The 126,430-nt window shown below is 42.7% G+C and overlaps 2 protein-coding genes across 2 annotated transcripts; one reads left to right on the plus strand and one right to left on the minus strand.

Moving 5' to 3' along the window:
- Window positions 1–46,423: 46,423 nt before the first annotated feature.
- Window positions 46,424–52,245, minus strand: LOC147625330 (uncharacterized). The gene is made up of 3 exons (XM_086818651.1): window positions 52,071–52,245; window positions 51,377–51,559; window positions 46,424–51,274 (listed from the first exon to the last, which is right to left on the minus strand). The coding sequence occupies exons 2-3, from the start codon at window positions 51,531–51,533 to the stop codon at window positions 46,722–46,724; spliced, it is 4,710 nt and encodes a 1,569-aa protein (XP_086674777.1). The 5' UTR covers window positions 51,534–51,559; window positions 52,071–52,245; the 3' UTR covers window positions 46,424–46,721.
- Window positions 52,246–70,764: 18,519 nt separating this feature from the next.
- On the plus strand, window positions 70,765–119,564 carry LOC147625331 (ruvB-like protein 1). Its single transcript, XM_086818652.1, has 12 exons — window positions 70,765–71,044; window positions 71,115–71,303; window positions 100,039–100,170; window positions 100,697–100,846; window positions 100,945–101,100; window positions 101,186–101,320; window positions 117,444–117,509; window positions 117,680–117,786; window positions 118,405–118,504; window positions 118,594–118,685; window positions 119,062–119,131; window positions 119,239–119,564. The coding sequence occupies exons 1-12, from the start codon at window positions 70,964–70,966 to the stop codon at window positions 119,329–119,331; spliced, it is 1,371 nt and encodes a 456-aa protein (XP_086674778.1). The 5' UTR covers window positions 70,765–70,963; the 3' UTR covers window positions 119,332–119,564.
- The last annotated feature ends 6,866 nt before the right edge of the window (window positions 119,565–126,430 follow it).

Consider the following 126,430-nt stretch of genomic DNA (forward strand, 5'->3'; position numbering starts at 1 on the left):
TACATGACCGGCCGACCCTAACCCTTATCCTACTGATATCCAAGGTGCGCCTCTCATCGGCGATCACCCAATCCCTTCATCCTTAACATATGGTGCCGACAAGCCCGGCCCATGACTCAGAATATTTAAATTAATGACGTAAAATATAGTACGTCGCCATGTCCACCCATGGGTTAACACCTTAGTAGAGCGTCTGTATATCCTTGAGCGGCTAAACGAAGAAAGACAATTGGCTGTGTACAATGCCCTTGTGGAGAAGGATAGAAGGAAAAATGGTTTGATCGTACCACCTGAAAGACAAGGACATCAAGGTTGGGGATAAAGTCCTGATGTATGGAGTGCGTAATGAAAAGAAGAAGCTCAAATATGCTAGTAAGGGACCGTATAGAGTATGTGAAATTACCCCGCAAGGTACCATCTGAGTAGAGACTCTCGACGGAATTGAAACTATTGGATTCCTCAACGGGAGTAAATTCAAAAGATACTATGACCCCCTGAGCCAAGAGGAGTTACATGCAATCCATCAGAAGAAGGCAGCTAAAGAACAAGCTGAGCTTAAGAAGATACAAGCAAGAATTGAAGCCAAAGAACATTAACAGCGTGCTAACGAGAAGCCAACTTGGGGATTACGCAAGCATTTTTCAAGGAGGCAGAGGAGGATTCATTGGAATCTGACCCGCCTCTAAGATACCCAATTGAGTTACAGAGTCCTTACGGGGAGGTGATGTATAATGCATTATTGGATACAAGAGCTCAACACAATTTGCTATCATATGGCGTGTGGTGTCAACTTGGAAAACCACCTTTATCCAAGAGTGCTATCCAAGTTAAAGGAATCAACAAGAAGAAAACCCCTGTCTTAGGAATTCTGCACACTTCGGTTGCCTATGACAAGGGGACCGTAATTCAACGCTTTTTGGTTATGCCTGCTGCTGCTGGTACCATGGAGGGGACTGTAAACTTAGGTCTTAGCCACCAAGTGTAATATTGATTGGGCAACCAGGCGTGTTACAACGCAAGAACCCGCTCTCGGTCTGACCACTAAAAATCCCGCACCTAAGTCATCAACTCTGGACAAAATGCTAGATAACGAAAAATCACAGTCAAGTGGCAAAACCATCTTTGATTGTTTGCCACCCCTCTAACGCTTCAACGCCAAGAGTGGAAAGAGGCAGTGTGGTCTCCAAGGCTCCGCTTACTATGCTAAAGAGTACATACAAATGGGTCCCAAAAGCTTCGTTAACAGCTACTTCCCCTGCTCAATCTCGTTCAGACAAGAAGCCTCATAGAAGGAAAGCAGCTACCCGCCCGAGAAAAGGCAACGTAACATCACGATGGATTTCGAAAAAATTATTAGTAGCCCAAGGGTACTTACGAAGGGAATGGCCAGATTTGGGTCCCTAAACATAAGCTGAATCCCTCTACATCACCTGTAAAACCTTGCAAACCAAATGTTGCCACCCCAATGACAATTCAAGACCGTGGTAAGGGAAAGGTAACAGAGTGCTCCGCACCACTTCTTCCAGAGTTAGTTTGGATTCCCAAACGATATCGATCAATACCACTTAGCTCAGGAAAGGGGGAGCCACATGAAGCTTCTAGCTCCTTATGCCAGGCACATGTTGATATAGAAGTTTCTTCATGCTCTACACCTACTCTTGTCAACACCCAACAAGAGACCGATGAGTCTTTGTCTCCCCTTGTAAAAGTATCATCGGAAACCATTTCCTCCATTCGTTCATGGGAGCGTACACTACCATCTCTGCAATTTGATGTGGCCACAAGGGTCATAAAAGTATCTGCCCACATCACCACTTATGACCCGCTGGACAAATTGGTTCCATGAGGCTGCAACATCATTGCAAAAAATATGATCTACCCAAGGAAAGGGGGAGCATGTACTCACGCTTGACATTCTATTGCTTCCTCCCTAACCTTCTCCCTTGACCATGTAATTGCCAAATTCAAGGGGATGTATATATATAGCTTCATACACAAAAAGAAAAGAAAAGAAAAATAAAAAATAGTAAAAAGAGCAAGAGCACATTAAGAGGAGAAATATCCGTATACAATTAGGAACTAGATCGACCTGTCATAAACCTACTGATGCTATATCTGTGTTTATAGATATGGCAAATGCAAGAGCATCACACACTTCATCCACTCCCACCTTTGGTGAGAGGTATCATCTGTCTCTTTCTCAGATATTTCATATGTGCTATCCTGTAATTAAAATCGAATTGGATTATATAGATGTACTAGCCAGAGAGGAAAATGTTGAGGAATTAGAATGGCTAATTTGCCTATTGACCAGTGACTGACCCTTACGCCGTAGTAGAGGACATATCCTCGATAGCCCAAGACTTTCCTTTTCCACAAGATGACTATCCTTGCATGGTTACATTCTTGATGAGTTTATGTGGATGGGAAAACGAAAAAGATATATCTGACGAGATGATGAATGGACGGATGAAACTCATGGCACTACCGAGGCTGACTTTATTTATTTGGATGATGTGGATAGAGGCTTAGCCTTAGGGCTAGAGCCAGGACTCTACAACATCCTCTTACCATATCCTCAGTAGTAGTGTGGTGACTGGTAGGTAGGTTAGTGTTTTCAAGTTGTTTCTAGTTTGGAGTCCTTAAATGAGTCTTTAATTTTTCACACTGATGTGCCTCTCGAGGTATAGTGCTTGTTAGTTGATTGTACAGGTTGAAAAGTTTGAGGTGGGTTCGCTTTCAAGTCTTGAGACTGCCCCGCAACGTTCATACATAAATATCTCATCAAATTGTGGGCATTTCTCATCGAATCAAGGAGATCTCCAAAATACAGGTGTAATTCTTCCATGCCCACTCTCTTTCGTTTTTACTGTTCAATTAATTGCATGAATTATAATGCATGAACACATAGAACTTGTCAAAGCACTACTTAGTTTTTGAAGTTGCCTGACGTGCTAGTGTAAATCATTTATGAGTTTAACCTTATTGGATATATTCTTGAGAATGTATGAAGTCTTTAGTTAACCTGGGAATATGGTTGTCTTAAGTCTAGGGTTATAACCATCTTAATGTTTGAACAACCTGGCTGTGTGTGTGTTGACCTCTAGGACATAGCTTTTATCCCTTTGTCGAAAGGATCTAAGAACACATTATAGTTCAGGAGCAAAAATCAAAAGAAATAAATTTTAAAAAAAAGCCTACAATAAATGGCAATGCAAGTCTATTATGTGCTCTAATGTTGGCCTATCGCCTTATTGACACTTGGTAGGCGAGGAGTATTTTACTCCAGACCGATGCCCTAGGTTGGTAGGGGGTAGCCTTGCCTAAGGTGAACTAATAGATTCCTGGAGAATGCCTTGTGTTAAACATGGTACCAGGATCGATGTTAGTTTTGCCTTAGGGAGGTCGCCATTGTGTGTAAATTTGTCACGTGCATAAAGAAATAAAGGCAAATGGCTCTTGTAACTCTGATGTTTCTTGTGTCTCTAGGCTCGTGGTATTAACTTGTTCTTAGAGCAGACACATTGTGGTCATCTGTTTATTTATTAAGCTTCAAGGTAATTTTCCTTGACTTAGGCCAGTTATAGACCTTGACTAATCTTCGACACCTTGCTAACTCTTGATTTACTTTCAATAATTTTAGACTCCTATAAATTTGCTATGCTAGCTCATTCATGTGACCCCTTAAACTAAGTTCTCATGGCAACATCCATTGTGGTCTAACATGCTTGAATTTATTACACTTTATATCTTTTGAATTCTAGCATACTTTCACTCTACTGCCCTGTATTGCAGACAGTCTACCACAACAAACCCTATCAAGCTTACCATACCATAGCTTCCGAGGACGGAATCTACATCAAGAAAGGGGGCATGTTAACCTATGATGGACATTGAGACGTACTATGTTTTACGTCATGTAATTAATTTAAGTATTCCGTGTCATGGGCCGGGCTTGTCGACACCACATGTAAAGGATAAAGGGATTGGGTGATCGCCGATGAGAGGCGCACCTTGAATATCAGCAGGATAAGGGTTAGGATTGGCCGGCCATGTGTGGCTCGTATACGGTGTTCGCGGCAAGTCCCCAGCTCCGACTCGTGCGGTAAAAGTGCACACCTTATGTGTCAGCACCTACTTACATGGTTCAAAAAGGGTACACGCCAAGTACCCTTCATCAGTGAGGCTAAGGTCACTGAAATAGTGGCAAACTCGTTAGGGTAATTTAAAGAAGAAATTGTCAATGCAGTATGACTGCAAGATAAAGGTGTAGCACCATAAAATGTGACCAACCACACAAAACCCACCAAATTTGGTGTGGGAAGTGTCATGGCTATGGCCACTTAGCAATAGAATGTCCAACAACATCTAGGATTGTTTTGAAACAACCACAAACTTTTTTATGCTTATTGTTTGAGAAATAATCATATAGAGGATCAATGCTTTATTACGTGTAACCACCAACAACAACAAGCTCAAGGGTTATAAACTAAATATATCTTTATGGATAGATCAAATGCAACTTATGAGATAGGCACACCATCATTACCATTTATACAATAAGGCTTACCTACACATGGCCGACCTCCTATGCCAAGGATGTCTTGTCCTAGTAGAAATAGCAAAAATATGTACCTTTCGAGAGAAACTTTGGGAACTCCGAAAATAATGGAATAAGTGGTAATCACTTCAAGCCACAAGGCTCGATTATATGTTATCATTGTTAGCAAGAGGGACCTATTAGCTACTTATTTACCTAATGAGATGAAGCATCAAGAGTACACTCCATTATGCATAAATTGCAATGAAGAGGGTCACTATGAACAAGATTTTCCTCAAAAGAGTAAGTCTTCAAATGATGCTAAAAATAAGCAAGTGGTAGCTAAAGGGCCTAGTTCCTCATCCAATCTTATGGAGATAGTAAACAAGAATCCCCAACAAACCATTAAATCAAAATTAATGCCTCCCAAAGTCACCTTTGTGAGAGTCGATGATTAGTGTAGTGACTCGTTCATAATTGAACTAAGAAGGGGTAGAAATGGATGCACCTTAGTTAGCTGAGAAACTAACATTAGAGCCTAAGTATGGACAATTGCTGTCTTTGGTTAGAAAGTGCAATGGAGAATAATGAGAGTGAGAAGAAAATGTGAAAATTGTTTATGGGGAGCTAGTTAGAGAATATAAGAGGGAAGAGAATGAAGTGTTAGTAAGTACAAGAGGTGTTAGGAGTCCATTCGACAGTTGTGGAGAGAATTGGTAATCGCTAAAAGTCCAAACCTTGGAGAGGGATGAGTATATACTGTAAAAATGTGAAAATTGTTTATGGGGAGCTAGTTAGAGAATATAAGAGGGAAGAGAATGAAGTGTTAGTAAGTACAAGAGGTGTTAGGAGTCCATTCGACAGTTGTGGAGAGAATTGGTAATCGCTAAAAGTCCAAACCTTGGAGAGGGATGAGTATATACTGTAGAAAGATTATATTAGAAACCCTATAATAGGGTACATAGGTGAGCAAAATCAAAGACTTAATGTCATAGAGAAAATAGGGGATGCCACTGATGAAATGGGAAATGGAAAGATTGTGAACTTTAATGTAAATGAGTTGAAGAAGATGTGTGATGAGCTAGAAACGAGAGAAGTTAGCACCCGAGGATGCTAGAAACGAGAGAAGTTAGCACTCGAGGATGCATTTAGAGAAGCTAGGGTTGTAATCTTGTGTCTAGAAATAGATAAAGCATAGGCTTTATAAGAGGTATGTTAAAACAAAGAATTAAAAGAGATATCAGATGCTTATCATAGGGAGAAAATAGCATTATTAGATGCTGCATTGGAAGAGAATAATATAATTATAGAAGAATGAGAGTTACTTATACGCCAACTTAGGAATAAGGAACATGCACTTACTCGACAATTTGAGAGAGAAAAACAAGAGGCTATATGGGCATTTAAGGGAGTAATAGTCCCTAAACAAGGGTTACATTCAAACATTAAGGGAAGAAGTAGAGTTCTGTAAACAAGACAAAAGACATGTAGGGATCTAGCTTACCAAATCGGGAAAGAGAGGAAGGAAGGACTATGTTAGCCAAGTATGATGGTTGAGTTAGTGGAGACACAAAATGAGGAAGTTAATGAGTGTCGTGCTATTGTCTCATTTGCACCAGCAACTATGGTAGTGCTAGATGATGATGGGATAATTAAATCAAATCTAAATGATGATGATGGGATAATTAAATCAAATCTAAATGGTTTTCTAGAAGAAGTACCGATGTGTATCTCTCATGAGATTCCTAAAGTATTTGCTAAGAAACCTCGATCTAATTATGTCTAGTAGCCTATAGTGAACGGGTTTCACCCACTGTGATAGTTCCTAAACAGAATAAAAAGATTTGTATCTATGTAGACTATCGATAACTAGATAATAAAACAAAGTAAGATCACTTTTCCTTGCTATTTATTACTGATAAGGTTTTGGATAAAGTAGTTGGCTACAAACTTTATTCCTTATTGGATGGTTTAAGTGGATATAGTCAAGTATTAATCCATCTTGAGGACCAACCTAAGACTATATTTACCACTAAATATAGTCAAGTATTAATCCATCTTGAGGACCAACCTAAGACTATATTTACCACTAAATAAAGAACATTTTCTTATAGAGCCATGGTTTTTGGATTGTGTAATTCTCCTGCTACATTCCAACGGGTGATGATAGCAGCCTATCCCAAGAGTTTTAAGGAAATGGATGGAGGTCGTTAGATGATTTTTGCATTTATGGTATTCATGAGGATATGTTGGAAATTACGTGAATTTTTAGGCCATGTGAGCTATTATTGACGTTTTATTGCAAACTTTGCAGTCATTACTTTACCTTTGATTGTGTTGTTATATACAGAAGATTAATCCGTTTATGTGGTCGATGGGTACATGTCAAGAGGCTTTTGAGTGTCTTAAGCAAAAGCTGGTAGAAGCTCCAGTCTTGGTACCTCTAAATGGGATTAAGAATTTCATATTTATGCAAATGCTTCCATGATAACCGTAGAGGTGATGTTCTGATGAGGTGGACCACCCCATATATTATGCGAGTAGAAATCTAACCAATGTAAAATGTAACTACAAAAGAAAGAAAAAGGAGTGCCTCTCAATGGTATTCTGAGTAGAGAAGTTCCATCATTGTCTTTTCATGTTTTATGTAGACCACAAGGCTTTGAAGTATCTCTTGAACAAAGTTGGCTCGTTCAAGAGGCTCTAAAGTATCTCTTGAACAAGCTAGAGTTGTTTAGACGAGTTATTATATGGATGCTCTTATTTCAAGAGTTTGATTTTCAATTGGTGGACTAAGCTAGGAAAATTTCATGTCTTGGTGAATCATTTATCCAAACTATTGATGACAGATGATCAAGAGGTTGGGGTAAAGAATGATCTTCTTGATGCTCAATTATTTTTTATAGAAAAACAAGTTCCATGGTATGCTAACATTACTAATTTCTTGAGCACAACTTAATACACACCTATGGTAGATAGAAGGGAAAACAAAAAGATTTTATTGCAATTAAGGTCTTATAGTTTGTTGGGTTGATACCTTTATAAATATTTCCTCAAGAAGGAATTTATCATCATTGTGTATGAGAAAATGAGGTTCCTATTATACTAAAAGCTTTACATGACGAACCATGTGGGGGACATTTTGCAAGTGAGATAACATCACAGAAGATAATCCTTGTAGGGTATTGGTGGTGGCCGACCTTGTATAAGGATAGTTACAGTATTGTTGGAAATGTGATAAATGTCAGCAAGTTGGTCAACCAATGAAACAATTCACTACTCCATTGATGCCAATCTTAGCCATGAGTCCTTTTGAGAAGTGGGGTATTGATTTTGTGGGTCTTATTGATCCTCCTTCTTGATTTCGATCAAACTGGTATATATTAGTCTATCCAGATTATGTGACCAAATGGGTAGAGGCAAAAACCTCTAAAGACAGATTGAGTATATGTGACTAAATTTCTCTATGAGAACATAATTATGCATTTTTGATGAGGTTCTCATTTATTGAATGTGATGATCATCACTAAATTTATGGAGATGATTTATAAGATTAAACATAGGAAATCTACATTGTATTATCTAAGAGCAAATGGTCAAATGGAAGTTACTAATAGAATCTTATGTGAGATTTTAATTCAAATGGTAGCAAAGAATAGACACGATTGGAACGAGCGATTATATAAAGCATTATGTCCTTATCGCATAGCTTATAAAGTTACTATGCAAAATGCTTTGTTTAATTTAGTGTATGGAATAGATGCGATATTCCCTATTAAATAGGAAATTCCCACACTAAGGGTAGCTTTAGCAATGCGATTATGTGAGTGATTAGGAGACTCTACATCATTGAATGCCCATCTGCTTGACATTAGCGAGGCTCAATGAGGAAATATTGTTATCTCTTTTAAGTTCATAACCATAGACATTCTTGGATAGCATTGAAGTATAGAGTGGATCAGTATTAGTTTTTGAGTTGGATTAGTTTTGTTGTTTATCTTTTGGCATATGCTAGTGTAGATATGTGGCTCAGTTATGATTATCAATAGAGAGAGAGAGAGAGAGAGAGAGAGAGAGAGAGAGAGAGAGAGAATGATTGAAGTGATATTTATTTTTGTATTGTCATGCTCAATTTTTATGAGTTTGATTATTGACAGACGTTTTGTATGGTAGATTTTATGAAGATGATAAGGAGAGGTGATGCATAGTAGATGGTTCGAGATGAAGATGCTTGCGAGGATGCTTTGCAAATAAGTGTGGGGTGAATGATAACTCTTAATTTTGGGGCCATTTTTAGTAATTTTTTGAGCAAAATTGGCTATTTTAGCCATTGTTTAGTCATTTTTAAGGATAAAATAAGCAAAATTAGTGATTTTTGGCAAGAAAATTAGATATTATTAGGAAATATTTTGTTATTATTTTGGCACCTTTTCCCTATTTTGTTATTATTTTGGCACCTTTTCCCTATTTTTAGGGTATATTTTTTATTTTTGGACCATTTTATGTATTTTTTATCAACCTAAAATTTATGGGGACTTAGTGGGAGTGCAAGAAATTAATGAGCTGACAGGAAGGAAGTAAATGTGTTGCTAAGCCTTGTTGGGATCTAGAACTCATGGGGACTTAGTGAGAGTGCATAAATATATCATTTATAAGGTATTTTAGCATTTAGGTCCAAATTTAGGTTGGCCAAGCACAAGAGATGTGAATAGGTGTCGAGTCCTTCATTTTCATGGGGGATGGGTAGTTTTCATCAAGAAAGTAGGTGTGGAGAAGAAGGATCATTAGGAGGATTCTTTTGTTGATATTAGGTGCATGTGGGGATGATTCTTGATCTTCTACCTTTCATCTATCATAATTAGCCTTCATCTTTACATTCTCTATCATATATTCTCTCATATTAGGGTAATTAATGGATGATTAGTGATGATATGAGTGAGAGATGATTTGATGGTTTTCTAGAGTAAAGAAGAATGAAATTTGTACCCCAGAAGGCTTAGTAACACATCTACTATCAACCGCACAACCACAATTAAAGAATCATTAAGGTACTCCTTTGTAATTAAGCAAGAATGAGCATAATTAGTGAATATTAAGATATATTATGGAAGATTAATGAAATGATGAATAATAGAGATGCTTTATGTTATAATTGATTGAACTCACACTCTCTATTCTAACTTAAACATGATTAAGGGTTAATTTAATCAAGTTTACTAATTCTAGCTAATTTCTAGTTAACAAGGAAAGTGCATGTTGTAAGGATGATTTTTGAAAATTTATTTAAACAAAGTAACAATATGATTAGAAAATTATATTATGAATTTTTGATAATTTTTAGAATGAATTTGCTAATTCAAGATGAATTATCAAAATATCCTATTTTAGAGTGATAATTTCAAGAAACATACCAAATCAATGAGATTAGTATTAAGTGGATCAAAAATGAGTTTTAGGATTGTTCTTCCATTTATTTATTTTTTGAATTATTGATGAAGATTTACTCTAATATTTCGATGTTTTTGTGATATTTTGTATAAACTAAAAATAAGAAAAATAAATAGAAATAATTATAAAATGGGGGTTTTAAATATGTAAAATTGAGGGAATATGATTTTATCATTGAACTGTAGAATGATAATGTGGAAGTGCAAAAATTATTTAACATAAAATTAGAAAATTAAAAACTCAATAAAGAAACAAAATTTGAGAATGGTTTAAAAACAAACTAGTGTTTATTTCTTATGAGAAATTTCCATGGAAAACATCTTAATGAAATATTAAGTTTAAACTATACTTAATGAAATATTAAGTTTAAACTATACTTAATGAAATATTAAGTTTAAACTATACTTTATTTGTAAAATGTTCTTAATCAAGCAATTAGTGGTGGAGGGTCATTAACTAAAGATATAAAAAGAATATAGGGACACTTTGAAGAGAGAAAATGTTTATTTTAATGTATTCTTTCAACCTTGAATTTTCTTATTTAAATAGAGTTGATTCAATGATAGTTGCTTTGTTAAGTGATCAAAACTAAGAAGTGTTAAAGAGTATTACTGGTGATTCAATAAATTATTATTCAAAATCAAACTACATGACAAACATAAAGAAAAACACATTGGATCCTTCCACAGCAATAATTGAGTGTAGAAAGACCATGTATGATAGTTGGTTGCGGTAAGCTTTATGGAGTCACTGACTTGGGGAGGATTGTAGGATGGTATATGGGTAGGGGTGGGAGAAATGCCTAGATGAGAGAAACTCAAAGAAGAAAGATTGGAAAGAGGAACCACCTAGGGAGTGGGAGCAGGGGATCCAGGCAATGAAGGAGTTGGAGTATCAAACGGGAGAAGGAGCAGCACTAGAGAAATCTCCTGAAGCTATGTGCTCTAACAAGAAACCTTCTCTGAAGAAAGAGGGCTATAAAAAAACCAGCAAATAGGCTCCTCTCAAGCTATGCACAGCAAGAGGAGAGAAAGAAGAAAGGGAGGGAAGGTGGGAAAAGACAAATAGATAAAGCACATCTCTTAGGAACCCTGTCCTCAGCACCTAGAAGAGAACCTCAGCCTCCAACAGCAAAAACGCAACAGTTTAACAGTACAAATGTAGAAAATACAGCACACTGGTGAAGCCTCTGCTCCAATTAAAAAAACGCAGCAGTTTCTTACCTGTAGATCAGCATTTTGGCTCTGATACCATGAAAGAAAGAGCATCACAGGTTCTAGTGTAGAAGGCTGAAAACATTTGATTATTGCTGAAAATGAGAACGAGGGAAGCCCGTGCTTACAAGCATAAGAGTCTGTTGCTACAACCAATGACCTCCAGCACACATATGTAAGAATGAGATGAGAACCCTGATATATCCCTCCAGAGAGCTAGTCGGCCAGCTGTAGCAGCAGGCAGGCAGCTATCTAGTAGCATAAAATGCTATAAAAAATGGTTTAAAATGGCTAAATAATATTTGCTAAATATGCCAATACAGGGTCTCATAAAATGACCAGTACAAGCATGAAAAAAGGCGATGTAGACCCTTTGGAGATGATATATTCCAACAAACTGCATAGTCAAAGTTTGGGAAACTTGCTCTAACTCAAAGTTTCAAGCATCCGTTCTTGATGAGGAGAGGTGAACCATGATTAGTAGAAGCCATGTATATGCCACTTTGAGCACGTATTTGTAATTGGCAAATCAGGATTTTTTAATCACTTGTAAATAAATTTGCCATACGACGTTAGAAGTGAGTATTCTAACTTGGGAGGTGTGGAGAACAAGCTTTTGTTATGGGAAATAGAAGAAGAGGTGGCAGGTTTAGAGGAGGCCAAAGAGGCAGAGGTTTTGGAAGGTATAACCAATAGCAAACTAGCTGGTCAAATAAAAAAATAGTGGTCAAGGTGTACAAGTATAGGATCAACAAAGTGGCCAATACTAGGGCCAACAAAGCTCAAGAGGCAGGGGATACCTCTCTGGAAGCAAGGTATCATAAGGCAAGTCACATGCATGTACACACCTCAGCAGAATGGGATGGCTGAAAGAAGAAATAGGTACATAGATGAGCTTGGTAGAGCCATGATGAATGAGAAGAGTATGCCATTGTTTTATTAGGCAAGTCACATGCATGTACACACCTCAGTAGAATGGGATGGCTGAAAGAAGAAATAGGTACATAGATGAGATTGGTAGAGCCATGATGAATGAGAAGAGTATGCCATTGTTTTATTAGGCTGCTGAAGCATGTGCTACAACAGTATACATCATGAACAGGACGCCTACAAGGGCATTAGGAAATTTTTGAGCTCATTTTGGGGCCCTGTAAGGAAGTTTGACTGGAATATTCCCTCCAAAAAGGGGCACTGGATAAAATTTTTACAAACGAACTCCAAATTTGCCGGACCTCACATATTTAGATTCTACTCTTCAAAAGCCATCCATTGATATATAACACGATAGGGTTCGGAGAAGGGACAAGATAGATACCTAGAAGATTCCTTTTTGCCTAGGAAAGATTCACGTAACCAAAAAGGAATCTTCTAGGTATCTATCTTGTCCCTTCTCCGAACCCTATCGTGTTATATATCAATGGATGGCTTTTGACGAGTAGAATCTAAATATGTGAGGTCCGAGTTACGTGAATCTTTCCTAGGCAAAAAGGAATCTTCTAGGTATCTATCTTGTCCCTTCTCCGAACCCTATCGTGTTATATATCAATGGATGGCTTTTGAAGAGTAGAATCTAAATATGTGAGGTCTGACAAATTTGGAGTTCCCAAAATGAGCTCAAAAATTTCCTAATGCAGTGCATAACATGATCCCAAAGTAGGAATATAGTGGGAATAAGCCAGACATTACAAATTTGAATTTTTTTGTCTGTATTTGTTATACACATATCCCAGATGATGTGAGGACAAAGCTAGATACTAGATAGATTTACACTAGCAGAGATGTAGTCTTTGATGAGTTGAACAGCTAGTACAAGCCAATTGGATGTGAATCTCAGATGATGCTGGCCATGCCAGTGACATGGTAGAAGTTGGGGCCTTAGAATGAGTTAAGGGCTAGTGGACCTTATGATGCAAGTACAAACAGTAACACTAGCTATGAGTCAGAACATGTGATAGAAGTGTTAAGTGAAGTGCCTCCATGGTCTGGAAGACTTATGTCAAGCTCAGGACCAAGTATAACAGGTGGCACATATGTAAAATCAAGTGTACATATGGTTGCAGGTCAATCATTGCATACTTCATAGAAGGCAAAGCTGCTAATTTCATCTGCTTTCCAAAATCATACTTGGACAATTTTGGACAAATTGACTTTAGTAGGTTGTAGTATATATGTCGAAAAATCACCAAGTCAAGCCCCAAGAAAAACTAAGATGTCTGGACCCATCTACATACCAGGTCTAGGTGGTAGCAGAGAGCCATGCAGGGTGCAGTTTACAACAACCCTACTTTTGATGATTTTGATGTAACAGATGACTTCAACATGAGTTTTGATGATTGGCTGGGTACACCCATCATGTATACTGAGCCAAGAAGTTTGGATGGTGTTAGACATGTGGGTCCCACAGGTACAACTCAAACCAATAAAAACAACAACCTAATCTGAGAAGGTCAAGTAGGGTCAGATACCAAATCCACAGTCTTACATATGATGGTTTCATAGCAGAGCATCATGCTTACATGGCTAAAGTGTAACCTGTGACATCGAAGTACTCCTCCATAGCTTCAATCCACTTTTCTACTACGGCCTCACCTAAGTGTTCCCCTTCACCCTTGAAGGGAGCCATTGACTGTGCCTTGAACTTGTATTACACTCGTTAGGCATGGCACAATCGTTTTGGAAACAATTGGATAAGTATTTTGCACCCAGAATCACATTAGTCGACATGAGAAGTTCTCACGTGAAAGTGCAGGAAAATCGTTCACGACGTGAACCGTTTTCTATAACTTCACACCATGAACCACTCCCGGCATCAACGTCGCGGATTAACGCTACAATTCATTGGATTACCTTGCCAAAAATAGGTAGCCTTATCCTGACACCTCTGACACCACGAGGTCTGACAAAATTAAGAATCATGAACGTGCAGAAAATCATGCACAATGTGAACTATTTCAGAACACTTCACGGCGTGAACCATTTTAGAACCCTTCACGGCGTGAACTATTTTTTAGTTCACAACGTGAACCAATTAGTTTTCATGACGTGAAACCTTATCTCTTCACGGCGTGAACCTTTTCTATAATTTTACACCTCAATCAAATCAAACTTATGAACTTGGTATAGTAAAATTAAGGCTAAGGAAGTCTTGAACTTGAAACCCATAACAAGGTAACATGGAATTCTGATTCCAAAAGCAAAAATTTTAACCACATGAAAGTGTAGAAAATCGTTCACAACATGAATTGTTCCTCTGACACTTCACGCCGTGAATTGTTCTCTACAATCTCACGGCCTCAGAAATAAGTCGACAGAATCTGATCAAAATTTAATTGGGATAGCAAAATAGCTTATCAAATCATACATACATGCACTTAAGGTCTGGAAAACTCATCAAAGACGATATTACACCCAACGATAGTGCATCAAATCACCTTGGATCTTCCTATCAAAAAAGTGTGGGTTTAGGCCACTCAGTAAAAGCACTCAATTGAATGTCTTAAGGAATCTGACCACCATTGAAACTAGTAGTGAAGAATCCATGGAAGAAGGACTGCGTTACTTTGGGTTTGGGGAAGAGGAGAAACCACCCTCCCCAACCAGATCCAGCGGTATCATTGATATCGCCCGGGGATTTTTTGGTCTCCAAACCAGCCATGACGGCATGGGTCCATCAACTAGCGCTGCACTTGGTCCAAGGCAAGAAGTGCCTATCTAACCCCGTCAAATTTAAGGCTGTCAAACACTGTGTGAGATCCCTGTTCCCCACCGATCAACGGATTCGGGGTACTAGCAGCGGAAGTAGCACATCATGCGTGGGTAGGGGTCTCACACTCGGGGCCTCGCCCACGGATATCCGGACAAGAGACTAATCCGTCGGTTTGTCCAAAACCGAAACTGAAAAAACTTCCTTTACTCGGAAAGCATGGGCGATTCCACCAGGATAACTCTTTACTCTAACGTAGTCAAGATCATTACGGATCAACTGATCTGACTGCACCTTTAACGGTACTTGGTCAATTCAAGGTAGAAACTTGCACTTGGATCATTGGGATCAACGCTTTTTTCCCCACCAAGAGGCACAGCCGTTGATTCCTATCCATAGAACAATTTCTATCCGAGATTTACTTTATCTATCGTAAAAACAAAGTTGAGTCTCGATTTATGGATCCATCAGTCCAGCCTAACCCCATCTGATCCCATGGGTTAGCCAACCGCCCAACCACTGTAGTGATGGGATCCAATTTGGAATTTGGTTAGGTTTTGTCCCGGGTACCAAGGAAAAGAGTTCCAAGGCCCCCTAGCCGGAATTTCATGCAAACATAAAACTAGCCACACCACTTACACACCCAATATGAAAATTGCCTTTTTCTTAGCATGAGCTAACTTTAAAACAATCCTTTAATGAAACCATAGTACCACTGATCACAATCTCCCAATTTATCCAGTTGATTCATAATTTTCCATCATTCCTTCATCAGAGTATCTATGGCATCATTGGCAACTAGAACGCTCACCACCTGTCCACACAGAGGCCGTTTCCATAGTTCCTAGCCCATAATACTCGGCAATATAATCACTTATCAAGATGGACTCTCGTTGAAGATCAGCAAGATCAACCAACAGATCCATATAAAAGAGCCATGGACTCATCCGTTGAGGACCAGCAAGGTCAATCAACCAGATCCATGCCCGGTTTCACAAAACAACTCTTACTCCTTGTTCCAATATCTTCCTCGACGCACGCGTGGGTATCCTAGGCGACCCAGAGCCCGAGCACCGTATGGTCAGCACCCTCTAGGATCCTTCGCAGGTGACCTAGCGCTTCACTCATAGGCCGCTTCCTTGGTCCCTCATCCACCGTACCGGAAGCTCACCATTTTAATCGAACCGAGGCTGGTCAAGACCTCGGTCGACCTTGCTACGCGAGACGTCCTCCATTGACTCTCCGTCAGCAGTTGCAACTTTATCAGTTAGGTCTCCACGACCTTAATCACAAGACGGTCAAAATGCTTCTCCAGCATTCTTGACATAAAACAGCCATTTACAAACAGCATTTACAAACAGTTTACAAATACAGTTTCTATATTAACTCTCATTTTTCCACATTATCCCTCATTAATCCACATTACTTATTCCACATTCCATGTATATGTGTACTCGTCCAATCACCTCCTTTTCCATCTCTTCACTTCAGATTCCTTCACATCACATATCATATATTCACATCCATATCCACAGCCATACATCCACATCCACATCCACATTCACATCCATACATCCACATCTACATGCTTATCTCCATTTTCACATCCTCATTTATACATCCACATCCCATATCCACATTCATACATACACATCCATATATCCACATCTACATCCACATACATACATACATCCACATCCACATTCCACATTCACATCTATACATCCACATCTACATTCACATTCACATACATCCACATCCACATTCCCATACATCCACATCTATACATCCACATTCCACATTCACATCTACATTCACATTCACATACATGCATCCACATCTACATGCTTACCTCCATTTTCACATCCTCATTTATACATCCACATCCCATATCCACATTCATACATACACATCCATACATCCACATCTACATCCACATACATACATACATCCACATCCACATTCCACATTCACATCTATACATCCACATCTACATTCACATTCACATACATCCACATCCACATTCCCATACATCCACATCTATACATCCACATTCCACATTCACATCTACATCCACATCTACATCCACATTTACATCTATGCATATACATCTTCATGCATATATCCATTTTCATGTTCATACATCCACACTCCCATCTCCATATCCACATATCCACATACATACATCCATTTTCACATTCCCATTTATATAACCCCATATACTTTCACATCTAATCTTTTACATCACATCCATTCTCGCCCTATCACAACCCATATACATCTTATCCTATCACATACACTTCTTACCTCATCCCCCCATACACATCTTAATTCATCTTATCACATCCTAACTTATTTCATAAGCATCTTATCACCTCTTATCACACCTCTTATCACATCCTATCACTTTCCATACGCATCTTATCAATTCTTATCACATCTCATACACCTCTTATCACATCTTATCACATTTCATATCTTTTTTTTTTTAATAAAGAGAATTCTTTTATTTGATATAAGATTTCTCTACACATTTATTTATACATAAATTCCATTTAAGGAGACTAACACTTTCGAAATTAAAATCAATCTTTTATGCATCTTCTTATGCATGATTTCAATTTGGTAGGGAATTATACTTTTAGAATAAAAGAATTTCTCTTATGCATCTAAGTTAAGCATAAAATCCATTTATGAGGAAAATCATACTTTTAGTATAAAAAGAATATCTTTTATGCATACCTATATGCATGAAATCCAATATGATAAAAGTAACACTTTTGATATAAAAATTTTTCCTTTATGCATACTTCTATGCATGAAAATTAAAAATGATAAAAGTAACACTTTTGATATAAAAATTTTCCTTTATGCATACTTCTATGCATGAAAATTAAAAATGATAAAAGTAACACTTTTGATATAAAAATTTGTCCATTATGCATACTTCTATGCATGAAAATAAAAATGGTAAAAATAACACTTTTGATATAAAAATTTATCCTTTATGCATAATATTAAAATTCAATTTCTCCATGATTATAATGAAATTCTTTCAATTAATCTAGGATGATGATTCCTAGAATATGGTAGGAAGTCCTCTTTTTATGCTTTGAATGAAAAAAAAAAATTTTATGCATAATTTTTATAAAAATTTTGCCATAGCTCCGCTACTATGACTGATAAATCTCAATTTTTCTAAGGGATAAAGCTTATCATTAAGGAAATAATTAAAATGATTCTCTAATTGGATCCTTAATCCATAATGGATTGAATCATCAATATACATAAACTAAAAGCATAAGAAAAAGCCATTAATTTGGCCTCAAGCATAGCTTTATCTTGGGTTAAGGAAAAGCTTTATGAAAAGCTTGATTAGGATTGAGAATGGGTCATGAGTATGACCATTTCTTGAGTGAGAGAGAGAATTTACATAAGAATCATTAGAATTTAAACATAAATGAAAATTAACTTCAATAGCATTTATTAAATTATGTAACTCTTCACTACTATTCAAACTTCAATAGCATTTAAAAAAAACCATACCAATTAAACTTCTCAAGCTTGAGAGGGGTTGAGAAGAGAGAAACATTGAGAAATTATAGAAAGATGAATATTCACTAATTACCTTACAACTTGCTTGATTCTTTGTTCACGGTAGAGGCCCCCAACCAATCAATTGGTTAAGTATGTTGATGGAGCCACTAATGGGGATTGAAGAAAGAGGGAAGCTCCAAAAACTAGTGAATTATTAAATGAATTCACAGTTCTTGGCTTAGGTGGAGTAGAGTAACGATGCATAAACACTATCTATTTTTCAACAAGGGTGAGGCTTCTATTTATAGGAAAAATTGAGCTCCTAACCAAACAAACTGATTCTAGAATTTTCTAAATCAATTTGGTCAATATTTGACCATTTTTAGGTCAGTTAAGCTAACTTTTTGGAACTAGACTTGAATGAGGAGAGAGGAGAGATGAAATATCTCAATTTTTATGAGTTTAAAACTCATTCAAGCATGTGAAATATGCACCTCCTTTAAAGAACTCCCCTTCCTTACATATGTCATATTTTTAATATTGCTCATAGTTTTTTACTAATAAACCTTGTACATTTTCAACTCTTCATCTTATGTGAAATATGCACCTCCTTTAAAGAACTCCCCTTCCTTACATATGTCATACTTTTAATATTGCTCATAATTTTTTATTAATAAACCTTGTACATTTTCAACTCTTCATCTTATGTGAAATATGCACCTCCTTTAAAGAACTTCTCTTTCTTACATATGTCATACTTTTAATATTGCTCATAATTTTTTACTAATAAACCTTGTACATTTTCAACTCTTCATCTTATGTGAAATATGCACCTCCTTTAAAGAACTCCTCTTCCTTACATATGTCATACTTTTAATATTGCTCATAGTTTTTTTACTAATAAACCTTGTACATTTTCAACTCTTCACCTCATGTGAGCATTTACTCATTTTTGGGTATTTTCTTTTTACAAGTTGGATTTATCTCCTCCCTACACATGGATTGATGCTATTGGTCCATAGGAACCTTAATTGGACCATAGTCTAAAGATTTCTGAAAATCTAGACCCTTAGGCTAAGGTTCTTTATAGCTATTTTCAATTAATTCCAATTGCACATTGGAAAATTCTTTTTGAATTTCTGTTTCAGGGGAACTCATCTGAATTAGAAGAGATATTTTTCTATCCAAAAATATTCAAATTCTGAATATTCTCTCTCTAGAATATTTTTCTCTCTCTAGGCTAAAACAGATAGAAACAAGGTCTTTATATTTCTGAAGAGGGATTGATTACAGGGAAAGATACTAGACATCAAAAAGGGGGTGGGGGAGGAATCTTACATTCTACCCCACTTAAAAAAATGCGAGATGTCCTCATCTCGCAAACTGGGATAATTTCGCAAGATGCACGAATATGAGACTTAGAGAAAAATTTTAATCAAGATTAACCACCAAGATAAGTCTTAAAGAGAGCAAGATTCAAAATACGAACAAGATTTAAACTTTATTCATTCTCGGAACTTATACAGTAAAGATAGAGGAACTCTTTACACTTCCATAAGCCCGTCCATCATATGGTCACAAAAGCAGTCCTCACAAGCTGCACAAGTATAAGGTAACTCATCTATGGGAATGATTCTGTGGGTTATTGCTGTGCCTATCTCAGTGGTATGAGGTGTTCTAAGAAAAGGACCTCTGAGAGGCAAGCCAAAAACGGGGTAAAGGCATATCTTCTCATGAGGAAGAAAACACGCCAGTAAGAAGACCCGCTCAGAAAACCCAGGATGCCTTGATCTCATGACGCAGTAGTATCGGGGACCCAAACCCAAAGCTTCAATAACCATGGCCAAGCGGACATTGTTACGAAAGTGCTGCTGACCCCAGGGTGTTACCCTAGTTATGTCTTGATAGGTCCGCCATTTTGTCTGCGCTACAGAAGTTCCCAAGTGAGGGAAAAGTGAGCGCTCATACTGCTCTATAAAATCTTTCTTCACAGACTCCCTTGCGTCTTGAAGGTGAGAAATCATCATGGATAAAACTAATTCTTGTTGCCAAGCCATGAAGGAGATTAAGAAAGAAAGGAGATCGATGGAAGTAAGATTACTATGAACGACAAGTATAAGTTACGACTTATATAAAGGAAGGAGCTAGCGTAACTTAGAAGCCAACGGTAACTTGCCACTGAAGTTTTACCGTCTTTCCATGATTTGGGTTTGGCACATTTTTCTATAGAAGGCATTCAAACTTTGAGATGAGGAGATAAAAGAAGCTCGTAAGCTAAATCACCTACTTTCTTTGGTCCACAATATCTGGGAGATAACTTCTTCCCAAGAGATAAAGAACTTCTTTTGGGCCGTACTCAAATGAAGACCAAAACCTTGATATCCAAAACATCGATTCTCCTTCTGAACTCATTGTTCTGAATCTTAAAACAGGTGGGACTCTTGAGAAGTATTCAGGAAAAAGGTTCTTCCTTTTTTAAACAGAATCTTTCTTTTATTTTAGAGAGAGAATAATTATAAGATCAGAAAGGGAGATTCTTACTCCTGTATACCTCTAAGGCTGGGGGAGAATCTTACATTCTACCCCACTTGAAAAGTGCGAGATGTCCTCATCTCGCAAGGTAGAGGACAACTCTTTTTCTTAAGATCCAAATTTATTCTGGGGTTCCTTATATTCTGGTCAACCCAACAGAATACGGGGATAATTATCCCTTATATAGAACTCATCATTAAATAACAATTCATTCAGATCATATCATTCATATCTTTAACACGATAATGGCCCATTAGTCTGAAAATTTTCCTTCTGAACATTCCTCCACCCACCACAGGAATTTTAGTTAAGCAAGTTCTCAATTTGTCATCCCTTAACTTAATCTACCGTCTCAAGTGTTAACAGTAGCAATCTGACAGCACAATCCACTAATCTCATAGTGATTTGCTGAAATCATTATCATCATTCCAGTCATGAATATCATCACTGGGACTCGTCCCATTCATCCTCATTGTGGTTTCGCTCAGCTTATTACATTTCAACTAAATTTCAAAAATCGTCATTTTTCAATCAGAATCCAATTCAATTCATCAATTCTCAAACAGAATTAAAAATCATATCAACCACATTCGAAATCATCATCTGGATAGCATTAACGCTTATAATTTCAAGTCTTAGATTTACTCGTATATACTATCGGTAAAGAGCTGCAGTTATACCCTCGGTATATACGAATAGTCATGATACTCGAAACTATAAGGTAAATACCATCATGTCTAGGTCTCAAGCAAGTCAGGGTTCCATACAATTGCGGTACTTCCAATTGAAGACCCAATTACTAATTTACGAATTTCAATTTGAATTAACAATTTGTATGAATTATATCAAACAATTACAACCTTTTTGTGCATCTTGATAAACTTTTGACATAATTTGCTCCTCAGTTGATCTTATTGGAGATCTATGACTTAAGTCTGATAAATAGATTTTTCTTTATCCGATCGTCCGTAAAAAAAACATTTGTATATTTATATACAAGTTGCAATAATTACTTAGAGTGGTTCGGCTCCAAAATTCAAAATCTCTTCAAGAGACGTATAAGACGACGGTACTGGGCCATAGTCATGCCCTGTTACATAAGTTCTCTAACTACGAAGGAAATTATTATTTTCTCCTTAGGGATAAATCGACTAAGGAGTCTATAAATTTGACATGAAAGTCTGAAATTTTGAGGTGTCGAATGATATAGAATGACACCACGCACCATTTTCAGCTTTAACAGGATCATAGTCAATGAGAGATTCTGCCACAGCATTGTATGGCGGTTGCAATGAGCGTGGACATATTGCCCTGCAACCCACTTATGTTGTATTCTCTCCACTGGGGTAGGAAAATATAAATCCTTAAAATGGCGTGCAAGTCTTACTCGGCTTGTTTGAGTTGAAGCGGAAGAGATGAGATGCTCGAAGGCAAATGCAATCATATCTTGAGACTGGGTGAGGTCGGGAATACCAGATAAATGTGGAACTTCCATCTATAAAAACAATTTCTTTGATTAAAATTTCTTCATTAAAGAAGCTTACGGGATGAAAATACATTATGAAAATGCTATTTCTGAATTCTTATTACCAATTTCAGATAAGAATTTAATTATCTTTATTAGCTTTCAAAACCTGCTCTGATACCAACTGTCAGATCCCTGTTCCCCACCGATCAACGGATTCGGGGTACTAGCAGCGGAAGTAGCACATCATGCGTGGGTAGGGGTCTCACACTCGGGGCCTCGCCCACGGATATCCGGACAAGAGACTAATCCGTCGGTTTGTCCAAAACCGAAACTGGAAAAACTTCCTTTACTCGGAAAGCATGGGCAATTCCACCAGGATAACTCTTTACTCTAACGTAGTCAAGATCATTACGGATCAACTGATCTGACTGCACCTTTAATGGTACTTGGTCAATTCAAGGTAGAAACTTGCACTTGGATCATTGGGATCAACGCTTTTTTCCCCACCAAGAGGCACAACCGTTGATTCCTATCCATAGAACAATTTCTATCCGGGATTTACTTTATCTATCGTAAAAACAAAGTTGAGTCTCGATTTATGGATCCATCAGTCCAGCCTAACCCCATCCGATCCCATGGGTTAGCCAACCGCCCAACCACTGTAGTAATGGGATCCAATTTGGAATTTGGTTAGGTTTTGTCCCGGGTACCAAGGAAAAGAGTTCCAAGGCCCCCTAGCCGGAATTTCATGCAAACATAAAACTAGCCACACCACTTACACACCCAATATGAAAATTGCCTTTTTCTTAGCATGAGCTAACTTTAAAACAATCCTTTAATGAAACCATAGTACCACTGATCACAATCTCCCAATTTATCCAGTTGATTCATAATTTCCCATCATTCCTTCATCAGAGTATCTATGGCATCATTGGCAACTAGAACGCTCACCACCTGTCCACACAGAGGCCGTTTCCATAGTTCCTAGCCCATAATACTCGGCAATATAATCACTTATCAAGATGGACTCTCGTTGAAGATCAGCAAGATCAACCAACAGATCCATATAAAAGAGCCATGGACTCATCCGTTGAGGACCAGCAAGGTCAGTCAACCAGATCCATGCCCGGTTTCACAAAACAACTCTTACTCCTTGTTCCAATATCTTCCTCGACGCACGCGTGGGTATCCTAGGCGACCCAGAGCCCGAGCACCGTATGGTCAGCACCCTCTAGGATCCTTCGCAGGTGACCTAGCGCTTCACTCATAGGCCGCTTCCTTGGTCCCTCATCCACCGTACCGGAAGCTCACCATTTTAATCGAACCGAGGCTGGTCAAGACCTCGGTCGACCTTGCTACGCGAGACGTCCTCCATTGACTCTCCGTCAGCAGTTGCAACTTTATCAGTTAGGTCTCCACGACCTTAATCACAAGACGGTCAAAATGCTTCTCCAGCATTCTTGACATAAAACAGCCATTTACAAACAGCATTTACAAACAGTTTACAAATACAGTTTCTATATTAACTCTCATTTTTCCACATTATCCCTCATTAATCCACATTACTTATTCCACATTCCATGTATATGTGTACTCATCCAATCACCTCCTTTTCCATCTCTTCACTTCAGATTCCTTCACATCACATATCATATATTCACATCCATATCCACATCCATACATCCACATCCACATCCACATTCACATCCATACATCCACATCTACATGCTTATCTCCATTTTCACATCCTCATTTATACATCCACATCCCATATCCACATTCATACATACACATCCATATATCCACATCTACATCCACATACATACATACATCCACATCCACATTCCACATTCACATCTATACATCCACATCTACATTCACATTCACATACATCCACATCCACATTCCCATACATCCACATCTATACATCCACATTCCACATTCACATCTACATTCACATTCACATACATGCATCCACATCTACATGCTTACCTCCATTTTCACATCCTCATTTATACATCCACATCCCATATCCACATTCATACATACACATCCATACATCCACATCTACATCCACATACATACATACATCCACATCCACATTCCACATTCACATCTATACATCCACATCTACATTCACATTCACATACATCCACATCCACATTCCCATACATCCACATCTATACATCCACATTCCACATTCACATCTACATCCACATCTACATCCACATTTACATCTATGCATATACATCTTCATGCATATATCCATTTTCATGTTCATACATCCACACTCCCATCTCCATATCCACACATCCACATACATACATCCATTTTCACATTCCCATTTATATAACCCCATATACTTTCACATCTAATCTTTTACATCACATCCATTCTCGCCCTATCACAACCCATATACATCTTATCCTATCACATACACTTCTTACCTCATCCCCCCATACACATCTTAATTCATCTTATCACATCCTAACTTATTTCATAAGCATCTTATCACCTTTTATCACACCTCTTATCACATCCTATCACTTTCCATACGCATCTTATCAATTCTTATCACATCTCATACACCTCTTATCACATCTTATCACATTTCATATCTTCTTTTTTTTTTTAATAAAGAGAATTCTTTTATTTGATATAAGATTTCTCTACACATTTATTTATACATAAATTCCATTTAAGGAGACTAACACTTTCGAAATTAAAATCAATCTTTTATGCATCTTCTTATGCATGATTTCAATTTGGTAGGGAATTATACTTTTAGAATAAAAGAATTTCTCTTATGCATCTAAGTTAAGCATAAAATCCATTTATGAGGAAAATCATACTTTTAGTATAAAAAGAATATCTTTTATGCATACCTATATGCATGAAATCCAATATGATAAAAGTAACACTTTTGATATAAAAATTTTTCCTTTATGCATACTTCTATGCATGAAAATTAAAAATGATAAAAGTAACACTTTTGATATAAAAATTTTCCTTTATGCATACTTCTATGCATGAAAATTAAAAATGATAAAAGTAACACTTTTGATATAAAAATTTGTCCATTATGCATACTTCTATGCATGAAAATAAAAATGGTAAAAATAACACTTTTGATATAAAAATTTATCCTTTATGCATAATATTAAAATTCAATTTCTCCATGATTATAATAAAATTCTTTCAATTAATCTAGGATGATGATTCCTAGAATATGGTAGGAAGTCCTCTTTTTATGCTTTGAATGAAATTTTTTTTTTATGCATAATTTTTATAAAAAATTTGCCATAGCTCCGCTACTATGACTGATAAATCTCAATTTTTCTAAGGGATAAAGCTTATCATTAAGGAAATAATTAAAATGATTCTCTAATTGGATCCTTAATCCATAATGGATTGAATCATCAATATACATAAACTAAAAGCATAAGAAAAAGCCATTAATTTGGCCTCAAGCATAGCTTTATCTTGGGTTAAGGAAAAGCTTTATGAAAAGCTTGATTAGGATTGAGAATGGGTCATGAGTATGACCATTTCTTGAGTGAGAGAGAGAATTTACATAAGAATCATTAGAATTTAAACATAAATGAAAATTAACTTCAATAGCATTTATTAAATTATGTAACTCTTCACTACTATTCAAACTTCAATAGCATTTAAAAAAAACCATACCAATTAAACTTCTCAAGCTTGAGAGGGGTTGAGAAGAGAGAAACATTGAGAAATTATAGAAAGATGAATATTCACTAATTACCTTACAACTTGCTTGATTCTTTGTTCACGGTAGAGGCCCCCAACCAATCAATTGGTTAAGTATGTTGATGGAGCCACTAATGGGGATTGAAGAAAGAGGGAAGCTCCAAAAACTAGTGAATTATTAAATGAATTCACAGTTCTTGGCTTAGGTGGAGTAGAGTAACGATGCATAAACACTATCTATTTTTCAACAAGGGTGAGGCTTCTATTTATAGGAAAAATTGAGCTCCTAACCAAACAAACTGATTCTAGAATTTTCTAAATCAGTTTGGTCAATATTTGACCATTTTTAGGTCAGTTAAGCTAACTTTTTGGAACTAGACTTGAATGAGGAGAGAGGAGAGATGAAATATCTCAATTTTTATGAGTTTAAAACTCATTCAAGCATGTGAAATATGCACCTCCTTTAAAGAACTCCCCTTCCTTACATATGTCATATTTTTAATATTGCTCATAGTTTTTTACTAATAAACCTTGTACATTTTCAACTCTTCATCTTATGTGAAATATGCACCTCCTTTAAAGAACTCCCCTTCCTTACATATGTCATACTTTTAATATTGCTCATAATTTTTTATTAATAAACCTTGTACATTTTCAACTCTTCATCTTATGTGAAATATGCACCTCCTTTAAAGAACTCCTCTTCCTTACATATGTCATACTTTTAATATTGCTCATAATTTTTTACTAATAAACCTTGTACATTTTCAACTCTTCATCTTATGTGAAATATGCACCTCCTTTAAAGAACTCCTCTTTCTTACATATGTCATACTTTTAATATTGCTCATAGTTTTTTTACTAATAAACCTTGTACATTTTCAACTCTTCACCTCATGTGAGCATTTACTCATTTTTGGGTATTTTCTTTTTACAAGTTGGATTTATCTCCTCCCTACACATGGATTGATGCTATTGGTCCATAGGAACCTTAATTGGACCATAGTCTAAAGATTTCTGAAAATCTAGACCCTTAGGCTAAGGTTCTTTATAGCTATTTTCAATTAATTCCAATTGCACATTGGAAAATTCTTTTTGAATTTCTGTTTCAGGGGAACTCATCTGAATTAGAAGAGATATTTTTCTATCCAAAAATATTCAAATTCTGAATATTCTCTCTCTAGAATATTTTTCTCTCTCTAGGCTAAAACAGATAGAAACAAGGTCTTTAGATTTCTGAAGAGGGATTGATTACAGGGAAAGATACTAGACATCAAAAAGGGGGTGGGGGAGGAATCTTACACACTGGCACCCCACAAATGAGAAGAGACATGGAAAGTGCGGCCAGGACGGGTCAAGTATTCTTTCCAACCTCAAAGGAAGTAGAGTTAGATCTAAGAAGGATAGAGGTGGAACAGCTACGAGAGTTGAGCTTAAGGAAACAAGAGCTCGATACTCAAAGGGCAAGAGCCAAACAAAAGAAGATGTGAAGTGTAAACTTACTCCAACCATGGGATAAAGAGCCGGGAACAGTCATGGGAAGAAGTGGGGGAGAAATTCCGAACTTAGAACCCATAAATGAAGAGCCCAGAGCAGAGGAAGGGTTTGTAACCCTAGAAGAAGAGATAACCTAGCAAGAGTGGCGGGCAAAGTGGAGGACAGATGATCAATAATCCTACGTTCCTACAAGACATGGAACTCTTAATTATGCAAAGGCGTACTGAGGCAACTAATGATGAGCCATTCCAAAGTGCAGTGGTAGGACCATCCCATGGACTGGAGATGCCTAGAGGAGTCAACACAGGAAGAGGACGAGGTCTAGGTAGGGGGGGAGCAATTCCTCAAAGACCAAGGGTGGATCCAAACCTCGACCTTAATGTAGCCACAAGGACGGATCTGTTGAATATGGTTGTAGAAATGGGCCGAGGAATGGTCAGGAAACTAGGCACTGCTCTAGAATCCCGACCCTCCCAGATGAAGCCACACATCATTTCCAAGCTCGTCCAAAAATTCTCTGGGGATGGGGATCCTATTCAACATGTAGAGATTTTTGAATCCACATGCAAAACCTGCGGGCCAGTCAGTGATGTGACAATGATTCATGCTTTCTCACTGACCCTAGAAGGGAAAGCATATCAATGGTTCCAAACCCTCAACATGTAGAGATTTTTGAATCCACATGCAAAACCTGCGGGCCAGTCAGTGATGTGACAATGATTCATGCTTTCTCACTGACCCTAGAAGGGAAAGCGTATCAATGGTTCTAAACCCTCAAACCCGAGGATAAGGTTAACTTCACGCGACTTAAGAATGTGTTTGTGCCCAGCTTTGCCAGAAGTGGCAACAGATGGTGTCCTGTGGCACAGCTGCACAATATCAAACAAAAGGAAATGGAGTCGATGAGAGACTATGTGTCTCGACTAAAGCACTTAAATTCAAGGTGTAAACTACAAGAAAGGCTAACTAACGAGCAGTATCAGTTATTGCCCTGCTTCCGGAGAGGAGTTAGAGACCACAAGATGCATGATTATCTGGTACTAGCCTAATCGGACACTCTAGATGGATGTTGCAAACTGGCAACATGCATGTTAGAGACCACAAGATGCATGATTATCTGGTACTAGCCTAATCAGCCACTCTAGATGCATGTTGCAAACTGGCAATTGAATATGAAGATAATATGCTGGAATTGCCACAACCAGAAGATGTCAGAATATCTTTGGCAACAACAACCTCGTGTGTTTCGAGTCACCAAGAGATTGGAACTTGGAGCAAGTAAGTCGAAACATGACTGTGGATGAGCTCAGTAACGCAATATTGGAGAAATTGAAGGTAAAGGAGAGAAGAGAAACATTTGGGCATGGGCATATCCATCTTTATCCCTGTAGGGAATTGGTGTGGTGCTCTATGTGCAGATTGAATCACACTACCACTGAATGTCCACAGTTAAGAGCAAGGCCACTACTCTATTGTGCACACTGTGTCAAACTAGGGAATCACGACACTTCCATGTGCAGATATCCAAATTTCCAAACAGTTGCACAGCTGTTGGCACCGAGAGCTCCATTGGCCTTACCACCAGCACCACCTATGCAAATCACTACAATTGTAGGAGGACAACCCAACTCTTCCTATTTACCTAGGGGGATGTTTTGGGTACAAGACACTTCACCTCTACCACCACAACCACTACAGGCTTAAATCAACCAAGTATTGATTGAAGAGCCATCAGAAGATATTGATATGGTACGTGAAGTAGAACTTAGTACAGAGTACTATGAGGAAGCTGTGGAGATCACGTCTAAATTCTATGTCCTACAGATTAACACGCCAGTGCCTGTGTTTTAAACCACAGTACAGTGGAAACCACGGTACAGTGGAAAGGTAAGGACATGAACTCAAACATGAGGGGAGGACCGCTACAATGTTTTGGTTGTGGTGGGTTGCATCGAATTACTAAGTGTCCAAGCAAGAATGTGGTTCATACGCACCAACCCTAACAATTGACTGCTCTGCCCAATGATATGCCAGTACTTACTTGTACTAAATGTGGCATTGATCATTTGATCAAGGATTGTCCATACCGCGCAAGTGGTTTGACTTCCACTTCTAATCAGGCCACCATTCAGACCATTAGTGTGCAGCCTGGAAATATCACACCACTCAATGTCCTGACACGAGCCCAAGCCCAATTGGGGGACAAGGGGAAGAACCGAGTAGATGCAACCATTTCCAGAACTGGCTAGAGAAGAAGAGTGAAAAAATTGGGTAAGAGTGACACCAGGGTCACAATCCAAGATGGATCCAAAGAAGATATGATTGACACCGGCGAATCCACCCAATCGAGAGAAGAAGGGGATCAAACAATCAACTAAAAAGAGCGTGACCTAGAGGAGCAAAGGAAAAGACCATCAACCGCTAAAGGAGTCGGTGAGTACCCAAATGCCAAAGAGGAGATAAGGAAGCTCAAAGATGCCAGGGCCTTAGTAGAAGAATGTTAACGGATTCATGAAGCCAAGCTAAGGGCTAACCGAGTCTGGGATATAATGTATCCAAGAAACGAGCCAACAAGGGAAAGAGAATTGGATGTACCTACTCTAATTCCAGAAGAAACGGAAGAGGGATCTCAAGCAAACACAATGTCCAGGATGTTTGAGGAAAATGCGCAGGGTGAGTCCATCCATTCCTTCCCTAGGTATGGATACAAGACACACACATGGAGAGAACCCTCAATTGCCAGAGCACCCAGAGACATAGGAAGCCTCACAGTTGTACTATCCATGTCAAATGCCATTAGGGCAATTGCTACGTAGTTCACCAACACTATGGACAGACATAAAGGAATGGGTAGAAGGCGGACTAAGGCCAGCCGACACTACAGAGGATGTTCTGCAACCTCTGGCAGAAAAAACCCTAAAACACACAAGGGAAACCAGAGTCGTCAAGATACCAGCTAATCAATTAGGCTGTTATTAACGAAAGTGATGACACAAATGCTACAATCTAGATTCATCATAACGGGAACCATGCACTCGCTATCTTGGATGGTGGGGTGGGGGTTAGCATCACGCAAAACGTTGTTGGGAAAAATGGGAAAAACCCGATCTAAAAAGAGTAGATCTAATCGTTAAAATGGTAGACGGAACATCTTCAAGACCCATTAAAATTTTGGAGAATGTGAAACTCAAACTCTTTATGTTTTGCTACCATCATACATTTGTGGTAATGGACTTCCTGCGCCAACCAAACTCATATGACATAATATTGGGGAGACCCTGCATGAGGGAATTCATATTGGTGCATGATTGGGCATTAGATCATGTGATGTGCATAGGGATTCACAAATTTTAAAGATAGATTTGAGAACGTGGAGAGCACACCCCATAGAAGGACAACTTTTCAGTAATGATTTGGTTGAGTGAATCACATCCGTACAAATATGCCAACCCACGGTGGAAAATTCCAACGAGGAAGAGGAAATGGAAATGTATGCGTCACTTCCTCCTTCGGATTTTAGTGAAAACTGGATGCATGTGCTAGCTACCATAGATGTGATGCAACGTAGAGGGACCCAATATGTGGAATCTGGAATTGTTCCCACTACCTCTATATGTATATGGTCAATTGGCAAACCATTAATAAAGAATTAGAAGAGGAAGCCTCTAGCATAGAAGGGGCTGGATCACAAGGCTGTACCAGTGCTCAACGCCTCAGAAGAAGATGGCAAAAATGGAAACGATATATTGCCCGACAAAATGCCCTATTACAAAGAAAACCCACAGATGCCCAGTGGCTGAGATACCTTGAAGCCACCAAGGTACACGATGAGTTTTCTAAGGATTGGGGTGAGGAATTGAATAAGATATCACTGGGAAACATAAGGAGAAAGTCATCCTTCAAGAGCCAGAAACACGTAAGCTTATGAAAGCTGGGCATCAAAAACGAAACAAAGCTCTGGCAGAAGCCGAGTGAGAGGCCAAAAAAGTCATGGCTAAAACAAAAGGTGAGAATGAGGATAAACCAGACTTGCTTTTAGTACGAGACCACTTCAAAACCTACATTGTTGTGACGAACGGAAGGTGGTTCAACTGATGGCAAAAAGGGTTGGGTTAAGAAAGATGGGCTGTCCATATCATACTATGGCCTGGCTAAAGATGGGCTGTCCATATCATACTATGGCCTGGCTAAAGTCAAGGAAGTTGATATTGCGGATCCAAGGAAGGAAGCCAAACCTGTTTATATTGCTAAGGACTTGACTTCGGGGCTGAAGAAAATGAGCTCGTTACTCTCCTTAAGGAATTTAAGGATTGTTTTGCCTAGAATTACAAGGAGATGAAGGGTGTACCACCTGAGGTGGTGCAGCATACGATCCCAATCATGGAAGGATCAAGGCCAGCTAGGCAAAAACCATACCAGATGAATCCTAAGTATGCGGCAATTGTAAAGGAGGAAATAGATAAACTCATTTGCTATGGATTTCATCTATGAGATAAAACATACGGATTGGTTGTCACCAATCGTAATAGTGCCAAAAAAGAATGGGAAACTTAGGGTAGGTGTCAATCTTAAAAAGGTCAACGCATCTACTAGGAAAAACCATTATCCATTACCCTATACGGAACATGTTTCGGAGAGAGTGGTTGGTGAAGAAGCTTACAACTTCTTGGATGGATTTTCAGGCTACAATCAAGTGTCTATAGCACCAGAGGACCAGCATAAGACAACTTTCAATATAATGTGGGGGACATTTGCATACAAAGTCATGCCTTTCGATCTCACCAATGCCCTAGCAACATTCCAATGACTGATGTGCACAGCCTTCAAAGATTGCTTGCAGAAGTGGTTGGAGATATTCATTGATGATCTGTGTGCACACTCTCGATGGGCAGACCATATTCCTTGCTTAAGGAAGGTGTTTGAGCAATGTCGATTATATTGTATATTGTTGAAATTAGGGCATTGTGATGAGCTATGGTGGATCAAACACTAGAATCAATATCATTAACAAAGTGATTAGCAAATAATTAAGATGTAATTAGTGGATAATTAACAAATAGATTAATGTAGGCATGGATACTCAAAAACCAGTAAATTCTCATTAGGGCAATGCCTCAATTTATAGAGTTTACATCAAGCATCAAATCCCACTGATTTCTCCACTGATTCACTCCACCTCTTTCCCATGATTCTCTCCACCTCTTCACTTTTCCCAGAATATCTCCACACTTCCTAAATCTTCTCATGCTACCCTTTATTCTCTCCCAGTAGATTCTTCTCACCTTTTCACAGGTTCTTTCACATTTACTCATCCTCTTTTACAGCCTCTAACCAAGTTCTTGTTCACACACACACCCTATTCACTTGTATTTTCAACACCTCCCCTCAAGTGAATACTCCTAGTACACCTAGACCCTATACCAAGTTTGCCTCCCCTTACTTGATAGTCCGCGAACCAATGTCTACACCTCCCCTTAAGTTAACTTAGCACACCTGGACCCTGTACCAAGTTTTTCTCTTACTTGATAGCCCGCGACCAGTGCCTTAGGTCCCTAAACTTCATAGTCCTTGACACTCTCTCTCTCAATGTGTCCAAGGCTACTATAAGTGCTCGCGACCTTGACTAATGTGCTCACACATACATCTACCACGTGGCCTACATCATCGGTGGCTCAGAGGTGGTTTTACTTTGTTGGGGTAGGTTACATTGGGCTCTCTCTCTCTCTCTCTCTCTCTCTCTCTCTCTCTCTCTCTCTCTCTCTCTCTCTCTCTCTCAGATTTTCACATGGCTCCTCACTCTTTGGAGCCTCACATCTTCTCTTGTCTTCAGTCTTCTTGTCGTGGCAGCTTCTCTCCACGCGTCCGTCTCTTCTTTCAGTCTTCTTGGGGCAGCTTCTCTTCTCATGTCCATAACTTCCTTTAGATCTTCTTGGTGTGGATCTTCCTCTTGGAAAGAAATATTCTTCTTCTTTCATGGCTGGGGCCATGAGCTTGTCCATCAGGTCTTTTTGCTCCATGTGAGCAACATGTTCAAATGATTTGCTGACAGTTCCTTTGGGTTTTTGATGTTTATCTCATTATGCAATGCAAACCCAAATTTATGAGGGAGGTCTTAACTCTTGCCTTATTCTGGACAAGGGCAGTGTCTGTTCCCATTTTTACACTGATGCAATGTGCCCAATACATAATGTGTATAGCATTCATTCTTATGCACATTCCCAAGTGCAACTCTGGCTGTGAATAATCTTGATTTTGAGTGAGATTTACAGGCATTAACCAAGGGTTAAATGCAAAATGATGATTATCACAATTTTATCAGCACAATTTTACCAAAAATTACATTAAATCAAGGGTAACCAATTTTACCAAAAATTACATTAAATCAAGGGTAACCAGTTTGTACGGAATGGTTGGAGTATCAAACCAACTCCGAATTGCAATCTGAAGTTATAGGAATGTGTATCAGATACCTAATGGTTGATTTGAACCCTCAATTGCACCAAAATATAGTGATTAGCACTGATTAATCACTGATTAGCAAATTAATCAACTATTTTGTGTGTAGAAAACAGAGTATGTGGGGAGTCCAGATTTGGTGCCTTAGACTTCAAATGAGCTCAAATGCTTTTAAAGCCATCAATAGCAATGAGTCTAGTAGAGGATTAAGCCAAGAAACACAAGATTTGACCAAATATTGAAAGCTTAATCTCTGTTTTACCAAAGTCACCTGCAGATTTGATGAAGAGCTTGGATCTCATTGTAGACTTGATGAAATTGAATTCTATCTTCACCAGCTTGTAGAGCATGCTTGAAAACACCTTGGGCTAAGAGAAATTAGAGAACTTTGATTTGGTGAAGACAAGATCCGAGATCTTTTGCTAAAAAATGGTGCTTGCTAAAACAGCGATATCTCCCAGCTCCGTTGACGGTTTGTGCTTCTTTCTTGATGAGCTTGAAGAGCACTGAGATAGCTATCATGTGCTAGAAGGGTTTGGTCTAATTTTATGTGTGCAAGGAGAGGGAGCTCCTCCATTGGCTGGGGGTACAGAGGTGAGTTGAAAAAAGAGGAAAAATTATAATTTTCTACTAATCCTAATTAGCAAAATAATTAGCAAGATAATGAGCTCACAAAATGATGGATTCTAGGCATGGCTCTGATACCATGTTGAAATTAGGACATTGTGATGAGCGATGGTGGATCAAACACTAGAATCAACATCATTAACAAAGTGATTAGCAAATAATTAAGACATAATTAGTGGGTAATTAACAAATAGATTAATGTAGGCATGGATAGTCAAAAACCAGCAAATTAACAAATAGATTAATGTAGGCATGGATACTCAAAAACCAGCAAATTCTCATTAGGGCAATGCCTCAATTTATAGAGTTTACATCAAGCATCAAATCCTACTGATTTCTCCATGGTTCACTCCACCTCTTTTCCATGATTCTCTCCACCTCTCCACCTCTTCACTTTTCCCAAAATATCTCCCATAATATCTCCACACTTCCTAAATCTTCTCATGCTACCCTTCTTTTTCTCCCAGTAGATTCTTCTCACCTTTTCACAGGTTCTTTCACATTTACTCATCCTCTTTTACAGCCTCTAACCAAGGGCTTGTTCCCGCACACACCCTATTCACTTGTATTTTCAACATATATCCGTAAACCCTTTAAAGTGCCAATTTTGGGTAAAACATGGTGTGATATTAGGACACATTGTCTCAAAGAACGGTATATCCAACGGATGACAGCAAGGTTAAATTGATCTTGGAGCTACCACCACCCACTAATTACAAAGGTGTGCAAAGATTTATGGGCCACATTGGGTATTACCGCCGCTTCATAATCTTCTATGCTAAAATTGCCAGATGCTTGATGGAGAGATAAGGGGTCATGGGCTAAGGTGATGTCCAAAGGAAATCACCAATTTGTTCCTCCATCCAGCCAGCAAGTATCTCTTCTACACTGGAAATGCTTCCTCCCTAGTCTTGAGGTGCACTACCTGCCTCTTCTTGTGCGAGTGCATCTAGGAGGGGTTATAGGCACCTCTAATGACTCCTCTTGAGAGACCTTCTTTCTAGGTTATCTAGAAAACTCTTGTTCTCCTAGACCTATGACCTCTATCACTTCCTGTTAAGACACTAGTGCAGAGGAGGAGGCCAAAGTGAGCAAGGATTCTGTCTAATCCCGTACTACTGCTTCTTCTAAGAGCTCTTCTTCTTGGGACACCTCTTGAATGGGGTTTGGGTCCAACTCCACTATGTCCACCATATTGCAGTGGAACTCTTCATAGGAATGTAACCAATTCCATAGAGGATCTTTTGCCTCTCCTTCTGAGCCGAATGGATCCCAAGCCTCCTCCAATGGTAATCCTTGTCATTCCTCTTGCTCTTCCTCATCATTGGTTCCTCCCTCCCAAATGGGAATCGTGTCATGTAGGGCAGTTTCACTTGCACTCTCTTTGGGGCCTCTTTCTAAGGAAAAGGTCACCGTCCCCTCTAGGTTAGGGATATGTAAGTTGTCCAAGCCCCAATCATGGATCACCCAAGCTACCCTCAACCAAGGCCTTACAATTAGCAAGTTGTAGGCCCCTCTAGGTGGTTGGAGATCTAACACCACAAAATTCGTTTCAAATACTAATCCCTCAAAAGTGATCAGAACTTTCCTGAGACTAGTCTCAAGGGCATCACTTCCCTCTGGTCTGCCACTCTGATGATGAAGGGAGCTAGCTCGGTAACTCAGAGACCCAAGGCTTTCCTAGTAGCTTTTGGCATGATGTTAACACCAGAACCACCATCCACAATGGCCCCTATAATTTGAGTTTCTCTCACGGAGACTATCACCCTTGGGCTTCAGTGATCCACCACTCGTCGTGGGGGCAGTGAGGGTGCATGGGCCGTCGCCCACTACTACTAGATGTGGCTTCACCTATAGTTGCCTTCGAATCCACCCAATGCTGGACCAAGCCTATCAATTGCTCTCCTATTTCGTAGCTCAAACCACATAATTGAGGAAGGGTGATTTTAACCTTTGCCCCTGCCCCCAACACTACCTCCCAACGTAAATTACTAACCTTGGGTTGAGTAGACCTCTCACCCACCTTTGAAGGTATGGTGGTTGGGGGAATGACCAAGGTAGGGGCCGCTTCCTTCTCCATGGGTGGTGTATGAGTGAATTCCTCCAAGCCTGCTTCTTCCACAATGGATGGGTGGACTACACCATCAGGGGGAGGAGTTGGTGTCTTTGGGGCTCCATGGGACCGAGTGACTACTACTGCCACTATTGGAGTGTCAACCTTGGGAGATGGCACCACTACTTCCACCATGTTAACCACTGGGGTTTTAGGACAATCCCAGGTGTAGTGGTCTCAGCTCTCCAGACAATGTAGGCATGGGGGTGAGCCCTCTAGTACAGTGCATTGAGCTTGCATGTGGCCGCTCCCCCACAACGGTAGCATAGTGGGGAGACGGCGATTAGGGAACCTTTGGTTAGGCCGAGCACGATACTTTTGTTAGCGGTCGGAGGAGGTACTTGAGGAGCTGCCGCATAAATCACCGAGGTGGGTTTTGATAAGCTTGGGGTGTTTGTGGGGGGACTGGCACAGGTGAGAGGTACAGCTGATAGGTTGGGAGAGTGCTTGCTTGATATGGGATTTGTATAGGCAGGGGTTGTATGTTATGGTTTCTCCGGGATGGGATGATGTGGCCTGGGGTGGCTGAGGGGTTGGCACATAAGTAGCCATGGGGGAGGGAAGGGTATGTGAGCAAGCTAAGTAGGAGGGGCCAATGTTGCCGGGGTTAATATAAGCTTGGGATTGGGGGGTAGCTATTCCTGCCAATTGATGGTTCAAGAAGGGTGTTGGGTTTGGTTGGTGGTTAGGGACCTGGGCAGAAGTTGAAGGACTACTGTTTGGGGTCACCATGTAGTCTTCAGTGAAGGGATTGAGCGGGGTGGCACCTTGCTTAAGTTGTTGTTGCATAAGTCAAAGTCCCTTGAGGTAGTAACACTCCTTGTCCTCATGGCCCGCCTTTGGGAAAAATGAGCAATATTTCTTGGTGGGACAATCACTTGGAAGATGGCCTGGGAACTACATACTCTCGGGCACCATGGACTCGTCTTGGGATCTTTGCCCTTGAGCTGCTCGATCTCCTTCCTCAGCACTGCCATGGCCGTGTCCTCTTACTGTGACCTTTTGAAATCTTCAAGCTCCTTCTTGAGCTTGGCGAGCTCGTCCATGGAAGCGGATGTAGAAGCTACTGTCGGGGCTAGAGAAACCGTTGAAGGAGCCAAAGACATGCCAGGGATAAGTGGGGACTAGGAGGTACTGTGCTCTGCCATGAGGCAAGCATTCTCCAATTGTGTAGCTTTGTCTTGGAATCTTGGAGGGTGCCTTGGGGTGGAAAGGTCTCTCTCATCTTCATCGACGTTTGAGTAGGGAGTGCGTGAAGCACCCACTGTTGCAACATGTAGCTTCTAGGATCTTGGGGTAGCTGAGAGCGACTAAAACTTTAGCTCTCATGCAAGTTGGGCCACTGACTCCCCCACCTTCATGGAGAGTTGGTTGACCTATTGAGTAATGAGGTCAAAATAGTTCCCAGGCCAAAAGGTAGCCAAGAACTATAGCCTGAGGGTGGCCCAATTTGGGAAGTGGTTGTGGTTGTACCACCGGTCTGCACTTTCTTCCAATGTTGTTGGGAACAAGACCAAGCATGCATGATCTCAGTTGAGCCCTCTTGAGTCACACATAGTGAGGAACCGCCGCACATGGTCTTCCGCATCTTCAGTGATGGTACCTTTGAAGGTTGGTAGTTTAACTTGCACACGACTTAGGATAGTAGCCAATGGCTCCGGCCCTGGTGGAGCTGCCATAGGGTTAAAAAAGGAAGATGCTGAGAGAATAGTAAGGGAACGAGAAAGAACCCTATAACGACTAGTTCAACGAGGAGAACGAAGGGGTGAACTACCTCCATAAGCTCTAGTATTTGGGGGTATACATAGCACTCCTCTCACCAACGATCACAAATCACCAAAAAAGAAAAAGAAAAATTTTTGACACTATCCTTGACCTCTAGGAGAGTCCTACCATGATCGCCAATTTTTTTCTTAACTATGGATGGCTCCACCGGTCCTCTCTAGGGAACTCATGGAATACCTACACAAACACTATGGTTGGGGGAAAGGGAGCTTGGATCCTCTCAAGTAAGTATACTCGCCAAAGGATGGGTCAACCTCACTGGTTAGACATGCAAGACCTATGCTCCAGACCATCTATCATGCTCTCTGACAACCTCCTAGCACCACAGTATCCCCACAAGCCACTCACTCACCTCACACACACAAAGAGATAGACAAAACATCACAAGAGCATAACACTGTATACCAAAATGTGGAAAAGAATGATACAAGAGAGACTGTGATACACTGCGGAGAGAGTGCTCCCCTAATTTCCTCCTTGGGTGTCCTCCTCCTCGAAGTCCCAACCCCTCATCATGTTGTGTAGAGGGAAGATCTTTTGGGGAAAAGGGAGATGGTACTCAAAGAGGATCCCACCCTACCTTGGGAAAGGGAGAGGGGTGTTGCCTCCATGAGTACCCTCAAAGTTGGCCATGCATGTCGTAAGTGCCACTGGTAGTTGGAGGACCCAATGGGTTGGAGATGTTGGAGGGCACTAGTAGTGATGGCGGTCAGAGAGGTCAAATGGCACCAGGGCAGTGACGGCGATCGAAGGTGATAGTGGGAGGATTTTCTCTTGGTGGAGTGTGGAGGACCTAGCGGGCACCGGCAATGACGACGGTCGGAGATGTCGGAGGGAACCCGACAATGACGGCAGTCAGAGGAGGTTGGAGGTGATAGTGGGATGAGTTGCTCTTGTGGAGGACCTGGCTTCCTGTCCACACTGCATGTCCTCTGGGAAATCTTGGCTAGGAAAGCCCTTAGTTCTTCTTGAACTTTCTCTGCCTCCTTCCTGCCTTTATTTTTCTGGGGATTTCGCTCTTCGGCATCTGACTCCTGACTGGATTTTGACTCTGAGGTATCTTCTCCGAATTTGATTCTGAAGTTTCTTCTTCTTGTCCTTCTTCTTTTTCTTGGAGTCTTTGTTTGTTTACTTCAAGACTCCTTCAGCTTTGGCAGCTCCTACCACCACTTGTTCGAAGGGCATCCATGTTGTATGAGGCTACTACCATCTCTGGAGCTTTTCCCTCAGTCCTCTCACACAGACCACTGGCTCAGCGTGGCTGGAGCAAGATGGTTGGTGAGCTAGTCAAGGTGCATTAGCATTACTCTGAATTCAGCTGCATAATCGTCTGTTGACCTCTTTTTCTGTGTCGTCCTTGCCAGCTTTTCCAGCACCTCCGTTATGGTCTTATCTTTCCTGAATCTTTTCAGGAAGGCCTTCTTCAGTTCTTCAAATGTTTGAAAGTGCTCCAGACCATTTGGGTGAATGTGGTTTCAAAGGCGAAGATGTGGGCATCTGGATCCTCCTCACTCTTGCCTTTGAATTTCGGGTACTTGAGGGACATCCTCCCTCACTCTTGCCTTTGAATTTCGGGTACTTGAGGGACATCCTCCCACAGCTCTACCAGTTCTTCTCCTTCTTGAGGTTCCTGCCTCCTGTTTGGTGGTTCTTGTTGGTGATCTTCTTCATGATTCCTTAGTGGTTCCAGAATCAGTCTTTCTAGCTCTATTGTGGAATCCAGTCTACTAATCTTCTTGGATGGTGTAGTGGTGCTTCTTGTTCTACAGCTTCAACCTGTCTACGATGGTACCACATTGTCCTATTTGAGCTTCCTTCATTCTCCATGCCTGCTCCATTGTTCTCTTATGACTCTCTAGTTAGCATTCCTAACACACTAGTTCATGTGTCATTTCTTTTTGGACTTCTTGTGACTAGCTTACTCTACTGGTTGTGCAGGACGTAACCTATATTAGGGCCTCTATCTCTCTACTCCCCTACCTAGCATACCATTCCCCAGTAGGATCGCCAAAAGTGTTCGTGTCCAGTCGAGACACAGGACTTGCGTAGTTCTAGACCACCTAGTCAGCTCCAGAGGAGACACAACTAATGCAACTGTGCCCAATGGCGACGATAAGCTAACGCTAATGCATTGCACCACAAATCTGCCTAGGCTAAGAGAGTTAGTCATGCTAGCATAGAGGTCGGTTCCTGCATCTGTCAAGATTCCCGACGTGACTCCTGATCCTATTTCCTGATAGGATTCACATCTAGATAGGAACAACTATGAGTACAATTCTCGGTGAGAAGGCATATCATAACAAGAAAGCGCTTAACACATACAAGGAATCAAATAAACTTATACCGTACAGAACATGAAGAATTGCACATACAAACTGTTAAAATTACAGCAATGTGATGAGCTATGGTGGATCAAATGCTAGAATCAATATCATTAACAAAGTGATTAGATGATAATTAAGATGTGATTAGTGAGTAATTAACTAATAGCTTAATGTAGGCATGGATAATCAAAAACCAGCAAATTCTCATTAGGCCAATGCCTCAATTTTGGCGTTTATCTTGTGTCATTATGCAATTCAAACCCAAATCTATGCGGGAGGTCTTACCTCTTGCCTTATTCTGGACAAGGGCGGTGTCTGATCCCATTTTTACACTGATGTAATGTGCCCAATACATAACGCATATAGCATTCATTCTTATGCACATTCCCAAATGCAACTCTGGCTGTGAATAATCTTAAATTTGAGTATGATTTGGAGGCATTAACCAAGGATGATGATTACCACAAATTTATCAGCATATAATTTTACCAGAAATTACATTAAATCAAGGGTAACCAATTCGTACGGAATGGTTGGAGTATCAAACCATCTCTGAATTGCAATCTGAAGCTATAGGGATCTGTATCAGATACCTAATGGTTAATTTGAACCCTCAATTGCACCAAAATATAGTGATTAGCACTGATTAATCACTGATTAGCAAATTAATCCTCTGTTTTGTGTGCAGAAAACAGAGTACGCAGAGAGCCCAGATGTGAGGCCTTAGAGTTCAAATAAGCTCAAATGCTTTCAAGGCCATCAATAGCAATCAGTCTAGTAGAGGATTAAGCCAAGAAACACAAGATTTGACCAAACATTGAATACTTAATCTCTGTTTTACCAAAGTCACCTACAGATTTGATGAAGAACTTGGATCTCACTGTAGACTTGATCAAATCAAATTCTGACTTCACCAGCTTGTAGAGCATGCTTGAAAATCCCTGGGTCTAAGAGGAATTAGACCCATTTGGTTTGATGAAGTAGAAAACTAAGATTTTCTCCCAAAAAATGGCGCCTGCAAATCGTGCTGCCGCCACCGCCGGCATTCTGCACTGAGATTCGTCAATTGCTTTGGGCTGTGTGTAGGCTCTTGAGTCTAGTATGAGTATATAAAAGGGCTTGGGCTAATGTTGAGCCTACAAGGAGAGGGAGCTCCTCCACTGGCTGCGGGTACAGAGGGTTATTTAAAAAGACTAAAAATTTGATTATTTCCTAATTATCTACTAATCCTAATTAACTAGATAATGGGCTCATAAACTTGATGGATTCTAGGCTTGGCTCTAATACCATGTTAAAATTACAACAATGTGATGAGCTATGGTGGATCAAATGCGAGAATCAACAGCATTAACAAAGTGATTAGATGATAATTGAGACGTGATTAGTGAGTAATTAACTAATAGCTTAATGTAGGCATGGATAATCAAAAACCAGCAAATTCTCATTAGGCCAATGCCTCAATTTATAGTGTTTACATCCAAGCATCAAATCCCACTGATTTCTCCTTGATTCACTCCACCTCTTTTGCTTGATTCTCTCCACCTCTCCCAGAATATCTCCACACTTCCTAAATCTTCTCATGCTACCCTTTATTCTCTCCCAGTAGATTCTTCTCACCTTTTCACAGGTTCTCTCACATTTACACATTCTCTTTTACAGCCTCTTGTTCTCGCACACACCCTATTCACTTGTATATTTCAACACAAACCACTTGTATCACTGGATCAAAGGCTTACCCCAAATTACAATGTCGTATTATCATCTCAGTTGTCTTCTCTACTCTCTCTCTATCCTGTATATCCCATCCCTCAGTAGTTCCCCTTTTCCCTTTACATTTGCTCAGGTACTACCCAAGAAAGAAGATTCATGTCCCGAGAGTTTGCCCAATGAATATACTAGGCAGCTAGGCTGGCGACAAGGCTGGGTTCCGATCGATGGCTTGATGACCCCCAACATAAAACACTTCTCACCCTCCTTTTATTGCTTATTCTGGCTCTCCACTGAGTGGGTAAAGTGCTCCCCATGGAGTGTAGAGCAATACAGTTGGGTTTGCTCTCAAGTACATCACCCCAATAGTCCAATTGCCAAACCATCCACAAGCCCAAAAGAAAATCTTGCTACCACCAAACCTAAATTAAAATCCACTTACAGCCAGACCCTTACAAGTTTCCCATGTGTAGACAATCCACTTCACTCACATCCTTTGCCATCGGCACTTGGGAACATAGAACCGGACCATCCTTCCTACCTTATGGTCTATCCATGCACCCATGCCTTTCGTTGATCACGCCCAATAGTTGAAACCGACCTTATCAAGGCACTCCAACATCGAATCCCATTTTTGCACATGCCACCATGCCCCATGCCAACAATTTGCACGCTTGCCTTTAATCCCATTTTCTTGTCTTGTCTTCTTCATTAAGTCTCGTTCGTGCTCAGCCTAGCCATGCTTCAAGCAAGTGGTCCGAATAGCTCCCAACATTTCAAAAAGCGGCTCAAGAAGCACCCAAATCCATTTAGCCATATCCGGCAAGCTACCCATAGTTCGCAATTCACCCATGTACTTGCCAGAGTGGGTGTCCTACACTCTTTCATTTTCATGACCAACCCAACCTCATTCATATCCACCTTATCGACTAGCCTCGTTACACATCAACTCCCACTTTCCTATCTCAAAACATGTGTAAGAGTCGAAGAAAGCAAACAAATAAGTGTCAAAGAAAGTAGTGTTAAAGTTTTCATCAGAAGAAGTTTCTACACGGGACCACCTTTGCCCAAATGCCCATCCAAGCCACCTATAATATATGCATTAGCTCTACATATAATAGACACATAGGCATTGTTCTTTTATTATAGTGAGCTTGATTATTGACCACCCTCCATATACAAGGGGGACCATGGTGGGTGCACATACCTAGCCCGTGGTATGACCCATCACCTAGACCTTCCTCAACAATAGGAACCTTACATGGCCTCATCTTTGACCACATCACCCATTGATTCATGCCCTACTAAGGGATACGAGGAAAGTCAACCTGACCTTGGCCACCATGAGGTGGCACCAGATTAGAGCGGCTGTCTCATCAACACCATGTAGGGTGCACACAACAAGCTAATGCTTGGGTGGATATGTTGGATGGCCAAGCGATAAAAACTCATGTTGTTCACATGCCTCTTTAAGCATAAAAACGTGAAGCTTACAAACTGAAGTGGATATGTTGCTAAGATTCTAAATATCAGATACTTTGTACTGTAATCTTTTTCAGTAATACTAATAATCAATTCCTCTTTTTTTTTAAACTTCTAGGATAAACAGTTGGCGTACAACCAAGTATTGACAAATCCAATGGGCCAACATAAAAAGTGATACTAGTCATGCATCTCATGTATAATGTTAATTCTGTTAGATGAATTTTTAGCAAATAGTTACCTATATAAAATTTATTTCCAATCTTCTACTTATCATGAATAATCATTTTGCTTGATACTTTCTATCACCATGGAAACTTCTTTGCAAGAGACTACAACTTTCTAATCTTATACCTAGTCATATTTTGCATACAAATATTGTCCATCAAAATTTTACTAGGGAATGGTTGTAGCTTACTACTAGTTGAAGATTTATCATGTACTACTTAGATTGGCTAGCCTTCTACATTCTGATTTTAAAAAAATAAATCCAAAGGTTAATAAATTATTTTTTATATTCTAAAATTTTCAATGGTTTTTGTATATGAAAGATAAAGAAACGTAGATCCTTGAAAAACTTAACTTGCCCTAGAATATTAGTTGTGCCTCAAGAAGTACTGTGATAAGAAAACATGGTGGAGTGATAGGTTTACATAAGGTTAATCGGATAAGAAAGCAAGAGTGGCATGAATCAACATGTATTCTCCATCTTATCTTTTGGTAATAAACATAAAGATGTAAAGTCAAACATTGACAAATTTAGGCCTATACCTTGCACGAGGTTGTATTCGCCATCTTATCTTTTGGTAATAAGCATAAAAATGTAAAGTCAAATCTTGACGAGGCTATAGACTCAAAGCTTTTAAAAATTTATAACTTTACTTAGATGAAGACAATAATAACTCGGAGGTAAATGCTTCATCTACTTTGTTTAAAGATGAATAATGGTGGTGGTGTAGAAGTCAAACATTGACAAATTTAGGCCTATACCTTGCACGAGGTTTTATTCGCCATCTTATCTTTTGGTAATAAGCATAAAAATGTAAAGTCAAATCTTGACGAGGCTATAGACTCAAAGCTTTTAAAAATTTACAACTTTACTTAGATGAAGACCATAATAACTCGGAGGTAAATGCTTCATCTACTTTGTTTAAAGATGAATAATGGTGGTGGTGTAGAAATTGATAAAGAATAATGGAGGTAAATGCTTCATCTACTGCATTTCCAAATGAATAGTGGTGGTGTAGAAGTTGATAAAGAATACCTTCACAATGATTATCTTTTACAAAAGGTGGGGTAAGAAGAAGCTAATGTAAGAGAAGCATATAACAAACCTATCTATTATATGCATCCATCAAGTAAGAAAGATTCAATAGCATACATGCAAGCAAGAGTAGAGAAAAAAGGGAACTCACAAGTATTCTATTGCATGGGAATGAAGAATGGAAGCTCATAAGTATTCTATTGCAAGTGAATGAATGTGTTTTGTTTTGTGTCAAAATTGGCTTATATGTAAGTGACGAGTTTTCACATTAAGCCGACCTAACATCAAGATGATCCGACCACTATCACTAGTCTTAAGCAAGTATCATATTGTAAGAGAATAACTTAATATAGTAACAATATAATTTTTTTACCATGGTTTGTATTTATGGACTTTTTACCATGATTAATTAACAATTTGAATCTTTAAATTATGAAAACATGCATTTTTTGTTCTGTTGTATGAGTAATTTTACCCCAACTTTTGGGTGCTTTTGAGTTTGTTGATTTTTTCAACTATTAAAACATTATATTTTTAGGTCATTTTGAAATATCCTTACGAGTGAGTGAGTTTTTTTTCAAATTTGTCAAAAAAATGAAGACGTCAAATGTTTCTCACTATTCTCTGCTATTATGTTTACATAAAGCATGGTCTTGCCATGTCCAACCAATGTTTTTTTTTTGGTGCGTGTATAAACATCCATTTTGGGATGGGTGATAAGTTAACATGAATGGCCTAAACATGCTTCTTAATTGTATTGTGTAGAGTTCCCTCTAAGAATAAGGTCTTGAAAGAAACTAAGAGTCCCTTTAAACTTTTTTTTTAATGGATAAGGTATAGCTTTTTTTATAGATCTCTTCAGCAAAGAGGATAAGGTATAGCTTTTTTTTGGGGGGTACTTTTAGCATGGTATTCTAGTCTTTTATACTTATAACCTTGTTTATGTATTGGTCCTATATTGGATCTACTTTGTGTTCACCTCAAGAATTAGTGCAAATACCTAAACAATCTGGCCAAAAAGTTTGTCCAACTTGTAAAGCGGAGGGTAGCTTTCTGAGCAATCTGTTGCCAATCCACATGAAGACGTCCCAAATCCCAACTGGGAGGAGAATCCGTGAAAAAATAGGCCAAAGATACCCTCTGATGATTACATCTAATTCACACTTATTTGGACCGATCATCAGCACTAGCTAATTGCACAAACAAACTCTATCATAATTTACAAAGAAAGCAGAAGAAGAAGCTGAGCTAGAAGCTAGCTACTATACGGAGTTCTCTAACCCCCTTGTCCTTGTAGCCTCATGGACGACTCAGTTTCTCCTTGCACCTGCGGCTGCAATCCTTCTTTGGATTTTGTCTCTCACAGTGTTAACGACTCCCTCCAAGCGTCTGTACTTTTCCTGCATGTAATCCAGGGTTATACAGAGCTGCCTGATGGCTTCCCTCTTCTCCTCAGCTCTGTCAAAGATGATTTCCCTCTGCCTCTTATTCTCTTCCTTCAAGAATGCAAGCTCCTGGTGCAAGCTTGACAGGACTTCACCACTCTTCCTCCTCTCAGCCTCCATAGCCAGCTCCGCCTGTCTTGCCTCATCAGCCTTTTCCTCCTTCAAAGCCTTGATGCGTTGCACCAAGCAGAAGAACTCTGCCCTCATGAACCTCACTGCAATCACATATGACTTCTCTTTCTCGGCTGAGACAGAAAGGTCATTCCTCATATTTAAGTTGCTCACTTGGAGCTTGCAGATCCTGTCGTCCATATTCTGTACCTTCTCCTCAGTTGCACGTGAGAGCTCACTCAGCTTTGAGATTTTTTCCAGCAACTTATCCACCTCAGCCTGAACTAGACCCACATTCCCTATAGTTAGAGCAACCCCACCTTCAAATGCTACCTTGTCTTCTTTCAGGCTTGTAAAGCTCTGATCCAGCTCTTCGACCAGAGAGGCCTTGATTGAGACCTCATCGTTTAGCAAACTGTTTTTCTGTTGCAAAATGCCCAATTGCTCTTTACGACTCTCCAGTTCACCTTCCAACTTTCTCACCAACTTTTTCAAGTGCTCATTGGCGGATTGCACATGACCAATCTCATTTTGTTTGCTTGAGATTCTCTCCTGCAAAGCCTTCATTTTCTCTTCGTTGCCCAATACAACTAGCTCCATCTTCTTCAGCTCAGTTTCCAGCTTTCCTTTGTCCTGCTTATACTCTTCTTGGACATCATAGAGAGCCGCCTTTAACCTTTCTATCTCTTCCCCTAGCTGGTTAACTACTTGCTCCTTGACATCCGAAAGGTTTCTCAGTTTCTCTTCCGAATTTTGAATCAATGATAACTCTTCCTGCAACCTCTGGATGTCTGCTGTTCTTAGGATTATGACCTGATCTTGGGCCTCTTTCTCGGTCCTCAGCTGGACAATGTCATTCTTGAGTTTGACAACACGGTTGGCTCCTGATGCGACTTCTTCAGACAACATATTCATCATGTTAACGAAAGACAGGTACTCTTCCTGAAGTGCACACAAAGTTACCTCCAGACTACAATAGTCCTGGATTTTCTTCTCAACCTCCAAGCTTGAAGTGATTCTTTCTTCACGAAGAGCTTCAGTCATTGACAACAACTCCTGAATTTCTTCATTCTTCTGTTGCAAATGCTCATTGCCCAACTTCAGTTGATTTCTGAGTTGCCCGACTTCCTCTTGCAAGGCGTCAGCTCTTCTTTGCATGTCATTCATCAGTAATGAAGTAGAGGCAATCTCAACGGAGAAAACCTGCTTCTCCTTTTCAAGCTGAGAAATGATGCTTTCAAGCTCTTGTATCCTTGCAGATGCATTTAATAATTCTTTTTCTTGGCGGGAATTCTCACCTTGCTGGAAAGAAAGATCCTTCTGTACATCCTCCAATCTCGATAGGATGAAGATATGCTCATCAAAGCTTCTCCCTTTCGCATGAGCTAAGCAGTCAAGCTCATTTTGCAGCTTGAGGTGGAGCTGCTGTATTTTGAAGATCTCTTCGTTAAGAACCCGCATTTCTTCAGTACCTGATTTCAAAGCTTGCTTCAGCTCGTCATTCTCCTGTTGCAGTGCAGCTATTTGTTCCTCCAGCATGATAGCATTCTCCTGCTTTGTTTTTACCTCAGCTTCCAGATCAGCATTCCTTTTCTCAAGACTGGAAACCACCAATTCATCAACAGAGACAGTCCTTGACAGAACATCATTTCCAAGCCTACCATTCCCCTCTAGCAGGCTGGACAATTGAAGTTGCAAATTTTCCAATTCTGAGGCTGCGGCATCATATTTCTTTGAGATGGCAGCAGAATGCTCAACCAGGGTATTGATTCTTATTTCAGAGCTTTCCAGCTGCTGGTAGAGTTTTTGAATCTCCTGTAGTTGGATATCAGCGGACAAGATCTTGGCTTGCAGTTCAGCAGACACCTCCTCCTTCTCCTGTGTCAGCAGGCCAAGCTGTTCCAAAAGTTCCATAGCTTCCTTTTCATTAAAGTTGAGAGAAGAGATCAGAGAAGCCTTCTCCTCATGCCAAAGGGACGACTCTTCTACCAACTTTCGGATGTGTGCTAACTCGGCTTCCAATCTACCTTCAAGGGATTCCCTGTGTTCCTGGAGCAGAAGAATGTCCTGGTCTCTCTCTGCTAAATTAGCTTTGAGCAAGGCAATTTCCCCTTCCAGCCTCCATAACTGCTGATCCTTGAAAGAAACCTCATCCCGTAGGCTTATAACCTCTGCCTTCCCAAGTGACAGAGCACTAAGGGTTTCATTCAAGCTCTGCTCTACCTTTGCATAGCCCTCAGAATACTTCTGAATTTCTTGCATTAGACTGTTTTCGCGTTCGTCCTTGCTTGCCAAATTTTTGCCAAGCTCTTGAATGTCAAGGAGCAGCTTCTGTATCTCTCTGTGTGTATCGTCAATACTCCTCCTATACTCAATATTCTTTTCCCTCGTCATCTTCATCTCTTCTTGTAATTCCAGCACATGCTCGCCCTCGACATCAAGCTTTTCATAGAGCTCTTTCTGCTCTCGCAGCAGCTCAGCTGAAACTTCATCTGGATCTCTGAGAGATGCCGACAACTGATCGTGAAGCTCCTTCTTTTCTTCTTCCAAGGAAAGAATCTGTTCTTCTAGCTGGGGCACCTGCAGCTGCAGAGCCTGCAACTCTTTCAACAAAATTTCATGCTTGCCTGTCAGACTGTGGTACTCTCCTTTGGAAACCTCCAGCATCCGTCCTGCTTTTTCAATCTCTAGATTGAGCTCCTTCACACGGCCAACATGGACAACAGCCTCTTGCTTAATTTTAGACCTATCTGTGAGCACGTTCAACATGCTCTCTTTCAAGTATCTGAGAGTAGGATGCTTTCCTTCTAAGTCCCAGGAGCTTGCCTCTATATTAGAGCTCCCATTCTCCTCATGCACGCTTTGCAGGGCCCTCAGCAATGTATCAATCTCTATTGCAGCATTTCGTTCCTGCTCTAGTGCAGCTTCAATCCTTACTGTAAGATTCTCATTTTCCCCCTGCAACCTCTGCAGCTCTGCTTGCAAGCGAGAGGTTTCGTCTGCTCTGCTTTTGTTATCACGTTCGTGGGCCAGCTCTTTCATCAAGCAGGCACACTCTGCTTTAGTACTTTCTCTCTCCTCCTGTGTGCTAACCAGAGCTTGCTGCAGCTCCTGCTTGTCTACTTCCAGAGCCTCCTGCTGTTTGGTCTTTTCCTCGAGCTTTCTAACAAGGTCTTTGCAGTGCTTATCCAGTACTGGAACCTCGCACTTCGGCTTCAGGATCTGGCTATCCATGCTTTCTTCCTTGATTTTGAACTCTTTCGCATGCTCTTGGCATGCGTTAGTCATCATCTCCCTCTCCGCTTGTGTAATCTCGTTTATCTCACTTTCAGACAGTGCAAGAGCTTCTTGAAGCCGTCTGATCTCCTCTTCAAGCTCTTCTATCCGAAGAGCTTGGACAGAAACCTCGGAGGAGAGTTTGCTTTTCTCATCACGCAGGACAGTGAGCTGCTTCTCCAATTGTTCACGCAATGCAGCAAAAGGGAGTAATTCCTCCGTCAGTTGTTGGATCCTGGTCTCCAGCTTCCGCTCCCGCAGGCCACTTGCCTCTAATCTGGTTGAAAGCCGGCTCTGTTCTTGTTGAGAAAGATCAAGCTCTTTCTTCAATTTCTCCACCTGCTGAACTCCTGAAACAATTTCATCTCCTAGTGCTGCCTTTGCTTTCTTCAATCTCTCCACCTCATCCTTTAGAGCTGCTGTCTCCACTTGGGCAGAAGAGGCCTCACCATGAAGCCGGGCGTTGTGCTGCTGCAGGGCTTTGAGCTCCGCCTGCATATCGGCCAGGCGTTGCTCCAAGGCCTGCTGTTCGGTCACACCCTTCTCCAGATCTCTCCTGAGCTGCGCATTCTCTTCTTGCAGCCTCTGGATCTCGTCAGGCCGCTTCTTGCGAGGTTTCGAGGCGGACTCGGAGTCAGAGCTGGACGAAGAATGCGAATTCTCGTCGCCTCTCCGTCTCGTCTCCTTCCGGTCATTCACTTTTTCGGAGCTTTCTTGAGAGCGCGTCGGGGCCTCAGGGCTCAAGAAAACACTGAACTCGGCAGCTTTCCTCCTTACGTTGCCGGAGGCGGGAGAGCCCGGCGACGAGTCGCTCGGAAATCCAAATTGAGCTTGCAACTCCTGTGGGATCTGGTGAATGTGGCCTGTCAGCTGATCGTATCGCTCCGCTAGAGATCTATATGCTCGGTAGAACTCCTCCACCAGCCTCACAAGCTCTGGCCGCCTCTTGTAATACATCTCTGCCCGCTTCGCAAACGAGCCTGCATCCTCCTCGATCAGCTTTAGTATCGTTTTCACGTTCGAGTCCATGTCTGCAAGAGGAGCAGAAAGTGCATAGATCCAGCTTGAGCATCTTGTAGAGATGAGAGATTAGAGAAGACATGTGGATTGGTTTTGCTTGAAGGATGATTTACCGTTTAGATTGTCTTCCAGCCATTTTGAATTCCTGGGTTTATTGTGGCTACCCCACCACCAGGAGTCACTGCCTTTGCCTTTCATCAAAGTTTGTTGCCGATTCTCGGAATGTGTTGGCTGTTCGGCCTGCCGATTCGGCCACCTTAACGATGACATGCTAGCACCATTCCAGCATCTGGAACCTGTAAAACGCACCAAAAAGGGGGGAAAAAAGGCTCACAACCTCATCTACCCAAAACAAAGGGAATATATATAGCGGCTTGGACTTGGAACCTTGCATCAACCTTATCTCTGTAGAAAGCTCAAATTCTGAGCACAAAGCTTGTAGGCAAAGAGAAGCTCAAAAGGCTTACAAGCATAAAATGTCAAGTTCAGGAGTTCAAGGTTATAGCAGTTACACAGTTACAAGTACAGTTACGCAGTGACATAGCACCAGTGTGTGAGAGGAAAAAAATATTTTTCGTGAAAGGTGAAAAACCTCATGCACGCGAGGAATGCGTGGCTGCATATTCAACATAAAATAGAAGGGTACCACAAGGTAAAGCGAGCAAGGTATTCTAGATTATGCCGACAAGAAGATTATCCCAGCAGATTAGTAACATTAATTGCAGTCATAATCGAAATCCAGAGTGAGAAACAGGCCAGCGCAAGAAAAAGTAGAAGAATAGACCATAGAAGCAAAGAAGAGCTTACAGCGAACACGCAGAGATGGTGGACGCAGTTGAGCCTGCTGCGGTAGAGAGAAGAAACGGATGCGCCGAGGACGACGACGGTGGTTTTCCAAACGGGAGTGTAGTTTTCTGTAGCTAGGTTTTGCAAAACTGCGCTAGCTGGCTTTAATATCAGACAAATGAAATAATATATTATTTTTTAGCTCATACCACATGGAGTTATCGATATGGTGTAGCATTAGGAAACAAGATGATACAATAAATTATTCAGTTGTAGGGCCAAAAAAAACCGCGGAATTTGCCAGCGCAGCATCGGGAACACGTAATGGAATCTCATGTCGACGAGCCAGAGTCCATCCAGACCGTCGGCCACTACTAGGACCTTTTCCCGGTCTAGCATCTACGTAGCTCTTCGGCCTCTTGTCCGCCCCTGCCGGCACCTTGTCCAGCCGGTCATCCCGAAGGGTCCGGCGAGCCCGGCCGCACACCTGTCACCGACCATGCCGCTCACCGGTCAAACCGCTTAAACCGGTAGCATTTCCACGTAGGAGCCATTGGGTCTATCGTCCATGCAAGTTCAAACTCCCGTGCAACAGACTCGTCACTCGGGCTGCACAATAGGCACTGTTTCAAAAAAAACCTGGGTTTATCATCGGGCAAGTTGTTAAGGTGTTTGGTTGATATCCAGACGTTATGGGTTTTCAAACCCTGCTGGCTACTCTCGAATGATGACTACCCCGAATGATGCTACCTTGTAATGTTGCCCACAGGTGTGTGTGGGGTACATGTTTGTAAAAGGACATGCGATGCATTGAGAGGAGTCCTCTCATCAACTAGGAATTAGTTGCGTAAATTTTAAAAAAATAAAAAGAAAAAAAGCCTTCGAATTTAAAACTTGAAGGTACAAATACTTCGAGATTTTGAGAAGTTATAGAACAAAAACCTTCAGATTTCAAGATTTTCCTATGTAAATAATTTCACAATTGTTACATGAAGGTTTTCCACTTTTTGGGATTATAGGGCACCTTCGCTAATGGCATCGGTCAATCAAGACTCTAACTAGAAGCATCAATCTTCCCGCTCTCTCCATTGAGTCTCCAAACTCCAAACTCTCTAGTTCACCAAAACAAGATATATACAGCATTTCTTTCGGCACACATTTTATTTTATTTTTTTGAGATATTAAAAAGTGCATGAGATGGTGCCATGAAATGAGCTAAAAAGCTAGCAATTTTCGCATTAACCATTTAACCTGCATCTTTCCCTTTACTGACCCTTGTCCCTTGTCTTACCTAAAGGATGTTGGGACAAGGTTTTGGAAAAGATAGGTTCGGCTTAACCTAGAACTTGTTCAATTTTTTAAAAAACCTTCTTGAGGGAAGAAGGAAAAACACATCCTCAAAATTCCAAGATTTCGTTATATTTAGAATTAAGTATAAAGAAAAAGCTTGTTCAAAATTACAATTTTCTCTTCAATTCATGATGAAAAGGATTGATGTAAGGCTTAGTAAAAATAATTTCGAAGGTTTTCAGCCTACCAATAGAATATATTTAGTGTGCTCTCTTCCATCAAGTGCCTAGAAAATAGAAATATCAAACTTTACATGCAATCATGAGAAAAGTATGAAAACTAAGATAAAGAAGTCTGAGCATGAAGGTAGAAGCTTTTGAGCTCTTAAGAGAAACATCAAGGACATTTTAATCATAAGTTCTCTTAGACTCGCTTTTGAAGTCACATATTGTCAATGTTCAACTTGGGCCATCCTCAAAGTAAAAGCTATCACTCATGTGCTTGCTCTTTCTCTATGTACAAGCTATCACACTAGGTATAATTGAAAGTTACAATTAAAATTATAAAATGATTTAAAGTTAAGAATTACCAAACTGATACATGCATCCTACAACCTACTACATTCTTCTCAATGCTTAACTTGTAACTATGAAAAATTATAAGGTAACACATCAAAAGAAGAGACTTAAAATGAGTTTGGTTTGAGGGAACAAAGCATCTTTCATTTCTTATTTTGATCTTGATCATTATATTTGCAATTAAGCTACACCAACTATTTTTAAAATGATGCTCTTAACCCACATTAATTGAGAGATTTTGAACACCATAACAATGACCTTCTCTCTATTTTATGAACTTGTAACATTGTAATCTCAAAGTTAACAAAATCTAATGGCAACCAAGCATCTACAATGACCATGCAATAGGGAAGTGGTAGTGCTAAACCGGGTGATAAATATAGTGACGTAAATAGACACATGGATTTAATGAGAATTTCATTCAATGTAGAACACTTGTCTTATTTGCACTTTGTGTCATGGAAACAAATTGATAGTTTATACTAACCAAGCATTCAAAATGTAATAAGATGTAAAGAACACTAAATATGACTTTACCTTGTGCACTTGTTCCAAAATGCAAAACAAGATCCTCCATAAAGTTTTCAAGAGAACTCTGTCCAAATGCTACAAACAAAGATCTCATGGCTACCTTCTCCATGTCTTTAGAGTACTTCCTATGAAAAAACAAACCACAATCTTAGTTTTGTTACTTTGTATTTGACACTTGATGATTTATTACATATTTATTTCACCAAAGTTAGAAAAGTTGGCATGAGATGTTAATATTTATTTACTAATGCTATACTATAAACTTACAACAAAAAATAAGGGTATTCAAAGAAAACATAGAATGTATAGTCCATCTTTCAAAATAAGGGTATTCAAAGAAAACATAGAATGTATAGTCCATCTTTCAAAATCACATATAAAAGAGATGCTCACGTCTATCTCTTCATTATTAAATTGTATAAAGTTGTTACAATGCTCTTGTAGCCCCTCTACGTTCATATTTTCCATGAGCAATGGTTTCTCAAAGCTAAAGTTCAATAAATTTTAGTATTCAACTTGTGTGTGTGTGTGTGTGTGTGTGTGTGTGTGCACGCACAGCATGCATGTGTGTGTGTGCTCCTTTATAAGAAATGGTAGTGGCTCCTTTTATTGCATCCTTTTTTTAATTAGCAATATCGAGCTAAACCAAGGTGGTCCAAAACTTTTTTTTAAATGTAAAAGAAAATTATATTACTATCCAAAATGAGTGGATACACCACCCAGAGGTTACATCTTAGCTGATGCTAATTTTTTAATCAAAATTCTAGCAGTTTACAACTTTCTTATACCCACCACCACAACTTGCTAAGCTGACAAGCTTGTATCAGCATATCCCTTACCTTCCCTACTATGTTCCAAGATTCTCCTAAAGCCCTTGTGGGCCAAGGTGGTCCAAAACTTGAGGTTTCACTACTTAAGAGTTTCAAAAAGTTAAGACTATTCAAATGTATCTCAAATAAATTCTTAGTTGCATCTATGTGGAATTCACCTCTCTTGAAGGCAAAAATCTTGAGAGAGAGGGTTCAAGAGGTTGTCTCTAGCTTCCTTTGAAATGGATTGAGCATTTCTTTGGAGATGTTAGCCAATTTTTATGCTTGGTAGAGCTGGAAAGTGTTAAAAAGTAGATGACCTAAAGAGTTTTCTCAAACTTAGCCAAAAACTAGCGTAAGAGTATCATGTTGAAATTTTCTTTTGTAGTTCATAATCATGACATTTCTTAACCAATTATGAGCCTTATATGTATCTTGCATACATGACATACTGAGTCTTACATGTATCTTGCATACTTACCTAAATTGGAAACCAAAGTATAATTTCTTATTGAGAATCCAAAATGACAAAACTTATAGAAACAAGAAGTAAGCATCCATGTGTGTGCGTGCGTGCGCGCTTGCATATACAAAATTAAAGCCCCAAAAAGTTAATGCTTTTATTTATATTTATTAATTTGATAATATTTATCTTAGGTTATAATATAGTACAGGATTTAAAAAACCTAGTAAAAGAATTTTGCACCACCCATCTACCACCAATGATAAGAACAAGTATGCGACTACTACGTTACCAAAGAAGAAGAAGAACAACAACAAGAACAAGTATGCAACAATTATCTTAGGCATGCTAGGGAAAGTTAGACCTTTATTAAGGCATCATAATGCTATAATTAAATGAAGTAATGTATCACTCAATTTTAAGTACTAGTACATTATAGAGAATAAAGTTTATTAATTGCTTTGTAGATTTTAAAAGTCTATGTTTTAGTAAGTTCAAAAGGAATTAGGAAAGAAAATAACACTCCTTAAGGTGGTCCATCTCAGCTAGTATGACCTCATAGTGATCTCATGGGCACGCACATGAGAGCATCATTACCTTGAGTTGTGGGCATTGCCAATGTTGCCGAAATTGGGTAATTTGTAGTGAAACTGCTAAAAACATGTGCTTCAGGTTGATAAACAAAGTAAAATAATGATTAACACATTAAGTGGAGAGAGAAAGATTATGAAGAACATTTGAATTGCATTGAACTAGATTAGATTGCATTGCATTGTACTAAATTGGATTTTGCTTAGTGTTTGATTGCAACAATGAACTAGATTAGATTACATTGCATTGTAGTATATTGGACATTGGTTAGTGTTTGATTGGCAATGGAATATATACAAGATCCCTAGAAATAATTGAATGTGTAACATTAAATACGGTAATCATCGCTTTGTTAACACGGTGGTTTAACAGTTGGATCACCACAAACAAGGTAATTACACCTTCTGTTATTCTAAAGTTTGGCTGTAGTACTAAGGAACGAATATTTTTGGATCCGAGAGTTATGTGACCTACCAAATTAGAATTTGATCGGGACTCCTATTTGGGATCTTCAACATCCAAATTTATCATTAACAACACTTGGCACACTTGGTGGTTGGACTCAAGGATGAAAATTTCAATCCACGTATTGATCTTCCATTTTTAGAGGCAGATATACCTATTAGATTCTCTAACCCTTAAACCCTAATGTTTAAATAAATTGGGGGTCCCTTGTTCCAATAAATGGAGCTAAGGTTTGGTCTAAAATTTTTGAACTCCTTGTTAACAAAAATGATATTTTGGTCAAGGACTTTTACTTGGTCGAGGACCCCAAGGATACGTCCCACCCTAAAAATGATGTGTACTAAAATGGGTGCAATGCATGACAACACCTAAGAAAGACATGCAAACTAGTGGATGCCAAATGCCTCTCTGTTAGTGAGACAAGGCGAGTATGTACACATGGACAAATAGACAATAGCCAACCATACGCACTACAAGAGGATGATGGTATAGCCATGCAAAGTGGTGGATGCCAAATGCCTCTCTGTTAGTGACAAGGCGAGTATGTACACATGGACAAATAGACAATAGCCAACCATACGCACTACAAGAGGATGATGGTATAGCCATGCAACGTAGTGAGAGACTCGTGGTGGCTGCATGCAACATGGAGTTTTTTCCCAATATGCGACTGTTAATGTGGCTACTTATGCGCATTGCTATTGTCGTACACGGCTATATACATAGCTATAACCGCGTACTGTTACAAAAATAATTCTCCCGTGTGGCACGCGTCCTTTCTTTGTCCATCTTTTCTTCAAAAACCCACGCTAAACTCATTTCCTCTCCTCCATCTCCCATACCTCAAGCACCTCAAGCATGTGGCTATACAACGATGCGGCTACTATTGCCGTGCACAGCCACAATTATCCCGTGTGGCATGTGTCCTTTCTTTGTCCATCTTTTCTTCGAAAACCTGTGCTAAACTCATTTCCTCTCCTCTCTTCATCTCCCATACCTCAAGCACCTCAAGCACAAAACTCATGCTCTCCTTCATTTATGTGCTTTCATCTCCAAAAGCATAAGTTTTATGGTGAAGATAAGGATTTATTATCTCACATTTTTTTTAATCTCTATGTGCATACTTAGTTCTTGATTCTTGTCCTCTTCTTTTTCTTCTTCTTCTCACTTGTCTTCACACTTTTCTATTTGTTTTGTTAATTAACTTTATTATGTGTGCTTGTTTTGTAGGATTAGGGTTCTTACAACAAGAAAGTAAACCCTCTTTTTCTCTTGTTTCAATCTCTATGTGCATACTTAGGTCTTTTTTTGCTTCTTACATTAGGGCCAAAATGAAAACAAAAAGGGTCGTGTAAGGATTGTATTAATTTTGTTAATCAAAGTGATTTAACTAAAATAGTAGAGATAAATAGCTATATTAAATGCATTTTTTAACCTATATTTAGAGGATAGTGTCTTTAATATGCCATCTCTTTGCTTGCAACCATCACTCTCAGGTAGGAGCACGTTATCCACCTTCGTTTGTTTCATTAGTATAAATAAAATCATTGTGGGTATAGATTGAATCGATTCATATCTTATTAATCGATTGCATATGTTACTTCCCCTTTTTTATTTTTCACAATCCATTGCATTTAAAAATGTTTATCTCTCCCCAAATCGAATCACAAGAATATAAGCTTTCTCAAACTCATGAAATAGCAGTCTGCTATTTCACGAGGTTCACACCAACACTTTGGGAGGAATAACACTGCACCAAATCCTTGAAATTAGTTGTTCATACCACACATACATCACTAAACCCTCTTCTCCACTGATAATCATGACACACCATCCCTGTTATCTCACGAAGTAATAATGTGCTATTTCACGTGCTAAGCCTCTCACGGCTTAAGCATCTCATGTATTAACCCCTCACGCCCTGCTATTTCACGACCTGCACCTTCACGAATTAAATTCATTCCCACACACACCCTTGACTGCTCACCCCACTAACACTCTTTACATCAGTACACACACACACACACCACACACACACACACACACATGCACAAAAAAACATCAATCCTACCACGACTGACACTCTTTTCAATGTTCCAGATGGCTTCCTCCGCTATATCAGACCTTGAAGTACAAGGGAATCCGGCCGTCACTCAAGCCAGTACAACGGGGTCACCAATGGACAAAAGGAAGAGAGCATTCTACGGCACTAAACTCAGCTATCTTAGGCCATATGCGCAAAAGTTTCAGGGCTTTACACATATATACAAACAGCTGACGGAAAGATTTTGCTCCAGTACCACAGCTCATAATACTTACAAATATTAGAGGATACAAAGGTCAAAGACAAGCTGAAAAAGGTGTGGGCCTTGGCCGAATGGCAAAAATCCTCCCCCGTACTATCAACACAAACTTATGTGCGGAGTATTTGAAGACTTATGACAAATCCACCAAGAGGGGTACAATAACAAAGTCAAATGGGCACAATTAAGCAGGTCCTCATCACAGAGGAGCTGATACGTGATGCTCTACAGTTGCCCCCGCATCTCGACACATGTACACAGTTTCGAGCAAATGCCCATGGAAGACATACTGAAGAGGATTTTTTATAACTCCAATGGGGTAGAATATAATAACATAAGGGATGAAGTAGATGAAAGGGCTTGCAGAGCCATGTCCATGCTCATGTAGGTCAAACCCGTGGACAGGTATAACAGGGTCCCCCTAAATCACCTCGCCAAGGTCCATGAAGAAAAAGAAGAAAACTAGGTGTGGTACATACATTGTGAAATGGAGAATTATCTCAAGTCACACCAAACAAAGGTATGTAACCCCTATCTCCTTACGAGAGTGCTCAGCCATGCAGCTAACCTTCTAGTTCCAGAAGGCACATAGGGAGCATAGGGACCCCAAGCTACAACACCCTTGGAACCATCTCCTATCATTCCCGAAGAGCTACAACAACAAGGACAAACGGTCTTAAAAGAAACTAAGGAGCTGTACAAGAGCTGAAGAAGGGTAAGTGAACCAAGAAAGACAAAAAGATGAGGGGGATCCTCCAACAGATTGAAGCTGATTCCCAACGCTTAGGTGCAGAAGTGTCACAAGAGATAGCTTCATTGAAGCACGCGCTAGAGCAAAAAGAAGCACAGGGCACTAAAGGGATAACTATGCCAGCAGGCACACGGCTCTTGAGTTGCCACTTCCCACACTACCCTCAAGCCTTTCCCAAATGGTATTCCCAAACCTCTCACCACTCAGCGACCCTATCATTTCAGATCAGCCACCTTCAGTGGAGATAGGTGCAGAACAAGCTCCAGAACAACAAGTTTCCCAAACAGATGTGAGTACAAGATATGAAGAAGCTACATGAGCAGAACCAGATGCCACAGAGGAAGGCCACGATGCTAAAAAGAGAAAGAGAGAAGAAGAGCCTACAAGCCTGAGTAAGAAGAGGAGAATAGAAGATAAGAGAACAATTAGAGAAGGTTCTTTCTTGCACAACTTAGAGGCTGATCGATTTCTACAGGAAACCATGGAAGGCCTCGGCAGCATGCTACAAGTACAATTTCATGAAACAGATGCCTCGAAATCCACAAGTGCCTCTTTATGGGAACAAGAACAAAGGGTATGGCGATGCTAGTTACTTACTGCTCAAATGCTCTGGCAGGAATGCCACCCAATGGAGACAATTATAGGAACTGAATGGTCAAGTGCAAGCACTTAAGGAACAAATGGTTGCAGTAGATGCAACACACACAGAGGTAATACTTAAAAGCTTAAAAAGCAACATGAGAGTAGGAAAAAAAGGTTCTAAACATTAGAGGAGCACAACAAAGTGCTTAGCAAAACAGTGGTTCAGAAAATCAAAGAAAACATAAAGCTCAAAGCACAAGTAAACCAAGCCAAGGACTAGCTTCAAAAGGAAGTGGCACATGCGAGAGAAAAAGAAGACCAACATGCATAGAAACTTAAGGATTCCCATGCCATGTTCATAGCCAAGGAAGAAGGGTTTAAGGGGCAAATCACTAAGTTAAATAAAGCCATTACTGCAGCCGAACAAAGAGTGGTCAAACTAAAAGGGAGCAAATAAAAAAAGCCCAGGCTAACAAACTAAAAGCCTATAATGAGGTGATGCAAGCAAAGACTGTGGAAATTGATCATATGCTAGCCAACCACCAGCAAGTGCTTGAACACGTACATAAGCAGTTAAGCAACAGGCAGAGCTTGGCAGCAGCAAAAAAACTAAAGGAGATTGAAGATGCTCATGCACAGGCCACAACTGCGAGAAGGGCACAAGAAGATATGATGAGCTGCCACTGCTAAAGAGAGCTGCCACTGCTAAAGAGGTTTGAGAAGCTGCCATTTCCAACCTCCTTTCCACAAATGACTTAAGGATACAAGAACTGGAACACCAACTCGCCATGCAACAAACGACTCAGAGGATGGGAACAACTGATGAATTACAACTCCTCATCGAACGACCCTCGGAGATAGGTTCATTGCCGGTAACTCCTCGGGCCCCTCCTCAAACACTAACATTATTCTTATCTACACTGACACTCTCTCTCCTTCAATATGAGATTAACCTCATAGAAGACCTTAGCCTAGGAGACCTTACACTCATCCGTCAAAATACGAAAAGAGATGCCGACCCCACCATCTGCATGGGAATCCTTCAGGGGGATATAGTACTAACTGAACCAGCTAATATCCTTTTCTATCCCTTACATCCCATAGTGCTCAACCTTTGTAGTTGGTGCTGTGTGCTGTAAGAATCAGACATCTTGGATAATAGTGTCAATAACAGTGTCGAACTGACCCTTTGGGGGGATATAGTACTAACTGACCCAGCTAATGGGAATCCTTCGGGGGGATATAGTACTAACTAACCCAGCTAATATCTTTTTCTATCCCTTACATCCCATAGTGCTCGACCTTCATAGTTGGTGCCGTGTGCTACAACGATCAGATATCTTGGATAATAGTGTTGATAAACTCGACCTGTTTATGCTAGCTAGATGATATCCCAACACCAGCCAACTACGAGGTTGTTGCAACAAGAAGTTATCAATGGGTCATTAACCACAGTGGGTTAGAAGTATAATCAGCATTTAAATCTTTCATAATCCACTTTATATCATCCTTTTGGTATTATAAAGCTTTATCAAAATATCCATAAACATTTGGAGTCTATGCTCACCACTGTGATTTATAATTTTGATAAACAACATATTGAATATCCTAATATAACCCCAGAAGATATAACTGAACTCCATGAAATTTTGAAAACTAACAAGCCAACCCACGCACTCCCAAGTTCAGGAGAAGGTCACGAAGAGACACAAGGCTCCTCTATCTTAGCTACTTATCATGTGTTCTCTTCAATAGCAAGTAAATTGTTTCCGAGTGTAGCTCCTACTAGCCAATCTGAGGCAAAATACACATTCTCTTGCTTACCTTCTATCCCTATCAATATTCCCACTAACCCTCTAGTCCCCAAGGAGATTTCGGCACGTAACCTATCTCCAACATGGCTACTTAATAAGGTATGTAATATCCAACCTCAAGATAACATTGAAGCTTTTACTAACATGACTATCCTTGAGTCCTTATTAACAGTTGCAGAATATGAGGGGTTCATCAGAGCAGGAAACCCACTTTTAAAGCCAAAGCTCATGTTCAAGGTGTTGATGCAAATCACACCATTTGAACCCACCCAAAGGATCATGCCAGATGCTTACTTTGTAGTGGAATCAAGAAGGCAGTCTTATGTACCTTACCCTCTCCGCGCACCAATGCCAGATTTAGAGGAGTTATTGCCAATCAGGAGAGAAGGTACATTATGGGGGAGAACGTGGCAAAGCACACAAGTTGACAAACTTCCACCGAGCCGACTTAATGGAAATATGATTGTCACCTTCATGATTGGCTACTGTTTCTGCAGGTGGCACAAGGCACATCCAGTTCATTACAAGGGGAGGCTATACAGCTATCACAAGATGATACCAATCCCTGCATCATCGAGGATTTTGGTCTACAACCGGATTGGTGGTGAAAAGAATACCTGACGATCCCCGAATATAGTCATCAGTACCAGTGCTCCAAAGGGTGGATCCGCTCTACATGCCTATCAAGTAGAGGCTCACCCCACTACAATTTCATGATATAAAGCGAAGAGATTCTCATGTCTGCTACAAATTTTCGTAATTCTCGCCATCTACTTTCCCCCAGATATTACAAGCCAAAGACACTAGATGCTTACATGGATCCAAGCTTGGCGCCGAATTCCTAATCAAGACATCGTGGACTGTTATCGGATTCCTAAAGTTGATCATAGTCTTTATCGATCAACCAAGGGAAAGGTATGATGGATTTGAAGTAGACAAACTTCTCTTTGACATGAACACATGCTCAATGACAGAGGCATGATGCTGTATTATCATCGCCTATGGTGTCTTCCTGGTAACATGCACATCATGTTTTGAAGACATGGTAGACACCGGGTTTTGGACATCACACTCAGCATTCAGAAGAACCCTAAAAAAGCTTCAATCACGTCGAAACTTCTATAGATGTGAATTCGGTGACCAGGTCTTTCGACCTCGGTAAAAGGTTATGTGCGAACAAAACCTACATCAAGTAGGGGGGATGTGAATCCCATTTTGGATTAACAAAGATGCTCCTCCAAATGAGTACATGAATAAGTGTCATCTAAAGGTACTATAAAAGTTGTATTGAGATACTGTGGCCACCCAAGGCCTTAGTTAGTAAGTTTTGGGCGCCTAAGTGTGAATAAGGGCCATTTGTATAAAAGGTAATTTTCATAATGAAATGACACAATCCCCCTTTATACTATGATAACTCGTGCGTTGTCAAGAGATAAATAGATAGATAGATAGATAGATAGATAGATAGAGAGAGAGAGAGAGAGAGAGAGAGAGAGAGAGAGAGAGTGCTCTAGGACATGTGCCTCTTTCACGCATGGATGTGTGTGAGAGAGTGAGAGGTTGATTACCTTGCATTCATGGTGTAAGCGACTTCGCGTGGTGATAGTGTGGAGGCGGAGTTCGGAGGAGTGGAGCTTCCAAAGTGAGCTTGGGGATCCTCAAGGGACATGAGCTCGAAGCATTGATAGTGCCCACAATGATTGTTGTATCTATTGCTTCTCCCGTTTGCAGTTGTGTGGAGTTCCTTCTTGGGAGGTACGGTAGCCCATAATAATCATACAAGTATAGAGTGTTCATTTACTAAGGCCTATATAGTAACAACATTGTGCTCATTGCTAGTGCCCCACGAGAATCATGATACAACTCATTGTTGGTACCTAAGGAAACCCGACATCACAACCTATGGTGCTCCAAGCGCTAAAGCAACCACAACCTATGGTGCTCCAAGCGCCAAATAAACCACTAGCCCTACTGCCCAACAAATTCTTCTCAATCAATGCATAATCAAGCACCCATTCATTAGAACCATATACTGACAAATTCTTCTCAACCGTGGTGCATAATTCAGCACCCATTCATCGAAAACCTATACTAAGAGGAGGTATAGGGCTCTAATGAATGGGTGTTGGATTATGCACCGCGGTTGAGAGGCATTTGTTGAGGCCTAGACAATAACAACATTGTGCTCATTGCCATTGCCCCACGGGAACCATGATATAGCTCATTGTTGGTACTAGGGAAGCCCAACATCATAACCTATGGTGCTCCCAGTGCCAAAGCAACCACTAGCCCTATTACCCATACCAACAAATTCTTCTCAACCCCAGTGTATAATCCAGGACCCATTCATCAAACCTTATACCGAGAGATATGTACAGACCACCACCAATGCCATACCCACCTCTAGTATTACCACCCCAATTGGTTCCTCTTAGAACCGCACCAATACAATAGTACTCAATGACTTTACCAATGGACTCTGAGAGTCCATAATAGGAGAGCTATAAGTCATATGAGAAATATGATTCATATGGATATTTAGAGTAACCCCAACCATTGACTATACCTCTCTGTTTAAAGCCATGGTGCAACAAAGAGAGAGGGACATCAACAATATGACATGCAGGCCACCTCTTCTCAATGTTTCCATTACACCATGTTGTCGAATGTCCTAAAAACCATGGCACACCTAGCACCCCATGTCATTCCATATGTAGATTCAAACATGATTTCAAGGATTGTCCCAATAGAGAGACAATCACCCTAGTGGCATGGGCACATTAGCCACTTTATAGAGGAAGTGTACAAGGATGACTTTTTCATATAGCCTCCCTTAATGCTATCGCAAGGCTCTAGAGTGCAGTTGCTAAGGAGACATCCAAGTCAATAAAGAAGAAGAAAGCTCACAAGGCTCCAGATGAGGGTAGTTTTTAAGGAGATATCTAAGGCAACAAAGAAGAAGAAAGCTCAAGATTTAACCTCAAAGCCAGTAGCCCACCAAGAGCCAGAGGTGCAATCCCCAAAGGCTGTAGATTAGCCCCTAAAAAGGTTGATGAACCAATCCTCCCTAGATGTCCAGAAGAAAAAGAACTCAAAGAGTTCATAGAAACATAATGCATGATCAATTGTCAAGGGCAATAGTGTTTTGACCATTGAAAGTGGTTTGAACGAGAAGCTATCTCTCTTGTGGAGATAATTAAGTGATCTCCCATTCAAATCAGCTCTTCCCAAGAGAAGAAACCAATTGACTACGAAAACCTTCCAAAGAAACTCAAGGAGTACCTTAACCCCATGTTGGAAATAGAGCAAATGAAACAATTCCAAGAGCAAGGGTTTGTGAGGAAGGTGTAGGCTAAACTAGAGCCAGTACTTGAGTAATTGGTCAAGTACAAAACATTGACCTTGCCTGAGCCAATCCCTAACCCCATCCTAGAGCTAATCATAGACGCAATGAGGGAACCTCACAACATGCAAAAGTCCTTGACCAAAACTATACTTGAGCAGGCTAAACTAAAGCGAGTACTTGAGCAAGTGGTCAAGGATGAAATATTAACCCTATCTCACCCAATCCCTAACCCTATCCTGGAGGAGCAGGCTAAACTAGAGCGAGTACTTGAGCAAGTGGTCGAGGATGAAATATTAATCCTATCTCACCTAATCCCTAACCCTATCCTGGAGCCAATTATAGAACCAATGAAGGTGCAGGCTAAACTAGAGCCAATACTTAAGCAAGTGGTCGAGTATGAAACATTGACCCTACTACGTGAGCCAATCCCTGATCCCATCCAAGGGCCAATCCTAAAACCAATGAGGAAACCTCAGAGCATGCAAAAGGCCTTGACCGAAATTGTAACCATTCTTAAGAGGCTACAAAAAGAGCGTCTCTGGAGTTAATCATTCTTAAGAGGCCGCAAAAAGAGCATGCAAAAGGCTTTGACCAAAACTGTAACCATTCTTAGGAGGCTTTGACCAAAATTGTAACCAATTCTGGAGCCTCTAACTTGGAGTCAATCCAACTAGATTCCACATTACTAGATGCAATGGAGGAGGACTCACAGAGGTGAAATTTGGCCTTCCATGGGTCATCATAGTAACCACAATATTTTCTTTGATGTGATAGGTGATTATTTAATTTTCATTTCAACCCCATCAAAGGCACCACCTCCTAGGAAAGGATTGGTGCACGTCCCCCACACATTAGCAAGTTTGAGCTAAGTGAGTGTGAATACCACACAAGGGACATAGCAAGCCTCACAGCCTTCCTCGAGCTTTCGAGTCCTGATAAGTTCTCTTTTATAAGGACATTCTTAACTTTAAAGAGACTTATCCGAGTGGACGAATGGGAATTTAAGAGCCTACACAACTAATCTAAAATTGAAGAAGGGAGGATGAGCTATGCCATAGTGTGCGCTCTCCTTCCATACCCAAGACCAAAGGATGCCTAAAAGTGCCCATGAACAAGCTGGGAACACTACTTTGAAAGCAATGAAATGAATGTCATGTTACCTTTCATTTATAAGGGAACAACGGTCTCTACAATCTTAGATGGTGGTGCTATTATCATCAGCATAATCACCAAGGATTGCTAGGAGAGGCCTGGGGAAGCCCACCACTTATAGGCACAAGCCTCATGGTCAAGCTTTTACCAAACGGGAACATAGTAGAACCTTTGGGCATCCTTCAGGATGTAAAGATTAAGACCTTTGGACTAAGTTCTCACCACGCATTTGTAGTGATGGATTTTTTTACGAAGAGTCATACATCATGTTCCTTGGAAAGACCTTATATGAGAGACACAAGGCTGGTTCACAATTGGAAAACCAATCAGATTTATATACATAAAGGTAACCAATCCTTGAAAATAAACTTGAATATATATGAACTCGTCCCATGGGGCGAGGCATTCTCACCCTAACGAGTTAGACACAACTGCTTGAACTGCCTCAACTAATATTTATAGATGTAGAGCATGCAACATAGCCACTCACATCACATTTGTTAACAAGATATGGATATTGAAGATGAGGACCAAGAATGCGAGCCTCTCCCAAAGCTTGTCGACCATGAGGACTTGATTCACGTTCTTGTAACCATGGACAATCTTCCACAAAAGCTTGGGACAATGTTTGTTCTTGAAATCATATCCATGTTTGTTCTTGACGTATTTGAGATAAAACTAGCATTGGAACCAACTTTGAGGACTCAATTCACATTCTTCTAACCATGGACACTCTCCCATATAAGCTTGGGACAATGGACACTCTCCCCCATAAGCTTGCATGATACGGTGTTGGAATCACATCTATATTTGTTATCGACGTATTCAAGACAAAACTAGCAGCGGTGGAACCGGCTCGTCTCTTGAGTTAGAGTTTCCCTAGAAAGACGACATAGCAGCATGGACCACCTTGGTTGATATCGAGGCTAGCCATAACATGTTGTCTTGGGAGACATGTACCTCATTAGGCCATCCACCCCTCGCATAGCAAACATCACTACTGCTAAATAATTCCCAAATCTATGACTATCGATTATTTTGAAACAGAGTTTCTTATTAGATCTAAACCTGTATTGTGCAAGATTTGTGACCCCCCTGAAAGAGAGCATCATCCTCGAGAGGGGATGGATTGCAACCACGGATTGCATTGTCAATTGGCAAAGAAGGACCATGATGCTTGAGCTCCCCTTCGGAATAATTATCGTACCCTTGGTGGATGAGGGCACCCTAAACCTATCAACATCCTAAGCCTTGTCCTCCACTTATAAACCACCATCTTAGGTTACATCTAACACTAAACAATCCTCTTTCCTCACCGTGTCAACTACCCCTCAAACGATTGTGGAGATCCAAAACTTCTTTGATGAAGATGAAGACCACCTCCCAAACCTTAACCTCGACAACTCTTTAAGGAGGTCACCAAGAAAGCATGGGTACCCAAGAGAACCCTGGTAGCCACTAGTTGTAGCTCAACCATGAGCTGAGGTCTGCCAAGCTAGAACCCCAAGCAACAAAGTTTTATCCAAACCTTAAGCCTCGCTGGATCCCTCATCAAGCTCCTAGAAGCCCAGGTCTTCTATGAAGAGAACCCATATATGTGGATTCCAAAAAACTTGCCATTCACAAGACCTTAGAAGTTAAAAAGGATCCAAATAAGATGGCCTCAATACCCAATACCACCAACGAAGTCTACGCTTTGTAAAAATTACTATATGCATAACGATTCTATGATGGAAATCCCCGCATTTGGGTGTCGAGATTCAAAAAAACCATGCCTTCGACCCCTGCATGATGCATCGTAAAACATTAAATCCAAGTAGGTGTGGAGACCCAAAACCATGCCTCCCTAATGCTAACCCCAAATCCTAAGCAAGAATGGAGAGCAGTGGCTTCCACCTCAATTCTGCCCACCGACACCACCTTCAGAAAAGTGAGAAGAGTCTATGAACTCTAAGCAACAAGAGGTAACACCTTGCCCTAGTGGCCCTACCCCTCCTTATTACCATTAAAGAAGAGCCATCCATGGCACCAAAACCCAAAGAGAACCATGAATACACTTTTGTGGCACCTCACAAACCTAAGGCTCAAAAAGATCACCACAACCCACAGTCGCCCAATTGTTGTTCTAAAGTTGAATTGACATGGGTCGCATTGCCAATTTGAGGGATTGTTCGAGGAGTCAGAGTGCCACGCAATCCAAGATCAATGATCAAAGGTGTTGAATCGTCTTCGAAGTTGAATCATTTAGGAGTCGGGTCACCATGATCCAAGATTGATGATCAAAGGTATTGAATTGTCTAGGAGTTTGATCGCAATCTTAGAAGTAAGATTGCGATCAAAGTATTGAATTGTCTAGGAGTTTGATCGCAATCTTAGAAGTAAGATCGATGATTAAAGAAGTTGCATCGTTTGGAAAGTCAAATTAGTAGAGAACATTTAAGGTAATGCATGGTTTGTGTGGGAGTTTTAAAGGATGTGTCTCTCACTTGCTTCTTCTTCCAACTACCTCATATTGAAGGGTCAACACCATTTTCACAACCAACGGAGTCCCAGCATGACGCACCTCTACAGCACCTTCATAACCAACGGAGTCCCAGCATGAAGCACCTCTACATACCTATCACTTCCTTGGATCGGTCTTGAACTACCCACACTAGACCTAGGCCACCAACTCCCTAAAGTATCTTGGCATTAGCTTCACCATCGAATTGGACCAACTTGGTTGACATGAGGATGTGGTCATGTTAAACCACTCCGGAGGTTAACATGGTTTCGCCCACCCTACCTATCATAAGGCGCTTTGCCATCTAACCTAAACGAATGGGCACTTATCCTTTATAAGACGGTGCTGGAACATATACAGTAGTCTTACCATGAGCTTAATGTCAAATAGGGAAAGTCTACAAATTTAATGCACATAATTGCTTAATGCTAGTAATAGAGACAAGAACATTTTTTTGTTTGGGCGACCTAGTGTGAAAACTAGTCGCTTGTATTATATAAGTATTTTTTTTACAATAAACAATACACAATCATTCCCTTATAATAGTTTACTTGTGAGCTCTCCTTCTTTGAGCCTTCTTCCCTCTTCTTGCTTTCTTGTATGCTTTTGAATTCATGCTTGCTTAATGGATGCATGATTGAGTAGGATTTATTGTAGGGTTCCTTTTTTTTATTAGCTTCTTCTTCCCTTGTTTGTGTGAGAGAGAACCATTACGAAGGATCATCTCTTCTTACCTCCATCTAGGCATTGAGAGCTCTCCCTTCACCCCTTTGGCAAGGGGCATTCAGGTGTGACAATAGAGTGAGGATGTGACAGTAGACGAGCTAGCGCATCCACGAAGTTTTAATTACAGCTCAAAGATAAGACCCAACGACACATGCTTCAGTAAGGCTAGGGTAAGCTATTGACATGAATAGTAAAAAACAACATGATAGATTTTGCTTATATTAAAGACCAAAAGTTAGAAAAGGCATGCAAGGCAGTGACCATACTATTGGTGATGCAATAAGCAACTTTAGATATGCCTACAGTCGTATAATATTAGAATGCAGTGTGTCTATGGAATTGGCTAAATTAAGCTGAATTAATAGTAAAATCGACCATCCCCTTGCCCATGACATAGAGCATAGCAGAAGGAACAACCGCTGTCTCTCTCGAAAACACAAACGAGTGGAGTTGACTTCACACACTCTTGGATACTAACACTCCCTCCATTACACTAGTAATTGACCATCTCCTTGCCCATGACATAGAGCATAATAGAAGGAACAACCACTGCCTCTCTTGAAAGCACGAAAGGGTGAGTTGACTCTTGGATACTAACACTCCCTCCATTACAAGTGCATCCAAAAGAAGAAACAACATATTGTAATTGACTCCTCCACCCACGCACCCCCTCCCCTCAAAAACATACATCCACCCATACACACACATGCAAGGCATTAGAGGTGGTACGATGAATAAAATTAATCCATTCAAATATAGTACGATGAATAAAATTAATCCATTCAAATATACCTTGCTGCACTCCCAAGAAATATGCCCTTGTAGTTTATTGAGGACTCCCTTTCGCATTCATATTGTCATTAATGCGTTTACGAGACTCTAAAATCTTGTTTAGGGCGAAGACGTAATAACTAACACAGCTGCCCAAGAACTGCACAAGCGAGAGGAGCGAGCGAAGCAAAACGCATTGTGTGTTTAAGCTTAGAGGGGTTATTTAGGGTTTCGCAGGCATGAAGATAGAGGAAGTGCAGTCCACCACCAAAAAGCAGCGTGTGGCTTCACACACCCACATCAAGGGTCTCGGCTTGAAGGTACACTCTTCGGGTGAAGCCCTTGCCCTTCTTGGTCCATTGTTTCAACTTTGGTCTTGCTTTTCTACAGGAGGATGGAACTGCCCTCGGTATTGGCTCTGGCTTTGTTGGGCAAGAGCAGGCCAGAGAGGCAGCTGGCCTTGTTGTTGACATGATCCGGCAGAAGAAGATGGCAGGACGTGCTTTGCTGCTTGCCGGTGCCCCCGGAACTGGCAAGACCGCCCTTGCATTGGGCATCTCCCAGGAGCTTGGAAGCAAGGTATGTACATCGCGTTCAGCTACATCCCAGGTGAGTACTAGTACAGCTGCTAGCTTTGGTCCTTGCTACTGTTCCAACTCCATACCGACTATATGAGAGAGAGAGAGAGAGAGAGAGAGAGAGAGCGAGAGAGAGAGAGCGAGAGATAGAGAGAGAGTAATATTAACATCCACAGAAGACGCCAAGGGTGTATGGGACCCAAGTGGATACAATGGTACCATGTATATACTGAACCACGCAAAACTGTGAGAGAAATTAAAAAGGAAATCCAACACTAGTGTATGTGCATGTAATCATTTGATGATCCACGCGCCATGGCTAGAATTGAGTTGATGGCGGAGGAAATGTAAGGCCTTTGTGATGGGAGCATGTCATATAGGTGGAGAATCTTCTTGATCTGCCTTTACCAGATAGAGGGTCGTTGTGCAGAGGCACTGGATGGTGGACTCTGGTGTTGTCACCATCTGGTCTTATCCCTTTCTCTGAAATGATGCCCAATGAGATTGGCCGTCCATATGCAAGTATTGAGGATGGGATATTTCAAAGTTTGTGACACAACTACGAGTATTCAGGCACAACCCCCAAGCATGGACCAGCCATACATCAACTAACAAGCCTTGGGGGTAACCGGGTAGCGTATGTGCCACGTGGAAGTGCTACATGGCAATGATGATGTGGCGACGAGAACATGTGGCAGGTCATGGACCCGACCGACAATAGTAAAACAAACCGAGCAGGAGCATTGATGCATATATATTCGTGGGTAGACAAATCATGATAAGCATCTGCTCTCTTTAGTGTTGGACTTCACAGAGCGTTTCTCTGCAGGTGAAGTGCTAGCTAGCCTCTAGGAGTGTATTGGTCACAGGGTTGCAATTGACGTTTTCACTCAACCATATCCATTGTATTAGAGATTTAATTATATTACATCTTTCTTGTACATAATACAGACAATAGTTTAGGATTCTTGTGTGTGCTTTGTGAGATTTTGCAGCACTTTGCATTCTATCTTTGAAAACACTAGTGTATTCTATCTTGCAGTTGGTATCAGAGCCTAGTGAACTTGTAAATATTTTTCTTTTCCAGCACCCGTGCTTTTTGATTGCTTGGATAGGGTAGAGTCTCGTAGCTCCTAGAGTGGCACAAGTATGAGTTTGGGAAAAGTCTTCTTTTTGGTATCTGTGGTGTAGGGTAACCCCGCTTATCCCACCCACTCTTTCTCAACGTGAAAGGCTTTTGTCCTTCACCATCATTCTTTATCCTTGTTTGGGTGACTTGTTATGGATCCCATAGAGCGTGCAAATTTACTTTAGGGTCTCAAAGAAAGCATGGAGGCCATGTCTAATTGTCTCGATTGGATAGAGTCCGCACCCGGAGCATCTACTAGTGTGCCGGATTTGGATTCTGCGGAGGCTCGTGCTTCTTAGCAAGGGCTTGATGATTTTGAGGACAATGTAGCGAAACTTCCTGGAGGAGGGTTTTTCACTCCTTTGGTGGATGTGGGTAGGGATGTATTGGACAAGCTTCGCTCCTGATTCGGTAGTCATCATTCTACTCCTGCATGTAATTGGCATGAGAGACGCCGTTTGTATCACCGACAGGTTCCTTCGCGGAGTTCCTCTCCACTAGATTCTCTGGACAGTTCCCGCTTGTCTTTTTTCGGCTCGTCGGGGAACTATTGGTTTGCAGAATTCTTCTTCCATACCTCGTTGGGAACAAACTCTATTATTGAAGCTTTTGAAGTCTCTCAAGTTCAATAGGAATGTAACATGTGGAAGCTTCGTGGAAGAATCGGTAACTTCAATGCTCATAATTCAGCAATCATTCACGACTAATATAACGCACAACTACAGGGCCCCCACCATGAATGGTGTATTTGCTTTATTAGAATGATATAAATATGAAAATAAAGACGGAATCTTGACTTGCACTTTTCACCTTGGTTGGAGCTTTCCCCTTGGCTGACCTGGCCCTTGGAACGTACCACCACTTTGTGAATAATGAGATGACTCTATTGAATTCAGCGCTGGGCTTTTATACCCCTTTAAATGGCTGGTCGGCTACCCCATATAGGGTCGGCTTGCTGAATATCCTCACGACTAGGTAAAATAGCATTAAATGCTCTTTTAACTTGGTCGTTTCACACTGTATAATGGTTGGCCAATCTTGTGTATGGACTAGGTTGTTGGGCAGTCACTGTGCATGTTGACGGTACATATATATTGTAACATGCGGAAGCTTCGGAGAAGAATCGGTAACTTCAATACTCAGAATTCAGTACTCTTTTCGCGACAGAAATTTATGCACAAACTGAAAGGAGATGCGCAGAAAATAGAGAGAGAGAGGGAGAGATGGAGAGGACACAGTATTGGGTCCCAATTACCCTCTGTAAGGCCCCCACCACGGATGGTGTATTTGCTTTATTAGAATGATGTGAATCTGAAAAGAAAATACAGAATTCTTGACCTTTCTTGGTTGGAAAATCCTTGCCCTTGACCTTCAGTTCTCCACCCCTTTGCTTAGCAACTCCCTTGGCTTGTCTAGCCCTTGATTTGCTTGAGCTCTTGGTGAATAATGAGATGAATGAATGGGATTATGGACACTTCTATTTATACTACCCATAGAGGAGCAGTCGGCCAGCATAGAACCAGGCGGCCAGCTTTTAGTGTCCCACGGCTGAAAATTCAGCAATAAATCCTGAATTAAATCCCATAAAATGCTGCGTTTTTCCCTATCAAGCTGAAAGGTGATGCGCCTGCTTCTAGAGTGCTGGGTTCAGCCTTTGCACACATTCCAAGGGCTGGGCAGCCTGTATGGGCTGCCCCATACTTGCCCTACAGCCATGTAAAGGCTGTAAACTCTTGGAATTTGCCTTATTCTTGCCTTAGGGCTGTCCTACAGCCCCTCCATGGCTGGTGGGTTCAGCCTGGGCTTTCCTGGCCCTCATGGGGGTGGTTCCACACCATTCCCATGCCCACACTAAGATCCGGGGTAGCCCTATGGGCTGGCCCTTTGTTCTAAACACTAACTACTCGGTGATCTGGCATCCGGTACCATACCAGATACACAGAATCACTGACATCATTCTAGAGGGAGACTCACAGCGCGGACTGGCACTGTTTCATGTGCAGGACAATGCACACCTGACCTTGGACTCATGTGCAGGACAATACACACCTGACCTCGGACGACTGAGATGGATCCTTGGCTGACTCGTCCCGGACTGGGCTCACATGGGACCAGTTCACCATCCCAGGTCCTGCACCTTCTGTACAGAAATGTCTACGTGGCATCGAAGTGCCGGATGCACGTGACATATATGCCCCACACCTTGGCCGACTAGTTGGGCAGGGCCCAAGGCCCCTAGGGCTGGCCCACAGCCTGCCTAGCCCACGCTAGGGCTTGTGGGCACAGCGTTGGGCCCTCCTGGCCCCTTGGGGTGGCTATAAGCTGTCCCATGCCCACAACAAGAGCCTTAAGGCTTAAGCTCCCTTCTGGGGTAGCCTTATGGGTTGGATCCCTATTCTACATGCATCTACAAATGTCCAGCATCCAGTTGCAAACCAGATACACAGATCATTTGACATCATTCTAGAGGGAGACTCACAGTATGGACTGACACTCCTTCATGTGTAGAACAATGCACACCTGACCTCGGACGCGTAGAGTGGAACCTTGGCTGACTCGTCCCAGATTGGGTTCACACGGGACCAATTTTCACTCCAGGTCTTGCACCTACTTGTGTAGATATGTCTACGTGGCATCCAAGTGCAGGATGCACTTGACAGCCGCTTCTGCTTGACTTGATGGAAGCTCCATAGCCTCCAAAAAGTCCGTCAATAAAGCCGGATAGTCTTCAATGAACTCTTTGTCAAGCCATACCACTTCGTGGGTCCCTCGGTCCTGAAACTTTGTGAGGAATTGTCTGTCTCTTTGACTCATAGTCACAGGAAACGGCCATTTCAGTCCCTAGAAACGCGTTTCTCCGTTTCCGGACCCCATCCGTTTCCATGGCCGTTTCTCGTTTCCCAAGTGATCTTGTCACAAGAAACGACCATTTCCACTCCTAAAAACTCGTTTCCCGTTTCCATTCCTCGAACGTTTCCGTTCTCGTTACTTGTTTCTGGTGACCATGCTTTGACTTGAGCCATGCTTGAAGCGGTGTAAAAGGATCTGTTCTAGAACCATCACTCAGTCTCATCAACTATATCTGGTTCCGCTTCGTCTTTTACTTCTAAAGGGATTGAACCTGTATATGGTTTTAGCCAACTGACATGGAACACATCATGCATAGTCCAGCTCGGAGGTAGCTTTAACTTCATTGACACCTCGTTGATCTTTCTCTGGATAGAAAAAGGTCCGAAGCTCCTAAACGATAACTTTGGGCATCACTTGTCTTCCTGTTTCAGTCTTTGCTTCATGATTTCTCTCTCTCTCTCTCTCTCTCTCTCTCTCTCTCTCTCTCTGTCTCATTTCTGTGTGAGCAGCTCCATCCTGCACCTAACCCTAATGTGCAGGTTTGTGTGTGTGTGAGTGTGTGAGTCCAACACCAATAATTGGTATCAGAGCTGGGGCAGCTGCAACTGGAATTCCGTCAACAGCACACAGTCTGTCCGTCGTCTGCGAAATTCCGTCGACGGAGCTAGTTTGTCCGTCGCTTTTGCAGAGTTCTGTCGACGGAGTTGTTCGCCTCTTTCGCCCAGCCCGACCGGCGGCACTAGTGCAAGCAGCACCGTCGCCGCCCCTCAGCACCTCCCGGCCGGCGGCACTAGTGCAGGCAGCGCTGCCGCCGTCCCTCAGCGCTTCCTGGCCAGCGCAGTCTGTCTGCGGCTATGCTTCCTCGGTCGGCGTCGCTATTGCGCGCAGAAACGCCGCCGCCCGCTTGCTCCTCCCACGTCGGCGTTGCAGCCTCTGTCTGCTGTTCTCACCCTGTGGGCCCGACTGCAGCGCCTTTTTGCGGGTATTCACACCAGCTGGTGACTTCGCCAGCCAGCTCACGGTGTCCCTTGCCAGCCTGTACCTGGCCGACTGACGCCTGCACCCCTCAGCACCCATTTTGTATTGTACCATCCGGGTACTGGCCTGTAGGTACTTTTTATACAGACTTTTATTCACATGAAAATACAAATTTTGTAGCCATTTCAGGGCAGGTCAGATTCAAACAAAATTCTAGGGGTTTGCCAAAAATTATCCTTTGCCAGAAAAACCTGCAGGTGGTGTCATTCATATTGTTTGGTTTGGAATTTGGGGTTTTCCAAATTGAGGTCAAAATCAGCAAATTGAGCATCTTTTAGTTTGTAGAAATTTGGGGCTTTTGTGAAAATTGGCCAATTAATAGCACATTGAAGCGATTGGAGTGCATAAAAATTGGGGCTTTTCAGATTGGAGCATGTAATTGAGCATTATAGTTGTGATTTGTCGCATATGTATACACATTGTGTGTAATTGGACAATTTGGTGGAGGTTTATACTTGCTTTAGTTTGCAGGCAAACATTTGCACAAGACATTTGGTTGCCTGGCAGTGTACATTGGTGCTTGGTTGGCTTGCAGGTATATTTTGTTGACATGGCTCAAAATGCTACAGATGTATTTGGTGTCCTCATCCAGGAGGACAAGTTGGATGGATCTAACTACTCCTCTGGAGTTTCATGATCCGTAATTTGCTGGTAGCCAAAGGGCTTTGGGGCATCGTGTGTGGTGATGACACATGCTCACTTACCATACAGCCAGCCACGCCTCAAAGGGGAGGTGCTCAAAGAGCTCCTGAAGTAGAACCTGCTCCCACACAAGAGCAGAAGAGATGGGACTCTAGGGATGCACAAGCCATGTCATTGATAGCCCTTTCAATGAAAAGGACTATTATTTTGCACATTCGTTCTTGCAAGACATCGAAGCTTGCATGGGACACATTGGAAGCAATGTATCAGGTACGCAACGAGGCAAGAGTTGCCTACTTGAAGAGGCAATTGGATCTTCTTTCTATGGATGAGGGTGACTCCATGGCAGATCATCTCACCAAAGTGAAAGATTTGTAGGAACAATTGCTCAACATTGATGAGGTTATCCCAGACAGACAGCTGGTCACCAACATTCTTCATTCTTTACCACCTTTCTACTTGGGCTTTCACACCTCTCTATGAGAGGAGGTGGTGATCCCGTCACTTTTGAATAGCTGGTGGGTTTACTCTTGCAGGAAGAGCAAACAAGAGCAAACTTAGCGAGCAACCGTGGTGGAGACAAGGCATTTACAACCAAGGATGAGGGTAAAGCAAAGAGCTTTAAGCATGGGGGATAACATTCTAGCAAGGCTGGTCATGGACAGCCCTCTTCTGGTGGTGAAAAGTCTGACAAAGGGGATGCAAACAAGCCTAAAAAGAAAGGCAAATGTCACTACTTTCATAAGCCTGGACACTACATGAGTGAATGTAGGAAGCACATTGCAAAAGAGAAAAGGAAAGAAGCAGGCAATGCAGTAGTAGCAGACTCTTCTGATGACAAAGCACAGCAATCAGCTAATGTAATTCAGGAAGAGCACTTTTTTGGTCACATGCACTAGTGACACACCAAGTGCTTGAGACAATGATATGTATTGCATTGCATCTGACAGAGAGGATGTATCATGGTATTTTGATAGTGGTGCTTCGAGCCACATCACTTCATGCAAAGATGTATTTCAGCACTTGGTTTATGCTTCAAATGGTCGCATTGTATCATGTGCAGATTATACCACATATCCAATAAAGGGAATTGGCAATGTCATACTTATTGTAGCCAATGGTGCCAATATATGTATGAAAAATGTATTGTATGTTCCAAGCATAAAGAAAAATCTGCTCTCCGTCTCAGCCATAAACGACCAAGGTTTAAAGGTTGAATTTGAAGATGGGAAGTGTTTGGTAAAAGACCCATCAAAGGGTTATGAAATAGTCACTTTTGGAACACGATACAAAGGCTTGTATAAGCTGGACAGCTATGACAAGCGTACTTATGATGCAAATACAGTGGCTGTCCACACTCCTGCTATGCATGATGCAGAGCTATGGCATGCTCGTTTTGGGCATGTGAATTTTTAGAGTTTGATGCTTTTGCAGAAGCATCATATGGTTGATAATATGCCGCCTCTTGAGTCTCCACCAAGACATGTATGTGAGGGGTGTATTTTGGGAAAGATGCAACGAAAACCATTCCTCAAAGATGGAGCTGTTAGAGCTGAAAGTAAATTACAGCTCATACATAGTGATGTATGTGGTCCAATGCGGACACCATCCACAGGGGGACATCTTTACTTCGTCACATTCATTGATGACTACTCCAGGTTTGCTTGGTTTACCCTTTGAAAGCGAAAGCAGAAGTGTTTGCATGCTTTCGACACTTTGTAGCAATGGCTGAAAATATGTGTGGATGTAAAGTCCAAACACTCCGCTCAGATAGAGGTGGAGAATACATGTCAAATGCATTCAAGGATTATATGCTTCAAAAGGGCATCAAACATCAATGTACTGTGCCTTATACACCGCAACAGAATGGTGTAGCTGAAAGAAAAAATAGATCTCTCATGGAGATGGCAAGATGCATGGTGAAAACACAAAAGTTGCCTCACAATTTTTGGATGGAAGCTATAATGTGTGCAACTCATGTGTTGAACAGGCGTCCAACAAAAGCTTTGAAAACCATAACACCATTTGAGGCTTGGTATAGCCGAAAGCCAACAATGGATTATATGCGTACATTTGGGTGTTTGGCATATGCACATGTGCCAGAACAACTCCGAACAAAGCTAGATGACAAAGCAATGAAATGCTTTTTTGTGGGCTACAGCAATGAGAGCAAAGGATACCGTCTTTATAATCCAACAACACGAAGGATTTTTGTCAGTAGAGATGTGGTATTTGCTGAAAATTCAGAACAGCCCATGTACAGTTTGTATAAAAGTAATGATATAGAACATGTGGAATAGCCAGCCATTCAGCCCCCTTCTATGGAAGAAGTGGAAGATCTTGTCAGGGAAGAGCAAACAGCCATTGACACAGCCAAGTCACTGCCAAGATGGTTGCTGAAAACTTTGCAAGAAAGCAAACTTGTAGCTCCACTCACAGGTAGAACAAGGGCTAGTTCCAGCCATGCATTGAATATACATCGTGGGGAGTCTGCATTAGCCATGGGTGGTCTCTTTGATTCAGAAGAGGCTTCTTCTTATGAAGAAGCACATGAGAATGAGCATTGGGTGCAAGCTATGCAAGATGAAATCTCTTCTATCATGAAGAACAATACTTGGGATCTTGTGGAATTACCTAAAGGCAAGCATGTCATTGGAACAAAGTGGGTGTACAAAGTCAAAAGGAAGTCTGATGGTACTATTGACAGGTACAAAGCAAGACTTGTGGCTAAAGGCTACTCCCAGAAAAAGGGAATAGATTATGGGGAGACTTTTGCTCCTACTTCAAGAATGACCACAATAAGATCAGTGATTGCATTGGCTGCACATAAAGGATGGAAAGTGCTGTCACGTGCATCCCGCACTTGGATGCCACGTAGACATTTCTGTACAGAAGGTGCAGGACCTGGGATGGTGAACTGGTCCCATGTGAGCCCAGTCCGGGACGAGTCAGCCAGGGATCGATCTCAGTCGTCCGAGGTCAGGTGTGCATTGTCCTGCACATGAGTCCAAGGTCAGGTGTGCACTGTCCTGCACATGAAACAGTGCCAGTCCGCGCTGTGAGTCTCCCTGTGGAATGATGTCAGATGTTTTGTGTATCTAGTTTGCAACCGGATGCCAGACCTCTGTGGGCATGTAGGTTTGCATGTAGAGATGGGGCCAGCCCATAGGGCTACCCCAGTGCGAAGATTTGCACTCTTAGTGTGGGCATGGGGGAGATGTAGAACCACCCCCAAGGGGCCAGGAGGGCCCAGGCTGTGCCCACCAGCCGTGGCATGGGCTGGAAGGGCTGTCGGCCAGCCCTAGGGCTTCTGGACAGGCAGCCGACAGGGCTAAAAGCCCTACCCAGCAGGTCGGCCAGGTGTGGGGAGCAGTCCCACACCCATGCACAGGGCTGCCCAGCAGCCTGGCACTGTCCCAGCAGGCATGCGCAGAGTGGCCAGCAGGTTGCATAGTGTGAAAGCATATTATTGCTAAAGACCTAGTCGTGAGGCTTTTATAAAGCTGGCCGACTGGATGCTAAGGGGAGTATAAATACTCCAGCCAAGAAACAATGAAGGCATCTCAGTTTTCACCAAGTGCTCAAGCCAATCAAGGGCCAGTCAAGCCAAGGAGATTGCCAAGCAAAGGGGTGGACTTCTGAAGGTCAAGGGCAGGATTTTCCAGCCAAGAAAAGGTCAAGTTTCTGTATTTGTTTTTTAGATTTACATCATTCTAATAAAGCAAATACACCATCCGTGGTGGGGGCCCTACAGAGGGTAATTGGGACCCAATACTGTGTCCTCTCCATCTCCCCCTTCTCTCTCTATTTTCTGCACATCTCCTTTCAGTTTGTGCGTTAATTCCGTCGCGAAAAGAGTGCTGTTTTCTGAGTTTTGAAGTACTGATCCTTCTCCGAAGCTTCCGCATATTATAGTGGTATCAGAGCCTACTTCAAGAACAAAGATTCAGCAAAGAACACCAGAAAATTTTTTCGCTCGTGTGGTTGGTTTTTAGACGCCGGTGGACTACCCCTTTCGGAGTGACTCCTGTCCCTCGAAGGACGGTTGGTTTTTAGCCTCCGGAAATCTCCCACACAGATAGTGGATGGTCGGATTGCGTTCCGGAAAGGAATTGCATTTTCCCGCTATGGCGAGCTTTGGCGACGAGAGAGAACCAGAACCATGGGACCAAAGTGCACCAGGCAGCCCAGCGAGGGCACCCGGCTTGAGTGTCACAGACATGTTCCGGCAGATGATGCGAGCAATCGCAGACCAGACAACCAAGTTGGATGAGCAGAAGGCGCGGATTTTGGCTCTGGAGGAGCGTTCTCGCTCTCCAGCGTTGCGTTTTCCATCTCCTCCTCCCTCTCCTTCCGTATCCCAGATACTAGATCCTCGTCACAGGGACCCTCTCGCGGGGTCACAGCCGCAGCCAAGCTCCTTGCTTGAGATGCAGATGCGTGCATTGAAGATTCGACAAAGAGAAGACCACGCCATGCGATGAGTGGAACACGAGCGTTACCTCAGAGCTTTGGACGCCAGATTGACACCGGCGGCGCCCTCGAATCATTTTCCCGAGAAAATGAATTTCAGTAAGTATAATGGTAAACTCGATCCCACTACTCTTTATTCATGGTTACATCAATTTGAAGCTTACTTTGCCGCAGTTAGGAAAACAGATACTGACAAAGTGATCTTAGCTAGTTGGTACTTGGAAGGTGAGGCCATTCCTTGGTGGACTCAGTGGGCTCATGCCCACACCAGAGCAGGTATGGCAGCTTATGTGTGGGACGAGTTCGTCTGCGACCTTAAGCAGCGGTTTCTACCGCCCCACTACCTTGAGCGACTCGAAGACGAGTTCAGGGGAGCGCATCAGAATGCGCAACTAGTCCTTCGGTTTGCCAATAAAATTTTGACCTTGTGTCTACAATTAGGCTTATCTGATTCGGACAAGAAAGGGCAGTTTTTGTATGGCCTGGACACGCAAATCCAATGGGAGGTGCGTATGTTTAGGCCAGCCACCTTTGAGGACGCACTCTCGCTTGCGCAGAGTGCAGAAATGAAACACAATGGTGGCAAGCCCAAGACTTCCCAGCCGGCTTTTCCCAAGGCTAACGCCTCGGGGGGCAAAAGCCAGAACCAGACGGGGTCTTCCCCAGGACAGAGCCCGGGAGCCTCTGGCTCCAAGAACTCGAACAATGTGTCTAAGCTTACTCCAGACCAGAAAGCGGAGGCAGGCAAGACAGGTGGCAAGTTGAGTGCTGAGGAGCTTTCTCAATACAAGGAGGAGGGTAGATGTTTCTTTTGTCACACAAAAGGACACACTTCTCGGGATTGTCCGAAGAAGCCTCCAAAGGCTGCCGCCGCCTCCACAGCTTCCGTGGTGAGCACAGCTCCCACACAGACCCCAGCGGCTACCCCTAGTTCTTCAACCCCCGGTGCTTCAGTTGGAGCAATTATTAGCCGGGAGCTCGAAGATAAGCAGAAGGGCGCCCATGACCGGGAGTATGAGCGCAACGAATTGCTCAAGTCCTTTGGCTACATAGGTGGCCAGAGAGTCGTCTTGTTTGACAGCGCGGCAGCACGGAGGATGTGGTCACAGAACAGGCCGCTAGGCGTGCCCGTTTCGAGCTGACTCCGGTGGACAAACAGGTTGAGGGTTTTAGCACAGGTATGACGACCAGCGTCAAGTATGAAGCTCTAGGTGCTAAGTTAGTGATTCAGGGCATAGAGTTTGTGCGTGACTTTATGGTTGCCCCTCTTGTAGGAGCAGACATAATTTTGGGTATCCAGTGGTTTCACAAGTTTCTTCCTGATGTCAAGTGGGACAAGCACACGTTCCAGATCGATCGGAATGTGTCAAACACCCCTGTGACCATTAAGTGTGAGCCAGGTATTCCAAACTTTCCGCTCATAAGCCACTTGCAGGCTAAGCGAGCAGTCAGGAAAGGCGCACAGTGTGCGATGATTTACATCCAGATAGCCCAGACGGTGGCCAGTGCTTCTGAGAAATACTCGGTTCTCCATGAAAAGTTCCAGAAGATTTTTCTTCGGGACAGTCTTTCTCCCCAGCTCCCCCCGTCCAGACCGGAGGATCACAAGATTGACCTCCTCCCAGGCTCGGAACCCCCGAGTAAGTTTCCATATCGCCTTTCTAAGGCAATGGAATCGGAGTTGGACCGCCAACTCCAAGAATTGTTGCAAGCTGGCTTCATCCGCCCCAACGTGTCGCCATTTGCAGCACCGATCTTGTTTGTCAAGAAGAAAGATGGGTCTTCTCGGTTGTGTGTCGATTATCATGCACTCAACAAGCTGACTATCAAGAGCAGATTCCCGATGCCTCGAATTGACTATATTCTCGAGCGGCTGAATGGAGCTAAGGTGTTCTCTAAATTAGATTTAAAGAGTGGGTACCACCAGGTACGGATTGTAGAGGGGGACATCCCCAAAACAGCCTTCCGTACAGAACGGGCCCACTATGAATTTGTGGTCATGCCATTTGGTTTGACGAACGTCCCAGCTACATTTAACCGTATGATGATGCGTATTTTCCGGGAGTTGATTGGAGAGTGTGTGTTCATATTCCTGGACGACATACTCATATTTTCAGCTACAGTTGAGCAGCATGACATTGATGTGGAGAAAGTCCTTAAGTTGCTGGAAAGCAACGAGCTCTATGTCAATGAAAAGAAGTCAGAATTTTATCTGTTCCAGGTACATTACTTGGGATATATAATTAGTGCCGAAGGCATTCGACTTGATCCGGCTAAAGTGGCCGAGATTGTTAACTGGGAAGTATCTCAGACCGCTTATGACATTAGATCATTTGTGGGTATATGCCAGGCATATTCCACCCACATTGACAAGTTTTTTGATCTCTCGGCAGACCTCACCGATCTGCTAAAGGGAGTGAAAACAAGAAGGCAAAAGATTCGAATGACTCCACGAGCGTTGGAGGCATTCCAGAACCTCAAGGTGGCTTTGTCAGAAGCACCTTGTTTAGCCCTTGCCTCGTGGGACGAACCATTTCAAGTGATCACCGATGCGAGTAACATCGCAATTGGAGGTGTATTGCAACAGAATGGTCATCCAGTAGCTTACATGTCTCGTAAGTTACTGCCCGCCGAGAAGAACTACTCAGTCTATGATCGTGAACTCCTAGTAGTTATACAGGCCTTGAAACATTGGAAACATTTCCTGTATGGTCGTGACTTTGAGGTTCGCACTGACCATCAGGCATTGCGCTGGATTCAGACGATGCCAAGTGCACAGTGGAGTGATCGACAACACCGCTGGAGTCAGATATTCCAGCAGTTCGGTGGTATGATTGAGTACCTTCCAGGAAAGGCCAATCCAGTGGCCGATGCTTTGAGCAGGAAGGGACAAGTATCTGCGATTCAGACCACTAGACTTGATCTTGTTGGTACAGGACTAGAAGACATGAAGCATTGGTACGCGGATTCCGAGGAATTTGGTACACAGTGGGAACAGGCATTGGATGCTACAGGACCATGCCATTTTCTGATACAAGATGGTTGGCCTTTCTACAAAGGCCGACTATGTGTCATTAAAACATTCCGGGCAGCTCTTCTCCATGATGCCCATGACGCCATTACAGGTGGTCATAGGGGCATGAATTCGACTCTGGAGAAATTAGAACGGCAATACTATTGGCCAAAGATGAGGCGTAATGTGTTTACATATGTACAACGCTGTGACATTTGTCAAAAGGTGAAAGCTCCTCGTGGAAAGAAGATAGGGTTGTTACAGCCTTTGCCAATTCCTGAGGGTCCTTTCCAGGACATTTCGATGGACTTTGTCACAAATCTGCCTCCCAGTTCGAGTAAGCGTAATACGCAGTGTTTAACTATTGTTGATAGGTTCAGCAAATTTGTTATGCTTATTCCTTGCAGGGCCAATGTGACCACCGAGGATGTTGCCCAGCTATTCATTCGGCATTGGTACCCAATTGGCGGGATTCCTAGGACCATAGTGTCAGACCGAGATGCCAAGTTTACCAGTCATTTTTGGAGGGCATTGTTCGATAATTTTGGTACTAAGTTGAATTTTTCCAGTGCATTCTACCCACAGACAGATGGCCAGACAGAGATATACGACCAGTTGGCCTTTGATGTGCTGAAGTGTTATGTCCACAATCAGCAAGGTAAGTGGGAATCGTTTTTGCCTTTAGTTCAAGCTGTTTTGAATGACTCTTTTTCTTCAGCTATTGGCAGGACTCCATATGAGGCAGCGTTTGGAAGGCCTTTCCAGTCGTTGTTAACCAGGACTTCGTCTTCAGTACCTGAGGCGAACAGAGTGACGGAGTCTTACCAGGAGATCCTAGAGTCCGTTAAAGACAGATTGGCTAAAGCGCAAGAGGCCTACACTCGACAGGCCAATAAAGACCGAAGGGACATGAAGTTTTTGGAAGGGGATTGGGTGTATCTTCGGATTATGAAGCAAAGATTGAAGCAGGTGGGCAAACGATGCCCAAAGTTGTCTTTCAGGAGCTTCGGACCATTTCCCATACGGAAAAAGATTAATGAGGTGTCTATGCAGTTAAAGCTACCTCCGAGTTGGACTATGCACGATGTATTTCATGTCAGTTGGTTAAAGCCATATGCAGGTCCACCCCCTTCAGAGGTCAAAGACGAAGCGGAACCAGACATTATTGATGAAGCAGAAGTAATGGTTCCAGAACAGATCCTTCTGCACCGTTTCAAGCATGGCTCAGGCCGAAGACTACGACAGTTCCTCACGAAGTTTCAGGACCGAGGAACTCATGAAGCGGTATGGCTCGACAAGGAATTTTTCGAAGACTATCCGGCATTATTGACGGATTATTTGGAGGCTATGCAGCTTCCATCAACTTAAGCAGAAGGGGATGTCACGTGCATCCCGCACTTGGATGCCACGTAGACATTTCTGTACAGAAGGTGCAGGACCTGGGATGGTGAACTGGTCCCATGTGAGCCCAGTCCGGTGTGTGGGAGAGATGGAATTAGGGTTTAGAGATTCATGTGGGAGACATACACAGAGAGAACAAGGGAGAGAGAGAGAGAGAGAGAGAGTTGTGGGGATAAGTCAACTCATGATGTGAGTGTGTGACTCCCCTATCACACATGTATATTGCACTAGTACACATAGTGCACTTAGTACATTAAAAGTACGAAGTGTACTATGTACTATAACTTGATGGGCATTGGATGAGGCCAGTTTCAGCCTTGACATGGCCTTGTATATTATCATGTACATGCTAATTTTTCTTTTCCTTTACTTAAGTGGGAGGTTGTTGGGATAAAGGCATACTGCCCACCCTTATAGTGTGTACAAGCCCATAAGTTATAGTACATAGTACACTTAGTACTTTTAATGTACTAAGTGTACTATGTGTACTAAAGTACTAAGTGTACTATGTACTATAACTTATGGGCTTGTACACACTATAAGGGTGGGCAGTATGCCTTTACCCCAACAACCTCCCACTTAAGTAAAGGAAAAGAAAAATCAGCATGTACATGATAATATACAAGGCCATGTCAAGGCTGAAACTGGCCTCATCCAATGTCCATCAAGTGTCTGCAATGAGCAAACCGCTCCGGAGGCAAACTCTTTGTCAACAGATCAGCCGGGTTGTCATCCGTATGAATCTTAACAAGCTGAATTTGCTTGTTCTCTATCACCTCTCTGATGAAGTGATACTTCACATCCACATGCTTCGTCTTTGCATGAAAAACAGGGTTCTTTGCCAACTGAATGGCACTCTGACTGTCACAATGCAACAATGGAATATCCCCTGTATAACCCAAATCAACCACTAACCGAGATAGCCATAATGCCTCCTTGCAAGCCTCTGTGGCTGCAATATACTCGGCCTCTGTAGTAGATAAGGCAGTGCACTTCTGCATCCTGGATATCCATGACACAGCACCTCCTGTGAATGTAAACACATAACCGGTAGTAGACTTCCGGTTATCTGGATGACCGGCATAATCCGAATCCGTGTAACCATGCACTAATGCATCCTGTTTGCCAAAGCAAATGCACATATCCTGTGTGCCCTTCAGGTATCTCATGACACCTTTCACTGCTTCCCAATGCTTCTTGCCAGGGTTGGCCATGTATCTAGAAACCACTCCCACTGCAAATGCAATGTCCGGCCTAGTAGCAACCATGGCATACATGAGACTGCCACAAGCTGAAGCATACGGAACCTTGGCCATATCAGCCCTGTCTCTATCCGACTGTGGGCTGTCCATAGCACTGAGTTTCACATATGGAGGCAAAGGAGTACTAGTCTTCTTCCCCCCGTCCATATTGAACCTCTGCAAGACTTTGCCAATGTATTTCTTCTGAGACAAATACAACACATGCTGATTTCTGTCCCGAAGTATCCGCATACCCAAGATGTGATTTGCATCACCCAAATCCTTCATATCAAAGGTTTGATGCAGCCTCTGTTTCAAGGTATCCATCTCCTTACGAGATTTTCCGGCAATCAACATATCATCAACATACAAGATGAGGATCAATAGACTGCCATCCAAAGCTTTCTTGGTGTACAAGCAATGATCTATGTCACTTCTCCTGAATTTCTGGGATTTCATGAATGTATCAAATTTATGATACCATTCCCTTGGTGCCTGTTTGAGCCCATAAAGACTCTTTTTCAGCTTGCATACAAGCTTCTCCTTTCCACTCACTGCATAACCCTCTGGCTGCTGCATATATATCTCCTCATGGAGATCACCGTGAAGAAAAGCAGTCTTCACATCCATCTGAATCAAGTCCAGATCATCATGTGCAACCAAAGCTAACACAGCTCTAAGTGTGGTCATTTTGACCACTGGAGAGAAGATTTCCTCAAAGTCCACACCATATTCCTGCTTGAAGCCCTTAGCCACTAACCTGGCTTTGTATCTTGGCTTTGCATCTGGTGCAACTTTGAGCCTGTAAACCCACTTGCATGGCAAAACCTTCTTGCCTGCAGGCAAATGCACCAACTTCCAAGTTCCATTTTTATGCAGAGAATCCATCTCTGACTTCATGGCACGCTCCCATAGAGCTTTGTCTGCCCTCTGTAAAGCCTCCTTATAACATGAGGGCTCCCCACAGTCAGTAAGCATCAAATAGTCAACCCCTGGAACTAACCTGTCAGGGGATCTGGAGGGTCTTGTGGACCTCCGTACCCAATGACCATCATTTGCAGGTTGCTGTCCAGCCTGCATATCACCCATTGGTGGCTCCTGTTCCATGCCATAAGGCTGAAAAATCATGCCCGGTATCTCCTCTAACTGTGGTATATCCATAGGGATATCTTCTGCCATCTCTGGCTGTCCATTTGGACCATTTTCAGCACCATTTAAGGGCTGGTTTTCTTGCTGTAATGGCTGATTTACAGCCCTTTGTTGTTGTCCATGATGTCCATCATCATCAAAGATGACTCTGCCAGGCTCCTGTTGCCTTGCAGGCTCCTTATACATGCATGTTTCATCAAAAATGACATCATTGCTGTGTATGATCTTTCTATTCACGGGATCCCAAAGTCTATACCCCATTTCACCTCTGTCACCATATCCTAGGAATATGCATTTATGAGACTTAGGATCAAGTTTGGTGCGCATTTCCCTGCGTATGTGCACGTACGCAACGCAACCAAACACTCTCAAGTGCTTGTATGACGGAGGCTTCCCTGTCCATACTTCCTCTGGCACTTTCCCACCAAGTCTCGTGTTAGGTGACCTATTTATAAGGTGAACGGCTGTCATAACAGCTTCAGCCCAAAAACCATGAGGTAATGCAGCATGTGACAACATAGAACGGACCTTCTCCTGAATGGTCCTGTTCATCCTCTCTGCTGTCCCGTTTTGTGGAGGATCATAAGGAGTAGAGAGCTCCCTCTTGATGCCTTTAGCATCACAAAAGTCCTGAAACTGTTTGGACATATACTCTCCACCATTGTCGGAACGCAAAGCCTTCAGTGTTTTGCCTGTTTGATTGTCAACAAGAGCAACAAACTTCTGAAACACTGAGAATGTATCACTCTTCAAACGAAGAGGGTAAACCCACACCTTACGTGTGGCATCATCAATAAAAGACACAAAGTATTTTGCCCCTCCCAAAGAAAGCTGAGGCATCTCACATACATCTGTATGCACAAGCTCTAACTGAGCATCTTTCTGTCCAAGAGCTTTCTTGTGGGGGCACTGTAGTTGCCTACCATATATACAATGCTCACAAAACTGAAAACTTGAAAACTTTAGAGAAGGCAAGTAACCCAAACGAGACAATTGCTCCATTCCTTTGACACTCATGTGTCCCAACCGGCTATGCCACATAGAGATTTCCGGCAGCTCGGTTGCATTTACATTAGCATGGTGACAAACACCTGCATGCATGAAATAAAGAGTGTCCACTTTAGAGCCTCTGGCAACAACCAGTGAGCCCTTACTAATTTTCCACTTTCCACGACCAAATGTGGTAACATAATCAGCATCATCAAGCTGTCCAGTAGAAAGCAGGTTCTTCTTGATCTCAGGCACATGCCTGACATCATGGAGCATAAGCTGTGAGCCATCTGAAAACACAAGCCTCACATCACCTCTGCCAAGAATCTTGCATGCATGGTTATCACCCAAATAAACCACTCCTTCATTGCCAGCAGTATACCTGACAAACAAGTCTCTGCAACCTGTGACATGAAAGGAGGCACCTGAATCAATGATCCATGAGTGCATACCATGACTACCTGTAAGAAGTGATTGGGCATCAAGTGAAGAAGTAAATAGGACCTCATCCTCACTGCCACCTGCATGTGACACATTGATTTCTTCAATCTTGACTCCACTTTTGCCCTTTGGCTTTACATCTTTGGCTTCATCTTTCTCTTTGTCTTTGCCTTTTCCCTTTTCCTTTTGATCATTTTTCCATTTGTAGCATTGCTTTTTAATGTGTCCCTTCTTGCCACAATAATGGCATTCCAAATCCTTTTTGGAGCGAGACTTGCTCCTTCCCCTTTCTTGGCTTTTTCCCCTTTGCTGGGATCTCCCACGTGCATTCATTGCATTGGACTTTCCAACAGAGTTGTTTTTCCTGTTCATCTCTTCTTGAAGAAGAGCACCCTCAACATCTGCATATGACAGCATAGCATGCGAATTGCTAGTGGCTGTCCTAAATGTGTCCCAACTCTCTGGCAAAGTGCATAACAGAAAAGTGGCTTTGAACTCATCGTCCATTGCCAACTTTTGATTAATGACCTGGCTGACAATACCATTAAACTCATTTAGATGGGCTGTCATAGACGCCCCTTCCTTCATCTGAAGACCTATGAGTTTCTTCAACCAATACACTTTGCTTGAGGCACTTTGTTGGTCATACAAGTCCTGCAATCTCTGCCACATTTTCCAAGCTGTCTTCTCTTCACGAATGCTGAAAAGTAACGAGTCTGACACAGACAACATGATAGTAGATCTTGCCAGCTCATCCATATCTTCCCACTCTTCAGCAGTAAGAGAAGCGGGCATCACACCCCTTTCTTTGATAGGCTTGTGCTGCTTTTTCTGGAGCAACACATTGTAGCACTGGGTTTGCCAAATATCATAATTATGCGAGCCTTTAAGCTTCTTGATGTGAAGCAATGAAGAGCTCTCACCTGTGGTTGCCATAGCAATATGCAACCTGTCAATGCCTGACTCCCTGCAAAATGTGCAAACACTGCACCAAAAGCACACAAAGTGCTCACTGTTGTTCTCCCAAGCTTTATCTCCCACTGCGGAAGCACAAATGCAACTTTTCTCCCACTTTATGTGATGAAATCACCAAAATTTGGTTGCTGCAGATTTTGGACAGCACCTTAAATGTGCTCTGTTGCCCTTCCAAAGTACTGTACAACAGTACCAATTGCTCACAAATGATGTACCAAACCTGTACCGGCAAGTACAGCAGCTGAAATTGAACCTTTTGGTCACTCAAAACAGTGTACAGCCATGCCAAAACTTGCACAAAGCTGTGCCAAGTCTGTACCAGCAGGTACAATAGCAATAAATGCTCTCTTGGCTGTCCAAATGAGTGAAAATCAGACTTTTACAGTCCCGTACACTGCATACAACAGTCCCGAACAGAAATTGGGCAAAAACCCCTTGACTGCAAGCTGATTTCTGAGGATTCAAGGCATAAATGTCTTGCCTGCTGCTTTGCCAAGCTTAACAAGCATAAAATCTTGAAAAGCCCCTTGATTTAAGATCAATTGCTGATCATACATGGTACATTGACGCACATGAAGGCATCCAGAGTGTTCACGATGCTTCCCCCTGGCCACATATACATCAAATACATGAAAGCCCCTTGATTTACAGGCACATTGAGTGCTTGTAAGGCATCAACACATTATCCACAGCATCAACTGCGATTGCCTGCATGCAAATCAACCAAATCGGCACAAAAGCCCCTTGATTTGCACTGCAATTTGCGGCAATTTTGCCCAAATGTGCGATTTTTCACATTACACAGCATGTATGAGTGCTTAATTGCACAATTACATCAAAAGCCCCAAATTTCGACATCCAATTTCCTGCAAATTGATCCTGATGGTGACCAATTTCCTGCAAATTGATCCTGATTGTGACCAATGTCACCCAATTTTGCCAATTTTGCTCAAACATTGAGCAATTGGGCACCTGTACCTGCTCAATTGTTGATTGTACTTGCTCAATTGCAAATCCCAAAAAAATTGAAGCAAAATACCTTGTAATTTTTTGAATTTCTCTGATTTGCAGGCTGAATTTTAGTTGTTGCAGGAGAAAAGGGGGGGGGCACTTCTTGTTGATGTTGATGCTGTTGCTCCTGCTTGTTGCTGTGGATTCGAGAAGCAATAAGGGCAACGGCGTCTGCACAACTGAGGCGGAGACCTCTAGCAAGGTGTTGGCTGATTGCACGTTCGCATATACGCCTGCTGTTGTATGGACGTAGATGCACGTTCGCCTGATTGCTGCCTTCGCATATACGCCTAGTTGTTGGCTACGCGGCCAGTTGTGCGTGCTAGCCTCCTCGCTACCTCAGCCACGCTACGGGTTCGCTACAAGCTTGCCTTCGCGCTATGTTCGCGCTGTTGACGCCCGCCTGCCTAGGACTCATGTTGCAGCTGACTCCATATGCACATATCCTGTGTGCCCTTCAGGTATCTCATGACACCTTTCACTGCTTCCCAATGCTTCTTGCCAGGGTTGGCCATGTATCTAGAAACCACTCCCACTGCAAATGCAATGTCCGGCCTAGTAGCAACCATGGCATACATGAGACTGCCACAAGCTGAAGCATACGGAACCTTGGCCATATCAGCCCTGTCTCTATCCGGGAAGAAGATGAGATGCTCTGATACCAGTTGTGTGGGAGAGATGGAATTAGGGTTTAGAGATTCATGTGGGAGACATACACAGAGAGAACAAGGGAGAGAGAGAGAGAGAGAGTTGTGGGGATAAGTCAACTCATGATGTGAGTGTGTGACTCCCCTATCACACATGTATATTGCACTAGTACACATAGTGCACTTAGTACATTAAAAGTACTAAGTGTACTATGTACTATAACTTATGGGCTTGTACACACTATAAGGGTGGGCAGTATGCCTTTACCCCAACATCCGGGACGAGTCAGCCAGGGATCCATCTCAGTCGTCCGAGGTCAGGTGTGCATTGTCCTGCACATGAGTCCAAGGTCAAGTGTGCACTGTCCTGCACATGAAACAGTGCCAGTCCGCGCTGTGAGTCCCTCTGGAATGATGTCAGATGTTCTGTGTATCTAGTTTGCAACCGGATGCCAGACCTCTGTGGGCATGTAGGTTTGCATGTAGAGATGGGGCCAGCCCATAGGGCTACCCCAGTGCGAAGATTTGCACTCTTAGTGTGGGCATGGGGGAGATGTAGAACCACCCCCAAGGGGCCAGGAGGGCCCAGGCTGTGCCCACCAGCCATGGCATGGGCTGGAAGGGCTGTCGGCCAGCCCTAGGGCTTCTGGACAGGCAGCCGATAGGGCTAAAAGCCCTACCCAGCAGGTCGGCCAGGTGTGGGGAGCAGTCCCACACCCATGCACAGGGCTGCCCAGCAGCCTGGCACTGTCCCAGCAGGCATGCGCAGAGTGGCCAGCAGGTTGCATAGTGTGAAAGCATATTATTGCTAAAGACCTAGTCGTGAGGCTTTTATAAAGCTGGCCGACTGGATGCTAAGGGGAGTATAAATACTCCAGCCAAGAAACAATGAAGGCATCTCAGTTTTCACCAAGTGCTCAAGCCAATCAAGGGCCAGTCAAGCCAAGGAGATTGCCAAGCAAAGGGGTGGACTTCTGAAGGTCAAGGGCAGGATTTTCCAGCCAAGAAAAGGTCAAGTTTCTGTATTTGTTTTTTAGATTTACATCATTCTAATAAAGCAAATACACCATCCGTGGTGGGGGCCCTACAGAGGGTAATTGGGACCCAATACTGTGTCCTCTCCATCTCCCCCTTCTCTCTCTATTTTCTGCACATCTCCTTTTAGTTTGTGCGTTAATTCCGTCGCGAAAAGAGTGTTGATTTCTGAGTTTTGAAGTACCGATCCTTCTCCGAAGCTTCCGCATATTACAAGTGCATCAATTGGACATTAAAACCGCATTCTTAAATGGGGATTTATAGGAGGAAGTATATGTAAATCAGCCCATTGGTTTTGTAGTTCCTGGTGAGGAACATAAAGTATGCAGATTACACAAAGCATTGTATGGGATAAAGCAAGCTCGAAGAGCTTGGTATGATAAAATACATGCTCATCTAACCAGCCAAGGTTATGTGAATAGTCCAGCTGAAAGCACATTGTATGTGAAGAAAACCGGTGCCGATATTCTCATAGTCATCTTGTATGTAGATGACATGCTCATTTTAGGTACTAGCAAAGCACAGATTTCAGATTTGAAAGCTGATTTGAAAGCTGAATTTGATATGTCAGATTTGGGGCCTTTACACTACTATCTTGGCATACAGTTTATGCATACAGATGATGGCATTGTTATGCAGCAAACTAAGTACATAAAAAGTTTGCTAAAAAGGTTTCACATGGATGAATGTAAGCCCATTTCTACTCCAGTAGAACCAGGTGTACGGCTTACTATGCATGATATTGGAGAGCCTTTTTTGAGGCCGGCATTTACAGCCAGGCAGTGGGATGTCTCATTTACTTAGTGTAACACGAGGCCAGACATATCTTTTGGGGTGTCTTTGTTGAGCAAATTCATGCACAGCCCAGGCACAAAGCATTGGCAAGCAATCAAACGCATTTTTCGTTATCTTCAGGGTACCCTGGATCTTGGTTTGTTCTATCCCAGGGGGGGCAGCTTGCAGCTTTATGCATACAACGATTCAGATTGGGCTGGTGATTACGATACCAGGCAATCCACCAGTGGGAATTGTTTTTTTCTTGGCAGTTCATGCATATCTTGGTTGAGCAAAAAGCAACCCACTGTTGCCACATCTACTTGTGAGGCTGAGTACAAGGCAGTTTTCACAGCTACAATAGATTGTGTATGGTTAAGGAGATTATTGGCTGATCTTCGTGAATGTTAGCAGACACCCACCACCATTCTCACTGATAGCCAGAGTGCTATGGCCGTGGCATGAAATCCAATATTTCATGCACGTACCAAGCACATTGAGATTCATTATCACTATGTCAGAGAGAGGTTACATGCAGGGGAGATCAGTTTATCTTACTGCCCTACACAGGATAATGTTGCAGATCTACTCACAAAGGCTTTACCTCGAGAAAAGTTGGAAGCTTTCCGCAAAGCTTTGGGCTTACTCTCATACAGAGAGTGATCTGCTACCTTGTACAGGTTCACACTTCCACTACAGGGGGGATTTGTAGGCATATGCTCACTTATGGTAGTGCTATGTGTGAACAGGGCTTAACCAAGGGCACTTTTTTCCATGTGGTTTTTCTGTTTGGATATCAAGTGTGAAAGGACACTCTACATATAATATTTTGTACTTCTATACTAAATGGATGTGACAAGGGTTGACTTGCATTTTGTGGCTACCACACTTTTGGCTCTCTCTCTCTCTCTCTCTCTCTTATTTCTGTGTGAGCTTCTCCATCCTACACCTAATCCTAATGTGCAGGTTTGTGTGTGTGAGTGTGTGAGTCCAGCACCAACAGTTTTGAAACTTCACAAGGTAACGCCTGACAACTTTGCCTGGTGCAAGCTTGCGTTCCTTGTGATACACAATCTGCTCTGGCTGCAAGATCTCCTCAAGCTCATCCACTTTTGGTGGATCCTCAATGACCGTCTCACTGGGCTCCGGCCCTACATACTTGCGAAGGAGACTCACATGAAAAGCATTGTGTATGTGCCAATGACTAGGTAATGCAAATCTGAAAGCCACTTCATTGAACTTCTCGATCACTCGAAAAGACCCATAGTACGTGGTTGCAAGCTTAGGATATGCACCCTCTTTGCCTGGCCTCTTTGCAAGTCTTGCTTTCTCAAATTTCAGCAATACCCAGTCATTCTCTTTAACATCCAATTGCCTTCTATGCTTGTCGGCAGTCTTTTTATGCTTGTCTTGTGACCTTGTAATAGATGTCTGTACGTGAGCAAAAGCAATATCCAAGTCTCTTACATACTCATCAGCTGCAAATATCTCATCCTTTGTGCGAAGGATGGGAGGCAAAACCACCTTACCATAAACAAGCCTTTCTTGTAGATGCATGCACCGTGTTGTATGCAAATTCCACAAGCGGTAAGTACTTCTCCCAAGAAGACTTCTGATCCGCCACATAACATTTCAAGAGATCCGACACAGTTGAATTTGCAGCCTCACTTTGCCCATTCGTTTGAGGGTGATAAGTTGATGAAAAGTCCAATTTGGTGCCCATATTATCAAAGAAGGCCCGCCAAAAGAGACTTGTAGTCCTGGGATCTCTATCCCCCACAATGGACTTCGGCATTCCATGATGCTTGAACACTTGTGCAAGATATATTTTAACCATATGCTCAGCTTTGATGGTCTTTTTGACCGGCAAGAAATGAGCTTGCTTGCTAAACGTGTCCACAATTGTCCAAATTGCATCATTACTCTATTGGGTCGATGGCAAGTCCATAATGAAATCCATTGTAATACTTTCCCATGGCTGCGTGGGAATAGGCAATGGCTGAAGCAAACCTGGTGTCTTTTGCTTATCAAATTTCGCCTTTTGACAGGTGATACATGCACGTACATGTGCCTTTATGTCCTTCCGCATACCTGGCCAAAAGAAATACCGCTCAATCATGTGCGTAGTAGGCATTATGCCTCTATGACCAGCATATGGAGGAGCATGGCACTCATCCAAAACCTTTTGCCTCATGTCAGACACCACACATAGGCAATTATCTTTCATGAGATAACCCTCTTTGATCACATATGAGGCATGTGCATGACCAGCCATCAAATCAGTCCAAATAGTGGCAAAATCAGCATCCGTATGATACAAATCACGTATGGTAGACAAGTCCCTATGAGAGGCAACCGAGATAGCTGCTACATACGGCTTTCGTGACAATGCATCAACCACTACAATCTTCTTTCTCGAGGTGTGCAAGATCTGAAAATGAATCATAGAGAGGAAATTGGCCATCCTCATATGCTTCTCTGACAACTTAGTTTGGGTAAGAAAATACCTCAAACTCTGGTGATCTATCTTCACAGTGAAATCATAATGTTTCCATATAGTAAGTGCATGAATTACAGCCAAGAGCTCTTTCTCATAAATGCCAAGAGAGAGCTCTCCATCATGCAATCTACGGCTCTTATAAGCCACGGCATGTCTCTCTTGATTAAGGACAACTCCTATGCAATTTCCAGATGCATCACATTCCACACTAAAAGGCTTTTGCAAATCCGGAATGATCAACACTGGACCATGAGTAGTTTCATCTTTCAATTTGAGGAATGCATCCCTCTCTACATTAGTCCATTTGAACTCGGCCTTCTTCTTTGTCAAATCATGCAAAGAAGAAGAAATCCATGCAAAGTGCCGAATGAACCTGCGGTAGTAAGAGCATAATCCAAGAAAACTACGGATCTCATGCATTGAACTCAATTTGGGCCAATTCCGAATTGCATCAATTTTTACAGGATTCATCCCATCTTTGGACACAATATGCCCAAGATAATGTATCTTTGACAAGAAGAACTCACTCTTCTTTGCATTTATGAAGAGTTTATGCTTACGGAGTTCTTCAAAAACAATGGCCAAATGAGCTTTATGCTCAAATTCGATCTTCGAGAAGACTAGGATGTCATAAAAAAAGATACCTGTAAATTTCCTGTACCCACGGAATATGCGATCCATCATTCTATTGAATGTAGTCGGGACATATGTAAGACCAAAAGGCATAACAAGATACTCATAAAGCCCAAATGCTGTCTTGAAAGCAGTTTTATGTACATCCTTAGGCACTACACGCACTTGATGATACCCACTCTTGAGATCAATTCGGCTAAAGCATGCCGATCCATCCAACTTGTCAAGGATGTCATCTATGCGTGGAATCGGAAACTAATTCTTGATGGTAAGCTTATTCAAAGCTCTATAATCCACACACATACGAAAGGATCCATCCTTCTTTTGAACCAAGAGGACAGGTGAACAATATGGGGAAGAGCTTGGCTGAACCAAATCCTTCTCAAGAAGCTCATTCACCTGCTTCATGATCTCCTCTTTTTGGGATGCACTTACACGATAGGTTGGCCTATTAGGTGGTGAGCTACGTGGCACGAGATCAATGCGATGATCTTCCGGTTGTACGGGTGGCAACTTGTTTGGTAACTCATCAGCGAAACAATCATTGTGCTGTTGCAAAACTTTCAGCCTATCATTACTAAGAGTGTTTACATGTACATTATTTTCCTCAACATGATCTCGTACAAAAATCAAGTACGCAAAAACACTCTTAGGGTTCTCACCCTTCCACAACCAATGACTTCTAGTAGATATGCAAGAATGAGATGAAAAGTGAGGTGTAAACACCTACGAGCTTCCCTCGTGCTCATTTTCAGCAATAATCAGCTGTTTCCAGCCTTCTACAATTTGTGCTTTGGGCCTACAACGTGTGATGCTCTTTCTTTCAGTCTCGCCTTGGAAAGCTAACTCCCACTCATACCCGGCTCTGTATGGTAAACCCCTCTCAGGACTTTGATGAGTCGTTGTATAGAAAATGACATCCCTACCTTTGAGAATCTTGCTCAAACCTTTTGGATTTGACCATAGGCTGCCATTGCAATTCCATATTGCTAACCTCAATTGTTTGGTCTTATAGACCCCCGTGTCCCTATTTGGGACGGCGCTTAGTGATAATGACCCTACCATCTCTGTAGATAGCCCACTTGCTTGCTCTATGGGCTTCATGAATTGTCACTATCATCTCACACCGGTGTGCCACTTGTGCTGGTGTGAGATCATGCCCTATGTACACCTGTGCGCCCTTGAGGGCAGCCCGTCTGTCTAAGAAATCTTGTCTGCTGGTGGCATCAGGGAATCTAACGATGAGGGGTTGCTCTCGTGTCATATCCTTGCGTGCCCTCCATGTATTTGCAATGAAAGGGGGGAGGGGGGGGGATCCCGTCCACTCCTATCATCTCGCAAAGTTTCATGGCATCTGCCTTGGGGGAAGCCACCACCTGTAGCCCCCACACGCACATAGAGGGCCCTATCCTTCCTGCGTTTCTCCTCCTCAAGAGTCACATATACGATGCTTTGTGGGGGTTTGTGCTTCTTCACCACCTCCACCCAATCTTTCTTGGTGGTCTGCAGTTCTTCCTGGAGCTTATTACTCGTAGCCTTCAGCTGCTCCAAGTCCGTCCTTAGACCTTCCTGAATATTCAGTTCCCCTTCCTCCACTGTATGGTCCTTGACACTAGCCTTTAGGGCTTCCATTTCTGCCCGGAGTTCCCCTGTCTGTCATGTGCATGTTTGCCCATGGACATATCCTGAAGCTAGTCGAGAAGGGGCAGCCAGAAAATGATGTAAGAAAACCAGAATTTAGGAGCATGCTGCTGTTTTGGCTAGTGTGGACTAGGAGAAGGACATGAAGGATGCTGTCGGCTGCATGAAAGGGTCTGTCGGCTGAACCAATGGACTGTCGGCTGTACCAGAGGGAAGGCGGCTGCAGGCGCATCAATATTTATGAATTATGGACCAGTTGGCTGGCCACCAGCAGTCGGCCAGTACTCCAAGAGTTCAAGGGCCTATCAATAGGCATGTTTGCTCATAGTCAAGATCATTCACTCCACTAGGGAGTGGGTCCAGCATTAGGACTATTTTGGGTGTTTCCACCTTTTCATGGAAGGCAGCCTATGGCTGTAGAACCTAGGTACCTTTTTGTACCATATGAATATACTGAATTTCCAGCTCTCTCTCTCTCTCTCTCTCTCTCTCTCTCTCTCTCTCTCTACTCTCCCTTCTGTCTGCGTATTTGCATCAGCATGTTCTAAGTGGTGTTTAGGGCTGAAAGAAGACTCTCAGAGCTTCTGCGTGTTACACTATCACTGGGGCAGCCGTTGGCATTGCCTGTTGTTGCATTTGGGTCTCTTTTCAACATCTGAAACTCCTCCTCTTGGTGGTTCACCTTTGCTGCCAATTCTTAATCTTGCTATTCTTGCCCTGAATCTCCTTGCGGAGGAACCGTTTTTCATGTTGGTTCAGGATCCTGTCCCCAGCACCTTCTTCTGCTTGCCCAGTGCCTTCTTGGTGCTGTCTCCCACAGTCTTGATGTATGCCTCCAGCTCCGATTGGTTTGTCCTGGCTATTTCCTCCAAGTTTCTGCCTTGGGGGCCAGTGCAACAACGGTGGATGGGCGCAAGGAGCACAGCAGCGCACCGAATTGGCATAGTGGCGGATGGGTGCGAGCAGGGTTTGCAACGGGGCGGCCACCATTGTGCAGCACAAACGGAAGAAGGGGAGAGAGGGGGGGGGGGGGGCGAGGGTGCTCACGCCATGTGCAAAAGAGAGAGAGAGAGAGAGAGAGAGAGAGAGAGAGAGAGAGAGAGAGAGAGAAGGAGAAGGAGAAGAAGACATATCAAGAGAAAATTAATTGCAGGTACCTTTTTGCCCCATGGTGGGCTCAGAAGTTTACTCCTCGGAGGTCAAGAAGACTGAAGTTTTAATGGAGAACTTCCGCCGTGCGATTGGACTTCGCATCAAAGAGAATAAGGAAGTTTACGAGGGTGAAGTAAGTTCTCTCATTTCCCAATATTTTTGAGGCTGCAAGTACATGTATATGTAAGTACTCATTTCAACGGTTTATCTATGAAAATTGTCTGTGGTGACATATCTTTATGCTTGAACTTGCATGTACACCTGGGTAGTGACATACCTTTATGCATGAAATTGCACCTACTCTTAAGTGCTGATGATGTGGGTGGGGATGAGTTTATGCTACGCATGATGGTGTTGTTGACTTTAAGCTTTGTGAGTAGACTCGCGTGGAGTCAAGATCACACTTTGGTTTTTGTTAAATTTGAGAACTAACCTGACTTTCCATTGGTGTATACATGTAAATACTATTTTCAAATTTCTAGAAAAACCGCTCAAAAAATTGCAGTGGTTGTTAGTTCTTGCATGTGTGTGTGTGTGTGTGTGTTCAACATGTGCATGCATGCATGTATGGGGCATTTTTGATTCCAAGAAACTCAAGAGAAAGCGTTTGAGGTTTGAGTATAGGGTATAGAGCTTGATACATTGCTATGATTTTGCAGGTTACAGAGTTGACACCGGAGGAGACAGAGAGTGCTACAGGTGGATATGGGAAGAGTATCAGTCATGTGATAATTGGACTGAAAACTGTGAAGGGAACCAAGCAGTTAAAACTCGATCCAACAATCTATGATGCCTTGATTAAGGAGAAGGCAAGTTTTTAATGGTAATTTGTAATCATATCGAGAGCTTTTCTGTTTGCTAATCATATTCATAATTTATTATTTATTTGTCTCTATTATGTTTGCAGGTGACAGTAGGAGATGTTATCTACATAGAAGCTAATAGTGGTGCTGTGAAACGGGTTGGTCGGAGTGACGCGTTTGCCACAGAGTTTGATCTAGAGGCAGAGGAATACGTCCCTCTTCCGAAAGGGGATGTACACAAGAAGAAAGAGATTGTACAGGTACTTGAGCAGCTAAATTACTAATGATACTACTTTTGATGCTAATGTATATTAGCTATTGTAACATTTAGTTGGTCTTTTGCAGGATGTTACTTTGCATGATCTGGACGCGGCAAACGCCCGACCGCAAGGTGGACAGGATATTCTATCATTAATGGGCCAAATGATGAAGCCCAGGAAAACTGAAATAACTGAAAGGCTTCGGCAAGAAATAAATAAGGTTTCTTTTATGTTGCTGTTTGTTGTCAAGATAATGTTCTCTCTCCCCTTCAAAAGGAAGGGAGCATGGAAGTAATGAGAGTCCAACTCTCATTTTTAGAGTTTTTCTTGTGTTTGATTGTCTGTGATATGGCGGAGATTTTTGAGGACTTGAAAACAACCCTAGATCCCATAGGTAGAGTATGCATCTTGGAAGAAGAATGTATTATTGTTCCCTGAAGACCAAGTATGGTCTAACAGATCACTACAAAATTATATTAGATGTACCTGGTGTGCAGAGTGTGCACAAACCAATTGTGTTAGTGTGTCATCAGATAAGGTACAACGAATTGGCCAGTTTGTAGAACAATTGTTCGAGAAGATAACCTTACTGATCAAGCACTCGTGCAAAGTAAGTCCTGGTGTATAATATATAATGCTAAGCTATTTCTTTATTCAATGCAATGAAATTTAAGTGGCTCCAAAATCATGCAAATCATGAAGAAACCAGGGTTTTTCCCTTCCAAGTAAGTATGAAAATAGAATGCCCTAATGCAACCAACTTCAAATCAAAATAAATAATAACAAAACTAACACATACAAGGCTCCAAAACTGTATGTTTTTCTGAGTGTCATGTTCTAATCAACATCGGGCAATATTGGGTGATCCCAATAGCTTGGAAGTGATGGAAGAACGGAGCTAAGCCCTAGGCTAGTTCCCGTGGTGCCAAATATGTTCAATTCAAGAGCTTACTTTAGCCTTTGCCAAATCATGTGTCGTTGGGTCTTGTCTTCGAGTCCCAATGCAACCCCCGGGATGTGTGTATGCTAGCTTATCCACCGCATCCTTACTCCCTTGTCACATTGGAGTGCTCCATGGCTATGGGGGTGAAGGAAGAGCTCTCTTTGCCTAGATGGAGGCAAGTAGAGATTGGCCTTGCGGTGGTTCTGTCTCACGAAAGGTGGATGAAGAAGAAGCTAATGAGAGGGATCAACCAACAAGCAAACCTATTCAAGAGGTAAACCATCTAGCATGCAAGAATCCAATAGAGCACATGCAAGCAAGAGTAGAGAGAAGAAGAGCTCACAAATATTCTATTGCAAGGGAATGAATGTGTATTGCTTAGTGCTAAAATTGATTTACATACAAGTGACGAGTGTTCACACTAGGTGTATTTGACATTAAGCTGACATGTTCCAGTGTTGTCTTACAAAAGATAAGTGCCCGTCAAGCGGGTGAGATGGTGGCAAAGCGCCTTATGGTAGGTTGGGCGGGTTAAACCATCTTAACCTACAAAGTGGTTAACAATAGTTATTGGGGTCCAAGAGGTCTCTTGCCTTGTAGATGAGGACAATGGTGTGGGGAGTCCAAGATGGGAGAAAACTCTCACAAAGAGTCCTATTAAAGATGTGAGCTAGGATAGTGTGATATGTGGCTTATGTGGAAGTATTCTTTCAATGGAATAGAGAAAAGAGTTTGCTTAAAGTGTGTGCTAAAATTTGCAGAAATGATTAAGGAGAGAGAGAAGGCTTCGAACTCCTGTTGTTGAGTTTCCTCCATGTGTGGAAAATGTTCCTTAACGATGGCTTGATTTTGAGCCCATTCAGCTGTGAGGGAAGCCTGTAGCCTCTCAAACTTGATCTCTTGATGAAGGGCATCAACCTTGCACCTCACGAGCTTCAGCCAGTCATCTGGCCTCATTTGCACAAGCCTCCTCTTAGAGAGTATGGCGGAATTGTTCCAACTCCATGAATCGTTGTTGAGGATTGGCCTCCGGATCAGTCACGTGCATCCCGCACTTGGATGCCACGTGGACATATTTGAACAAGAAGGTGCAGGACCTGGAGTGGATAACTGGTCCCATGTGAGCCCAGTCCGGGACAAGTCAACCAGGGCTCTACTCCATGCGTCCGAGGTCAGGTGCGCATTGTCCTGCACATGAAGCAGTGCCAGTCCGCGCTGGGAGTCTCCCTCTGGAATGATATTAGTTGCTTTGTGTGTTTGGTTTGCGACCAGATGCCAGACCTCTATGTAGAACTTAGGTTTGCATTAGTCTGTGCATGGGAAGGCCTTTGAGGCTACCCTAGAGAGGGCCAGGAGGCCCAAGAACAGTCCAGTGTGCTGCAGCCCCAGGGGGGGCCTGAACAGCAAGGCGGCCAGTGTTGCAGGCCTGGGCAGCCCAGTCGGCCAGCCTCAAGGCTGGGCCAGACTATGGGCTAGCCCATGGGCTGCCAGCCAATCTGGCTGGGCAGCCCACATAGGCTGCGCAGGACTGCCCAGCAGTCCATTTAGTGTGCAGCCTGGCCAGCTTTTAGTTACAGTGTGAAACGACCATATTAAGGGGCAATAAATGCCTTTTCATCAAGTCGTGGAGAGATTATTTAGCCAGCCGACCAGGTCTAGAAAGGGGTATAAATACCCAAGGCATAAATTCAGTCCATCTATCTCATAATTCACAAGGTGCTGCAGCTACTCAAGGGCCAGGACAGCCAAGGGAGAAGCTAACGCAAGGGTGAAGGTTCGAAGGTTAAGGGCAGAGATCTATCTCAGCCAAGAAGTCTTTTATTTCAGATTTTGCATCATTGTAATAAAAGCAAAATACACCATTTTGGTGGGGGCCCTATTCGGGACCCAATAATGTGTCCTTTTGTCCCTCCCTCTCTCTCTCTCTCTCTCTCTCTCTCTCTCTCTCTCTCTCTATTTTCTGCACATCTATTTTTAGTTTTGTGTGTTATTCTTGTCGTGAAACGTATGCTGATTTCTGAGCATTGAAGTTACCGATCTCCCCCGAAGCTTCCGCATGTTGCAATGGTATCAAAGCCTACTTCAAGTGTAAAGATTCAGTAAGAAACCAAATTTTTTTTCTCGCTCGTGTGGTTGGCTTTCAGACTCCGGTGGACCGCCCCTTTTGGAGTGACTCCTGTTCCTCGAAGGACGGTTGGTTTTAGTTTCCGGAAGCCTCCCACACACACAGTGGATGGTTAGATTGTGCTCCGGAAAGGTAGTGCATTTTCTTGCTATGGCGAGCTACGACGACGAGAGAGAACAAGAACCTTGGGACCGAAGTGCACCAGGCAGTCCATCTAGGGAATCAGGCATGAGTGTACAACAGATGTTCCAAAAGATGATGCGAGCAATCGCAGAATAGAGTACCAAGTTGGAAGAGCAGAAGTTGCAGATACTGGCTCTGGAAGAGTGCACACGTTCTCTGGCTCCACGTTTTCCGTCTCCTCCTCCCTCTCCTTCCGTTTCCCAGATCCTCTACACAGGGATCCTTTCGAAGGGTCACGATTGCAGCCGAGTTCGATGCTTGAGTTGCAAATACGTGCAATGGAGATTCGACAACGTGAAGACGACGCCATGCGATGCATGAAACATGAGCGATACCTTGCGGCTTTGGACGCAAGACTGACACCAGCGGCTTCCCCAAATCATTTTCTTAAGAAAATGAATTTTAGTAAGTATAATTTTATTCATGGTTACATCAATTTGAAGCCTACTTTGCCGTAGTTCGAAAAAGTGATACTGACAGGGTGATCTTAGCTAGTTGTTACTTGGAAGGTGAGGTCATTCCTTGGTAGACCTAGTGGGCTCATGTCCACACCAAATTAGGTATGGCAGCTTATGTTTGGGACGAGTTTGTCCGTGACCTTAAGCAGCGGTTTCTACCGTCCCATTACCTTGAGTGACTCAAAGATGAGTTTAGGGGAGCACGTAGCGAGTCCTTCAATTTGCTAAGGAAATTTCAAAGGCAGTTGGGCTTATTTGATACGGATAAGAAAGGGCAATTCTTATATGGCCTTGACACGCAAATCCAGTGGGAGGTGCGTATGTTTAGGCCAGCCACCTTTGAAGACGCACCCTTGCTTACGTAGAGTGCTTAAATGAAGCACAATGGCGGAAAGCCCAAGACTTCCCAGTTGGCTACTCCCAAGGCTATCACCTCGGGGGAAAAGGCCAGAACCAGATGGGATCTTCCCCAAGACAGAGCACGAGAGCCTTTGGCTTGAAGAACTCGACCAATGCGCCTGAGCTTACTCCAGACTAGAAAGCGGAGGTAGGCAAGACCAGTGGCAAGTTGAGTGTTGAGGAGATCGCTCAGTACAAGGAGGGTAGGTATTTCTTTTGTCATACAAAAGGACACTTCTTGGGAGTGTCCTAAGAAGACTACCACTCCAAAGACCACCGCCCCAGCCTCCACGACTTCAGTGGTGGGCCCAGTTTCCACACAGACTCTAGTGGCTGTCCCTAGTTCTTTGGATCCCAATGCTTTGGTTGGAGCAATCATTAGCCGGGAGCTCGAAGAAAAGAAAGAAAAGAAAAAGTGTGCATGTGTCTGGATACAAGTGTGAATCATCATGGATCGGTGGAGCCCATATACAAACAATATAAAGGGAGGTGGGGATGTGGATGTGGATGGAGTGCTAAGGCAAGATGCATCTCTGTATGCTGAAGGGGTAGTACAAGCATGCTATGTAGATCTATGTCTAACTCCATCCAGTGCCACAAGAGGGATATAAGATATCATACATCGCTGATGCTGAGGTTGTGAATGGCGTGAACATGTACCCTGAGTCTGAATGAAAGCAAGCTAGCCTCTCCTGTGTCTCCATCTGGTGTCTCATTCGGATAGCTGCTATCTCTCGGTGACGGAGTCGGGGTGCTCTATGTCCAGTTTGTCTAGGTCTCCTCCTGGCTCTCAATTCCTCTGCTCTCTGTGCGGTCACCCCACGTGGTACATCAACTGGCACTGGCATAGCTCTCTGGAAGAAATCTGTGAGCTGGGACTGTCTCCCACCCCTAGTGGGAGCGGGTGTCTAGAGGAGTCTCTCGAGAACTATGAAGCTCTAGTAGTAGTCTGCCAAGCTGTCGTTGGTCCGAGGCCTCCATCAACTGATGTAGTGAAGAGTGCTCCTCAAACAATCCTGCATATCTATCTCTGACCCCCTGGTGGGCTCTACATCTACATACAAAGTGATCCTCAGTCTCCACCTCCTCGCGGCACAATCTGCATATCCGCTCAGCTCTGGGGAACCTGTGCCGCTCTCCGAGCCTCTATCTCTAGCTGATGTGATGAGACTCGTAGCTGTCCAATAGCAACACGAGAGCTGTGGCATGTATACATCCATGTACCGCGGTCGCTGTATAAACCCATCCCCTGAGATGCTCATAAAGTGGTCTCTGTAATACAGCATCTTCGGTGGTAGTGGGCTCTCTGGTGCTGTCCATGTCTCTTGTATGTAGTGCTGCCATATATCCTGTCTCATCACTCTGTTCCTCTCATTGAGAGAGAGGTAACCCCATGGAGCAAAGTGATTATACTGAAAAGGTGGCAACCGCTCAATGTCTATCCCATGATGTGAGAACCACTGTAGCATCTGTGCATACCAAGATCCAGTGTCGAGCCTCGCCAACTGACTGGATGCCTCAAAAGCTCGGCGGGATAATCTCTCCGTGGGCATCTCCCTCATCCTGTATATAAAGGAGATCGTCTGGAACAATGCCTCCACTGCCATAGGTGGTGCAGCAAACTCAGCTCGAACAATGTCGCGTGGGACAGATGGTTTGCTGCGTATCATCCTTGAGAGCATCAAGATCTGTGGTCTCTCCACCTGTACCCATGTGGAGGCTACAAGCCCTGGTGCCCAAACCGCTGCTGCATACATCAAGGCTGGTGTCACTAATGTATCAAAGAGCCACCCCTTCGTGCGGGGTTCCTGAAAATGTGCCTGATGACACTGACGCTCAAGGCCAGCAAGAGCTGCATACCCCCGGGTCACTCTGTTTTGGACTGCCTAAGCCATGGAGAAGCGTCCAGCTGAGCTAGTAAATGTGATGCCAAGGTAAACATAAGAGCTCACCACCTTGACCCGCCCTCCTGCTAATGTGAGAGTAGTGTGGCTCCTGACTGCGGGTGAGGTGTGGAAGATCATAACCTTGGTTTTCCCAAGGTTCACTGTGAGACCCTGCTGTGCGCAGAAGTCATCAAGAGCCACAAGGTGTCTTTGAAGCCCAACCTGCGTGTCGGATACCAAGACGATGTCATCAGCATAAAGCATAACATGGACAGTAATACCTCATAGCTCAACCCCAGAGCCTCCTCCCTGTGTGATGTAATCGACCACCTCATCAATATAGAGCCCAAAGAGCGTGGCGGAGAGCGGGCACCCCTGCTTCACACCAATGGTGCTAGCAACTGTGTCGGACAAGCCTCCTGGGCATCAGACTCTCCCAAAGACCTGCTCATATAGCCTGTATATGTCCCACATCATGTCTGAAGGTATGCCTAGTGTCTGTAGTCGCCAAAAGAGGCGCTCTCTGGGCACATTATCAAATGCCTTGCGGAAATCTACAAAGCAACAATAGAGCCGTTGCCTCCGTGCCTTGGCCTGATCAATCAGGCACCTCAATGTAAAAATGTGGTTGATGGTCGAGAAGGCTCGTCGGAAGCCTGCTTTGGGCCTTGGCCTTGGGTGGGTGCCTTGGACTCTTTGGCCTCCCTTTAAAAAGCTCTCCTCAACCTTCTCTCCATCACAAGTTTCAAATTCTCAAGCTCAAGCTCTCATAGCTCTAGTCTCTCAAGCTCAAGCTCAAGCTCAACCTCCCATTTCTTGGGCCTTGGCACTTGCAAGGTGCCCAACCCCAAGTCTCCAAGCATTCTCTCTCCCTCTCTCTCCAAGCCACAACCATTCTCTCTCTCTCTCTCTCTCTCTCTCTCTCTCTCTCTCTCTCCATACTCTGTCTTATCTGAGGAGATCTTACACTATTCGACACTGTGAGAAGTCTTCTTGATGGGGGACTTCAATGCACGGACTCAGAGCAGACAGTGCGAGATCTATGACTTTGAGGATCCCTTGAGTCTAGAGCCGCTAGCTACAGAGGATATAGGGACCACTCGGATCTCTGCTGACGGAGGAGCTGACAGCACTGGATATGGGCAACATTTGCTGGAGCTTGGGGCCCGACACCATCTCGTTATTTATAACGGGATGACTCAGTGGCCAGATTCAGGTGGGTTGACTTGCTTTTTAGTGGGAGGCGGCAGTAGTGCAGTGGACTATGTGATGGGATCCCGGGAGGCAGCAGATATGGTGTCTCACTTCACCGTACCACCATGTCCCATTGGGGCGGATCATACATACCTATCCCTCACTTTCAGGAGCTTACTGGAGACCCACCCACCCATCATACAGCCACCACGCAATTCTTTATGCATCTTTCTATGCATAAATTAAATTTTAATGAGAATAACACTTTTATGTTTGCGCTTGACCTTCGGCACCCTCGCTTCTATGCCCTTTCCTCATCATCCACCATCTGCATCGACATTGATCTCCTGCACCACTCACATCTGTTACTTCTTCATCGACGTCGCTCGGACATTTTCTATCACATAATTACTGCTCCCTACACTGTAATTTTCAGTACACTTGCAGGTGTCTTCCTTCAGCAAGCTACTTGCAGCCTAAAGGTTGCATTCTGTGGGCACTGTATTTGCAGTGTGTTGGACAAGTAGCTTTGGTGTGGGACAAATTACTTTTTTGTAGCCAAAAATGGCTGGAAATGATGTATTTGGAATGCGTGGTGCCGAGGATAGTTGGATGGGACCAACTATCCACTGCAGTCATACATGATGAGGCATGTACTTGTTGCCAAAGGCTTTTGGAATGCGGTGATTTTCGTGGCAGATCTTGCACCCCCTTCTACTATGGAGCAAGCTACATGGGATGGTAAAGATGCCAGTGCACATGCTTTAATTACCAAGTAGGCAAATGAGGCACGTGTTGCCTTCCTACATCAACACTTGAGACATAGCATATTAATGAGGGAGGCAATGAGGCACGTATTTCCTTCTTGCATCGACAGCTTGAGACAAAGCATATGATAAAGGTGAAGTATCCAGATCAATGTTGTCTCGGACTCTTCTTGTTGGAGATCCGACGACACAGAGAGTTAACTATTCAGATATCCTTGACCCTCAACCATCTCATTCTACCATCACCAGTTTTTTCCTGCTTACCATCTCTCTCCACATAGATGAGGCTTCCACACTAGCAACGAGGGGCCCACCATCTCTCCCCTTGATTGGAGTTACCTTGTCTCGTGCCATCGCACTTTGGAGAGCCAGATTGCCTCACTCTCTTGGACCTTGAGCACCCCAGGCTTACCAGCCCAAGATTGATGAGATACTCGCCCACCACCAAGCATCTGTAGCTACTACCCCGTCCCCCCCCCCCCCCCCCCCCCGCCCCTTGGGCGGGCGGGTGAGGGCGGGGCAAAGTGGGGGAGGTGGTGCCCTGGCAGAGCATGGCGGGAGCAGATCGCTGGGGGGTGCCAAAGCCCCTGGGTCTAGGTGGGAGCAAGGATGGAGGTGGGCGGCAAAGTGGCAGGGGACATTAGGGCCCCGGGGAATAGTGACGAGCGTGGAGCTGTTGGAGATGACGTGCATGGTAGGGTTCCCAGAGGTTGCGAACATCAAGTGCAGGAGGTTGGAACCTTGACAGCTTTGATACCAAATGTTGGGGTCGGGGATGCAGGACATCGACAATGCACACACACAACGGTGGAGATGTAAAGAAGAGTGAGGGAAGAGACCACACAACTCAATGTAGATTGCTTGGTAATAAAATGTGTACCAAGTATAATAGATAAGTACACCGTAAAATGTGGATAAGAGGGTGTTCACATGGCTAGGGAGAAAAACCTTTTAAAGAGGGAAAAAGTGCCCCTGCCTAGTCCTAGATGAGTTCCCATTTCACTACCATGACATACAATCTGCAATGCATCGTATGTGTTGATGCACGCCTCGGTGAAATCCGAATGAGTAGCAATCGGCATGTTTGCCAAAAAAGAGCCCGTACCACCCAATGAATCAATGATGTCAGATATCTCTTCTATGTAAAGCCAAAAACTGTCAAGGATAGAGGGCAACCCCGTTTCATCCCAATTGTACGGGTGAGTTTGTCAAATCCCCACCGGATCTCCTCGTGGAACGCTCCTGGTACGAGACTCGAAACCTGCAAACAAACAAACAACATGGGGGTGCAGGCCTGACTCACCTCCCAACCATGACAGCCGTGGGCAAGCCTACAGTCTTGGCTGTCCCCACCGAGCCACGAGATGAGCTAACTAGGTTGATGTACCGACCAATCTCCTCCTCGCGACGTCCCATACCGCCACGAAGCTAACCTCGCAGGTCTCGAGATTGCTGCCGGCCTCGGCTGCGTAAAGCAGGTGCACGTCTGCACTAGATCTAGGCTCTAGACCATAGAGCTCTCACAAATCATGCGAGATTCTCTATATAACTAATGACTAACCTTGGCCACCCTTTTATAGGCTCTTGGCTAGTCATCGGGCATTCACACTCGGGCGCTCGCCCGTCCATACTTGGGTCCCCGCCCGTTTGTCTAACCCTAACTCAGCTCGTCAATCAGCCTGTCTAGCCCAAACCTCGAAGCTAGTCTTGCGTGCGTGTAGCACACGGTAGATACACACTGTGCACATGACATACTCCCCTTCCTCTAAGAGCTCACTCCTGAGCTCACTAAGAAGCCAGGGTAATCTCTCTGGAGAGTAGTCAATGTCTCCCATGTAGCGTCCTCCTCAACACGATTCTTCCACTTGATCTTGTATTCCGTGATAAGCGTATTAAGCAATCTTCTTTCACGAAATCCAAGAATCTTTTTAGGTTCGTGTGGAACAAATGTCATGTCCTCGACATCTATGATTTCTTGTTCTTGAGTAATAACTAACTGGTCTGTTCTACCTAGTACTTCCTTAAGTCTACTGACATGAAATACAGGATAAACTTTCATATGAGAAGGCAAATCCAATTCATATGCAACTGAACTAATCCTTCGTGTAATACGAAATGGTCCACAGTATCTAGGGGATAATTTCGGAGATCGACCTGTCCGTAAAGTCTCGGAATCTTTCGGAACTCGCAAATACACTATCGTTCCTTCAGAGAACTTTCTGGGTGAACGATGCCTATTAGAAAAAAATCTGTCTCGGTCTTGAGCACTTCTAATAGATTCCTTTGCAACTTGTAACATTTCTTGCATATCTTGCAAAAAATTACGTGCTGCATCATGCTGAAGTCCTGAGAATCCTACTGCAATGGGTGATCTAGGTTGAAAATCATACATAAGCATGAAAGGACTAAAACCTGTACTCGTATGCTTAGTACTGTTATATGCAAATTCTAACATAGGAAGATAATCCTCCCATGAACTCTGTCTTTTGGATACATATGCACGAAGCATATCCTCCAAAATCTGATTCACTCTTTCAGTCTGGCCATCAGATTGAGGATGATCTGAGGAACTCAAATTCAAAGTTGTTTCCAACTTCTCAAAAACAAGTTTCCAAAATCACTCGTAAACTTCTATCACTGACTATGTCCTGCGGTAACCCGTACAGTCTAAACAATTGCTCGATAAACTGCCGTGCTAATTGCGTAGCTGTAATAGTCTTCCGGGTCGGTAAAAATCTAGCCATTTTTGTCAAGCGATCTACCAACCCAAATAGAATTGTGGCCTTGATGTGTTCTTGGCAATCCACTAATAAAATCCATGGAAATACTTTCCCATTTATTACCTGGGATTTGTAAAGAATGCAACAACCCAGCATGTCTAAAGCGTTCAGCTTTATTTGCCTGACAAATTTGACACTTGAGAACATAATCTTCCACATATCCTTGCATCTTTGGCAAAAAAAAAGCGTGTTTCACTAACAATAGCGTCGTGTGTACCCTAGGGTGTCCAGCAGAAGGGGCGTCGTGACACTCCTTAAGAATCTTGGACCTAATGTCGGGATCTGTGGTACACAAATTTTGTCATTACGGAATAGTAAACCATTCCGAATCATCCACTGGCCTCCTGCAGCCTAAATGGTAGGTTGCTTAGTCATTGAGTCTTGGTCAATCAATGAGCTCCCGTCTTGGATCTTCTACCAAAATGGACCAAAATAACTATCAGTCCTGCAAAGCCCTCTCAATGACTGAAATAAGTTCATAGAAATCTCGGTGAACAACAAAGTATTCACCTCTCTAATTCGACTAAGCGCATCTGCAACACTATTCATGGACCCTTTTCTATAACGAATCTCAAAATCAAAATCTTGCATTAACTGAGCCCAACGAGCTTTCTCGACATGCCTTTCATGAATACGTATCTGGTGATTGCCAGTACGTAAATCTATCTTCGTGAAATATTTCGCTCCTGCTAACTGGTCAATCAGGTCATCTGATCTAGGGAGAGGATAATGGTTCTTAATTGTCAGCTTGTTCAATCTCTTGTAATCTATACACATTCTCCAGGTGTTGTCCTTCTTTCTCCTAAGCAACACAGGTGCACCCCAAGGTCAGATCTGGCCCATCCTCAAATAATCTTCGAGTTGTTTAGCCAACTCATCTTCCTCAGCTTGGCTTATCGTGTAAGGTGGAATACTGACAGGATGAGCACCAGGGATCAAGTCAATACGATGATCTACGGCCTGTTCAGGTGGTAAACCCGATGGCAGTTCCTTAGGAAATACATCTTGAAACGAATCAAGTATCTTCTGTAATTCTTTGCTTTCAAACACACGTAATTCATAGACATCCATGGAAGGGATGAGAAAGGAAGAAAGTGGAATCAATACACAATGGAAAGCGGTATACAAAGAAGAATCCATTATATTTCGAAAATCAACTGTATTTACAAGAGGTCCTTGAGAGGGATGAATACAATTACCTAAAATACTATACTGGGTGTTCCTATGCTGAAAAGAAAAAATATGACTAGGCCAATGTATCTGGACTTGAAGAGTCTTAAACCACTCAATCCCTAATAACAAGTCTATATTTTCTAGGTGCATAACATAGCATTCCAGAGTATCTTTGTAGTCTTGAATCTGGATTGGAAGCATCTCCACCTTTCGATCCCATACTTACCTTCCCGCAGGTAGGCGTACCTCATAGGTATGATCGCTGGGTGTCGTATCAAGACTCAATTTCTGCACAAGTTTGTAGTTAACAAAGTTGTGTGTGCTGCCAGGGTCTAGAAGAATGTAAATTCTATGGCCATTCACTTCTCCATAAACTCGGAGAAGATCATGCAAGCCAAATACTTTAGAGTTGAATAGACAATCAGAACATGCACTAGGGCGAGAAAGTACAGTAATTGACGTACCTGCCAAAGACAATTGATTAGCTGCCTTTGGCTTGGGTCCTGCATTGGTCTTTGCATCCTTTTACTTTGGGCACTCGTTACGCATGTGTCCTTTTTCTTCGCAGATAAAACAACGTCCTTCCTTCTTGAGCTTTAAAACCTTAAGGAGTCGTTCTTTCTTCGCTGGTGTCGAACTTGAATTCTTCGAAGGTTGGTCCGAAGACTTTGTTTCAGTCGTGTCAGCCATAGGTGCGGAGAACTTTCTTTTATGCTTGTTCCCCTGCTCGGTAACGGGTTTCGACTTGGAAGAGACCATTGTATCATCATAGATACGAGCTGAATGAATGGCCTCGTCCAATGTTTTGCATTTGTTATTTTTAACCTGTAAACGGCATGAGTCTGGTAAACCAGCTACGAAGAATCCCAAAAGAGTAGTGGGATCCGTCTTTGTAGCTTTCATTTGCAAGTCCCTAAACTTCTGGAGGTAGACCTCATAAGTGAGGTGCTGCGAGGTCATAGTCAAAGCTGTAAACTGGGAAACAATATCATAATCATCCTCTTTCTTGAGGAATTCCTTCTTGAAGACGTCTTCGAATTGTGTCCAAGTTGTTGGCTTAGGATTGAGTTCCTTCCACCAAAGCAAAGCTTTACCTGAGAGGAAACCTGCCGCTAACTGGATCTTTTTTCCATCATCATATGGATGAAACTGAAAATGGACCTGCCACTTATGAAGCCGTGTGTCCACGATCTCCTTGGTACGCTGCTTTTGCTCACCCCCGAACGGTTCCGGAGTAATATTGGGGCCTAAAGTAGAGGCCAAGGTATCCATACCCGAAAGAGTAGAGAGGGTAGTGGTCAAGAGAGAGATGGAGTTCTGCAAGGCTTGCATTTGGGCAGCAATTTGTGCTTGACGTTCCGAAGAAGAAACTTCGAGAGCAACTTTGAACTCTTGGAAATCTGATTTTGACACATAATCGTCAAAAAGATCGGCATCGGTATCTTCCGTAGCCGGCAAGCCTTCGCGTTCGACAAGGGGCTCCAACTCCGATTCTTGGGTCGACATCGCGAAGAGGGCAAGTGGAGGGAAAATTCGATCTGTGCACAATAAAAGTGCGAGGAAACTTGAGAGCTTGAGAGCTTGAAAACTTGAGAGATGTGTGGCAAGAAGCCCACTTAAGGGGTTTATATAATTGGTCCCAAAAGCTACTTGAGCTTTTGCTTTTGTGTTTATATATAATATATATGCTTTCTTAAAAAAAAAAAACACCTTTAAACCTCAGGGGGACCTTTAAACTTTTTGGAAAAAAGTTAAACTAAAAAAAACCAAAAGCGCCCCAAATCGGCGAATGCTTTTCTGGATTTCTTTTTCCCTCAAAATAGAGCCGCCGCTGCTGGTATGCCGCCATTGCCTACGTTGCTGTCGGATGCGTTTTTGCTGGCGCCTGTGTTCGCATACCCGGCCTGTGCCAGCCTATGCCAGGCTTGGCCGCCTGGCTGCGTAGGCTTGGGCGCCTGCCTACGTAGGCCTAGGCGCCCGCCAGCAGGGCCGCCTACGTAGGCCTGGCCGCTTGCTAGCCTGGCTGCCTGCATAGGCACGACTGCTTAAACGCCTGCCCGCCTGCAACGCCCAGTAGCCCACGACCAACACTGCCACGATTCAAAACATTCACATCTCTCTTCGCTCTCTCTCTCTCTCTCGCGTTCAACAAAAAAACGAACATGCTTTTTTCTGTTTTCTCTCAACAGTTCATGCGACTGCACAAACACAAATCTTCAGCCTTCTTCTTGCAAAGCAAAACAACCCTACCATCTACCTACACCCTCATCACGGGTTTCTTTGATGAAAAAGCACATACTAACTGAAAAAACAGCAATATGCACAGAAAAAACAGCAAGCTTCTTGAACACATACCTTTCTTCGATCTCATCTTCTCTACCTACCGACTTGCTCGTTCACGAGGCACCACTGTCAAATCCCCACCGGATCTCCTCGTGGAACGCTCCTGGTATGAGACTCGAAACCTGCAAACAAACAAACAACATGGGGGTGCAGGCCTGACTCACCTCCCAACCATGACAGCCGTGGGCAAGCCCACAGTCTTCACCGAGTCACGAGCTGAGCTAACTAGGTTGACGTACCAACCAATCTTCTCCTCGCGACGTCCCATACCGCCACGAAGCTACCCTCGCGGGCCTCGAGATTGCTGCCGGCCTCGGCTACGTAAAGCAGGTGCACGTCTGCACTAGATCCAGGCTCCAGACCATAGAGCTCTCACAAATCACGCGAGATTCTCTATGTAACCAATGACTAACCTTGGCCACCCTTTTATAGGCTCTTGGCCGGTCATCGGGCGTCCACACTCGGGCGCCCACCCGTCCATACTTGGGTGCCCGCCCGTTAGTCTATCCCTAACTCAACTCATCAATCAGCCTGCCTAGCTCCAAGCTTCCCCAAACCTCGAAGCTAGTCTTGCATGCGTGTAGCACACGGTAGATACACACTGTGCACATGACAGAGTTGCGTATAAATGACAGGTCTTAGCTTAGGAGTCATGCATATGGTTGACAGAAGCACAATAGTGGTAATTGCACCCCATTGGTTGAAACTCAGGAGGAGGGAGTCTCCATAGCAGTTGGATTGGAAGTTGTTTGAGAAAAGGTTTCCTCAAAAGTTGGAGAGCTTGAAGGACTTGAAGTTTTCTAAGAGTTTCGACTGATGGGAAGAGCAAGACTATCAGATGCTGCAAAGTAACACGGTTCAAGAACCAATCTTTGAGAGCCGGACAATTCTAGAGTTGGTGGCAACAACAAAAGCAACTGATGGAAGACCAAGACTATCAGATGCTGCAAAGTTACTGCAGTTCATGAACCAATGTAGCAAATTCTAGAGTTGGTGGCAACAACAAAAGTCTGACTTTATTCTTCAAGTTCACTTTAGTGGGGGAATAAAATGATTTCTGCTGTGGGTCCAATGGACTCAAAAGTGCCAGATCCAAAGTGGGAAGAAGAGTCATAAGAAGTGGAGCAATGATTTCCTACAGCTCAACACAAAGGAGGGACTCAAGGTTGTCTATCATGTTTCTGGAAGCTTTAGCGATACGTCACAGTGACCAGGTCACAGTCAATTTCATGATGAGTGGGATGATGTCCTATTCCTTCATGTAGTGCCATTCCAGAACCTATCAAAAGAATAAAGGAAAGATACAAATGGGGAGTGGATGATCCAAGTGGAGTTAAGAGTCCCTAGTGCTTCAAGTTCAGTAGGAGGGGATGTCATGTGCACACCATAATTCGATGCCACGTGGACATGGTAATCATCTTTGGGCAACCAGGACAGCTGAGGTGATTCCATGGTATAAGGTGTTGAGGCTGCTAACCAGCCCACACAGCCCTAAAAGCTGCCCAAGCTAGGTGCCTAAAGGTTGGACGCTTGTAGGCCCAATATGAACAAGTTTTATGACATAATTTTTCGGCTTGCAAAAGGCTGGTCGACTGGAACAGTTTTGAGATTATAAATAACACGGCAAAGGTCAAATACCAGCATTCAACATTGGTTTATCAAGCCATAGTCTTGCAATAACAGTTCACAATTCCAAGTTAGCAGAAGGCAGCTCCCGAACAGCAGTTTGCAGATAGTCAGTAGCATGCGATAGAAAGTTAACACACATAAGTTAAGTGTCCAAATCAAGTCCTGATCTAAACAATAATTGTAAATATCCATTCATTCAGTTAGTATATACATGGTAGATTGAAACATAAGTCTTTATCTTATTTGTGTGTGTTTTAGTTTTATGCATCTTCATTAGGGTTAATTAGCAGGCTTAAACAAGCACGTTTCCTATTAGCATGTAGCAGTGTTCATGTTGTGCCTGTGCAAGCCCCTGTTGCTTCTCTTCTCTTCCTTCTATGGGCTATGTGTACCATATGTGGCAGCCAAGGATGTTGAGAAACAAAGCGAGACCTTCTTCCAAGTAACGTGTTTTCTTGTGCAGGTTGTGAACCGTTACATCAATCAAGGAGTGGCAGAGTTAGTACCAGGAGTATTATTTATTGATGAGGTATCCTTGTGGTGCACTTTTTGGTTTAGTTTGAGCATGGTTGGTGTGAACATTCTGCTTCATGCTTTACACTTCCACTGTGCTCTCAACCTTTTCAAAACTTTGATCCATGCATCTATTGGAAGCAAGGCCTTGTATGCTTCTGAAGCAAGGTGATCTTTGAAATGCAGGTGCATATGCTTGACATGGAGTGTTTCACATACTTGAATCGGGCACTCGAAAGCTCGTTGTCGCCGATTGTTATTTTCGCGACAAACCGTGGAATTTGTAATATCAGGTAAGAAGAAAGCTTTTTCAAGCCCATTATTCCTTTTTGACAGGTATAAGGGATTGTTGTTCTCTTTAGAAGATGGGAGACTGAAGCGCCTTTTTTGTGCACTTGACTGGGAAAGCTTTTCTATACACTTACATACGTACATACATAACATAGACATATACACTTACATACGTACATACATAACATAGACATATACATACTCGTATACATACATACCTACATTCATACATGCCTGCCTGCATATGCACATATGCATACGCATGTACGTAAGTACATGCATGCACACAAGGGGGGCGGCGGCAGGGGGGGTGGGGTAGAGAGAGAGAGAGAGAGAGATCGATCTATTAATGTGTAACCAAAAACCACAAGGGTCTAAGAGACAATGGCAGTTCATCAATATAGATAGTGGCATATAGCATGAAACAATAAAACCAAAACCTAACAACTACATACGGCAAAGTGGTCATAGTTAGAGTGGGAAACCTGACTGTGCACATGAGTAAGGGGTATCTTCATGTATCCTCTGATCATGTGCCTCGGCCCTCAGCCATAAGTGCTTGCATGCACAAAGAAAGAAAGAGAGGGGGGGTTGATATTTTTTTTTGGGGTTTTGTGCAGGGGAACAGACATAACTAGCCCACATGGGATACCTGTAGATCTTTTGGATCGTGTCGTTATCATTCGTACCCTTCCATATACTTTTACAGAGATTGTCCAAGTAAGGAGGCCAAAAGTTTTCTGGCAATGCAACTTACCAATGCGTAGCTCCTGTTTTCTTTAGATGAGATTGGCCTTCTTTTTCTGCAGATTTTAGCAATTCGTGCACAGGTTGAGGGTCTGGTGGTAGATCAAGATAGTCTTGCTTATCTTGGAGAGATTGGAGAGCGCACATCCCTAAGGTACTTTTTCTTATGTGCTTGTTGACAGGTATTTTTCTTATGTGCTTGTTGACAGCCTTGCATTAAAAATAAAAAGGAATTCTGTGCCCGTTCACACATCTGGCTCACAGCCATGGCCACAGCCACATGCATGCTCATGCAGCACACGCACAGCACGCTTGTGCAGAGGGGTGCTCTCGTGCACACACATACACATATCTTACCGTTGGAATGAAAATTGTTACAGACATCTTTCCGGCCCAGTGACAGCCCCCCTCCCCCCCCAAAACAACAATTGAGGGACAGGCATGGAGTTGTGCCTCTTTGCAGGCTACTTATTTTAATGATGTTTTGTAGTTAAATTGTTACGTGTTGTGTTGTGTGTCTATTGTGGCAGACATGCAGTTCAGCTCCTTACCCCTGCTAGCATTGTAGCACGCACAAATGGCCGAGATGAAATTGCTAAGGTTGGTCTTGTATTCATATTCTGCTTGCGGGAAGGTTTTATGCTATGAAAACAATGCGGGATTTGTCAATGTGACATATCATGTTTTTTTTTGGGGTTCAATTGCAGAGTGACCTGGAGGATATCACAGAAGTCTTCTTAGATGCTAGAGCATCTGCCAAGCTACTCCAAGAACACTCAGACAAGTATGTGTCCCAATAGCATTCTTTATGTGCTGCAACAGTATCTTCTATGGACGAGCTACTCACAGGAGTATCCCAGCTTCACTTAATTGGGATGTTTTGGGTCTTGCAAAGTCATGAGCCCTTAACTGGAGTTCAAAGAGCTTTTGTAAGAGTTTGTTGGACTTGTAACATGTTTTGATGATTATGAATCGCACGATGCAAAGCCGTTTTCTTTGGCTAGTAAGATTATATTGTACATTATGGGCATAACTTATGAGCTTTCTTCTTGCTAAGATGCCGAAGTGTGAAGGAGGGTTGGTTGCCCAGCACACTAAAGTGGCGGTGGTCCTTTGGCCAATATATTGAGAGTCCTCAACACTCATGAGACAAGGCACACATAAACAGACCAAGACAGTAGAATACAAGCATAGCACAATGACAAGAATACTATAAACATTACTTGCATTACCCCCAAGAAGCGGTTACCTGCTCTTCACTGTACCGTGCATACCCAGCAATGGTCCTACTGAATTGGATGGCAAACATGACGGAATAACAAGCGACAACATGACTCAATGAGCAAGAGTCAATGAACAGGACTGGATGGGAAGGATGCCCCAAGAATAAGATGATGTGAGGAAACATATTAATGATTCCTCCGAGGAGGTGGAGTTGGTGGCATCTCCTACCTTTGGTAGATGTCCATCGGGGTGACAGTATGGTGCCTTCAATGCTGGTGCATGTACCTCTCGTGTATCTGTTGGTGGTATGCTCTCATTTGTGGATGGTCCACTGAATGCTCTGGGATGGTCCAGTTTGTGATGATCCAACAGAACAGCCCAGCAGGGACGTCCAGGCCCGATATCGATCCTGTGTGGCACCTTGGGTTGGTTGAGCCGGCACCACTATACAGGCAATACATCATGAAGGATGGTAGGTACAATGATAGAAAACATTAAGATCATGAAAGATGGTATGTACATTAATAAAATAACTAAAGACACTCATGTTGGAGGAAAACTCTCAGTGCAAGTTGACGTCCCAGATGGCAAAGAGGTTTGAGAACCAGTGAGAAGTGATTAGCGAGACTAGCGACGGGCATCTAAATCTGTTGTTGCTGGGGCTTGAGTTCAGTGTTCTGCTGTGCCACTTGGTCACGCAACTTTAGAGCTCAAAGAAATAGTCTGTGAGGTAATGGAGTAGATGCAAAGATTAGCGGAGAAATTATCCAAACCTCAGACTATGCAGCAAGCTTGACGAGGATGAGGCAAGGACAATTCACTTTGGAGGATCAGGGAATCGCAAGCAGGGTAGATGACCCACGGAATATCTGGAGCATTGTAAGAAAATGGAGAGTCTGGAAGCTCAATTCGCTTTGTGGTATCACCTTGATCAACGCAAAATGATCTCATGTGGAGAACCCAAAGTGGGTGTGGAGAGCACTTCCCCTGGAAGCGATGGTCGAAGTAGCTGCTGGAAGTGTGGTGACCACCATAGTAGTAGGAGGGTTAAGTTGGGAGGGATACAAATGATGACTTGCTGCCCGTGTGTAGTGGGGTGAAGTGGTGAGGGTGCCGTGGTTGTGTGGTGAGATAGGGAAGGTGACGAAACTTGATGTTGGCGAGTGGCGGAAGGGAAATGGTCGGTCGGTGCAAAAGCAGTGAAAAGTCTCGGTGTAGTGGGTGGAAATGAAAGGGAGAGGTGATGTGGAAATTTCTCGGAGTAGGAAGATAATAATCAAATAGGATATAGAGGTGTAGGGTACGGGAGTTGGGAAGAGGTGGGAGCCAGCATGGCAGTGGTGGCAATAGAAAGCTTGATTGTTGATATGCTAGTTATGAGAGTGTCGGAAGGGAAGGGGTGGGAGCTAGCAGGGTACGGGGGGCTGGGAGCCAGCAGGCCAGTGGTGGCAATAGAAAGCTTGATGGGTTAAATGCTAGTTATGAGAATGCATGGTACGGGGGTTGGGAAGAGAAGGGGTGGGAGCCCGCAGGGCAGTGGTGGCAATAGAAAGCAAGCTCGATGGGTGAAATACTAGTTATGAGACTGTCGGAACTTTGATGCATAACATAACTTTTCAATGGACCAATGATATGAGCGATGAAAGCGAAAGTCAGCTTGCTGTGACCATTGGGCATTGTCAAAAAGTTGGTGATGAGGACGGCACAAAGGGAGGATGGATGCGAGACCTGCCAAGCCCAAGGTGGCTGGTTCGGAAGGTGGATTTGACCAATGAAAATGGTGCACGGAAATAGGGTTGGAAGCAAATGGGGTTCGGGCGGGATGGAGATGAGTAGGTGGGTGAGGTGGGGCGGAAAAGGGAACAATAGTCACCTCAGAGGGAAAATACTGAGGATCGGTAGTGTCGGATTAGGCTGAAGAAGATTCCGATGAAGTAGGTGGAGATTGTACGTGTGTAGCCATTGTTGCTGCACTATTAGACGTGGAAGGCGAGGGTTGCACCGTTGAGCCAACCACTGAAGGAGGTGTGGTCGTGTCATAGTTACGGAAGGGAGCACCTGAGTGTCGATGGTGCACTCTCCCGAGGTCGCACAAATCGGGCGATGGAGTGCAACCGGAGTAGTGAGAAGGCTTTCTACCATAAGGGCAAGGGTGTGAGGTGGTGACAAGTTTGAAAAAGAAAGTAGTCTCGATGAGAAGAGAGGCGAGTATGAGGCAGCGGGCAAAAGGAGGGACATTTTTATAAAAATAGTTTTTTTGGACAGTTGGTCAATAGTAGGCGCCCTACGAATGTGGAGGCGCGGAATGGAGGCGAGTAGGGGATTGGAAGGGGCGAAGAGAAGATGGAGGAGGGATGCTAGTAGGAGGGGGCGATTCGAAGGGACGCGAGTAGAGGATTGGAAGGGAGGCAAAGAGAAGATGGAGGAGGGATTGTGAGTATGAGGAGGGGGGAAGGTGAGTAGGAGAAGAAAGGGGTTGAGGAGATGGAGGGAGGGAGGCGAGTAGGAGGAGGAAAAGGAGGGAGGGAGTTGAAGAGGAGGAGAAGGGAGGTGAGTAGGAGAAGAAAGGGGCAAGGGGATGGAGGGAGGCGAGTAGGAGGGGGAAAGCTAATGAGATGGAGGGAGGAAGCGAGTAGAAGGGAGGCAAATAGGGTAGGAGGGAGGCAAATAGGAAAAGGAAGGGGGAAGGCAAGTAGGAGATGGAAGGGGAGAGGCAAGTAGGAGATGGAAGGAGGAGGCGAGCATGAATTTTCTTTACCAAAAAAAAGAAGGAAGGGGCAAGTAAGGAATAAGGCATATGGGAGGCGAGCTTGCCAAAAAAACACTGGAAGGGGCAAGTATGATGGCGGGCACTGGAGGGGTCGAGGTGACCCTTATGTGGGGGCACGTATGAAAGAAGGGAGGAGGTGAGTATGAAAGAGGGCATACGGGAGGAGGCGAGTATGAAAAGGGGAAAGGTGGACGGGGATTGATTGGCTTGGTCACCAGCGTTAGTGAGACTGTGGCATTGGCCGAATGTATAAAGGTGTCGGAGGCTACAATGTGTGAAGGGCGAGTGGTTAAGATGGCTGGCGAGTAATGGTTAGGTCCCCTCTCCGCCCTCCCATGGTGTGAAGGAGGCAAGTGATAGAGGCGAGAAGTATTGGAATGCTCGTGTGTGAAGGGGTCAAACAAATTTGATGGGGCATGGCAGCATTTGGATTGTGAAATGCGATCGCGACCAGAGAAGGGAGGTGCCAAGGTGAAGGTGTAGGTGATGGAGTGAGAAAACACATGTTGTCACTTTGTTTTTTTTTTTAAAAGGAGAGCTAGGAAGAGGCGCTAGAGCTGTACACTTTAATCTTAGAGTCGTTAACCAAGGGAACTAGAATGCTTGGATAGCCTTATTGATTGGTACAAGTGCATGAGTGTGGTTGAGACAATATGCAGTTGAATTCATTCTAGCACAGAACATATGAAGATAAATTGTTGTACAAAATCAATAAATCTTTTATCAAATTCGTAGATGTCAAGATATCATGTAAAGCAAAAGATGTAAATAGACCTTGCATTTGTTGTTGATTGATCATGTTACAAATTTAAACTTACGCATTAAGTGCTGAAGAAAGATCTTACTACATTCAAAAATTTAAATTTTATATTTTTTTTATAATGCTTCAAGTAATAGTATTTGGTGCAATGTGTCGGATATCCTTTCAAGTTGTTATATCTTTTGTCAGTTGTTGCTTATTCTAATGCTATTTACTGTTGCTTTAATACTCTAATTATAACTAAGCTTGTAGTTGAATGCAAAATTGAGAATGTGAAATTCTCGTGGAAGGGATTGTAGGCTTCAACATCTTTCTTCATTCTATTGGGTGGTTTTTTAGTATGCGTTACTTTTTTTTTTTTGGTACGCATCTGGTTTGTTGTTAGGTAGTGTGATGGTCTTGACTTTAGTTTGAGTTGTTGAGTGGTGGTTGTATTTTTCTTAAATAATTCAAATAGCTGCATGTTAAAAAAGTTTAGATGTTATTGTTTGAAATATAGAACATTGTTATATTATTGATTGTAAAAAAGAATGTGTTCAAAATATACTTTGTTACCGTCTATAGTTGTTGTTGATGACTTCGTTGTGTGGATCTGGTAGATGTGTAGGGACATAAGTTAACTGACAATAAATGAACGAAAAGTAATGGGGTGCAACTCATTATGACAGCGCTGGATTGATTTATGTGTACGTGGTATAGTGAATGTTGCGTTTGTATTCCTTATTTTGTATGTTTTCGATTTGAAATAAAGAAAAAGGATATACAGTGGAGAGAGGGTTTGGCATGGGGTTGAACATTTCGAGTGTAAGCAGTTGTAGGATTTTCAAATGTCTACGTTTTGTGATACGTGAACATCACGTATGCTAGTCCAGGTGCGAACACTTCTTTTATCAGGAGGAGTACTTTTGTTGAGAGCGTAGCTTCGTGTGCCTTGTGTCATGTTATGGTATATGCTAATGTTAATGGGAATGTGGACTTGTGGTACCATATACCATTCATGGCCCTTCTTGCATGCTTCATACGACATAATGTTAGTGTTTTTGGTTGCGTCAATTTTGATGCGAATTGCTGCAATTATTCCGTTAGGACTTTCAAGTATTTCCTCCACGTTGCATGATGCCTCGTTTGTCACTCTGATTGTCAAGTCAATATCTCGGTTATCATACACTTGGCACACCTACTGCAACTTTATGTATTTCGTTGAAGGTGGTATCGCTAATCCTGTGCTGCAAGCAAGGTTCATCGAGGCCATTGGTTTTCAAGCCCATGGTGACTATCGTTTTCTGAGTACAACTTTGTGAGCATTATGTTGTTGTATCGATGAACGTCTTCCTTGTGAGTGCAAATAATAGTGGTCTGGTTGTCGATGCAATGTTCTATACCGTCCTCTTGCACTATGCACTCAAAAAGAGTTATTTGAATCACCAATTTTGTTGGTTGTTTATGGCATATTGCTTGTAGGAATTCAAGCAAGGGGATATCCTTGTCATGGCGCACAGAGAACGTCATGTTGTGCACCGTTATATATGCAATGTGTGCCGACTCGGTAATTTGGCATGCCATGCATAGGTCTGTTGAATGCTTGCATACTGGTGGGAGCTATGCCAAACCCCCCCCCCCGAAAGGGATAAGTAACTTGTTCTTGAAAGGGCTCATAAGTGTATCGTCTATGACGTTAACAATTTGACGGACAACTATGTCAAACATCATTTAAGTTAACATCGATATCTTGTCAATGATAATTACATTGGCTTCTTTGATCGCTATGAACCTTTCATCTGTTGGGTGTATAGTATTGCTGATATCTAGTTGGGATTTTGAATTGGTAATGGTTGTAGCAATATTGCTAAGATGTGTAGTTGTAGCTCCAGTAGATGCTGTTAATATGACACTTTTGTTCTCTTTTATGAGTTGACATGTTAGATATTTTATGAGGAACCTCTTTCCACTGCTTGGTGTTCATGTGATGATGTGTAGCCCATTGCGTGCGGTCGTTAGTTGCCTGTAGATTGTTGCTTGCTGTGATGTGAGTGCTGCATTTTGAACTTCGCGGAACTCATGGAGTGCATAGCAACATTTTTCTCTGATTGTGTTCCTCGTTGGTCGTCCGATCGGCATTCGTTGTTGTCAGAGGGTTTCAATGTCACTTTTTGCTGAATCAAATTGAGCATGTGGCTCATTTGGTCAAAAAGTAGCATGTTCTGTTGCGTGTACTCCGTTATGTACATTTCAAGATCTTCCTCTGATAATACAAGACGACGTAGGTGACATTCCACAAAGTATGACAATGATGTGTTTTCTGGTGACAATAGCTCTGGTTCATTCTTAAAAGACGTTCGGAGTAGGATGTTGAAGAAGAAACCTTCTGTTTGGTGGCCTGGATAATATTCTGTGAATTTGACAAGTCTTTTGCATTCTCTTACAGCATTATTGTATGCATCATGTAACTGGTTTTCTATCGATGTCGAGCTATCTTTGTCAATTTTGTATGCTTTGTGATAGTCACAAAAAGTGATGTTCTCCAAGGTGGCTAGTCGTGCACAATACAAATCGATAGGATGTATGCCAATATTTTGTCTGCGTGAAATCAACCTTTGTCGTAGCTTTGGTGGTTATAAGTCCATGTACTGAACACTGTCGCTCTTTGTGATTGAAGGTAATTCAAGGCTGCTTCTGTATAGCTAATGTCGGTCTCGACATGATTGCAGATGCGATGAGCTTCACCTTCACTTTGTCGAGGCCTTGTATCCTAAGCCTTATAGCATCCTTTGCTGAAATATTCAATGTTCCTAATGGCTCGGTTTTCATTGCATACTTCAACAAATAGTGGGAGATAGAAGACTGTCACTCTTTGTATATTCATGTGTGCACTCCATAGCAACAATGCAGTTGGGTGTGATATGGCACCACGTTATGGTGTTCATGGGTTGGGTGAAAATGCAACCACTTCAAAGTTTGTGGGTGCAATGTAGGCTTCGTCTGCGAATGCGTTTCATATGGGAAACCATATTTGCATGAAGAACCATGAGCCCTTGTCCTGCAAGATTCCTTGCAAATGTGGATTTGCTTGGAGAGAACGAGTTGGCGGCGCAAACACATTGTGAAGTTATTGGATGCACCGTTTAGTGCTGCAGGAATATATGCG

The sequence above is a fragment of the Cibotium barometz genome, chromosome 24 (assembly GCF_041138505.1).
Source record: "Cibotium barometz isolate CiBa-2024 chromosome 24, ASM4113850v1, whole genome shotgun sequence".
In the NCBI taxonomy this organism is placed as follows: domain Eukaryota; kingdom Viridiplantae; phylum Streptophyta; class Polypodiopsida; order Cyatheales; family Cibotiaceae; genus Cibotium; species Cibotium barometz.

Bases quoted from the DNA above. Each gene is read 5' to 3' on its own strand.
- LOC147625330 (XM_086818651.1), bottom strand. From the start codon at position 51,533: ATGTCATCGTTAAGGTGGCCGAATCGGCAGGCCGAACAGCCAACACAT. The intron at 51,275-51,376 runs GTAAATCATCCT...CTCCTCTTGCAG, and splicing joins GCTGGAAGACAATCTAAACG to ACATGGACTCGAACGTGAAA.
- LOC147625331 (XM_086818652.1), top strand. From the start codon at position 70,964: ATGAAGATAGAGGAAGTGCAGTCCACCACCAAAAAGCAGCGTGTGGCT. The intron at 118,505-118,593 runs GTAAGGAGGCCA...CTTTTTCTGCAG, and splicing joins CTTTTACAGAGATTGTCCAA to ATTTTAGCAATTCGTGCACA. The intron at 118,686-119,061 runs GTACTTTTTCTT...CTATTGTGGCAG, and splicing joins GGAGAGCGCACATCCCTAAG to ACATGCAGTTCAGCTCCTTA.